A 144,179-nucleotide genomic window follows, 5' to 3' on the forward strand; every position below is an offset into this window, starting at 1 on the left:
CCACTGAACCACGGATCTGACAGTCAGATTTTCAGTGTGCCGTGAGGCGGGCTTTTAGGCGTGCGGGGGGCTAAAATCCTGAATTCGGGGGTCCCGACACCATCCCACCCAAAACCCGCCTCCGCGTAAGTTTAAAGGGAGGCGGGTACCCGCCCCGCACTGGGACCCGCCGACCCAAGGCGGGAAGCGATTAGTGCCAATTAACTGCCTGTTAACAGGTTGTTAACAGACAGTTGTTAGCCTAATCTCTATTTTGAGGGATGTCGTATGGGATTGCCGAAGGCTCCAAACCACGGCATGTTAAAGCAGGCGGGCCGTCGGGTTGAAGGACTTGGAGGGGTCGCGATGTCGGTGTTCAGGTGAGTGATGGGTGCATGAGTGCAAAGGTAAGTGTGTTTGGTGTGTCTAAAGTTTGTAAAGAAGTTTTACTTACCTGTACTTACCTTAACAGTCTTTCTTCCTCTAGGCGTCGGGAGTCCATCACTCAGCCGGAACTGAAAGCTGAACGGCTGCGATCTGTCAAAAGTGACAGCCTTCAGCTTTCAGTGCTGGTGACAGTTCTAACTGAGTCTGCGTAGAAGGACTCAGGTTAGAAGTCAGACTGTCAGTGTTTGACAGCTTCAAACAGCTGTGAAACACTGATATTTCATCTGTCAAGAACTCTTGACAGATGATATTTCAGTCTGTGACGTCACCTGTTGCCGGGTGGCCCATAATTGGCCTGCTGAGCCCGCTGGGTGGGCTCAACAAAGTCAATCAAGGGAAAATCGCGTCGATTGGCCGGACGTTGATGGAGGTGGGACTAAAACCTGAAAGCTGTAGTCCTGCCTCCTTCCCGACAGCTTAATGAAAATCCAGCCCGGTCAGTGTTCTGAATAGAATGACATCTCTGGAGGAGCAATGGTCATCTATTGCACAGAGAAACCAAACCTTCATGGAAGTCCTTCTGAGTAGGACTGCCAGTGCAGAGACGGGTCCCCATGACCCCCCTGATGTGCAGCAAGGTGCTCTCAAGCCACTTGCAAGCGCTGAGGGGGACCTGACCCATGAGAGGGAAGTTGGTGGCAGACATCAAGGAAGTGGGGGCTCCTCTCCAAGCGCTCACACTTCCATGCCACTGCATAGCCCTCGGTCAGAGCCCCACCAGAGTCCACACCCAACTGAGATCGGCGTCTCAACCCCTGCACAGCAGCAGGAGCAGCAGATTGTTGGCAAGCCCTCACAGGTACGCAACCCTAGAGGACACCCGCCAAAGGTGTCGAGACAGGAGCAGCAAGAAAGTGAGCAAGGGGCTTCCACATCTGCTGAATCCACAGAGGAAGCACCACGTAGGAGCACGCGTAAGAGAAAGATACTGCACAAATAGTCACAAGTGTAGTCACTTGGGTGAAATTTGATGTTTAATGTTAAAAAACCATCAGATGGTTACTGTAAATAAAAAATCTGATGGCTACTGCTGCAGTTGTGGCGTGTGTCATTTCGCTAATGGGACTTCCACCTTGAGGGCTTAGGATTACTTGCAATTGTCAGTATGGTGGTCAAATTGTTAGGAATCCGCTGGTTCTTGGCCATTGTCGAAGCTCTGGTAAGAAGCTGCGAGGCAAAAGTGCTTGACTGGCTAGGCTAAGCAAATCTGGCCAAGATGAGTGCGTTCCTTGCATCCCGGGCAGCAATGTTCTCGCGTACTGCTGCTGCTGGTTCATGGGCCTCTGCAAGATGTTCATTTTTGCTCTCCTCCTCCACCTCCTCCTCCATTTCCTCCTCCTCCTCTTCCTCATCTGAGGAGGATATGTGAGGAGCAACTTGGTCCTCAGGAATTTGCAAGCCACGACGCTGTGCCATGTTGCGAAGTGCACAGCAAACCATGACAATTCTGGAGACCCTGGCTGCTGAGTACTGCAGGGCTCCACCTGATCGATCCAGGCATCTGAAGCTCATCTTCAGCAAACTGATGGTTTGCTCGATTACGGATCTGGTGGACATGTGGCTGGAGTTGTAGCGCTCCTCAGCTTCGTTGGATGTGCTCCTTGTGGTGATTATTCTTGTTTTATAAGAAGCATTGTAATTGGTTGCCTGTTTTCCTGCCTTGAGATATATGCTGTAAACTTATTGGTTAGTTGATTCCATGTGACCTGTGGTGGCCATCTTAAATTCAGTTCTCTACAGTTTGGTTGAGACTGGGTGCTTAACATGTACTGCTGGTTTTTTAAGGTTAATAAAGCCTAGCTTTTGAAAGGCAAGCTACTCTTTATTTCAATTTATTAACCTTTTGCTATAATGGAATGATATCTTTGACCGGAACGATTTAATGCTGACCCTAATTCTGCAGGAGTGGATGATCAATGGAAACATTGGTATCGTACATTTAAAAACTTTTTGGGCGTGTTGGATCAGCAATCTCTGAATAAGTTGGATATACTAATCAACTACATTGCTCCGGATGTGTATAAGTATATTTTGGACTGTGAAACTTATGAATTGGCTATTGCTACGTTGGAAAACATTTTTGTTAAACCCAAAAATGAGGTATTTGCACGTCACCTTTTATCTGCCCGTAGGCAGCAGGCGGGAGAATCCTTGGATGCTTATTTACAAGCACTCCGGCGCCTTGGTGCTAACTGTAATTATAAGGCCGTGTCTGCAGAAGAACATAAGGAAGAGTCGGTACGGGATGCATTTATTAATGGATTACTGTCTAGATCAATTCGTCAGCGGATATTAGAAAATAAGACCTTGGATCTTAAGAGTGCTTTTGAGCAAGCCTCCACATTGGATTTGGCTCAGAGAAGTTTGGATTCTTATGCTCTTTTTGATCGGCCTGCGACCGTGGTTTCGGCAGTTCCGGATGAAAGGGAGTCACGTGGATTTAATAGGAGTGGTTTACCAGATTCCGAAACAGTTTCTACTTCGGCAGCTGTTGCCTCTAGGATTTAGAAGTGTTATTTTTGCGGGAACGCCCGGCACCCCCGTTTGAAGTGCCCTGCCCGGGAGGCTGTGTGTAGTAAATGCGGCAAGGGAGGCAATTATGCACGTGTTTGCAAATCGGTTGCCTCCTCTGCGACCATTCAGCCTTTAGATAGGGCGTTTATTGCATCAGTTTCTGCCGCCTTTTCCCATGGCCTAAACAAAGCTATAGTTATGGCCCAAGTTAATGGGTTAGAAGTGAAGGCCCTTATAGATACGGGCAGTACTGAGAGCTTTATAAGTCTTCAGTTTGTGAGGGAGAAGCGTTTGAAAATTTCGCCTGCTTCCTATCAGGTGTGTATGGCTCAGACGACTCTCACCTCACAAGTAGCTGGTTGTTGCCTTGTAAAATTAATTCTCCTAGGTAATACCTATACTGATATATGCCTATCCGTTCTGCCTAATCTCTGTGTGGACATTTTGATTGGTCATGATGTGCTTCAATTACATGAGTCCCTCAGTCTTTCTTTCGGAGGAACTAAGCCACCTTTGTCTATTTGTGGATTAACTTCTTTATTCATTTCTTCATTATCACTTTTTTCCAATTTGATGCCGGACTGTAAGCCAATTGCTACCAAGTCAAGAAGGTATAGCAGTCAGGATAAAGAATTTATTAATTCTGAAGTTCAACGTCTTTTATTGGAAGGAATCATTGAACCTAGTTTTTCGCCCTGGCGGGCACAGGTAGTTGTCACCACTAATGAGAGACATAAGAAGCGAATGGTGATAGACTACTCTCAAACTATTAACAGGTATACTCAATTAGATGCATACCCCCTGCCTAAGATTGATGAGCTTATCAATAAAGTATCTCAATATAAGGTTTTTAGCACTATTGACCTAAAGAGTGCTTATCATCAGATTCCTATCGCTAAGAGGGACAAACCATATACGGCCTTTGAAGCTGGCGGAAAGCTGTACCAGTTTTGCCGAGTACCATTCGGTGTTACTAACGGTGTCGCCTGTTTTCAACGGGCAATGGATGCTTTTATAAGTGATAACTCTCTCTCTGACACCTTCTCATATTTAGATGACATCACGGTGTGTGGCAAATCAAGGGTGGAGCACAATTTTAATCTAGAAAGATTCCTTCAAGTTGTGGAAAAAGTTGGCTTAACTTTCAATAAAGAGAAGTGTATCTTTTCGACCACCGAGGTAAATTTACTGGGGTATATTATCTCGGGAAACAAAATTAAACCAGATCCAGAACGGCTGCGACCACTGATTGAGTTACCTTGCCCTACTAATTCTAAGGCCTTGCAACGAGTTGTTGGACTGTTTTCTTATTATTCTAATTGGATTGCAAACTTCTCACAGAAGATCTGGCCCCTTATTCGGGTTACGACATAGCCTCTATCATGGGAGGCCAGGATGTGTTTTGATAATCTTAAAAAGGATATCCTTGGAGCAGTTGTGCATTCTATTGATGAGCAGGTTCCCTTTGTGATTGAGACGGACGCTTCCAATTTTGCAATTGGGGCTACCCTGAACCAAAATGGAAGACCTGTGGCCTTTTTCTCACGTACTCTGAGCAATAGTGAGCAGAGACATTCATCAATAGAGAAAGAGGCGTACGCAATAGTAGAAGCACTGTGTAAATGGAGACATTATTTATCTGGGCGACATTTTATGTTAGTGGCTGACCAAAAATCTGTGTCCTTCATGTTTGATGTCAAACATTTCGGAAAGATTAAGAATGATAAAATAATGAGGTGGAGGATCGAGTTGGCATGCTATCATTTCGATATAGTCTATCGTCCGGGGAAGGATAATGTTGCCGCTGATGCGCTGTCGAGGGCTTATTGTTCTGTGCTTCACGGAGATATGCTTATTAATCTTCATAATGCTTTGTGCCATCCTGGTGTTACGAGGATGATACACTTCGTACGCAGCAAGAATTTGCCCTTTTCAGTTGAAGACGTCAAGTGGATGACTTCGTCATGCTCTGTCTGCGCCCGGTGTAAACCGAATTTCTTTAAGCCTCAATGAACTCATCTTATAAAGGCTACTTCTCCCTTTGAATGCCTGAGCGTTGATTTTAAGGGGCCTCTTCCTTCAATGACTCAGAATCGATATATATTTACTGTTGTGGATGAGTTTTCAAGGTTCCCTTTTGCTTTTCCTTGTGCAGATGTATCAGCTGCTACAGTTATTAAATGTCTGACTCAACTTTTTGTCATCTTTGGGATGCCTGCGTATATCCATTCGGATCAGGGAAGTTCTTTTCTGTCTTCCCAGTTGAAGGAATACCTCCAGAGTCGGGGAATTTCTACTAGCAGAACTACCCCGTATAATCCCCAGGGTAATGGACAGTGCGAACGATACAATGGGGTGATCTGGAAGGCAGTTATGTTGGCTTTGACATCCCGGAACCTTAAGAATACACAGTGGGAAATGGTACTGCCTGATGCCCTGCATTCCATTAGATCATTGCTTTCAACGGCTACTAATGTGACCCCCATGAAAGGCTCTTCAACTATCTGCGGAGATCCTCTACGGGATATTCGGTACCTTCATGGCTTACTATGCAGGGACCTGTGCTGCTCCGACGCCATGTTAGACTGTCAAAGTATGATCCTTTAGTGGAGGAGGTGGAGCTATTGGAGGCAAATTCCAAGATGGGAAAGAAAGTACGGTTTCAGTTAAAGACTTAGCTCCTTGTGGTGGCCAGCCCTCTCCTGAGGACATTAACAATAGCCATAATTCAGATAATGTTGATGTCATCACAGATACTACAAACATTTCCAATCCTATTGCAGACACTTACAATTCTCTCAGTCTGCCCCCGATGGATGTTCATGACCCTCCCAGTTTACCTTCTAATGGGACTTCCAATCTGGAAACCGTTGATAATCGGGATATTGATAGCCTCCCTGCAGAAGATATTTCTGTGTCTCCTGGTGTGGGAGGGCAAGGAACTCCACCAAGGCTAAGAAGGTCGACACGAACAAGATATCTGGTCGACCGATTAAAAATGGACTTTTAAAATAATTAATAATTTAAAAGTAAAATTTTAAAATTGTTGAAGGCATTATACATGTATTGCTCTAGTCATAAATAACTAATTGTAAACTGTAAAGGCTACCTAGGTTGAAGTATATTTTAAAAGGAGGGGTGAATGTGGTGATTATTCTTGTTTTATAAGAAGCATTGTAATTGGTTGCCTGTTTTCCTGCCTTGAGATATATGCTGTAAACTTATTGGTTAGTTGATTCCATGTGACGTGTGGTGGCCATCTTAAATTCAGTTCTCTACAGTTTGGTTGAGACTGGGTGCTTAACATGCACTGCTGGTTTTTTAAGGTTAATAAAGCCTAGCTTTTGAAAGGCAAGCTACTCTTTATTTCACTCCTCAATGGCATCATTAGAACATAAGAACATAAGAAATAGGAGCAGGAGTAGGCCAATCGGCCCCTCGAGCCTGCTCCGCCATTCAATAAGATCATGGATGATCTGATCCTAACCGCCAATCCACTATCACAGAACCATCTCCTGAATCTAACAGAATTAGACACACGAAATAGGAGCAGGATCAGGCTACACGGCCCCTGGGCCCGCTCCGCTACCCACAGGGCCATGACCGATCCGAACCTAGACTCATGTCCAAATTCCTGCCCGCTCCCCATAACCACGTCTTCAGGGGATAGCCCTTGTCTCCAAGTAGCCATCCGTTAAGTTGGTCTGTCGGACTGAATAGCGGAGGCACACTAGACTGACGCAATATGAAGGAGTCATGGCAACTGCCAGGTAACTTGGCACAAACATGCAAAATTTCTTTCTTGTGGTCACACACCTGCTGAACATTAAGGGAGTGGAAGCCCTTGCGGTTGACAAAAATACTTGGATTGTGATGGGGTGCCTTAAGGGCCACATGTGTGCAGCCAACGACGCCCTGCACCATTAGAAAGCCTGCCAGATTAGCTAATCCAACCGCACGCGTCGTGACACTTGCTTGATCCTTGGTGAAATGAATGTGATTGTGCGTGATGGCAAAGAGGGCATCGGTTACCCGCGTGATGCAGGTGTGTGCCGCCGCCTGGGAGATGCCGCTGATGTCTGCTGCTGATCCCTGGAATGAGCCGGAGGCAAAAAAGTTAAGTGCGGTGGTGACTTTGACGGCCACTGGTAAGGGGTGTCCACCTGGTCATCTGGGCTCCAGGTCTTGTTGCAGCATTGTGCAGATGTCACCCACTACCGCTCGCGAAAGTCGGAGCTGCCTTTGGCACTGCTGCTCAGACATGTTGAGGTACCTGACCCTGTGTCTGTAGACCCTGTTTGGGGAGTATCTCCTGCGCTGACGGGCTTCCAGGCGCTGGCCCCTTCTGGCCTGTGCAGCTTCAGGTGGGTGAGCAGCAGCTTGGCACTCCTGTTGTTGCTGCTCCTGTTGGTGCTGCTGCTGTTGGTGCTGCTGTTGTTCCTGGTTCTGCTGGTGCTGCGGCTGGTCTTCATCCTCATCTGATGTCCAGAAGGGAAGGAAATAAATGCCTCCCATGCTTCTGGTATATGCCTCAGTTGAGGAAGTGCTCAGTCAAGGTGGCGAGAGGGGTTTCCCAGGAGGTCACACTGGAGATGGGTGTCAGGCTCCAAACTTCCACAGCTGTGGTTATGCCTTCTAAAAGCTCCCCCAGACCTGAGAAAACAAAGTCCTGCCACCTGCAAATGATGGCTGATCAAATCTCCTCTTTAATGGTGGAGCTGCAGCTAATAGTCAGCAATCCAATTGTGCTTCCGCCAGGTTTCACCGTCGTGTTTCAGAGCAGGCGTGCTTCATGTGGGAAAAGGGTTAAAATCACAAAGGCCTTTCAAAATGGGATAATAGACACAATGTTGTGCTTGTTAATGGCCTTAAGGGCCTATCCCGCCTCTTGGAAGCGGGACGGAGACGGCAGCACGAAACACGATTTCTTGAAAATTGCTTGGAGACGGGATGGAGGCGGGGTTGGGCCCACCCGCCACTTTTTGCAATTTTAACACCCCACAAAGCCTCCAAGGCCCTGGGAAATTCGAGCCCATAGAGTGCAAAAGCAAGGCAGTTTTGCTAAACTTTTATAAATCACTGGTTAGGCCTCAGCTGGAGTATTGAATCCAATTCTGGGCACCACACTTTAGGAAGGATGTCAAGAAGAGGGTGCAAACGAGATTCCTTATAATGTTACCAGGGATGAGGGACTTCAGTTATTTGGGGAGACTAGAGAAGCTGGGATTGTTCTCCTTAGAGAAGAGAACCTTGGGGAGGTTTAATAGAAGTGTTAAAAATTTTGAGGGGTTTTGATAGAGTACATAGGGAAAAACTGATCCAGTGGCAGGAGGGTCGGTAACCAGAGGACACAGATTTAAGGTAATTGAATAAAGAACCAGAGGGAAGGTCTATATGTTTTTATGCAGTGTGTTGTTCTGATCTGGAATGCACTGTCTGAAAGGGAAGTGGAAACAGATTCAATAGTAACTTTCAAAAGGGAATTGGATAAATACTTGAAAAGGAAAACATTGAAGGGCTACGGGGAAAGAGCAGGGGAGTGGGACTAATTGGATAGCTCTACCAAAGATCCAGCACAGACACAATGGGGGCAATTTTGCCAGCCTTGGGGAGGCGGATATGGAGACTGCTGGGAAAATGGCAGAATTTGGGGGCCATCTTCCTAGGTAACAGGAAGAAAATAGGATTATTCCCTTTTTTGCCCTCACAAGTGCGGGCTTCCCGAAGGCTCCAAAACACGCCAGCGAGGCGAGGTGAGTACTGGGTCTGTGGGGTCGGGGCGCTGCAAAAGTGTGGTGTGAAGGTAAGTGATGGGTGCAAGAGTGGAGAGGTGAGTATCTGAGGTAAGTGCAAAGTGTTTTTAAAAGTGTACTTACCTTTGCTTCTTCCTGCAGGCTTCAGTCGGTTTGTATGCGGAGAGTCTCAGACCTCCTTGTTGCAGATGAGAGATGGCCGTTACATTCTCAAATACAACAACCGTCTCATTTCTGTAAAAGAAAGAAGGTTGATGAGGTTTTGTATACGAGACCTCATCAAACTGCAGAGAATGTCACTGTTTGACAGCTTCACAGAGCTGTCAAACGATGATAATTCATCTGTAAAAAATATTTGACAGATGAAACATTATATGTTGACGTGCTCTGCAAATGGCTTTCCCTTAATTGGCCTGCTGAGCCCGCTGAGGGAAAATAGTGTTGGTTGGCCACAAGTCGATGGAGGCGGGACTAAAACCCGACAAGCAGCAGTCCCGCCTCCAACACGCCCCCATTCACAAAATTGCCCTCAATGGGTTGAATGGCCTCCTTCTGAGTTGTTAGACCCTATAGCCTGAATTTTAATAATTTGGCGGTTTGGGAGTGGGGGGCTCGGAAGTGGTCGGGAAACCCGGGAGAACGGGTTTCCTGCAGGCCCTGCGAATTTAACGGCAGGGCCTGATTTGCGTTTGAAACCTGTTTTCCACCCACAGCCAGCCAGTTTGAGAGGCTGACTGGCTGCAGGTAGGTTGGCCTGTGGCACTAGGCCACAGAAAGTAGGGAGGGAGGGATCACGTGTGGGCTGGGGGGTGGTCGGGGGCGGGGGACGGAGGGGCACGGGGAGGGCCAGAGGAGTGGGGGGGAGGAGCGGGGTGGGGGGAGGCAGATGACATCGGAGGGCTGGAGGAGGTAGGGGGATGGTGGAGTGGCCTCGTGGGGTGATCCTAGATCTGGGGGGATTCGGAGGGCTGGGATCGGAGGCCTGGGCGGGGTATCACAAGCCTCATGGGAGTGTCTCTGATCACGGTGGGGGGTGGGTTAGGCAGGGACGCTGGATCCAGGAGGAAAGTGGAGAGGCAATAACCTCCAGGATCCAGCAGTCCTCGCCTTACTTTAGCTGGCGGGTTTCACAAGGCCTGCAAAGCCCGACCAGCGACAGTTAAATTTAAAATGGATGTTAAATCTGAGGCACAGCAGCCTCATTATAATATTCAGTACAGGAAACACAGAAATTTAGCATGCAGGTACAGCAAGCAATTAGGAAGACAAATAGCACGTTGGCCTTTATTGCAAGGGGTTTGGAGTACAAGAGTAAGGAAGTCTTACTTCAATTGTACAGGGCTTTGGTGAGACCACACCTGGAGTACTGTGCACAGTTCTGGTCTCCTTATCTGAGAAAGGACATACATGTCTTGGAGGCAGTGCAATGAAGGTTCACTACATTGATTCCTGGGATGAGAGGTTTATCCTATGACGAGAGTGTGAATAGAATGGGCCTATACTCTCTGGAGTTTAGAAGAATGAGAGGTGATCTCATTGAAACATAGAAGATTCTGAGGGGGATTGACAGGGTAGATGCTGAGAGGTTGTTTCCCCTGGCTGGAGTGTCTAGAACTAGGGGGCATAGTCTCAGGATAAGGGTAGGCCATTTAAGACTGTGATGAGGAGGAATTTCTTCACTCAGAGGTTTGTGAATCTTTGGAATTCTCTACCCTGAAGGGCTGTGGATGCTGAGCCATTGAGTATATTCAAGGCTGAGATAGATAGCAAAGAATAACTAAAAGATTAATTAAGAAAGGGAAGATAGATTATGAAAGTAAACTAGCAAAAAATATAAAAACAGATAGCAAGAGTTTCTACAGTCATATAAAAAGAAAAAGGGTGGCTAAAGTGAATGTTGGTCCCTTAGAGGACAAGACTGGAAATTAATGGTGGGGAACATGGAGATGGCAAAAACGCTGAACAAATATTTTGTATCAGTCTTTACAGTGGAGGATACTAAAAATATCCCAACACTGGACAAACAGGGGGCTATAGCGGGGGAGGAGTTAAACATGATTAAAATCACTAAGGAGGTGGTACTCAGTAAGATAATAGGACTAAAGGTGGATAAATCCCCTGGACCTGATGGCCGACATCCTAGGGTCTTGAGAGAAGTAGCAGTAGGGATTGTGGATGCATTAGTGGTAATTTTCCAAAACTCCCTGGATTCAGGAAAGGTCCCAGCAGATTGGAAAACTGCTAATGTAACGCTGTTATTTAAAAAGGGAAGTAGACAAAAGGCTGGGAACTATATACCAGTTAGCCTAACATCTGTGGTTGGTAAAATGTTGGAGTCCATTATTAAGGAAGTAGTAACAGGACATTTGAATAAGCATAATTTAATCGGACAGAGTCAGCATGGTTTTATGAAGGGGAAGTCATGTTTGACAAATTTGCTTGAATTCTTTGAGGACGTAACAAACAGGGTGGATAAACGGGAACCAGTGGATGTGGTGTATTTGGACTTGCAAAAGGCATTTGACAAGGTGCCACACAAAAGATTACTACACAAGATAAAAAATCACGGGATTGGGGGTAATATACTGGCATGGGTGGAGGATTGGCTATCTAACAGAAAACAGAGAGTTGGGATAAATGGTTCATTCTCGGGTTGGCAATCAGTGACTAGTGGTGTTCCGCAGGGGTCAGTGCTGGGACCCCAACTCTTTACAATCTATATTAACGATTTGGAGGAAGGGACCGAGTGCAACGTATCCAAGCTTGCCGATGATACAAGGATGGGAGGGAAAGCAGTGAGTGAGGAGGACATAAAAAACCTGCAAAAGGACATAGACAGGCTAAGTGAGTGGGCAGAAATTTGGCAGATGGAATATAATGTTGGAAAGTGTGAGGTTATGCACTTTGGCAGAAAAAATCAAAGAGCAAGTTATTATCTAAATGGAAAGAAACTGCAAAGTGCTACAGTGCAAAGGGATCTGGGGGTCCTGGTGCATGAAACACAGAAGGTTAGTATGCAGGTACAGCAGGTGATCAGGAAGGCCAATGGAATCCTGGCTTTTATTGCAAGGGGGTTGGAGTATAAAAGCAGGGAAGTCTTGCTGCAGTTATACAGGGTACTGGTTAGGTCACACCTGGAATACTGCATACAGTTTTGGTTTCCATATTTAAGAAAGGATATACTTGCTCTTGAGGCAGTTCAGAGGAGGTTCACTCAGTTGATTCCGGAGATGAGGGGGTTGACTTATGAGGAAAGGTTGAGTAGGTTGGGCCTCTACTCATTGGAATTCAGAAGAATGAGAGGCGATCTTATCGAAACATATAAGATTGTGAGGGGGCTTGATCGGGTGGATGCGGTGAGGATGTTTCCACTGATGGGTGAGACTAGAACTAGGGGGCATAATCTTAGAATAAGGGGCTGCCCTTTCAAAACTGAGATGAGGAGAAACTTCTTCACTCAGAGGGTAGTAAATCTATGGAATTTGCTACCTCAGAGAGCTGTGGAAGCTGCGACATTAAATAAATTTAAAACAGAGATAGACAGTTTCCTAGCTGATAAGGGAATTAGGGGTTACGGGGAGCAGGCAGGGAAGTGGGCGTGAGTCTAGGTTCCGATCAGCCATGATCCTATTGAATGGCGGAGCAGGCCTGAGCGGCCGTATGGCCCACTCCTGCTCCTACTTCTTATGTTCTTATGTTCTTATGATTTTTGGACTCTCGGGGAATCAAGGGATATGGGGATTGGGTGGGAAAGTGGAGTTGAGTTCGAAGTTCAGCTATGATCTTATTGAATGGCGGAGCAGTCTCGAAGGGCCATATGGCCTACACCTGCTCCTAATTCTTAAGTTCTTATGTAATTGGGTGACCCGCTTTCTGGGAGCGGGTTGGCTGCCCGCCCCCGTCCCGCCTCCATTAAAACCAGAAGTGGGCGGGTTGGAGGTTGGTTCTGGTCGGGATTCAGATTTTTAACACTTCAATTTCCCACATGACACCAACCCACCTGTTTTTTGGGTTAAAATTCCCCCTATGATTCTATGAATTGCCAGATTAAGAAACATACAACCATCCAAAATTATATTACAAGCTTTTTCTGACACATTCAGTACATCACCCTCTTCCTGAGACTTGTCTAAGCATGAAAACAGGACTTGAACACCCCAAATGTCCACTCTTGGTACTCAAATGAACCTTGTTGAAGGTGGGATTACACAGCAGTGTATGAAGCCCAGGTTAAACCAAGTTTACCAGGAGCCCAGGTGTGACAATATGAGATATATTTTTCCAAGATTTAACATGATATTGGCTTCTTCAATTCGATAAAGGTACATAAGGGATTAAAACCAGATTCACACACAAAAATAATACTGTATCTCAGTTTAACTTGATTCATTTAATTGTTACAGATGTTAGCTAGTTTGTCTGTGCCTGATATCCAAGAGAGATGCCAAGCCATTCAATTCAAATATAAAGATCTTGTGGGATTTCTTGAAATGTATGTTTCATTGAGAACTTTTTTCAATCAACAAACTGTTATTTGAATCATCTTGGTCCCAGTCACTTTTTGAAGATGTTTATTAACCTGACTTGTTCAAAATAGGGAGTCTGTCTGTAGCCTTTGAAGAGAGGTAGTCAGGGACGATAGCATCCAGGGATGGTAACCAAAAGAAAAGGACCATTACATAATAATATTATTTAAATCATAATTTAACATAGCAGAGATTAACTTTATTCTCTGCTACACCAGGAGTTAGGCAAGTTTACCAACAGTAACATTATATGTTGTATTGCTACTACTAGTTATAGCCTGTGTTAAAAGTCTTGTATAGTGTTAGTCATCAAAAGTAAAGGAGGATCACATGAAAGCAGAGAATAAAACTAACAACTGAAATAAATAGAGGAGGGTTCTCTGTTCGTTCTCTGGATACACTATATATTTACTTAGATATCTAGGCCAGTAAAAATACTTTTTCTGGGACATTGAGAGCAATGGCTCATCTATGAGTGCAGACTGAAACATGGAGGCCAAAAATATCTAGAATTTAAAAAAAGTCAAGAATTCCAAAAACATAAAACCACCCATCTAAACTTAATTCTCCCTTGAAAAGTTTTGGCACACATGACTGTCTGAGAATGTAGAAGCAGTGTGAACTCCTGGATACCGAGCGTTGACATGCATGATTCTCAACCATCTGAACAGTCATGAAATAATACCTTCCTGCTCAAGTGTGCCATTGATGGTTTGAAGATGTGGAGTGTTTCATGGGTAAAATCAATGACACTTTAGGGTAGAAATTACAGTTAATGTTAATAGCAGATTAATGTTTAACACATTCTTATGGCATATATATGTTTGTAAACAAGTAGATAGAGGAACATCAAACCAACATGTTAAGCATTTATGGCCAGCAGTGATTGCTAGCCTGTTGTACTTTAGGAAGACTGCCATTAATGAGAACATGTTGTTGCCTTTCTTGGGCTGTTGCTGCTGTACAGGGAATTATATTTGGGTAGCTGCATGTTTAAACAAGATATTTATTGCATCCCTAGTGCCATGGTCGACTGCAAATTGGCTGAGACTAGAAATAACTCCAAATGTTATGTAAAAGTTCAAGGCTTTAGTATCTTTAACTGTCAGTGGACAGCAGTTCTAACTGCTGGCAGTGTTTACAGGTCCTGTTGTAATAGTTCAGTGACAGCCTCTTCTTGGCCTGAGGCTTCTTATGTGCTGGTCCATGGGCAGTTGCAGATAGCTAAACTTTGGGCAGTACATCCTGTGCCTGGGCTAGACTTGTGCTTTGCATGCTCTCTAGTGATGGTCTCTACACTCCTGGGCTGTCAACTTCTCTTTATCCTTTAGCATTTCATAGAGGTTGGTGCTGCCTGCTCCGCCTATGCTGATGCTCTCAAGAGAAACAAACTATGACTGAAAATGCAAAGCTGCTGAGCTCTTATTAGCTGTAGCAGCATCCTGCACAGATCTAGTTATTTAGCTAGTTAGTTAGTTAGAGTCTTTTGTGTCTAGTTGCATATGAGGTAACCCACTTCTTGTACTACTATCTGTCCAGAGCAAGATATTTGAATATGATCAGAGTATCATCTTGCCTTAAATCCAGCAGATTATGGTTTTTAAACAGTTGATGTTTATATTTGTAAGTTTGTAACAGCCTAGATCCTACCTTTTGACCTATCTGGCTTGAGTGACCCTACCAAGAGGTATACTCCCACCAGCATAGCTCTCTGGGTCATAGGAGCATGTAAGCCTTCTCACTACATAATGGTGCAGTCCCTAAGGAAGGCATAGATCCAGCCCTATCTCTTATTCGGAAAGAACCATTAAATAAAAGTGAATTTAGCTAAATTGCCTTATTTGCCATTTCATATGCAATTACGAAGCAGAAGAGAAAAAACAATCTACTCTCCAGAACTAGGAGACAAGAAATTTAGTGATTTCAAGTTAGGTGCTAAGAATGAACCAACATTGCCATCAACTCCAGACATTATGGGGATAATTTTAATCTAACTTGCTGGGGGGCGGTGGGGAACCATGGGATCGAGTGGAACGCTTATTTTACATTCCTCCCAATATTACTCTCCATTGACTTTAATGGAGAGTAAAATCGGAGGGTGGCGGGCTGGGGGTTGTAAAACCAGCATTGCACCCGGTCCTGTCAGTTTAGTGTTAATGAATTTATGGGCCAATGCTCAATGGCAGGCCAGTGACATCATCAGTATTTCATGGGTTGACTCTCCAACCTTAAGTGCAAGCTACACCTTTTAGATTTCTTCAATGATTCCCCTGATGAAGATTCAACTGTTACAGCAGGAACTTCCATTTGGGAAGGACAAAGTATTGCTTTATGCAAACATTGAGGAATAGTTTGGCTGCTTTTCTGAACATTTCATTTCTTGTTACTAACAGTTTTTCAGTGGTAATTAATAATCAAACACAAAATAAAATCATATGAGATAATACCAGATAAACAAATCTAAATGATTAAACATTTGTATAACTTAGAACAACCTGATAACACTGAAACATTTGTTCTTCTGTAATCCTTAAAATAAAACATTCTGAATGAAAACAAGAATGATTCCATTTCTGATGAAGGGTTTCTAACTGACATTTTACCTTGTGTTTTCTCTTTCTAGATGCTGATTAATCTAATGTGTATTTCTAGCTCTTTCTGGCCCCGAAAATCCATGGAATGCAATCGAGGCAGTCACCTTGGGATCAAGTTCACCAGTTCCCTCCATCATTGGCCCAGCTGGAGTTTGTGGTGTCAGTGAGAGGGCATCTCATTTACATGAGAACGATGGGTGCACACGCTACTAAAGGCACATCTCCAGCTGCCCCATCCAGCTGGAACAACTGGCACCTGGCTGCCTTTGGTTGTAGTGTAGTGTTGCCAGACATCTTGGATTCTTTCATCAGATCCCTGTATAAGGGAGCCAATCCTGATTTTTTTTTTAACATTTACGGGAGTCCCGAGCGCCTTCCTGACCTAGACCTCTTCCCCTGGTGGGGCTCTTTCAGCCCATTTGGAGGTCAATGCCTCATCTCACTTGGTGTACTAGCCTCCAGTCCTACACTGGATCCTGGAAGTGCAAACACACAACATAGGCATTCCCTACCCATTATCCCACCCCCATCCCCTCACTTAAGGCTGCAGCATGATGTTATTTGCCTTGTAAGGGGCAGGTGGATGTTCCAACCCATACAAAGCCACCCAGTAAATAATGAAAGAGCACTTTTTTCTAGTGGGTTCTGCTGGAGTTATGGTGGGAATCCAATGGAACTCTGAGGAATTTCAGGACCTGTGTTTTCATTTCACATTTCCAACATTTTTCCTTTCATCTCTGAGGATGATTTGGATTTAAATTTGTGTGTTTGCAAAGCCTGTATTGTTCATCCAGATCAGGAAATGACTACCTGCAAAGTGAGTTCTTACTCTGGCTGTGCATAATTATGACTACAATAACATATAGGGGCCAATTTTCCTGTCACTAGTGCCCGTTAGAAGACAAGGAGTAGGGTAGAGACCTGCGATGTGGGTCTCTGTCCCATTTACATAGGCTCTAGACTTCCACAGCTTCTCTGGATAGGGGCGGAGTGCTCATGTGCTCTGGAAATCCCTCTCTAAACCTCTCCATCTCTCCAACATTCCTCCTTTAAAGACGATCCTTAAAACCTACCTCTTTGACTGGGGGGGGGGGGGGCACCCTGGTTATCAGGAAATGTTAATGTTTATTGCTTAACCTGTAAATGTATAACATGCAGATACTAAGTAATGTAATCTATATTAAGCCGTAAATCAAGAAAAAAGAATGCATTAAAAACATTTTTTTTTAAAAAGACATTCCAAAAGTTGTTATTGACAAAGCAAATCGCTTATCATCAAATGACAGAAATCTGGGACCTGACTTCACAAAAATTCAACATCAGTCTCTAGAAAGCATGTACACAAAAGGTATGCATTTGCTATAAAACATGCATCCCTGCACCCTTTGTTGAGTCAGGCCACAAGAATGTCTGCCCAGTTAGAATGAAACAAATGTCATACACAGCAGCACAAATGAGGACCCGCTCCTTTGTATCCAGACAGCATTTCCCAACAGCTGTGTAAAAATGTACTCTACTCCCCACCTAAAACAGAAGCCAGGCTTCAAAAATGGCATATTTCAGTGATTAGTGGCCTGCTACCCACCAAATATTCATGATAAACATTTCTGTGTCTGCAAAATGTTATGGTTTCTACGCAGAATATCCCATGGGTGCTGACAGAATAATTTTCTTTCAACGGCACTGTTGATGTTGGATCCATTATGCAGTTATGTAGAAATCTGGTGAAGAAACCATGTTAATTTGCCAACTCCTACATCTTAAATAGTCTAATCCATTTGAAAACATTATCAATGAAGAACGAAACTCAAGCAAGTAATTCTGTTTAAAACTCAGTTACTCCTGTTTCCTTCTAATTTTTTTTCTGTTGTTGAGGCTTCTTTCCTCGTTAATGCATTGTGCAGCATTTTCAAACGGAATACCTCCTTGCCCCTGCAATATTGTTACTAACTTCAAAAATACATGTTCAGGAAAAGCAAGGAGTTACATCATTGGGCAGGCTTGTGGGGGCGAAAAGCTTTTTCCTGCGCCTACGGATTCCTACGTTCTTATGAAGCTGGATTTCTGCAAGGTTGAGCAGCAAACTGGGATAATCTGTGTTGAAACTATAACATTTTTCAGACATGGAAATGTTTATCATGAATATTTGGAAACTAAAATGAATCCAAAGTCAACCATATCGAATTTATCTGAGAAAATCTTAATTTTTTCCCAGTTTGATCACGTTGAGTTCAGATACAGCTCTCCCTTTGTCCAATGGGGGCATATAAGTGCAAAGGACGTAGTGTATATTTGTGTAACAACTTTTTTTTTAAAGAGCTAAGTTTGGCTGTACTTATACTAAATAGATGCAGGGTGGCAATTTGGGCAGAACAAGAATATTTCTTTGTGGCGTGGCAAAGAATTTTATATGAAAACAAACAGACTTTTGCTGCAACACAGAGGATAGAATTTACCCCACCCTCAGTAATTAAAACAATTATTATTCCCCGAGAAAGAGCTTCCCTGATGGCACACTGTGTAAAGGCAACATCTGGTGCAGTACTGAGGCATACAGACTGAAAGGTCACATGTTTGATTCTCTGTCTGTACTGAGACACCTGATCTCAACCAGGGCAGTAGGTTGGGCACTGCAATTGGTTTCAGCAATCCCTGGTTAGGCAAAAAAAAATCAGCTAGGGTTTCCACTTTAAATTACTTTGTAATGGGCCCTACTGGATAACAAATGTATGTTGATGTTGGGTTGAGAACAAGATTGGTCTGAGCTACAATGCCTTGAATGAAAAGAAGGAAAGAAAGAACTTGCATTTATATAGCACCTTTCATGACCTCAGAACGTCCTTAAGTGTTTTTCAGCCAATGAAGTACTTTTGAAGTAGAGTCACAGTTGTAATGTAGGAAACATGGCAGCCAATTTGCACACTGCAAGGTCCCACAAACAGCAATGAGATAATAAGCAGATAATCTGTTTTAGTGATGTTGGTTGAGGGATAAATATTGGCCAGGACACCAGGGATAACTCCCCTGCTCTTCTTCAAAATAGAGCCATGGGATCTTTTACGTCCACCTGAGAGGGCAGACAAGGCCTCGGTTTAACGTCTCATCCCAAAGACGACACCTCCGACAGTGCAGCGCTCTCTCAGTTCTGCACTGGAGTGTCAGACTAGATTTTGTGCTCAAATCTCTGGAGTGGGGCTTGAACCCACAACCTTCCGACTCCGATGCCAACTGAGCCAAGGCTGACACAAATAACCAAATAATGGTCAACTAACCTATCAATGCTCATTTTTTGCACCCACATATATAAAATGGCCACTTAGCTGAGGCATTGGAGGGCTACTGCCATGCATCAAACCAGATCCCAGCAACAGTTGGCACCTTCAGAAAGAGGGGGAAAAAATAAACTTGACAAAATTTCCAATAAGGTGGTCCAATGAAATCCACATTGCTCTGCATGATTTTCCACTATTTTAGGAGAGATCTGTACCATCAGAGATCCAATGCTGATGTTGAAATCTCCTTTTTGAGATGACACTTTACATTACACCATTTATATTCCTCCCTTATTATATCAACCAGTCACAGTGCTGACCTTCCTTATCACAGCAAACATCGGTAAAAACAGATTTCCCATTATTTTTTCATCTTTTCATCCCCCGGACAGCAGAAACAGAAAAGAGGTATCAGTGTATTGATGAATCCCTTGTTACAGCGTCACCATCAAAAATAATGATCACATTCATTATAACTGACTTTCTAAAATTATATTATAATGTTTGCATTTGGACCAGTGTATGGGGAAAGGGGGAAGGACAGTGAATTTAGCAGATAGTCTTTTCAACTCTGGGACCTGGGTTCAAAATCCAGCCAAGAACATTGATCCTCCCTATCTACTGGATGGAAAAGCCCCAACTGAAATAACACTGGCTAGTCTCAATCTGTTTCCTAATGCACTCAGTCCCATTACAGAGCCTACCCCTAATTTAGGAACAATGGTTACTAAATTGGCAAACTCACTCAAAGAGGCATTATAGAGTTAGTTGGTGTGGTAAATTGAAATATTCACACTGCAGCAATGTAGTGTGCCCTTCTGAGATTGAGAGTAAGGCGATGATTTTCCATGGGGTTTTCTCTTTCTTCCAATGTTGTAACCATCATTTTTCCAGGGTTTCCATGGCTCTTCCATCGGGGTTACGGAAGATGAGTAGGAGAATCCGTGTGAAAATCCACTCTCCAAGTCACATTATTGGAGTAGAGTGGTCTCTACTTTGCTCCTGCCTGTGTTATATCCAGAATGGGAACTTATCCAATTTTCCAGCTAAAATTGCTAGAAAATTAAAAACCTGTGTGCGTGACTCAGGCTCCTTTCCAGCTTCAGTAGAACTGTTTTATATGTGACTTTGTGACTCTTGATACATGACTAAAATGTGATGGACCTGTCCCTGACAGCACAACATGGGAAAACTGTAGGTGAATTTTAACTGCATGGTACATTTGGATTCATATTTCTACTGAAGGATTACAACACAGTCTGATTTGGTTCTTTGGTCTGATTGGGGCAAAATTTTCTGTCAAAATAACAGTGAGGCTAATGCCGATCAACATTATTTATGCTACAGGAACCTCAAGCGAGTGGTAGATGCATGATTAAACACAAATATTCAAAGTTGCTGTCCAAGTTGCACTGCTCCATCACTAACTTCACGAAAAACAGCATCTCGTTGTCTGTCTCACCATTGAAATACATTGAATGGCGTGAAGCTGCTGTATTTGCACGGTAGATGTGAATTAAACTCGCCACAGAAAGTTAAGTCTTGTCATTTCAAGTACAAGTTCCCTTTTAACGACCCTTCAGGTATTAATTGTTGTTGGAGGTTTTAAAGATGTAAAATTTTAAATTAACAACTTTTTTTTAACTTTTCCATTCTGTCTCTTTTCTTTCTCGCTCAAAATCCATTCTTTCTTTCCCTTTCTTTATTTCTCTTTCTGTACCTGATTTGACATTGAATTCATTCACTCTAATTTACACTTCCTTCTCAGTCCTTGCGCTGTTAATTTCGCAATCCTTCAATCTGATTGGTTAAAGAGATACACAGTTGGTTGCCCTGTTCACTCAGGTCCCAGATGCCCGGTTTCCCTCACTGCGATGTTATCAGCTCACACATTCAGCAACTTCCAATGCAAAAATTGTAGGGGGTAGCGTGTGCCCAGTTGGTTATGCCTCTGACTGCCTGTGAGCGGTTCGAATCACTCCCACACCCCTGGGTTCTCGACAGCGGACTTAGGTACAGGCGACGATACAGAAAACGAGTAGACAATTGGTTTGGTGCAAGAAAACCGTGAACTTTATTAAAACAGGAATAAAATTACAAATACTGAAAAATCACTATGTAGTTACAGGTTTATCAGAAGAATATACTCAAATGGGAATTGGGAACACACGGCACATCGAGGGAACAACACACATTAATAAAATCCCTTAACCCTTATCCCACCTATAATACCTAACTAGATTAAGCTAAGAGGGGCCAGGAATTCATGCTCACCAATGGGGTTCCTTCGACAGCTTGAAAACCTGTCGATTAAGCCGGTTGCGGTTTTTTGGGGGTTCGCTCTTTGTGCTCTCTGGGGCCTGCCATCGCCACGTGGTCTCAGGGTGCTGCAAGGGCGTCGTCCCGGTAAAGTACCCGAGATTAAAGTCTTTGCTTAGGTACTTTACCTCGCAGGGATGATGGTTCTTCTTCTTCGGGTGGCAGTTGAATTTTGCATGAAGATCATTGCAGGTACGCTGGATTGAAGGTTTGATTATTTGAAGCGTTCTTCAATCTTCTTCCAAGTCATCTTGTCTCATTTATCTCATCTCTTCTCGTCTCATCTCGTCTCGTCTGGCCTGGTCTGCCCATGTTCGCCTGGTGCTGTACCGGGCATCCCTGATGGATTTGGGGAAGACACGGGCAGTGGCCAGGTAGCACGCGCAGGAGGAAGAGCAATGTGGCTACCAATGGACCTATAATTATACACCCGTTTAAAGCCCTTATCTGCGCACCAAATCAGGTCAGTCCATTGTCCAATTTAGGTGGGCTCGTTTAATATAATTATACCAATCTAAGTTAACTGGCTTTAGATGACCGTTTATCGCACCTGATGGCCCCGGTGTCCGGGTTGTACTGTCATTAATGCATTTTAATTGGCCTGTCCAGCCTTGGTGGCTCCCTTGAGCTGTTTCCGATGATTTATGCGGACAAACTAATGGCCTTATGCTTAGGCCTAACTGGGCTTGATCTGTTTCGATCTGATGCAATGCATATTCAATGTTTGCCTAGCTGTCTGGCTTTTCAAACACAAAGTCCTTATCACAGAAATGCATTTTAAGTTTTGATTTCCCAAAGCCGCCTGCTTGTGCTGCAGAGTCCATGCTTTTAAAATCTTACAGGCTTTTGGTCACGAGGTGCAGATGCCATCTTTTTGGGTACCCCTTTTAAATTGTCCATAATAATCTTGGGGGAAGGTGGGAATTTTGAGAACCTTACACTCCCCCCTGTGATACTAAAACTTGCTTGAAGTATCATCCTTACAAGGTGAGCAAAATTTCTGACCCTCCATAGTGAGGAAATCTACATATTATAAGGGGTTAATTTCAAGTGTTTGCTTGGTAAAAGTTTTCAGACTTGACACAGGTAAAGAGTCGATGTGTAACTAGAGCTATTGCACGTACCTGGATTACAGCCAAGAACAGATGTCTGCCCACCTAATGAGAATGTAGAAGTGAAACAATGGGTTTCATTTGAAGTACCCAGTGACCCAATAACTTGTTAGACCTAGTCTCCAGATACATGATTAAGATTAAGGAGGACCTTCGGTTACACGATTCATATCCTGTTATATCTTAACCGTTGACTTATGTGTCCAGGATCCTTCTGTCAATATGTCATAAGACCTAATGATTAATCTAAAATGTATCCTGATTGAGGAACAAAGGAATGTCAATTAAACTTGTTTGTTACACTGTATAAATATGGAACGCTTACGCTGTATCATTGGAATAGTAGCCTCACCCCTTGAGTAGAGGTGCTGATTCCCCTTGCAAGAAGTGAAATAAAAGGCCTGTCTGTCTGACGAATCCAAGTGTGTATTGAGTCATTACCCAGAGCTAAGAAGTAAGGCACTTCTACAATTTGGAGGTTCCACCGAGATGGCTTGCTGTACCAATTGGTGAGTTAACAGACGCCGAGTACGTTGCTCGGTTGGGAAAATCCCATCGGCCGAAGGTGGTGTTTTGCCACATTTTTGGGACTTTCCCTGCCAGAAGCATAGCTGCGCATAGTCTGTTTATTCCATTGGACAGTACTGCCATCAGGTAATTGACTCACAAGGTTCGGAGGTTAAACTGCCGTTGTGACTGCTTCCCTTTCAGAAACGGAACAGAGGACCAGCCATGAGGCGCTGACGCCCCGCGAACAGGATGGTGCAGAAAAGGACTGTATAAAGGTACCAGAGAGAGAAGGTTAAGTCAGGAATTTGATTAACTAAGGAGCTAGCGATTTATTGGAAATTGAACTAGCAAGGTTCCAGCTTGCTGAGAGAGAAGGTTAAGTCAGGAATTTGATTAACTGAGGAGCTAGCGATTTACTGGAAATTGAACTAGCAAGTTTCCAGCTTGAAGTTAGTTGGGACAAATTGAAGGCCCTTTTTGCCAACGATTTGGCTAAAGGGAGTAGGGTAGAGGGAGAGCGAGTGGGTGAAGTTAGCTGGGACAAACTGAAGGCCCTTTTTGCTAAAGATTTGGCTAAAGGGAATAGGGTAAAAGGAGAGAAGAGTGGGCGATTGTCTGAAACACAGTGTCAATGTTTAATGTTTATGAGAGTGAGTATTTAACTACTTGTTATTATCAATCAACTTTGCAACTTTGTCCAGTAAGGCTGCATAGGTTGGGGATTTAGTAACACTTTGGTTGTTGTTTAACAAGTGTATTGTTTATTGTTTATTGTCATATGTATTAATGTTTAGTCATGTCTGATCTGTAGAGGCGTCCCACGCAGATCATAGAGTGTTACGGAATTGTTGTATGTTTTAACTAAAATATTTAAGCTGAAAAAAAAACTGCAGAAGGGGTTGGAAAAGACCCAAGCCGGGGAAGTGAGTCCCGCGGCGGAATGTATGGTTGACAAAATAGTGATGTCTTTTACATGATCCACTAAGCTATTGTGGATTCAGTATTTTCCCCAGTTAGAAATACCTTCCACGAGGGTTGAGAACCCTCGAGTTTTAAAGCATAAGGATATGTCTTAATGTGTTGTAAATATTTTTAAAAAAACCTTGTTGCAGTCAGTTGACTAAATTCAGTCGGGAAGTGCTGAGTTTCAGTCGCCTAGCCTCAGGCCGGTTATTAAGAGGGCAAATGCCCCACGTGAAGGCCGGGACCATAAAGTAGGCGCCGAAACTCTAAAGGCACTCGAAGTGACAAATGGTCAAAGACTTTGTGACACTGATTTGAAGTAAAGACCAAGAAGATTGGATGTGACTGTAATTTTGATACGTATGAATAGTTTATTAATCTGATCTGTAGGGGCGTACAACGCAGATCACGGATTGTCACAGGAGTTTAGATTGTTTTAAGTGAACCATTTAAGCTGCTAAAATGGGTGCTAGCACCAGTAAGCCACCCGAGAAAGGCACACCAGCAGCCTTTATGTTAAAGAACTGTGGTCAATCATCCATTGATCACCTACCAAATTGGTCCAAATGGACTGTAAATAAGACTAGACCCTTTCCCTCAGATGGTTCATTTAACATAGAAAGAATTATTGCCTCGAGGAATGTTTAACGGACAAGAGAGAAATAGAGAACAGCCAGATAAAAAGACTGCCTCTATGTTTGTTGAGTCAGAAGAAAAAAATTAATTACCCCGAAGAACACCTTTCTCCTCTATTATGGTAGGATAACAAGGTAACTATAGAAGGATGAATAGAGGGGAATATAGAGGAAGACGTGGTAGAGTAAGAGGGTATGGACGATCTGGTAATTGTTACAATTGCGGACAACCCGGACATTGGGCAAACCAATGCCCTGCGAAAAATCGTCAGAACAAAACCTCCAATAATGGACCTCCGTTAGAGAATAAAGGTCCTAATTTCACTGTCCATAACCCTTTTTCGGACCAGTCAGGAGGTTACCCTACAAATGGACAGGAATTTAGGAGAAATAGAGATCAGAATTACTGACTGACACCAGCAGCCCCAAGCGCCACAGACCACCAAATGCCCGTTGTTTCTTTAAATTCACGCAGCGAACCTGAAATTAAAATGCAAATAGCTGGGAGACCTATGTCATTTTAGTAGATACAGGAGCAACCTTTTCGGTGTTAGGGAAAGGATATTCTGAAGGAATGCCTATTAATGGGAAAAAGACCCCGATAGCTGGATTGGCTGGAATACTACAACGCTTGAATCAATCGACTCCCCTCACAGTAAAAGTAGAAGAATGTGAGGAAGAACACTCCTTTCTGTTAACAGGAGATGTCTCTATGAATTTATGTGGAAGAGACTTGCTGTGCAAAATGAATGCTACAATCATTTGCTAAATGGCATTCAAAATTGCACTGCACGGCCTGCTATGACAAAACAGGACAAGATTATCAGCCGTTTTTAAATTTAAAATACCTCCTAACTATTAGACTGCACAGCCCTATAAAGTTACAATTAATCCAGCTGCACAGTATCCATTGTCAGAGAAAGCAGAAAAAGGAATTGAGCCAGTGATGGAATCATTGTTAAAACAGGGAGTTAACGCCGGATAGAATAAAGGTCGTTTGCAACACATCGTTGCCAAAAACTAAAAGAGAAATGAAGCATTTTCTAGGAATGACTGGCTATTGAACTATTCAGAAATAACCAGGCCACTATTGGACATGAGCATGACAAATTTGGAAAATTCGCGGTTACCTGACTTCCTCGGGAACCCAGATTAAAAATGCACAAGAAGTGCAAAATCTTTTACTAGCTATTCAGAGACGTAAGCAGATTGCAATTATTAAGTGCCAAGCGCACACGGGGCATTTGGACGAGGTTGCGCTTGGAAACGCTGCTGCAGATAGCGCTGCTAAGTCAGTAGCTATATCAAGTACTGAACGACAAGTTTCAGCCTTCCCTGTTAGGGAAAAGCCAGAGATACTGCAGCCCCCATCCTTAGATGATGTGCTGACCCATCAAGATAGGGCCAGTTCTGATGAAGTAAAGGAATGGGTTGTTAATCATTGTTTTAAAAACACTGGCGGCTTATGGGTTCATCATGACAGCCGCATGGTGGCACCCAAATCATTACTATCACCAATTGCCCGATGTGTTCATAAATTCACCCATGCAGGCAAAGGGGGGATGGCGGACTATATCCTTAAGACCTGGTATGCACCAGGAATCTCAAAATTGGCAAAACAAATTTGTGAAAATTGTATTGGCCCAGAAATTCCAGAACGGGGCTTGCAGCGCGTGCAAGCCCCGTATTTACACTTACCCCGCGCTACTGACGATCAGCTCCAGGGACGCCTGGACTTGGTGAATGAAAAAGAAGAATCCCGGGCAGCGTATGACGTCACGCCGCCCAAGAGTGCAGCCAGCGCGAAGCCAGGAGCGTGCAGTGTAAGTGAGACACGCCCCTTGAGGTCTCAGTTTCACTGGACACGCCCCCAATGTTTCTGTCAAGCTGCTAAGGATTTTTACATGCAAAGCAGCAGTTTAAATAGGTTTTTGGAAGTTTTTTGAAGATTTTGGTAACTTTTATAAACTTTTTTAAATGTTTACATTATTTTGAGTAATCTGAAGTAGTTTTAAAGAGAATTAAAGCAATTTAAAGACTTTTAAAAGCCCTAAAAGAATTTTTTTAATTCCATTTATTTATTTAGCAATGTCGTCGTCATAGGTGTCTTCACACTGTTCCCTTTGGGGAACTGTATGAAGTGGTGGAAGGATTTATGGCCGTGATTAACGCTCATTCCATGACCGTAACCATCTTTGAACCAGCCATTAGGGCGGTTAGTCCTATGGCGGGAGGGTTTTACGGGCTCCCACAAGCTATACAAGGAGGGGGGGCCACCCACACCCACGGACGCAAATATCCCACTGGATGTCAACCCAGAATTTAGAGCCGGAGCTCCGACTCCACTTGCCGGGACTGTCTGGAGCGGGGTTCGAAACCCTACCCTGATCTGGCCCAGCGGCGGGGATCCTACCGCTATGACAAAGGCCCAATCCAATTAGCAACGTGAAATGGCAGCATAGGGCTCCAGTCACGGGGAGGGAAAAGGCGCAGGAAACGTATGGGTGTCACCTTTTGTGCGGAGTGGGCCTTTTGCGTAGCAGTAAGCATCCCCGCCGCTGGGCCAGAAGGAGTAGGGTTTTGAACCCCACTCCAGACAATCCCGGCAAGTGGAGTCGGAGTTCCAACTTTAAATTCTGGGTGGACATCCAGCGGGATACTTGCGTCCGTGGGTGTTGGTGGCCCCCCCCCCTCAGATGGGTTGTGGGAGCCCGTAAAACCCTCCCGCCATAGGACTAACCACCCTAATGGCTGGTTCAAAGATGGTTACGGTCACGGAATGAGCGTTAATCACGGCCATAAATCCTTCCACCACTTCATACAGTTCCCCAAAGGGAACAGTGTGAGGATACGTACGATGATGACCTCTTGCGCAATGCACCTCCTTGGACCCTCAGTCGCAGATGCGAGGGGGCAAGTCGTGCAATTGTTAAATTTTTCATTTTATTGACATGTAAAATGTTGGCCCAGTAATTCCCTTCCAACTGCGCGAGTACGGTCGGGGTACTTACGCATCTGGCCGGATGAAATGCCGGTTTTCAGCATGCACAGTGCTTTTGGGGAAAACCGGCATTTCCTGTCCTCTGAACGAAGGGGTTCAGAGGCAGAACGCGTGCGACTGCACAGGCAGCTTGTGCGCAGTATAATTCGCCGCTTTCATTACTGCTTTCAGTGAGGTCAAGTCCTTACAACTTACACATGAAAAAAGCATGGGTACAGTTGCTCCAGAGGCTGCGGAGGAAGATATTTCTTATCGTGGAGCTTCTGAAAGTATGTATGTCTGTATATATTCCTTTGCGTGTTATGTATATATTCCTTTACTTATGTGTATGAATGTATTATTTAGTTATGACTTTCAGAGAAAGTAACTTATTTGAAAATCATAATTAAAAACATACATTCATACACATTAGTAAAGGAATATAAAACATACATACATATACGTAAAGGAATATATGTGGACATACATACATAACTCATTCTCACATTCCATTCACACAGCCACAATTGCTCCTTCTACCTACCGTTCTGAAAACCCTTTAAAAAAAAAAAATTTTAACTTTAAAACTTACTTAAAATTTCTTAAAATAACTTCCCTCCCTTTCCCAAACAAAAATATTGCATTTCAGAAGCTCCACGATAAAATGTTTCTTCCTCCGCAGCCAATGAACCACTTTACACTTGCTTTTTTCAAGTGTAACTTCTGAGGACTTACCCTCACGGATTTCATGAATGAAATCTACGAAGTTCACTGCGCAAGCGCTGCCTGTGCAGTCGCACGCGCTCGAGGTCTGGAAATGCCGGCATTCCCCGCATGCGCTGTTCATGCTGAACGCCGGCATTTCCAACGGCCAGATGCGTGAGTACCCCGAGCGCACTCACGCCTTTGGCCGCGAATTTCTGGCCCATAATCTGCCAGACCATGAATGCAGAAAAAAAAATAAAGAAGGTACAGCCCGCATCCCATCCAAACCCCATGGGTCCTTTTGTACACTTGCAAATGGATTTTATTGAACTACCTGTGTGCATGAGCTTTAAATATGTATTAGTTATTGTTGATATGTTTTCAAGATGGATTGAAGCGTTTCCTTGTAGAAAGAGTGACGCCACCACTGTTGCTAAATGTTTATTGAAGGACATTGTGCCTCGCTTTGGGATACCAGCAAAACTGTCAAGTGACAATGGGTCCCATTTTACGGGAACAGTGATTAAGGAACTATGCAAAGCTTTACAGATTAACCAGCACCTCCATTGCAGTTATCATCCACAGTCAGCTGGACCAGTGGAAAGATATAACGGGATGCTGAAAAACAAGCTTGCAAAACTGTGTAAAGAAACTGGACTTAAATGGGTTGATCTGTTACCCATAGCTTTAATGACAATGCGGTCTGCTACCAGCAGAACTACAGGATTGTCGCCTCACGAGATCGTCATGGGAAGACCACAAAGATTGCCCTTTTTGGCGCCTTTAACAGCTAAACAAATGGACATTCATAAAATGGAGGAAGATATGTTGAGTTATTGCATTGCACTAACCAAATGCATTTCTAGTTTCCATCAACAGGTGAAGGAAGCCCAGGTCGATCCCGCTGAAGGAAAGTGCCATACTTTCGAGCCAGGAGATAACGTCTATATAAAAATCTTCAAGCGAAAGAATAGCCTTCAACTCAGATTTGAGGGACCCTTCCAAGTACTCCTGACCACAAACACCGCTGTGAAAGTAAAGGAGCGACCAACATGGATACATGCGTCCCATTGTAAGAAGGCATCAGTTGAAGACAATACACTGCCAAGATGAACTGGATTTGGACTTTAACAAGACTGTTCTCTTTGTCAACGATAATTGAAACTGCCATATTGATTTACCCAGATCCCCTGAAGGGCAAACCATGCATAGAAGAATGTGTACATTTAAACAGTGATTTCTTTTATATTATATGCTATAACGAGACTATGAAGGTTCAGCTTCAGGATCACACTATGCAGGTACCCCCGTATCAACCCCTGAGTCTTAGGATTAGGCAGAATAAGATAGTAGAAGAAGATAGTGGACAGAAGCTTGATAAGCTATGGGTTACATGCCCCGATACTGTGTCACCAAGTGAAAGAATTGCGAATGAAGGAGTTATCTGTAGTGGTAATCCAAAGGGAGGACTGGCCCTGATGGCCAGGCCAATGTTTTGTAACAATCCAGTTACACAGCCCTTTATTTCAACATTAGCCACTCAGAAAAGAAAACTTAATAGGACAGATAAGAAACAGGGAAGAAGAGGAAGAAGGCTGTTAAACAAGCATGGCTATACATGAGTTATTTGTATGCCAAAAGACAGAACCTTACTAAATGCTGGATATGCAGTCACACCCCTATACATGCAGAGGGTGGAATACCCCTACGGCCCATTCCCTTTGGAATGGAGGAGATGGTAGGGTGGTTATTACAATCTAATACTACCTGGAACAATGAGGATGCCCCTGGTACAGTGTCCCAAAATGGTTTAAACCCAGATCAATTGGAAAATGAATGGAAAGATGCAGGATACAACCTTATAAAATTTGAAGGGTGGTTTCATCCCCAATATAATAATCAAAGGAATCCAAAGAGTCTATTAGTGACGTCAATGGGAACCGTAAATAAAACAAAAGGAGAAGTCTGTCTGGTAAACGACAATGGAGAAGGATTGATGGTTGGATGGAGTGAGTGCAAATGTAACTACACTTTGACTAAAACTACTACTAAACCACCGGGTGCAGTCGAATGGCCCTATTGGGGATGGTGGAACCTGTCCACAGTACAAAATTTGACTAGTATAAAAAAAACCTGGGAAGGAGAACAAGGAATAGGAATGATGCACCAGATATGGAACAAATTTGAAGCCTATAATAACACCTATTTCATCTGTGGGCATAGAGCATACCCTTGGTTACCACAAAATTGGACTGGGTCATGTTATTTGGGATATGTAGTGCCCTATATACATCATATTTCATCTTTGGATAGCCACCCTGGGACACGAGTAAAACGAGCCATTACAGAAACTGAAAGGTTCTTTGCTATAGCATTTCCCTGGTATGGAACAGGGAAGTTAGCAAGAGAATCTATAAACATGGCAGCAGTGTTGGAACAAATAGCCAATGATACTGCTGATGCTCTTAGTGATGTAAACGCAGAAATGGTGGCTTTGCGCACTGTTGCCTTACAAAACCGCATGGCTCTGGACTATTTGTTGGCAAAAGGGGGCACATGTGCAATCATAAAAACCGAATGTTGCACCTATATCCCAGATAGCTCAGAAAATATCACCAACCTGGTAAACCACATAAAGGAGGCCATAAAGAAACTACGTCAACCTGAACAGTGGTCCATGTGGGATTGGATTTCAGGGTGGGGAGGAGCACTAGGAAAGCAAATTTTGGAAGCCTTAATCGCAATTGTGATGATAATAATTTTAATTCGTTTATTGATTGGTTGTTTAAAATTATTGTGTATAAAAGTCCTTTCCTTATTAACGTCAACTCCTCCAGTACCAATGATGTCTGAATATGAGGATATTAAGGATGAGACCTTAGATGTAGAATTTCTTAAACTTAGCGAAATAGATTGTCCTTAGAAAGGACAAAAGGGGGGAATGAGGAAATCTACATATTATAAGGGGTTAATTTCAAGTGTTTGCTTGGTAAAAGTTTTCAGACTTGACACAGGTAAAGAGTCGATGTGTAACTAGAGCTATTGCACGTACCTGGATTACAGCCAAGAACAGATGTCTGCCCACCTAATGAGAATGTAGAAGTGAAACAATGGGTTTCATTTGAAGTACCCAGTGACCCAATAACTTGTTAGACCTAGTCTCCAGATACATGATTAAGATTAAGGAGGACCTTCGGTTACACGATTCATATCCTGTTATATCTTAACCATTGACTTATGTGTCCAGGATCCTTCTGTCAATATGTCATAAGACCTAATGATTAATCTAAAATGTATCCTGATTGAGGAACAAAGGAATGTCAATTAAACTTGTTTGTTACACTGTATAAATATGGAACGCTTACGCTGTATCATTGGAATAGTAGCCTCACCCCTTGAGTAGAGGTGCTGATTCCCCTTGCAAGAAGTGAAATAAAAGGCCTGTCTGTCTGATGAATCCAAGTGTGTATTGAGTCATTACCCAGAGCTAAGAAGTAAGGCACTTCTACAATAGTCAATCTTCCCCTGTAATTACCTATCCATGATCCCACGACACATGCACTTCCCATTCCGCGAAAATGTAGTGTACATAAGCATACATAGAATAATTACAGTCTTTTACACACATCCAAGCACGGAGGGGGTCCAACACCCCTGCACCACTTGGTACACATACATCTTTATTAACAACGCATTGCAAAATCTTTATTAAAAACAACAAACAAAAAAACAACAATCTTGAATCAAAAATACAAAAAAACTCAAACAGGCGTATCTCCCTCCAACTTCACATAATGTTCCTTCCAGATCCTCTGGTTTTGGAATTCTAGCATCTGACCTTTTCCCTTTTCACTGAGTGCAGACTAGATACAATAATATCCCTAACTGGCAAACCATGAGAATGTGGGAAGCCAGCCTGATCCACGAAGGGACCTCTATGTTATTGAAAATGTCCCACCAGGGTGGAATCACAATATCCAATATCTTAGCCCTTATCTCTACTGTTTTCTGCTCTAGAGTGTAAAAATGTTTCTGTGAAACTATAACGGCCTTGAGTATCTTGGTAAGGTGTTCAGGGAGAGGGGGAATTTCATAGCCAAAGTGTGCTACATACTTCTGCAGGTTGGTAAAATTCTCCTTTCCAGTGATGTGAACAGTGGAGGGTTCAGGAATGGGGACAATTCGCTCCTGGGCCACTTGAATTTCTGCCTCGGGTTTAAAACAGAAACTGCTGTCACTAACCGGACACCAGTTATGCTGTCCATGCTGGTAGTGGGGCGCTCCTGTGGTGACGCAATGTGTCCCACCTCCTATATATGCTACCTGTGGGGGAACATGGCCTTGTGCCATTGCCTCCATGGTACAATTTATAGGTTTCACGCCAGCAGCTCTGAACCCACACTGTGGTTTTGAATAGGCATTCAAGTGCTGGGGACACAGGATTCTGTGTGCTCCCTGGCTCTGGCACCCTGAGAGGTCAGTACCTGTCATAGCGTGCTCCAACTTTATGACATAAGGTGGGACCACTGTGAAACGAATGTGTGCACCCCCTTGAATGACTCCAATGTTCTCTACCTTGTATACTGGTGTGGGTCGGGCTGTCCTACCCATGACTGGCATCCTAACTACTACTCCCATGATCGTGTGGTTGGACCGTCCACAATCCACTGGGACTGGGTAGGCTTCGGAAGCTAGCCGGAGTTGACACGGGCTTAATGCATTCTCAAACGGATGGAGGGCTGCGAGGTGCATGTGGCTGATCCAGGAGGGGACTAAACCCTGTTTTAAATCCTCCAGATTACTGCGGCCCTCACCCAGCAACCATGCCCCATAGAGCACGCACACCTCGTTCTGCGCAGCCTGGTCGGAAGCATTTCTGTCCTCCCTTATGAGGGCATTTACGGTCTTTGCGTGCTTCTCCAACTCTGCTATAATCTCCTTTAAATGGACCGTCATGGCCTGGTCCTCATGCAACTCCGAGCCCACTATTTTGTTCTCATCCATTAATATCTTCCTTAACTGTGTTTTTAAAACGTTTACCTGGGTCTGCAGCTCTATGTCATCCAAACTGTTGATGACAGAGGACCCAGTGTTAAACGCAGTAAAAACATCATTCCATACTCCCCTTCTTTTTCTCCCTGCATTACCCAAAAACTCGCGGTGTGTGGTGTACAGTTTGGTCTTGTCGACATTGGCGAAATCGAACTCATAAAACTTCCTGAACATGTCCTTTAATAGGGCCTGGTATAGCTGCTCTGTTTCTTTGGGGCACCACTCCGGTAAATATCTCATATCTTTGCTCAGCTTCCTGAGCCACCATCAGCTATCCCGAGGAATGTGTCCCTTGCACGTTAACCATACACGTTTCCCTATGGTGACGCTGACCCTTGTGGTAACGACCCATACCCTGGGGCACAGGAGGGAGGCCTCCCCGTACGTGAACCCGGTCTGGCTGGAGTACTGAGACGAATTGGACCCCAGCCACCCTGGACACTTTCCCTCGTGGACATAGACAACGGTCTCCTCCACATCCCGTTCGCCGCTTCCGTCGGTTGCTATAGGTGCCCTGTCTCCTGAGCACCCATAGATGTAAGAGTCCTCCACCTCGCCCCTCCTTCCAAGGCTCAGTCCTATCAGGGTGAGTAGGATTACGTTCCCCTTCATCCGAAAAGTCTTTCTGCAACAGATACAAAAACATACAGCCAGGTCCCCAAGAGATTCTCTGGCTTGGGTGAAGCATAGTCGGGTCTCGCGACCTCAACTCAAATATACACACACTTAGCAGATTACTACTTAATTAAAACTACCCATCACCTTACTTAACTTAAGCTAAAACACCCAAACTTAAGCTAAATACCTAAACTTAACAATAACCAAAACTTAAATTTACCTAAACTATGTACATCCGCCGCCCGTCTCCAGGCGGCCAGGCTAATTCCTGGTTGGGCTGCGGCACACCGATCCCTCCGGCGTGGCCGCACTGTCCTGTACTGTTGGTCCCTCGCCACCCGTGGCTGCCGGCTGGGGACCTCTGTCCTTTGACTTCCCCCTGACTCAGGAGGCTGTCCCTTTAAACTGGTTTGCTGGTGACCAGGGTTTCCTGGGTTGGGGCGTCCGTGGGGACGTTCTAGGGACTTTGGCGGGTGGGGTTTTCTTGGCCGGTGGGCCTTTAACCCGAACCGCTGTCCCCCCCCGGTGCGGCCTGTGGGCTTACCACTGCCGCTGGCCGGGGACCTCTGCTCTCAGTCTTCACCTCTCCCGAACCTGGGCTAGGGGCAGATAACTCTTCGCAGCCTATTGCTGCAGGCTGAGAGTCTCCGCCCCCAGGTCCCAAACCTGGGTCCGGGGGCGGGTCTTCGACCTCAGGTCCCTCCTCCTCTACACCTGGGTTAGGGGCGGGGTCTTCGCCCTCGGGTCCCTCCTCCTCTAGATCCCAGAAGAGGGGGGGGTGTCCCAAACGGTGGGCGGGATGGCCCCTCCCCTTAAACAAGCCACAGCGCCTGCCTGTGCAGTCTGTGAACTCGCTCCTGCTGCAGGCTGAGGATCTCTATCCTCAGGCCTTACCCCAACTGGCTGTTTTCTCCTTTCGGGTTTAAACAGTTTGCACTGATTAATATAACCAGCAGCCTGTTTTAAAACCTCGTCCGCTGCCCCGAACGGGCCTTCTAGGGACTCCCCGTTCTCTTTCCCTACCGGGACGGCCTTACAGACGGGATCTTGGGCTTGGACCTGCTTTAGGTTCGGGGCCAAAGCTACCCCCGTGTGCCGCCCTTGTCCTGGACTGTGGCTACCGGGCCTGCTCTACCGGGATCCCAAGACACTCCTTCCCTAGCCCTCTGCTCGGCCACCTCGTTGGTCCTTTTTTTATCCTCCCACGTGGTAGGGAGGGATCCTAAAACTATGGCCAAAAGTTTGTCCATTTCTCCAGCCTGCTCGTTCCCTGTGACTCCCATTGGGCTAAATGGGACCTCGTTAGACCCGGGTGGATTGGTCGGGTCTTCCGGATGGACCACCGTGCTGGAAGCTCCAGTGTCCACCGAATATCTCCCAGGCACTGTCTCCACCCGTATCTTAACACAGGGCCTGCTCCCCTCATTGTTTTCAAAGGGACACAGGTTGACAGGCTGCGCTGGTTCTAGCCAGGGCCATGGGTTGGATGGGGCGGATGGGGTCAGCGCACCTGTAGTGGCTGCTACCCTCCCTTGGCCAGTCAATATGGACCTCATGACGTCCAACACTGACTCGACCACGGCGGGAGGGATTCCCGCCTCCACCTTTTGGGCTGGGGCTGCGGAGTTCTTTCCCTTGTTGTCTCTCCAAGGGTTTTTGCACTGCTTCCTCCAATGACCATCCTTCCCATACCCATAACAATTTGTCTTTGTGTTGGGGGTGTTATTCCCTTCCTGGTGCCACTCTTTCCTACCCGGTCCGGGTTTTACCTCATGCACCTTCCCCTTGGGTGGGTGTGCATCGGTTCCCCTACCGTTCTTATAGGCTAGAGTCAACTGTCTGATCACCGTAAGTTTGGTGGTCTGGGGGTTCTTGGGGTCGAACCAGACTTCTGCCTTGGCCTGGACCTGTGGCAAGCTGTTCGCCACCAGGCAACAGAGCCAATGGGCCAGGGGATCCCCGTTCAGGAACACCCGGTTCGGCGTCCCCGGACAGGCCCTCTGGTACACCGGCCATAACCGGTCCGCAAAAGCCTGCGGGGTTTCCCCTGCAAGCTGGACCGTCTTCTCCACACGGGAGAAAGGACTTCCCTCATTCATCCCCATGGCCTCTAGAACTTCATCCCTGAGCGCCTCATACCCGCTCTGCCCCTTCTTACACTCGTCAGAGAGGGACTGGAGGAGCCTACTCTCCAGGCAGAATAGCAGCATTTTGGCCTGCTCAGTGCCATCGCAGTCGTTGACGCTGGCTGCCTGCTCTACTTCCCTGAAGTGGATCGAGGGGTCCCCTTTTTTGGATAGTTTCGGGATATGGCTCACCATAGCCCTAAGCTGTTGGGTGCTATAGGGTAATACGAACTGGTTTTGGAGGGGTCCCTCATCGTCGCCATTGACGGGTGGGCCGAACCTCCGATGCCGGGCTGGGCACATCGGTCCCGGCTCCGACCTCTCTGGCGGGGGTTGCTCCACCTCCGCTTCCACCTCTGGCTCCACCCCTCCTTGCTGCCAGGCCTCGCTAAAACCTGGCGGTTGTGAGACCTCCTGTTCCTCAACCGGGTCGTCCCTGGGCACTACCAGTGATATTTGAACTGTCCTCCCCTCGTTCCCCATAAAATCTGCCTGACCTGCCTTTGGGCTTATGAGGCACACCATGCCTTTTGCCTTCCTCAGGGCCAGGTTCAGACTTTCTATCCATTCCTTGCAGGGGCCATGATCTGCATCTTCAAACCCCTATTCGCTCACTAACTTGTAAGCTGCCTTTACCTCCTGTACTTTCTCCTCCTGCTCCCTAACTTGCCTTGCCAAGCGGGCGTTCTTTTCCCGCAACCTTAACTCATTTCCCTTGGCTTCGGTGACTTGGCACTGTAGGTATTCCAATTGGGCCTGTGTTCTCCCATTAAATACAATCGCTCCTGATTCAGGGCCTGCAATGCTACCATTAACTTCTCCCCTGCTAGAGCCTTATCCTGGATCTCCAGGGCTGACTCCTTTAACTCGGCTGCCTGTGCTGCAATGAGCCTGTCCAAAAGCTGGACCTGCTTTTTGAAACACATCAGCCAGACTGCCTTCTCTAAAGACTTCTTGTGTTCCTTCCCCTCTGTCCACTTAGCTGCTGCATCTACCGGACGCCCAGCCCTTAACAGAGTGGTGACCACTTCTTAGTGATATTCACCTTGCTAAACACATAATCAGAAATCCTTTCCTCCATCATGGTTGCTCATCCGAACCATTGTCTACTGTATCGCAACCCTGTTGCTGGTGTCCTGCTGCGGTCGCCATTTTCTGTAGGGGGTAGCGTGTGCCCAGTCGGTTATGCCCCTGACTGCCTGTGAGCGGTTTGAATCGCTCCCACACCCCTGGGTTCTCGACACTGGACTTAGGTACAGGTGGCGATACAGAAAACGAGTAGACAATTGGTTTGGTGCAAGAAAACTGTGAACTTTATTAAAACAGGAATAAAATTACAAATACTGAAATATCACTATGTAGTTACAGGCTTATCAGAAGAATGTACTCAAATGGGAATGGGGAACACATGGCACATCAAGGGAACAACACACATTAATAAAATCCCTTAACCCTTATCCCACCTATAATACCTTACTAGATTAAGCTAAGAGGGGCTAGGAATTCATGCTCACTAATGGGGTCCCTTCGACAGTTCGAAAACCTGTCGATTAAGCCGGTTGCATTTTTTTTGGGGGTTCGCTCTTTTTGCTCTCTGGGGCCTGCCGTCACCACGTGGTCTTAGGGTGCTGCAAGGGTGTCGTCCCGGTAAAGTACCCCGAGATTAAAGTCTTTGCTTGGGTACTTTACCTCGCAGGGATGATGGTTCTTCTTCTTCGGGTGGCAGTTGCATTTTGCATGAAGATCGTCGCAGGTACGCTGGATTGAAGGCCCGATTATTCAAAGCATTCTTCAATCTTCTTCCAGGTCATCTCGTCTCATTTCATCTCATCTCGTCTTGTCTCGTCTGGCCTGGTCTGCCCGTGTTCGCCTGGTGCTGTACCGGGCGTCCCTGATGGATTTGGGGAAGACATGGGCAGTGGCCAGGTAGCAAGCGCAGGAGGAAGAGCAACGTGGCTACCAATGGGTCTATAATTATACTCCTGTTGAAAGCCCTTATCTGCGCGCCAAATCAGGTCAGTCCATTGTCCAATTTAGGTGGGCTCGTTTAATATAATTATACCAATCTAAGTTAACTGGCTTTAGATGACCATTTATCACAACTGATGGCCCCGGTGGCTGGGTTGTATTGTCATTAATGCATTTTAATCGGCCTGTCCCGCCTTGGTGGCTCCCTTGAGCTGTTTCCAATTATTTATGCGGACAAACTAATGGCCTTATGGTTAGGCCTAACTGGGCTTGATCTGTTTTGATCTGACGCAATGCATATTCAATGTTTGCCTAGCTGTCTGGCTTTTCAAACACAAAGTCCTTTTCACAGAAATGCATTTTAAGTTTCGATTTCCCAAAGCTGCCTGCTTGTGCTGCAGAGTCCATGCTTTTAAAATCTTACAGGCTTTGGTCACGAGGTGCGGACGCCATCTTTTTGGGTACCCTTTTTAAATTGTCCATAGAGGGTCCCTTTTATTAATAACCTTGGGGGAAGGTGGGAATTTTGAGAACCTTACAAAATTTAAAAACCTAAACATGCAAGGGTAAGTCTAACTAATAGCAAACATTAGATTTACTCCTACAGCAAATGTTTGGGGCCCAGTACAAGTAGATTTTCTGTTCATAGAGGAGATATATTCTTTAGAAAGAACAATTGAGATCCTTAAACTAGTACATTTGCCAAAGCCTTTTTTAAAAATGAAACCCATGTCCCATAAAAATGTATTAATATTTTAACATTAAATAAGCAGAAGGTGTGTGGCCACATAGTTACTATATGGCTAATCCTTAGTAGTCCAGTGATGTATAAATGTTGTGGTCTCATGATGATACCTGGCAGTCAGTTGGTATATATCTATGAGAGCACTGGTTGTTTTAAAGGGAGGAGCTAGTATCTGTATATCTTATCCTTGGTAATCTAGTGCTGAAAGCACTATGTGATCTTGTAGTATGTATCTATCCAATCCCTGGTAGTCTAGTAGTGAGAGGTGGGCTGTGTGTCTGTATGATCACTACCATAACATTGGTTCAACCATTCTATTTGAATTATATTACCTACACTAAGGTGCATTAGCAGTCATCCTAACCCGTGCTCTTCATGTAACCATTGTATAATGGAGAATAGATAAGAACCACTGTCATTTGATCTTGTGTACCATCTATATTTGTCCAAGTGCCTCATGGATGATAGCCTCATGGATGCCTCTGTATTGCTCAGAAATGTGGCCTTAAAATACAAACTTCCGTTCTGCAAGAACAGCTACTCAAGACAAAGCAAAATCTGAGTTTGCCCAAATGCTCAACCCTTGTAGGTAATTCAGTCTGTTGTTCCCCTTTGATTTCAACACTCCAGCATTTAGCTACTGTGTAAATCCTTCACAGTTATCATATTAGAAATCAGTAATAGAATCCAGAATCTGGCTAGGAAAAGCCTGACATTACACTTTTTTGATACACTCAATTTAATAAAACCCTAAAAATAACTTAGACAGCAAAAAAAAATCCAGATCTGAATTTCCTGCCAAAGCTCTGTGTTCAAGGCAATATTCAACAGTATTTAGAGGACTATAAAACATGTATTAAATTACATGGTTTCTGGGAAGCATTCAAAACTTCTATCTTACAGAAAATGGAAGATGGCTTTCCTGTATTTTTTAAATGTGCTTTTTTAGTTCAGTGAGGTGACATTTCCACTTTTGGCACCCAGACATTATTAAGCACTCCCAGGGTAGATACAGAACAGTGAAAAACAGACTAAATTTCCTGCTACTCTGCTCCAAATACGTGCCATAATTTCAGCCTTAGAACAGCATCCTCAATTTTGTTTCCATTTCCATGGCCAATTCAGCGCTAAATTGTATTGTGCTGTTGATCTGCACCCAGTAGGAACTGTGCTGAATCTGCCCAGACACATTTCACATACAGTACTTTCGTCGAGCAGATTCCAACCCGAGTCCCGAGCTGAAAGAACAGTAAGAGTAATTTTCTGAGTACACGCAGGCTGCAGGGATCCTTTCTGAACATTTCCGGTGTGCTGCATACGATTTTCTGATATATATGCTGACATCAGGCAAAGTTCCCTACTGCCAGTTGTGTACTTGAAAAATTACTCCCGCCCCCGCCACCACCACGCCAAGCATTAACTCATTACCCACCAACCAGTCTCTTTTTTCTGGTTATCCTTTAATACATCCACCCTTGTTTTAAAACTCACAGTTATAACACAGTTTTGTTACACTAAACCATGGTGCCTGCTTTTGCAGGATAAATATGTTCTGGGAGGCTGGCAATAGTGCACAGTAAGAATTTTATTATAAGCTCATGTTACAATGAGTTTTACGAGTTGTCTTTTTTCAATGTTACAAGTAAGATTTTCCAGGTTGCTCACTCAGGGTGGACCCTAGGCTAGACTTCCTACCTCACATCTGCTCCATTGCCAAGATCACTTCCGCCCAACTAAGGAACATTGCCCACTTATGCTCCTACCTCAACTTCTCTGCTGCTGAAGCTCTCATACCATCAATCATTTCCTCAAAGATGTTCTCTTCACTGGCCTTCACCCTTCATAAATCCCTGCTAATCCAGAATTCTGCAACCTGAGCCTTTTCCTGTTGAAAGCACATACCCAATGCCAATTTCCCAGCTCTACCAGGCAGTCGTAAAGATCACAAAGATAAGTATTGTGTGTGGGAGACCATTCAGCCCATCTGACTCCTCCTTCCATAAAATCCTACAATTTCTCTCATTATCACAGCATCTAACTTTCCCTTGACTGGCTCCAGAGTTTTGACCCCCATTTACCTACCCAGAAAACTATTCCAGGCATTCATCACTGTTTCTGTGAAGTACTTTGTGACATCAGTCCTGAATTTTCCTTTTTACCAGTTTGTATCTATAATTTCCTTTTCCTGCAGCTATTGTTTAATTATGAATAGTACTTAGGATCAACCTTTTCGATTCCATTTATTATCTTATATATTTCAACTTCAAGATCGTCAAACTCATTTTTAAATCCCTCATGTCTCACCTCAGCTTATTTAGATAATCTTCTCCAATTAAACATGACACCCCACATCCCCCGACCCTCTGAATCTGGATCAGAGACCCAATCTTTCAGCATCAGAATCCTCTCTGGAACTCTTCCAAAACTCTTCCACCTTGCTACTTCTCTCCCTACCTCCAAAAGCCTCAAATTCTGATACTTCATATTGAATGTCTCTCTCTCTCTGTCCCTTTGTAAACTGCACCGAGATGTTCTTTTGCATGTTGACTGTTACATGAATCAAATTTATTGCTGTATAACTGTATAACTGACCTGGGAGACCCTGATGATGAAACTGGCTGGCTGAAATGGAAAGTGCTATATTTCCAAAAATAACATCCCTCACCTTGATGTACTCAAAATTCACAAAAAATAAACAACAGATAAACTTGAAATGACATGTGCCTGCCAGACAGACCCACAACAGCACCTGCAGCCAACAGCCTTTATGTGTAATGGCTGCTGGCTGCACATTTATATTGACTCCTGCTGTTTCCAGGGGAAAGTTGATAAATTCCACAGCAGTGTTTTTTTCTGTCAGGTAATGTCTGGCAAATGAGAAATATTTCTAATTTACTCAAAGTCAAAGGGCTGGTGCAATTTGAAACCTGAAGATTAGTGCCTTATTCCTCAAATAATAGTTCACTTGGGAAATGTCCTTTCTGTTACACTGTTTGTTAATTATCTAACTGTTTACGTTTGTTAGAAATACATTAAACTGTAATTAATTACTTACACACCAAATTACTTATTTCAGGATGGAGTTAAACTACAGCCTGTGTGAACTCAAACTGGTGTCAGGTGAGAGTTTCCACCGCTTTGCTTTAGTCCACAATCTGATGCCATTTTTGCATTGATGAGCGCCTTGCATCAACACGAAAGCAGCAGTATAACTGCAGTCTTAATTGTGCCACGAGGGGTAGGCGATGGGTAGAGGCTAATCATCTCTGTACGCGGTGACAGGGAATATTGGGGGGCAAGGATTACACTCATTCACTTCTGAATAACCAGCTTCAGATCAACACTGGCAAAGGCCTGGGTGCAAGTTGTCTATCCACTCAGCTGAAGAATGGTGCATTGTATGGCATCAAGAGAGAGAGAAAACCTACAACTGAGTAAAGGTCAAGTACTTCCACAACAAGGAGCAAGGAAAAACCAGGGGTTTTTCTCATACACCTCATAGCAACCAGCTCGAGAGCAGGATGAAGAGGCCTTTGAGTAGGTTGCCTCAGGCTGCTCCCAGGGGATAGTGTTTGGTGCAGAAGGGTGAGAAAAGAAAAAGTATTCTTCATAATAGTGTTTACCTCAGAATAAAATAGCTCCTATCAACAATGCATTGATACACCACAACCTCTGATATTAGATGGATCGTATTTTAGGGTGACCCTATGTCCCTGTTTTACGAGGACAGTCCCTGGAGGAGGTATTGTGTCCTCGGGCAAACAATGTTCCTGGAAGAGTCCCCGGTTCAAGAAACCCGTCCCCGAAGTAAACCCCTGGGCAGTGAGTGTACCCCACCCCCCACCCAAACTGTCAGTTTGCGGCTCTAAGGCTAAATTAAACAACAACTTGTACAATGGCCAGAGTGACTCACTGCACATGTGCAACGGGGTGGTCTTTCTGTGCATGTGCCGGTCGTTGTTTCTGGTTGATCACATGCTGCTGGATTGACGGTGCTGGAAGTGCCTGGGAGCACGGCAATGGGAGTGGGTGAGAGAGAGAGACCCCGGGGGAGAGGGTTTGCTAATCATAAAAAATGGGGGGGGGTGAGGTGTGACATCAGTCATGGGGTGGGGGGAAGTCAGAGTCAGGTGTGACTTCAATAACTGGGGGGGGGGGGTGATGGTCAGTGTAATATTTGCATATTGATTTATCATTGGCCCGCAGGCATCTGTAAGGAATACCTATTATATTCACATGTGATCACATGCTGAGTTGTCATTGGCCTGCAGGGATCTGTAAGGACTGCTATTGTTTGGAAGACCCAGGGGGTCCTGACTCCATCTTAGCCACACGGTGCTGGATGTATGTTTGAGATCACAGACCTGATGTTTCATTAAAAGAGTTTAAACTGTAATATTCCATTGTCCTGCAATTTATTATTTTTGTACAAAGTGTGCAAAACAAGACATGGTGTCAGAACAGGGATTTGAAATGGACATTGTTGAAGCTCCCTTACCTCAAATGAATTGGGAATCTTTGAACTTACATAGAGAATGGTGCAAGTTCAAGCAACACGTGGAATTAATGTTCTCGGGTCCGTTGAAAAGAAAAGGGGAGGAAGAAAAATGCAGCTACCTACTCCTATGGATCGGAGAAAAAGGGAGAGACATTTTTAACACACGGTCTCTCACCACGGATGAAGCAAAGGTACTGAAAAGTTATTTTGACCGTTTTGAAGCATATGTGATGCCCAAGACAAATACGATATTCGCTAGGTACAAGTTTCAGGAGAAAGTACAAGGAGCTAGTGAGTCGTTTGAACAGTTCGTGAATGAGTTAAAACTGCTGGTAAAAGACTGTGCATATGCAGATAAAGATGAGATGGTCAGAGACTGCATCGTGTTTGGAATACATTCAGCTAAAGTGAGAGAGAAACTTTTGAATGTTGGGTCCGGGCTAACGCTGGACAAAGCTATGGACATAGCTAGATCACACGAGATAGCCCAAGCACAGTTGAAAACCATAACCGGTGCCACGAACAGCTCGAGTGAACAGACAGTGCACGCAGTTAATAGACACACACCAAAGAACACTGCCCAGAGAGCATGTTTCAGAACAGAAAGAACAGCGAGAGTTCTAAAAATGGGCGACACAGACATAAAATGCTTCAAAAACTGTGGATATTGTGGAAACAACTGGCAGGGAGAAAAGGAGTACTGCCCTGCCAAAGGAAGGCAATGTATTAAATGTGGTAAACGGAACCACTTTGCTAAAGTCTGCAGGACTGTTTTCGGAAAGCAGTACACACAGTGAGTGACAGCCAAATGCCAGATAGAGAGCCAAATGCAGAGGAATTGTTTATTGATTCTGTGTCACAGAAAAAACAGATTTCAGGGACTGAGCAAGTCTATGCCGATATTGAGATAGGAAAACAGGGCAAAGAGCTTAAGTTTAAACTAGACACTGGATCTCAGGTTAATGTAATTCCTCTGAGTGAGTATCACAGCTTGAAGGATGAGTGTGAGCTACAGCCCACCTCACGCAGACTGACCGGCTATGGGGGTGAGCAGCTCATTGTAAAAGGCACATGCGTGATGAAATGCAAGTACAAAGAAAGCGACATGATGCTAGACTTTTACATTATTGACACTCGAGCACCGCCAGTGCGAGGTCTAAAGGCATGTTTAGACATGGACCTCGTCAAGCTAGTGCTATCATTGACAGCACCAGTTGATAAGCAGACAGTTATAGAGGAGTTTGCTGACGTCTTCAAAGGAATCGGACTATTCCCAGGTGAATGCACTATTCACCTTAACCCAGCAACAACCCCTGTGGTTTGCCCACCGAGAAGGCTACACCTTGCTCTGCGTAGTCGCCTGAAGGAGGAGCTGCAGAGCATGGAGAATACAAAAATCATCGTCCAGGAAACAGAAACGACAGAGTGGGTCAACGCGTTAGTAGTGGTTGAGAAACCACGTACAGGCAAGCTCAGAGTCTGTCTCGACTCCAGAGGTTTGAACAAGGCTATCAAGCGCCCTCACTACCCTCTACCAATGCTAGATGACATCACACCCAAGCTAGTGGGAGCACGTTACTTCAGTGTAATGGATGCATGATCAGGATACTGGAATATCAAGTTCACGGAAGAGTCATCTAAGCTAACAATGTTCAACACACCATTTGGACGCGACCGATTTCTACGTTTACCATTTGGTCTTATCTCAGCTCAGGATGAATTCCAGCGGAAGATCGACGAAACCTATGAAGGCCTCGACGGAGTAGTCGCAATTGTAGATGACATCCTCATCGATGGCAGGAATAGAGATGAACATGACAGGAACCTCCGTGTGATGCTACAAAGATCACGGGAGAAAGGTATCCAGCTCAACCCCGAGAAAAGCATAATCGGATCCACCGAGATCAGTTATTTCGGGCATTGCCTCTAAACTGATGGCATTAAGCCGGATCCAGAGAAAATCTCCGCCATCAAGATGGAGCCGCTGAAGAACCGCGCAGAGCTAGAGACAGTACTAGGCATGGTTAACTACTTAGCCAAGTTTGCCCCGAGCCTCTCCGAAATCAACGCACCCATATGTCAGTTGCTCAAACAATCCAATGAGTTCTTGTGGGACAAACAACATGACACAGCATTTCAGAAAATGAAAGACCTAATCACCAGAGAACCAGGATCAGTTCTTGCCTACTTCGACCCCAACAAAGAGCTCAGGCTACAAGTGGATGCGTCAAAGTACGGACTAGGTGCAGTATTACTGCAAGAAGGAAAGCCCATCGGCTACGCTTCCAGATCTCTCACAGACAGTGAAATCAACTATGCTCAAATTGAGAAAGAGCTATATGCAATCCTGTTTGGATGTAAGCGTTTCCACCAGTACGTCTATGGCCGACAAGTCATTGTGGAATCCGACCACAAGCCCCTTGAGTCAATCATGAGGAAACCACTAGCTGCAGCCCCACCAAGGCTACAGAGAATGATCCTTCAGCTACAGAAGTATGACTTCACAATCATTCACTGTCCAGGCAAAGACATTCCTGTCACAGACACGCTCTCCAGAAAGTCTCTTAGCTACCAGGACAGCAGCCTCAGTGAAGGCATGGATGTGCAGGTGCACATGGTGTACAACAGCTTACCTGTGAGTGACTCAAAACTGAAGGAGATCCGAGCAGGAACAGAGAAAGATGCACAACTCACACTGCAGAGCAAAGTCATACATGAAGGATGGCCTGAGGAAAGGAGGAAATGCCCTCAGAGCATATCTGAATTCTGTAGCCACAGAGACGAACTGTCACAAGTCAACGGAATCATCTTCAAAGGGGAGAAAATCATCATTCCTACCAGTCTCAGAGAAGAGATGTTGACAAAAATTCATGCTGGACATATGGGCATGGAAAAAAGCAAACAAAGAGCACGTGACATTATGTTTTGGCCCGGAATGTGCAAACACATTGAGGACATTGTCGGAAAATGTTCCATTTGTCTAGAACGCCGCCCATCAAATGTCAAAGAGCCCATGATACCTCATCGTATCCCAGACAGGCCCTGGCAGGTCGTCAGCTGCAAGCAAGTGCATGCAAAAGTGTACAGAGACAGCAACACCAAAAGAGATACTATGGCAGGTCAGCTAGACTACTGCCGCCGCTGCACAATGGAGAATCCATCAGAATCCAGGAGCATGGCTACTGGAAGCCTGCAATCGTCATCCAGCCAGCTGACACTGAGCGATCGTATCACATCCGCACCCCAGGAGGGCAGGTGTACCGCCGCAATCGCAGGCACCTCCTGAACACCAAGGAACAACACCGTCATTCCGACGAGAGGTCAAGCCTAGAGTTATTCTTGACTTGTGAACTACCAAAGGGTGTAGGCGGATCGCTACCCTAAAAAAAACTGTACATCGTTATTGAAACGTTGAGATGTTTTCAGTGCTAGTTAAATGTTGAGTTTACTTATATGTTGATGCTACTGAGAACATTATGTAGAAGAAAGGTTCAAAAGTAATGCATAACATTTTTCTTTTAAAAGAAAGGGGATGTAACATTTGCATATTGATTTATCATTGGCCCGCAGGCAGCTGTAAGGAATACCTATTATACTCACATGTGATCACATGCTGAGTTGTCATTGGCCTGCAGGCATCTGTAAGGACTGCTATTGTTGGGAAGACCCATGGGGTCCTGACTCCATCTTAGCCACACTGTGCTGGATGTATGTTTGAGATCACAGACCTGATGCTTCATTAAAAGAGTTTAAACTGTAATACTCCGTTGTCCTGCAATTTATTATTTTTGTACAAAGTGTGTAAAACAAGACAGGTGTCTGAATGTGTTTCAACAGTGTGATGTCACATCCGCAGTAATATGCACATTTGTATAAATTAGTTAATATATGCACCTGTTAAGATATAGGCCGCTAAAAGATTTTGGCTCGCTACGCTGTGCAACCTACATTTTCCTTCCTGACTACTTTGCTGTGCTCCCACCCTGTCTGTCCCCGGGTTCAGTTTAGAAAATATGGTCACCCTATCGTATTTCCATCAATAACTGAAAAGTGGGGGAGGAACACTTTACAACTTTTCCTTTGCTGTGATGAACTTTATACGAATTCCAAACAGCTTTCTAGAAACAGTCCCCTCAACTTGTAAAGCGGAATATTGGCTCCTTGTAATGTGAACAGCTTCATTTTTGTAACGTGTGCTGTAACTTTAAGGAGTTGGGCTGCACTTCAGCCGCCATGGAAAAGTGGTTTTGAGAGCCACAGCAGTGAGTTGCAGCTTCTCCGTCACGAGCCCTCTCACGCTGGATTCCGAGATCATATATCAAACAAGGGGAAAGCCTGCACTGAATTAGTACCGAGAAGGCTGCCAAGTAATTACTACAAAACAGAAATTGACAGCAGCGGATTTCTTCACTGAGTGAAATAACAATTAGAATTCACCTTCAGCAGCGCCGGGGCCAGACTGGGCGGGTGATACTTGGCCACACGTGGAAAAACCAGGGACATGAACATAAAGCAGCAAGCCCCGTTCTGTAAACCGCAAAAAGATGAATGTATCCCGTTCTATACAGTAATTCTTTTCAACAGCAGCCCTTTGTATATGTTTTAGGTTACACTTTCGATTGCTCTGCTGGGACTATTGTGGTTTAATTATTTGTGAGACATGATATACTTTTAGTACACGATTAATTAAATGCTAAAGAGTCCCTTGTTACTGATACTCAGCAGCCCCAGCCACTTGTGAGAGAGCTCATCTGGAAACTCTGTTTGTGTGTGCTCGCCCTCTTCCCATAAATCTTGTTGCTTAGTTTGGAGATACTGCAGGGAGCTTTAAGTACGGGCTGTTGACCTTGGTCATAGGACTTGACTCCATCTCTTTGACTCTTGTGATATTTGAACCGTGTTGAAGTGCAGGAGCAAGCAGTCCACGCTTAGCAGGAGGAAAGACTAAACATTCCCAGTTCTCAATAGTCACCATGCCACGCTGTAATTTGACGGGATACTGTTGAGAAAGATTACCAGTATAGGTCTGGGATGATCGCGGGTGTGTCCTCCGCTCAGTTATTTTACTCTATTGGTCATTATCGCGGTAATTGATTATTCAGTCGGCTAACTGCGTTGCTTGTTTGATTTGCAAAGCTCCCCGTCGTTGTGTCGGTAGTGTGCTGTCAATGTTCCAGCTGAACCACAAAGTATTCCGTCAGATTACAGCGTGGCACAGTGACTGTTGAGAACTGGGAATGTTTAATTATCAGTACTGCGGCCTTCATTAAGATCTCCAAATTATACTTTCCGGGGTGCCTCACTATGGGTTGCAGTGAGATCAATGAGCAACGAGTACTGCTCATGTGCACAGAGCTTCACTCCTGAGGCAGCTAATTTTTAATGTTGTAGCATTCAGAGCATCTACTTTCTCCTAGCATTTATGTGGCTTCGGCCTGGCCTGAAGTTATACCGCACCAGTATGAAAACTAAGCAGCATGATACTATCTACTAGAAGTGGTCTCCCACCTCTTAATTTCAGGACACTGGGGCGTCAGATTACTGATCTAGTTTCCAGGTTATACCGCTACTTGTGCCTTGAGGCACGTCTGCATTTGCTTTGCATCATTTTAAAAGTAGCCGAATTGTATCTTAACGTTCCCCAGTGACTGGAGTAAGTAAGATTTTGGTGTTTATATTTTTATGTACCAATGGGCTGGTATAAACATTTATGGGAGAGCAGCCATCTACTGAGCTGCGGTATGGAGGATAACTTTCCACGGTCGCACTGCCGGTGGGGAATCTGCTGGCAGGCAGATCAGAAAATCATGGGTGGACTGATTGTATAGAAAATGGTGGGCATCATGCCTGCGATTCTCAGGTACGTGGTGCTAGTGTATGCGGTTCCCCCACTGATAGCAAACTCAGACAATTTCCCCCATAATCTCTCAATGTTACAAAGAGAGATCGATATCTGTACACTTATTTGTGCCTCAACCACCGTTGCTATCACACTTTTGGAGAGATTTTGTTGGGATTGCATGCAGACCACTGGATTAGCTAGATACATCAAATATTGGAAAAGTGGGTTGGTTCCTTTACAGGTGCACAGACCCAGGGAAATCTCCCCTTTTAAGTTGTAGAATTGTTGGTTATAAACAGCTTCTGGGAAAAAGATTTGCAGACTCCCCTTCAACTAGCATCAAGAACATGAATATACTTGTCCTTTAACATTTTTTTGCAGATTCAGCTCCAAGTGGTAGCAGTAGTAGGGAATGAGGAGTCCCGACATATTGAGAGAGGGGGCAGTGTATCTACATGCTGAGGATACACTGCCTTTATCATTGTATCTGTGTTGATGAGTTAAAATACTACAGACTTGAAATTGTTGTTGGTGATGATGAAAATTGCATTGGTATAGCAGTCTTCTTTCTGCTATTTTACCAGAGGTGGTAACTGATTTATTTTACCAACAGTAATTTCTCGTTATATTAAAGGTATAAGTGCACACAAAGGTGAGTGGACACATAGAATATACATCTTTAGCAAGTCAAAATGCAGGATAGATGCTTCTGTATCTTTGCCTCTGTGTGCACTCTGCAGAGTAATAGACAACATCCAAGGACTGAATTCCACTCATATAGTCCAAACTTACCTGAAGTGCTTGCACTGCATTCAAAAAAGGCCAATTCCAACAATTTGGTCAAGTTTAGTCTTTACAAATTGAAAACTAAAACAAAATTGTAATTGAGTATATACAACAACAACAACAACTTGTATTTATATAATGCCTTTAACATAGTAAAACATCTCGAGGTGCTTCACAGGAGTATTATAAAACGAAAAAATTTGATACTGAGCCACATAAGGAGAAATTAGGGCAGGTGACTAAATGCTTGGTCAAAGAGGTAGATTTTAAGGAGCGTCCTAAAGGAGGAAAGCGAGGCGGAGAGGTTTAGGTAGGGAATTCCAGAGCTTAGGGCCTAGGCAACAGAAGACATAACCACCAATGGTTGAGTGATTATAATCAGGGATGCTCAAGAGGGCAGAATTAGAGGAGCACAGATATCTCTTGCGGGGGGGGGGGCGGCGTTGTGGGGCTGAAGGAGATTACAGAGCTAGGAAGGGACGAGGCCATGGAGGGATTTGAAAACAAGGATGAGAATTTTGAAATCAAGGTGTTGCTTAACTGGGAGCCAATGTAGGTCAGTGAGCACAGGGGTGATGGGTGAACAGGGCTTGGTGCGAGTTAGAGCATGGGCAGCAGGGTTTTGGATCACAAGTTTTCATAGGGTAGAATGTGGGAGGTCAGCCAGGAGTGCGTTGGAATAGTCAAGTCTAGAGGTAACAAAGGCATGGATGAGGGTTTCAGCAGCGGATGAGCTGAGGCAGGGGTGGAGACGGGCGATGTTACGGAGGTGGAAATAGGTGGTCTTAGTTATGCTGCGGATATGTGGTTGGAAGCTCATTTCAGGGTCAAATATGACACCAAGGTTGCGAACAGTGTGGTTCAGCCTCAGACAGATGTTGCGGAGAGGGATGGAGTCAGTGGCAAGGGAACAGAGTTTGTGGCGGGACCGAAAACAATGGCTTCGGTCTTCCCAATATTTAATTGGAGAAAATTTCTGCTCATCCAGAACTGGATGTCAGACAAGCAGTCTGACAATTTGGAGACCATGGAGGGATAGAGAGAAGTGGTGGTGAGGTAGAGCTGGGTGTTGTCAGCGTATATGTGGAAACTGATGCTGTGTTTTCGGAGATGTCACCAAGCGGCAACCTATAGTTGAGAAATAGGAGGCGGCCACGGATAGATCCTTGTGGGACACCAGAGGTAAAGATGCGGGAGCAGGAAGAGAAGCCATTGCAGGTGATTCTCTGGCTATGATTAGACAGATAAGAATGGAACCAGGCGAGTGCAGTCCCATCCAGCTGGATGAAAGTGGAGAGGCATTGGAGAAGGATGGAGTGGTCAACTGTGTCAAAGGCTGCAGACAAGTCAAGAAGGATGAGGAGGGATAGTTTACCTTTGTCACCGTCACAAAGGATATCATTTGTGACTTTGATGAGAGCCGTTCTGGTACTGTGGCAAGGGCGGAAACCCGATTGGAGGGATTCAAACATGGAATTGCGGGAAAGGTGGGCACGGATTTGGGAGGTGACAACATGTTCAAGGACTTTGGCGAGGAAAGGGAGGTTGAAGATGGGGCGGTAGTTTGCAAGGACGGAGGGGGTCAAGGGTTGGTTTTTTGAGAGGGGTGATGACGGCATATTTGAGGGAGAGAGGGACAGTACCTGAAGATGCAAATTTACTAAATCTACATAGCTGTGATCCTAAAAAAAGTTATTTTAAATGCAAATGAAACTGTCATCGCATGCATATTTGCTTGGGCATTTGTGATCTTTCGGGGAGGGGTGCAAGTGATTTATATTGTATGTGGGACACTTTCATGGATGGTTTACGCTCAGTAGTTTATGGATCTGGGCACTTCTGGAATTACTTCCAAACATTTCTGCATGTCTCCTCCTTCCTAACAGTAGTCTATAGCTCAGAACATGCTTGCCAGCTACCTCTGTCTCCTGTCTGTCTCGCATATTTGCCTAATCTGTTTTCTTTTAATCTGCTTGACTTTTTTCTCCCACTCTTCTGAGTCTGTTTGCCTTCTTGTCATTGACTACCACCTCCCTCGCAGCTTGTTTCTTCAGGTTTATTTCTCTTTGTTGCTCATCCTTCCTCTTCCAGCTTTTTCACTAGCAGGGTCTGTACCTGCTCACTCTCTTCTATGCAGTTTCAATGTGAAGAGTGAATTGCGCATACTCAAAAACACACAGCTTCTTCCCCAGAGTTTTGGTGCCTTACATATTGTACTATGCATCATCCCCACTTTGCTTAAAAAAATATTAAAAATGTAACTTTCAATTGTGAAAGACCCAAGATATTCGGCCCTAATGGCCTATGGATAGAAAATTGGTGGCCTTTATTATGGGAGTCTGGGGATAGAAATTTTTGAGTGCACTACTGAGAACGGATAGCATAAGCCTCTCTCATGGAACCAAAGTCATTGTTTTGAAGGCGGCATCTCTACACCCTCTGCTCTGTGTAAGAACAGAGTGAAGGAGTGTATTGATGCTCCAGAAGCCCCTATCCATGCCCTCCACACTCCTATGCGTGCTTGCCTTCATGGATTGAAAGACTGAGGAGATGCTAGACTCCAGAACTACAATGACAGAGGTCTGAGCTTCTACTGAGGCAGTCACCAGGGGTTCCATCATTGCAGGTCCCACTGCTGTGTTCATAGAGCTGACCACTTGCTTCATGATTGACTGCATGGTCTGAATGCCTTGCAGGATGACTCCACATAAGCTAGAGCGAGACTCCTCCATGCTCTGTGCCATTATGTACAAGCTCTTTGGCAGGTTGCCCATTGCACTTAAAAGGTCCTGGTTTATAGGGATCAGTCTTTGATTGTAGCTGTGCCCTTGAGATCTTCATCTGTTCTGCCTGCAGCAGGGCCAAGATGCGAGCTGTCCCTCTGGATAGTTGCTTCCTGGGCCATCCCATCTCACTGCCTATGCTCCTGTGCACTAGTGCTCGCTGAGTCTCTTAGTGCAGACCCATCTAACCTATCCTCGAATATACACATTTGACAGTCTCTGTGCAGATATTTTTTACTATTCATTTGGCATTTAATGCCCGTCCCTAGTTGCCCTGAGAAGGTGGTGGTGGGCCGCCGCTTTGAACCACTGCAGACCATGTGGTGAAGGTTATCCTGCAATGCTATTAGGTAAGGAGTTCCAGGATTTTGATCTAATGCTGATGAAGGAATGATGATATTTGTCCAAGTCAAAATGATATGTGAGGGGAACTTGAAGCTGATGGTTCCATACACCCGCTGCTTTTGTCTTTCTAGGTGGAGGAGGTCATGACGAGGGAAGTGTTGATGAAGTAAGTTTAGTGATTTGCTGCAGTGCATCCTGTAGATGATACATACTGCACAATGCACCAGTGATGAATGGGTGAATACTAAACTCAATGGCAGGAGTGGACTGCTTTGTCCTGGATTTTCTTGATTGTTGTTGCTGCTGGACCCATCCACATGAATGGTGAGCATTCCATCAAACTCCTGATTTGAGCCTTGTAGATGGTGGAGAGGCATTGAGGGGTCAGGAGGTGAATCAATTTTTGAAGTATAGTTGCTGTTGCCATGAAGGCCAATGCAACAGCCAATTATGCTCACAGCAAGGTCCCACGAACAGCAATGAGATTCATGACCAGCTAATTTGTTTTAATGGCATTGTTTGAAGGATAAATGTTGGCCAGGACACCAAGAGAAATCCCCTGCTCGTCTTTGAATAATGCCATGGGATCTTTTAAGTCCACCTGAACAGGACTCGGTTTAAAATCTTATCTGAAAGATGACACTTCCAACAACACAGTACTCACTCTGTATCACATTGAAGTTTCAGCCTAGATTATGTGCTCAAATCCTTCAACGAGGCTTGAACCTATGACATTTTAACTCTGATGCAAGAGTGCTGCCACTGAGCTAAGCTGGTTATTCCCTGACACTTATGTAGCATAACTGCCTGTTACTTGTCAGCCCAATCTGGATGTTTTCCAGGTCCTCCTGTAGGCTGGCGTAGGCTGATCCATTATTAGAGGCTATGAATGGAAATGAATACTGAAAAGTTATCAGTGAGTAACCCCACTCCTGACCTTATGATCAAAGGGAAGGCCATTGATGAAGCAGCTGAACATGGTTGGGCTAAGAATGCTGCCCTGAGGAACGCCAGCAGCAATGTCTTGGGTCTACGACGGTTATCTACCGACATCTACTACTATCATCCTGTATGTCAGGTATCACTCTGGCCACTGGAGGGTTTTCCCATTGACCTCGGTTGTTCAAGGGCTCCTTGTCGCATACTTGGTCGAAAGTTGCCTTGATCATAAGTGCAACTACTCTCATTTCTCCTTTGGCATTCATCTCTTGTATCCATGTCTGGATCAAGGCCATGTTGAAATTTGAAGCTATATGGTTCTGGTGGAACTTGAACTATGGTCAGAATTTTTACATTGAGGAGAGTGCGGGTTAGTGAGCGGGTCAGCAGCTAAAAGCACTGAAATTGACCGCGTTGGGAACTCATCTTCAACCTGCCGACTTCTGCCTTTAACTTGGGCGCATTTCTGAGCATGCCACGGACCCGCTCAGCAGAGGCGGGTGACCCCATTGAAGTATTTAACAGCTCTGAAATGCGCCCAGCTTTTACTGCTTGTGCACAGGATTCATGAACTTCCTGAACCTCGCCTGTGAAGGCGAGAACTCAACAGCCATTATGCGAGTTCATCAATTGACAGCTTGAAAAAGCACATAAATACTCACACATTACACCAGCTTCCTTGTCTAAGGGAAAGGCTCTTGCTGACACCATATAGTGCAGAGAATTTGCTTTCAGGAGTTTGCAGGTGATGTCTGCAACCTCGGAAGCCACTCTCACTACTGGAGGATTGTGCCTCTAATCTCCACGTTACCTGGCATCTATCAGATCAGCTTCGGGCCCACTTGTGCTCTCTCACCTTAGACCTCAGATTTGGACCAAGATGAGCCCCAGCCCCAACAACACCAGCAGCAGCAACGGCAGCAGCAGCAGCCTTCTCCTCACTAACCTGATGCTCCACAGGAGAGAGATGATCAGCACTGGGGTGCACCTTGCTGGAGGCGATACCCCCAGCATGAAGCATACAGGCAGAGGATGAGCTTCCTGGACATGACTGAACAGCAGTTCTTCAGGAGGCTCAGGCTATCACGCCAGGTCATGGCAGACTTTTGTAGCTTGCTGGAAGAAGACCTGCTGCCCAGAGGACCTGATGGACATGCCTTAACAGTAGCTGTCAAAGTCACCACCGCCCTCAACTTCTTCACTTCAGGCTCCTTCCAGAGATCTGCAGGAGACATTTGCCCACAAATGCAGCACCCAGATGACTGATGCCATGTTTCACAAGTCAGCCACTGAAGAAGCCAGTCAGACTGAGCGAGTGCTCGGTTTTGCTGCTCTGGCTGGCTTCTCACAGGAGGGCGTCATCGACTGCACTCGTGGCCATCAAGGCACCCCCATGTCACCCAGAAGTGTTTGAGGGAGTGGAAGCCTTTCCAGTTCACAATGTGCAGCTCATCTGCAACCACAAAAAGATCATCATGTATGTATGTGCCAGATTCCCAGGGAGCTGACATGACTCTTTCAAGCTGCACCATTCCACCCTCCCTCAGCTCTTTGCACCTCCGAACAGACCTACTGGCTGGCTGCTTGAAGACAACACTATCCACTGAAGACATAGCTGATGACACCCTTGAGGAGGCCAAGAAATGAGGCTCAGGAGCGCTATAATGAAAGCCACATGATGACCAGATGTGTCATAGAGCAAGCAATCAGCATGCTGAAGATGCGCTTCAGATGCCTTGACAGATCTGGAGGAGCCCTTGAGTACGCACCAGCCAGGGTCTCCAGAATGATCATCGTATGCTGTGCGCTGCACAACATAGTGCAGCAACGAGGATTGGAGCTGCAGGAGGAGCGAGCGCAGAGCCTCTTCGGAGGAGGAGGAGCAAGTGGAACATGAGGAGGAGGTGGAACCTAAGGTGGACATGGCACCAGCAACGGCACACATTGCTGCACAGGAGGCCCGGGATGGCCTCATAATGGCACAGTTTGGTTAAGTTGCACCAGTGCACCCATCTGGCACCCAGATACTGTAACAACCTCTTCCCCCCGCCCCGGCACCGCCCCGCCCCCCACCACAACCAACACCACAAAGCTGTCCTGTCAACCAAACACCCATTGCTCGAGGTTAAATAATGTCTCACCATTCACTCCACGTGACAAGGCCACTTCCCAGGTAGCAGCCAAAAATGGACAAGATGGGAAAGTGGTGCAAATAAATACATTTATATGGATCATAAATAGAACTGCAACTTAACACTAACATTTTTGCAAACGCCCATGTGCATCTAGGATTGTGTTGTTCCCCCCCACCCCCGAATGCTTCTATGAGGTGCTACCCCTGTGGCTTCAGCAGATGTAGAGGCAGGCTGCTCACTTCCCTGCTCTGACTGCTTAGACACTTTTGGTGGATATCCTCTGGGTTTTGAAGCCTGTGAGGGCCCCGCCAAAGACTGCTCCTCCTGCAACTGTGCAGGGCAGACTTGGCCATGAGGATCCGAGGTAGCATGTGGTGCCCTGACTCTGGGGGAGGGAATGGGGGAGAAGTTAGAGTGCTTTGAACAGAGCCCCCACTTCCATGTGCCCGCTCACCATTATCCCTCTCATGGGCCACCCACACGTCTCTGCTAGCAAGGAGCTGGAGAACACCTTGCTGCACATCAGTGGGGCGATGAAAACCCAAGTCTAATTTCTAATCCTCCTAGAGATGAGTTCAGTCAGAATCTGCAAGCTGTTGTTCACAGTAAGCATGTTCTCATTTGACCGGTGCATTAGCTGCAGGTGGCCATCCTTTCCATGGAAGAGCACATCATCGCCATTGACTGCACTATGGTGCTGCTCATGTTGGAGATGGACTCCTCCATTCACCCTGCAATTGTGCACATCGCAGCTGGAAAAGCTGACAGAGTTTCGTGCATTTGGTGCTGCTCCTCCAAGATCAACCTCTTTGTTGATGGTCCCTGAGGTTCCGTGACGTCATCAGACACGCTCCAGTTAATTGGTTGGGAAACCCGCTTGAATCAGTCAATTGATCTAGTTAAGTTAAATACACAATGGAGAGCGCGCTGATTGGAAGTTCGTGATGGCGACCCGCTACGCGGCCCCCGCACCTGAACCCACTCACAGGTAAAAATTCAGCCCCTTGTATCGGTGAATTATTGTGTCAGGTTATTAATGAGTAGGTGTCACTTGATGCACTTCCAACAATTTACTGATGACTTGGAGATGGTAGATAGAATGATAATTGACTGGGTTAGGTCTGTCCTGCTTTTTGTGGAAAGGGTATACTTGGGCAATTTTCCATATTTTTGGATAGAAGCATGTGCCATTGTTGCACTGGAGTAGTCTGGCTGGGGGTTAGTTAGTTCTGCTGAGCAGGCCTTCAGCACCATAGATGAAATGTTATCAGGGGTCGTTTTCTTTGCTGTGTCCGGCCTTAACTAGATTATTACCTCATTGCTGTTCATGAGACCTTGCTTTGCACATATTAGCTTCTATTCTTGCTAATACATATTACAACAGTGGCTACACTTCAAAGTACTTCATTGAGAGCAGAAAATCACTACATAAATGCAAGTTTCTTTCGTTGCTCAGCTGCTTTTTAATGTCACGTAAAATGAAGCAAAGAGGCTGGATATTGGCATCTATGATGGTGGGGCCCTCAGGAGGAGGCCAAATAGGACCATCCACTTGGTATTTTTGACTGAATATGATTGCAAACACTTCAGTCAAACTGGGCTGTTAAGAAGCAAATGTGATCCTAGGTTTTATAAATAGGAGTGACGCATACAAAAGATAATGCTAAATCTGTACAAATGATTGCTTAAGCTGTAGGTACAATATTACGTTTAGTTCTGGGTGCTTTACTCTAGAAAGGATGTCAAGGTAATGGAGAGGGTGCAGAAGAAATTCACTGAGATGTGTTTGTGTTCTAATTCTATAGAGAATATCTGATATTTTTAATTCAAATATCAGTTATCTTTATATTTCTATATTTTAAATTTTCTTTTGCTTTGCAGGCCTTAGGGATATGGTAGCATTCTGGATATGTTACTGGACTAGTAATTCTAGAGGCCTGGACTAATGGTCCAGAGACATGAGTCCAAATCCTATGGCCGCTGGGGAATTTAAATTCAGTTAATTAAATAAATCTGGAATAAAAAACTAGTATTAATAATGGTGACCATGAAACTATCGGATTATCATAAAAACCAAGCTGGTTCACTAATGTCCTTTAGGGAAGGAAATCTGCTGTCCTTACCCAGTCTGGCCTACATGTGACTCCAGACCCACAGCAATGTGGTTGACTCTTAACTGCTATCTGAAATGGCCTAGCAAGTCACGAATAAGGCTCACCGTCACCTTCTCAAGGGATGGGCAATAAATGCCAGCGACACCCACATCCCGTGAATGAATAAAAAAAATGTCCCATATTGAAGGTGCAGTGCAGCTGTTCATAACAGTTACAATGCTCCTGCCCCACTGACTTCACTGGTTTCAACTTGTCATGGATGCTCAGAACTATGGGTCTAGTGAGTTGGACTCTTACCATGTAGGTCATGCTCCAGCAACTGAGTATTACATCCCCAACTTTAACACTGTTTCAGAATGAGAGGGGTGAGAGGAGACGTGAGAGAAATTGCTGGATGATTTGCGCCTCTCTGCCATTAGCCTTGCAGAAACAGGATCTTGCCATCAACCTCCCCATGTGTGTCAAGAAATTGCTGAATTTGTGCCGTAAATATGAATTAAACCTGCTGCAGCAAGTTAGGGCTGCTATTTCATGACTTAAGGATGCTGTTAATGGAGTGATTTATGCTCATGGCATGTTACTCAACCTTTGAGAAAGGAAACAATTGAAACTATGGCGTCTGACTCCTGCAAGTAATAAATTGTTCCTAGAGTTTTTTTAAATTTAAAATTAAAAAGAATTTTTACTTTTCCTTAATTGGAGCTGAAGGGTGAAGAAAAAGATACAAATCATGGCGCATGCCACAAGATGCCCCACTCCAACAATTTCTGGGCCAATATTCTCTAAGATTCCTTGGGTCTTAAAAGAAGTGACGAGTGAGATAGTTGATGCGTTGGTTTTAATTTTCCAAAATTCCCTAGATTCGGGGAAGGTTCCATTAGATTGGAAAATAGCGAATGTAACTCCTTTATTCAAAAAGGGAGGGAGATAGGAAGTAGGAAACTACAGGCCAGTTAGCTTAACATCTGTCATAGGGAAGATGTTAGAAGCTATTATTAAAGACGTTATAGCAGGGCACTTAGAAAAGTTCAAGGTAATCAGGCAGAGTCAACATGGTTTTGTGAAAGGGAAATCATGTTTAACTAATTTATTGGAGTTCTTTGAGGAAGTAACATGTGCTGTGGATAAAGGGGAACCCGGTGGATGTACTGTACTTAGATTTCCAGAAGACATTTGATAAGGTGCCACATCAAAGGGCATTGTGGAAAATAAAAGCTCATGGTGTAGGGGGTAACATATTGGCATGGATAGAAGATTAGATAGCTAACAGGAAACAGAGAGTAGGCATAAATGGGGTTTTTTCTGGTTGGCAAGATGTAACGAGTGGTGTGCCACAGGGATCAGTGCTGGGGCCTCAACTTTTTACAATTTATATAAATGACTCCGATGAAGGGACTGAAGATATGATTGCTAAATTTGCTGATGACACAAAGATAGGTAGGAAAGTAAATTGTGAAGAGGATGTAAGGAGGCTACAAAGGGATATAGATAGGTTAAGTGATTGGGCAAAGATTTGGCAAATGGAGTATAATGTGGGAAAATGTGAAATTGTCCATTTTGGCAGGAAGAATAAAAAATAAGCATATTATCTAAATGGTGAGAGATTACAGAGCTCTGAGATGCAGAGGGATGTGGGTGTCCTAGTGCATAAATCGCAAAAGGGTAGTATGCAGGTACAGCAAGTAATTAAGAAAGCTAATAGAATTGTTATTGTTTATTGCGAGGGGAATTGAATACAAAAGTAGGGAGGTTATGCTTCAGTTATACAGGGCATTGGTGAGACCACATCTGGAGTACTGTGTACAGTATTGGTCTCCTTATTTAAAGAAGGATGTAAATGCGTTGGAAGCAGTTCAGAGAAGGTTTACTAGACTAATACCTGGAATGGGCGGGTTGTCTTCTGAGGAAAGTTTGGACAGGCTAGGCTTGTATCTGCTAGAATTTAGAAGAGTAATAGGTGACTTGATTGAAACATATAAGATCCTGAGGGGTCTGGACAAGGTGGATGTGGAGAGGATGTTTCCTCTTGTGGGAGAATCTAGAACTAGGGCTCACTGTTTAAAAATAAGGGGTCGCCCATTTAAGACAGAGATGAGGAGAAATTTTTTCTCATAGAGGGTCGTGAGTCTTTGGAACTCTCTTCCTCAGGGGGCGGTAGAAGCAGAGTCTTTGAATATTTTTAAGGCAGAGGTAGATAGATTCTTGGTAAGCAAGGGGGTGAAAGGTTATGGGGGGTAGGCGGGAATGTGGAGTAATCAGATCAGCCATGATCTTATTGAATGGCGGAGCAGGCTCGAGGGGCCGAGTGGCCTACTCCTGCTCCTAATTCGTATGTTCGTATATATGTTCATATAATATAATAACAAAAGACAAGCAGAACATAGTCATGGATCAGACTTAAAATATATATATTGTGAATAGACTTAAATGTGAATGGCAAATTAAAGGCTTCAAAAAGGCCAAAACTACAAGCTTTGCTCAAAGACCTCTATGATTTTGGCCATCACACCGTGAGCAATGATTTTCGGGGATCAGCGATCAAGTTTGTGCTCCATTATATTTGTACAAAGCTTCTCCCCTCCCATCGCACACTATTATTAAGCATTTTAAGCTAGATGTAGCGAGTGAATATGGTGAACAGAATGCTGTTTTCTGATACATGTACATCAAAGACCAACATCTCTTAGTAAGTTGGGGGAAAGGTAGCCAGAAAGAGTTTCAGAAAGAAAGGAGGAGAACATGTTTTCAGATTGAGCACTATATCACTGGTTACTAGTCCATTGCCATTTGCTCAGGGCACCCATTGAGTTACTTTTTATCAACATGCACAGTGAGCAGCCTAGAGCAGGTAGTTAACTAGTGAAGGGCCAATATCCATCCAGGATGAGAAGGAAATCAGTAATTCAAGCAGTTCCTTTCACAACCATTTTCCAAAAGTAGTTGACCTTTGCCACAGCAAATGGAAATGGGCCTCCCTGATCTTGTATCCTGTCCAATGAGAAAGAAGAATGCCAGTAAGGACGTGATTCAGCAACACTAGCGTTTTTTACACCTGATACCAATTTTAAACTGAATTTTCTTATGCCTATTAAAGACGGTTGTGAATTGGCTAGAGACCAGCTCTGTTCTCATTCCTTGACACCTGCCAGAACCCCATGTCAGGTTCCCAGGATCACATTATGACTTCGATATTTTCCTTCTTCTTGGACATGTTAATAAGGCAATTATATAAATTAGAGAAAAGCCATTTTGATTGCCTGTGGCAATTAGTACTTTGCTCTAGCTGGGTCAGGGGTCATGTGGCCAGCCTTCCAGTGCCAGGAGAGTTGTAATCATGTATTTTTTTGCAATTACCAATAACAATTGGTTCAGAGAAACCCACAAGACCACTAAAACTTTTCAAATGATTAAGCCAGTTGTGAGTTAGATGTCTGCCAATCTTATATCTATTTAATTGCAAGAATTTTTGCATTTAGATGGGAAAGAAAGCTGACAAATGAGTGTAGATTTTCTGAGTCCTCACATGTGGCGAGGTAGCTTGCATGTCTTAAACTGTGGGCCCACTACCCGTGGTTTTCAGTCCATGGAAATCAATGGTTGGAAAATCGCAGGCATTCGGCCCCTGATTTTCCGATGAATGCTTGTAGCATGCGGGGTACTTCACTGTGCGCAGGGACCTGGATAATCTACCCTCTGATACATTGTTGATCATTTTGGTTTATTTAAAAATGTTTAGTATATTTCTCAAAGGGGTAAATTATAACTCCAACATCTTGAAGAGACACAAAGAAAACCAGCTATAGAATTATTGGGGGTAATTTTGACTCATAGGCCGCGATTTTACTTACTTCGGCGGGTCCGTGGCGGGCAATGTTGGTGGCGGGTCCCGACCCTGCTGCTGGCTACATCCCAGTCTGTGAATCGATTTTCTGTTAATGGGGTTTGTTAAGCCCACCCAGCACGTTCCCAGGCCAATTAGAGGAAGCGGGTCTGGTGACATCATTTCATAATGCGTCATCAGCTGGCTTCCTTAAAGGGACCATGTTCAAATTTATTTTGACATTTGTGCTTTCGGTGTTCTACAGCATTGAAGTACTGCAGAAATGCACGGGGCTGCACCCAGGCTCTCCCATGACTCCCTCTATATGCTTATGGAGGAAGTCGGAGCATACAGGGAGGTCCTCTTCCCTTCCGATGAGCGGAAGATACCTCCCCAGGAGACCAACACAGCCTGGTTGCACATTGCACAGGAGGGCACAAGCAGGGATGTGGTCAGGAGGACCTGGGTGCAGTGGTGCAAACTTTTCAATGATCTCATTAGGTCAGGAAATGTTAGTACAAAGCCACACTCACCTTCATCTTGCTGTGCCTCTCATCACATCCCCATCATCCTGCCTTCCCTACCCTACCCCTGCACATTCTTACTCACACGAACTTACCTTGCATGTCCACCCATCCCTCTCTCTCTCTAGCTACATTATCACATCCCCATCTCACTAGCCACCCTCACACTCACCCTCATCCTAGTGCAATCATACCAACTAACAACACACAAGGGTAGCCATTTGGGTGTTTTATCCAATGTTCATTTAATGTTTCTGTTAATGTACTGTCAAACATTGAAACTTTTATTTTTAACATTTTGCGTTCTTGGTCAGATTTGTGTGCACCTTTGGAAGTGGCTTAGTGAGTTGCAGTGAATGATGAGACATAACAGTACCTCCTGCAATGGTAGTGAGTGTGAAAGGAATGACTTGGACATTGTAGGGATGCTTTATGTTGTTGGTATGGGGTGGTGCCAACCTGGTGCATCACGTGGCAACCAGAGTGTACAGCATCAAGTGAAGTAAATCTGGCCATGGTGAGGTCATCCTTGGCCTCCCATGCAGCATGTGCTCGGGTGCTGATGCCCTCTGTCCTGTGCAGCATCAGGTGATTGCGGAGTAGGTTGGTGTTGTTGGTGCTGCTGGTGTTGGGGCTGATCGTGGTCAGATTCTGAGGACCAAGGTGAGACAGTATAAAGGGCACTCATGTTGATGGAACAGATGGCAGATGAAGTACAGATGACACAAGCATTCTGTCAATGGTGAGAAAGTTCTTCCAAAGAGGTGATACTTGCTGGAGAGTGAAAAGTGGAAAGCCTGCAGAATCTGTGCTGGAAATGGACTGAGAAACAGCTTGTGGCTGAGAAAAGTGAAGATCTGTCAAGTGGGAGTTTTTATAGCACATTTCAAGCTGTCAAGTAATCAGCTGATTCAATGGCCATTCAACTCCCACCTCAGCTTAACAGACATGTTCCCCGAGCAGCATGTACCCCGTGGATGAGCAGTTAAAGTGAAAAGGTAAGGTAAAATGTATTCTTAATGATCTCTCAACAAGGCTATAATCAGCTTAATTGGGTCCCCCGCCACTGCCTTCAGGTCTGCTCAGCGCCGACAGACCCAACATTGGGAAAGGCGCATGGGTTGACAGTGGGATCCCGACCCACTGTCAAAACAACCCACTTTCCCACCCGACCAGTCATCGATCCTGCCTGCTGAACCCCTGGAAAATTCCGGCCATAGTGTAAAATGAGTGATAGGGTATTGACAGCCCATTACATCTTTCCAGATTTTTACGTCCATTGAAGTCAATAGAAATAAAAATTGTGAGAGATGTAAAATGTGCTGCTAACTCGCTATCACTGGTTTGGCATTATCGAACAAAGTCAAAATTACCCCCATTAAGTCGGACGCCTGTGATTGTCCCTTGGGTAAATGCATCACTTGGAGTATCCTGAGCCATACATTCCTAGAAGGATCCATGTTGGAATATTGGGTGCAAAGGACAGTGTGCCTGTTAGGCAGCCCAGCTGATTTTCTGCCAATTAATTTAAGCAGAAAGAAAATCTGACAGGCTGCATAACATGCACACTATACTTTGTGACTAATATTCTAATATACGCTCCCAGCATGTGATGCTCTGCACCAAGAATGGGAAATTGACCCTTATATTTCAGAAACAGTCAATGGCTTCAGCAGAGGATGAAAGAAACTCATGAGAAACTATTGGGAAAAAAACATATGGGGAAGACTGGACACAGCTATCCGCATGAGTTGCTACCGTCAAAATATGCATTGAAAGTCACATCACTGCCTAACTTTGATATTAACGTTGACAAATAGAACAGTAAAGCATTGATTGTGAGCTATTGGAAAAAACATTTAAAATCCTATCTTGCGAAGTATTGTTAGCATAGCATTACGTCTTTACCGAACATGAAATTTAGCAAGGGGCAACATTGCCTGCAAATCATGCTCCAACTGCTACATTATACCGTTCTAACAGCCAAACTTTCCAGCCCTCTTGTTGAGCTTAAATTTCTATTTCACATTCCTTTCAAAGCCAAAACACTTGTTGCCAATCTTCTAAAATAGCAGTACATAAATTCATTTTCCTAGCAGCAGCCATTTCGGAGAGTCTTCTATCTACCCCCTGGTGGTAGATGCTTCTTCTGCTTTCCTTGTTTTCTTTACTAACGGGAAACATGATGCTCACATTCCAGTGATTGCTATGACAACGTTGAGAAACTACAGCTGCACTAGGGTAGCTGCAAGACTATGAAGTAATCTCAGGCACTGGAGGCTAGGTAAACACTGGTTCAGAAAAGCAACTATAAAACTGTAAGCAACACAAGCATTGTGAGGGAAACTTGGTTACTACCCCTACCCTTCCCCAAACAGTTTTTGTTGTAGACCTTGGTAGAATTAAGTTTTCAAATTCTCTTCATAGTTTAATGCTGAAGGTTTGTTTCATGCATGTCAAGGTATACACAAGTGCAAACTTAACAGCGAGTTAAATGTAAGTTGTATTTAAGGGTTTGCTTCACATATCGGTTTATTTTCCTGTGACAATTTATTTCAATGGTGCTTTGCCCCGATAAGAGAAAACTTTTCCTCTCATTCCTAATTATTTTTTAGTATTATTGCAGTCACCTTGATGACCAGGAGGGTTGTCTCAATGAACAGACTAATTCTTCCCTATTATGTTTTGCTATAGCTTTTAAAGTTACTGTGCTCCTCTTTACAGATTCTTTCGCGTTTTCATGAAAACATGTTAGGAAGATCTTTTTTCATTAAGGAAGGAGAAAATTCAGAAGAATTTTGCACCATATTTGTTACAATGTCACATGTGGCCTACTTGTTTTGATGCAATTTTCCTCACTGTATGTGAACAAATTTAAAGAAAAGGTTTGCCTTGCACTTTTTTCATGAAGATTGTTGGCCTTTTTAAAGAATGGTCATATAGAGGTAAAGTAAACAAAAATAGCAGGAGAAATTTAACTCACACCCACTTTCTGCCTGAAAAATGGGTAGCGGGCAGGGAGGGGGCACCTCGGATGCCCCATTGATTCCCAAGGCCCGCCTTATGCAATATTCAGATGGGCTTGTTAATGGACGAGCAGCATGCCCACCTGAAGCAGGCGTAAGGCCACTTAAATCTGAAAATAGTGGTCCTACGATGATTGTAGGATCCCAATTACAAAATTCAGGTACAACTGGGCAGAACATGCACCATGAATGCTCCACCAAGTTGGGGAAGAGAGGTCCCACAAAGGTAAGTGAAAAATTATTACATTGCAAGGAGCCAGTAAGCTGCAGTGGGACACCCATTTGCTGCCCGCAGTTCACCCATGGCATAGTAATGAGGCCTGAACCTGAATTTGATTCGGGCCTCACGCTGGCACAAATGGGTGTTCTGAGCAGCCATGCTACTGACTTCATGGCTGTTTCAGATGAAAGTCGAATTTATCCCCCATTATGTTAGTGAATATTGATGTGACATTAATATACCTTTGTGCAAGTTCAAGCACCATTGTTCAGTAAAATTCTGTTATATTATCTATGATGTGCGCACACACATGGGTAAAATTTCATTAGTACAAAAGGAAAATACTGCAGATGGGTCAGGCAGCATCTGTGGAGAGAGATACAGAGGGGGTGACTTTATCAATGGGGACATGATGGAGGCGGGACTGCTGCTTGTCGGGTTTTAGTCCTGCCTCCATCGACGTCCGGCCAACCCACGCTATTTTCCCTTGATTGACATTGTTAAGCCCGCCCAGCGGGCTTAGCAGGCCAATTAAGGAAAAGCCAGTGACAGATGATGTCAGCGTATGACGTTTCAAGATTCTTTGACAGATGAATTGTCTGTGAAGCTGTCAAACACTGACAAAATCTGTCTTCTAAGTTGAGTCCTTATACTGAAGATTCAGAAAGCTTTCCTGAGCAGAAAGCAGAAGGCTGTTCCATTTAAGAATGCAGCAGCCATTCTGCTTTCTCTGCCGGTGAGATGAGGCAGCTCTGCAGCTTAAAGGGATGAAGCCTGGAGGAAGAAGCAAAGGTAAGTAATCTTATTAAAACACTTTAGACTCACCTCACACACTTACCTCTCTACACTTGCACTCATCACTCACCTGCACACCGGACATTTCGGCCCCTCTGACCCCCGCAGACCCACGACTCGCCTCGCTGACCCTGGCGAGGTTCGGAGCCATCGGGAAGCCCACACTTTAGGTCTCAAAATAGGGATTAGCCAAAAAACTGTTAAGAGGCAATTAATTGGCACTAATCCCTTTCCTGCCTCGAGGAGACGGGACCCAGCACGGGTCGGGTACCTGTTTCCTGGGAAGGTGGCACGGAGGTGGGTTGGGGGCGGGATGGGTACCCGCTCCCAGATTCTGCCATTTTTCTGGCAGTCCCGCCTCCATACCCGCCTCCCCAGGGCTGGCAAGATTGCCCCCAGAGTTAACGTTTCAGGTTGATGGCCTTTCGTCAGACGTTCACCTGTTTTGGAGGACAACTTAAAAATGGCCTGACTCAATTTTGGGTGGGACATTTTTCAGGCGTTCTTGGGCGCAGGATGTTAGTCCCCAAATTTGAAAGAAAGAAAGAAATTGCATTTATATAGCGTCTTTCATGACATCAGGATGTCCCAAAGGGCTTTACAGTCAATGAAGTACTTTTGAAGTGTAGTCACTGTTGTAATGTAGGGAAAAGCCAATTTGCGCACAGCCAGGTCCCACAGAAAATGATGTGATTATGACCAGATAATCTGTTTTTAATGAAGCTTATTGAGGTCTAAATGTTGCTTAGAACACCGGGAAAAATGCTCCTGCTCTTCTTCAAATAATTTCATAGATCTTTTATGTCCATCTGAGAGGGCAGGTGGGGCTTTGGCTTAACATCTTATTCGAAAGATGGTAACTCTTCCTAGAAGGATCCATGTTAGAATATTGGGCACAAAGGATAGTGTGCCTGTTATGCAGCCCAGCTGATTGTGCAGTACTGCACTGAAGTGTCAGCCTAGCTTTTGTGCTCAAGTCTCTGCAGTGGGGCTTGAACCTTCAACCTTCTGACTCAGAGGCAAGAGTGCTACCAACTGAGCCAAGGCTGACAAATTGTTTAGGCCTTGTTGTGTCTGTTTTATGCCTGTAGATCAGACACAAGGAGGCCAATTTCTACCCCATTAAATACAGACTTCTCAATTTAACGCTGCACAAGAGATAAATCCGTCTATTTCTAATGTCATTTTTTAAGCTCCTCCTTGTAGAAACTTGCCATCTTCCCACTCGAAATGGGAGCAATCCCTCCCCTCAGGATCAACCACATGGCACATACCATCTCTTGTAATTCCAAGGGCTCTTGATTACCTTTGATATTTACTATGTGATTTATATTTTCTGAATTTGAATCACTTGGGTATCCACATTTGAATCCCCTCTCAGATTGACTTGGCCCATTCTCGCCATATGACTTCAGCTAATCAGTCCTGGTAATGTTAGCAGATTTTCAGTGCACTCATTCGATAGGAAACTTGGGAATGGCGTAAAACGGGCACCAATGCACCTAATATGGCAGATGGCGAGCAACCACACAATCCGCGCTGGATGTGTGCCGCTGCACCACTCCATCCCCCCCCTTCCCCATTCATATTGGACAAGCGGAAAAAGTGGCATCTAGAGCTCATGTCTGAAATAGACATAGTCCCTTTTGTAAAATGTGTCTGCTCCGAACGCAGCTGGTGGCAGGCTGTCTTCATGCAGGAAAACATGGCCTACATGAGGCCGAATGAGCTACCCTTAAAGGGACTGCTGGAAGCCACCATCAAAAAGGTAAGTTTGTTAAAAATACTTAACTGAACTTGAAGCCAGTGATCCGACACTGTTGCCGGCTCCTGTTCTGTCCCCTCATAGCCCACCCTTCCCAATCGTCCCCACTCTCTGAATAGATTCCCCCTTCCAATCACCCCCACCCTCTCGATGTCCTTCCCATTCCCAGGACCTACCTGAAAGCTGATGCGGTGGCCCAAAATTCAATACTAATTCACCGGCGAGCTGCCTAGGGAAATACAGCATACAACCACAGCTCATTTTAATGAGGCCCAAGGCCCACTATAGAATGAGCCTCGCACCTACTCGAAAATGCCAACGCGAACCAATTTCTAGGCCTGTATTTCAGTTCATCTTGGAAAAATCCTGTTTCAGTATTAAGCAGGCAATTTTTCAATGTCTCCCCCACTCCCCCACCTATTATAGCTATTACATCATACCTTTCTGGACGTTTGATTTGCCACATGGGTGTACTGAATTTTTCATTGAGGGATACTCCAAGGAAATTGCAGAAATGCAGCAGGAGCAGGAATGGCCAATACAGAATGATATATGTGAAGTGGTATGTTCATTAATGGTGCCAGTAATTCTAGTGTTAGGTTTTTATTTCTCTAAACTTTTTTTTTAAGTTGTGGGAGGAATTGGTAAAGCTACAATTTTACACTGCTGCCTCTGACCCTACTGGGGCCCAATGTTAAATGAAACATCTTTTTGATGACATATTTATTCTTTTAGTTAAGTATAATCAGTGCAGTAATGTGTTTGTGCAGTGGACTGTATACAAAGGATAACTGTATGATTGACAGACTCAGCCTGCAGTCATGTCACAAACTACTGCACTCTCCCACCACATCCATTACTGCTTGGTTACTGTAGAAAACATTCTGTGATAACATCACAGAGATACTATCAGTACCTACTTAAGACGACTTTTGGTAACAAAAGACAATCCCAAACTCATTTGCTATGTCATATCAAGGACTCACAACTTAGTTCCTTCATTGCTGCTACATTACCCACCTTCACCCACCGTGCCCCCGACCACCCACATATATTCACACACTCACTCTTTGATCGAGCATACTCACATATTCTGCACTTACTTGTCAAAGAAAAATTTATACTTTTTCAAGCACACTCTCACCTTCATTTTAAATTCAGAGTAGCAGATGTCCGACTGTTGAAAAGAAAATGCGATATCAGTTATATTGCTTGTTCTTCTTCTGAATGCTTATTAGTTTAAATACTTTGTAATTCTGTCGGCCCTCTGGCTCACTTGCATGCAGCTTAAAGATCTGTTAGTTTCCTGTAGAGGACCGTTTTTCAATCCTGTTGCAGGATTGCTATTCTAGCTAAAAATTTAAAAATGGACGGTGTAGTAGATTAGAAGATTGGCTTCAGAATTCTGGGTCCTGAGTTGAGTTTTATTCCAGATCGTAGGAATGAAAGCCCTTGTCTCTACTGCATCCAAAAAGTTGCATTTAAGATAAAGTTAGACCGTTTCAAGCCAGTTGCTCACAGACAAAGGCTGACACAATAAAATTGCTTGCAATTTGGCACTAAATTGGCATCTGACTCATCAGAACAGCTGGTGTGGAAAATGGAAATATTCACACTGGTACAGTCCAGGGTTGGGTGAAGTTGACTACTGCCCTCCCTGCCACAAGACACTTTGGCCCCGGTAATAATGGGGAGGCGGGGAGGGAGCAGGGGAATAGGTTTAGTGGCCACGAAACCTGGAAGTATGAGTTTCCCGGAGGTCCTACCGAATTCAACGGCAGGACATCTTTAAAAATGTTTAAATCCGTTTCCTGACCACAACCAGCGAGATTAAAAGGCTGTCTGGCTGTCGGGTGGGTAGGCCTGCAGCACCAGGCTGCAGCTGGGGAGTCAGACATTGGGGGGTGGGGGTGGGGGCCGGGTGTATATGAGATTGGGGGTTCTTATCGCAGGGGTGGGGTAGGTCCGATTGTGGGGAGGGGGCGGAGGGGTAAGCTTGGTGGGCCTTGCTCCTCTTGGTCCACAAGCAGTGCTGGAAAGGCACTTACCTGTTCTATCAAGCCGTTCTCACCTCCCTTCAGCTGCTGGGTTTCCCAAGGCTCAAGAAACCTGGTCAGCAAGCATTAAATCTGGAACAGGGATAAAGGGCTCAATTTTGCCATTGGGGGCGGGCTGGGGGTGTGTCAGTTGGTTTTCATGTCAGGACCCTGACTCCGATGTGAAGTGAGGAAAAAGTGCGATTTTGCCCTAATTGTGCACTTGATTTCCAGTGTGTGGGAACCCCTGGCCCAATGAGGCTTTACATACAGAAAGTTGCCTCCGATGGATTTAAGGCCCGCAAGCAGCCTTGCTTCTTCTGGAGACTTTAAACTTTATGCCCATTGCTGTGATTGCTTCATTCAGCAACGGTGTCCACCAGTAGGCCAAAGTATGCTCTAAGGTTCGATGAGGCCTCCCTCCAAGCTCTGGTGGAGGGAGCAAGATCAAATAAGGAGGTGCTCTTCCCTTCCTCGGAGGAAAAAGCCTCCCCAGCAGACTAAAGCTGTGTGGCTGCAAATGGCCCAGGAAGTCAATTCAATCTCTATGTGCCACAGAACCTGGCTGCAGTGCAGGAAGAAGCTTCATGACCTCCTCCTCACAGAAAAAGTGAGTATGACTTTCCCATCACCCTCAATCTGATCCCCATCGCCTCTCCTCACCAGCACTCTGCTTTGACAACCTCTTCCTCCACAACCCACTTGACACTTACATCCCTGCACCCTTACCCATTCCCTCTCTCTCTATGGTCACATTCACTTAACTATTTGACCATGCAGCCCTCACACTCCCTATCACTGTGACGCAATGACAACAACTTACAACACACAGGGAGGGCCCTTTGTCTCCTTCTAAGCATCTATGCTATGGATTCTCTACACTCACTCCTTCATTCTCACTCAAACTCCACTTGTGTCCCTCATTGCAGGAAAAGAGAGCCCACAATAAGAGGGAAAGAGCGAGGACAGGAGGAGGGCCACCCTCAGTAGCCCAGCTCAGTACCTCGGAGGAGGCGGCACTGGAAATCGCCGGAGTCGAGGAAGATTCACAAGTGGGGGACGGACAGATGGGCGCATCACTGCAAGCTGGTGACAGAATAGTTTGGCATCTCTCTCACTGACATTGCATGAGTGACTGATAATGATTCTGATGCTCAAACAGATTGACTTATGATCATCTGCACAATTCAATGTGCATGCAATCTTTACCTTGCATCTCTAACTCTTTCCTTTACTCCCCCACGGGATCATCGACAGCCCCCTTCCCCATTGTCCAGGAGGAACAGCCTGAGCCTCATTGACTTCTCAGAGGAAGCTGCAACCTCTGAGGGCGCAGCGTCAGCAGAATTCAGCGCACCCAGCACCAGCGCAGGCACTCACACCTCAGTGGGACCTTCGTGAGATACAGTAGTGTCGTCACCTGGTGTATCACAGCTCACAAGTGAGCATCAGCAGATGGTGGAGACAGGGACAGCAGTGGAGAGTCCTCATCGGAGGGCGCAGGACTCTCCCAGCTCGGCTCAGCTGCATGTTGACCCTGTGCCTCCGGGTCCATCCAGAAGGAGAGCGGTGCTGGAACTCCAGGAACAGGTGCAGGAGTCTCTGGCAGCTTTTGTTTCCAGGGTCGCTGCGAGTGTGGAGCGAATGGAGGAGTCCATCGTGAACATGAGCAGAGCCTTTGTGGAGGTATTGGCGCATGAAAGCATCACCACGAAAAGGATGGCAACCTCCATGGAAAGGATGGCTACGGTAGAGGAGAGGATGGCTACAGCCATGGAGGAGCTAAGTCACCAGAGTGTTGAAAACATGGTCATTGTTCAGAATAGACTGACATCTCTGGAGGAGCGATGGTCAGCTATTGAGCATAGAAACCAGACCTTCATGGAAATCCTCTGGAGTAGGACTTCCAGTGCAGAAGCGGGTCCTCATGTCCCCCCTGAAGTGCAGCAAGGTGCTGTCAAGCCACTTTCTAGCTCTGAAGTGGGGCTGACCCATGAGAGGGATGTTGGTGGCAGAGAACAAGGAAGTAGGGGCTCCTCTCCAAGTGCTCACACGACCATGCCACTGCAAAACCCTCGGTCAGAGCACCACCAGTGTCCTCACCCAACTGAGATGGCGTCTCAGCTCCTGCACAGCCGCAGGAGCAGCAGAATGTTGCCGAGCCCTCACAGGCTCGCAACCCCAGAGGATGCCCACCAAAGGTGTCGAGACAGGAGCAGTAAGAAAGTGAGCAAGGGGCCTCCACATCTGCTGAAACCACAGGGGAAGCACCACGTAGAAGCACGTGTAAGAGGAAGATAAAGCACAAGTAGTCACAAAGGTAGTCACTTGGGTGTTCTGTTGTATTGTTTTATGACAAGCCATCCTTGTAATATTATGATAAAGAGATTTGATGGCAAACTGTTGAAGTTGTGGCCTGTGTCATCTCGCAAATGGGACTTCCACATTGAGGGCGTCGAGTGACTTGCAATTCTCAGTATGGTGGTCAGAGTGATAGGAATCTGCAGGTTTTTGTCCATTGTCGATGCTCTGGTAAGAAGATGCGAGGCAAAAGTGTTTGATTGTGCAGGCTAAGCAAATTTGGCCAAGATGAGTGCATCCCCAGGCAACAATGTGGTTGCACGCTGGCACCTTCTGGCCTGTGCAGCTTCAGGTGGGTGAGCAGCAGCTTGGCACTCCTGTTGTTGCTGCTGCTGCTGTTCATGGCTCTGCTGCTGGCGCGGCTGGTCTTCATCCGAATCTGAAGTCCAGGAGGAAAGGAAATAAATGGTTCCCATGCTTCTGCTATATACCTCAGTTGAGGAAGCGCTCAGTCAAGGTGGAGAGAGGGGTTTCCCAGGAGCTCACACTGGAGATGGGTATCAGGCTCCAAACTTCCACAACAATGAGTATGCCTGCTAAAAGTTCCCCCAGACCTGAGACAACAAAGTTCTGCCACCTGCAAATGATCATTGGTGAAAACCCCTATTTAATGGTGGAGCTGCAGCTGTTAGTAAGCAATCCGCTTGTGAGGCCACCAGGATTCACTGCCGTATTCCAGAGGAGATGTGCAGCACGTGGGAAATGTGTTAAAATCAGAAAGGTCTCTCCAAATGGGATTATAGAGGCAATTAACTGGTTGTTAAGGGCCGTAAGGGCCTATCCCGCCTCTTGGAGGCAGGATGGAAATGGGGTCTGAAACCCCGATTCTGGGAAAATTGCTCAGAGGCGGGATCGGAGCCACCTGCCTTTTTTTATGATTTTAACACCTCACACGCCTCCAATCCCACCTCCTCGGGCCTGGCAAAATCGATCCCAAAATCTTAGGCATGCAGCCTCATTAAAATATTTTATTGACTGGCCTGCGGAGAACAGGTTGGTCGTCTTCCCCCTCAATCTGCCTCTGTTAGAACTGGAGTAAGGTGTGTTGGAGGCCGGTTTTATTTTTAAATTTTTTTTTAACCCGCACCCGCCCATCCTTGGGGATTAAAATTCTGCCCTTTTTCTCTGCAGTGCAGGGATGTGATGTTATTACCCTCTACTTGTGCTATTTTTTTCTGTAGCGATGCTACCTTCCCATGTACTTTCTGTTGCTAAATGGCAGCTGAGCTGTTGCCTGCTTCTTATTTTGGTTCAGCAGGTGGTACTGCTTTGGAGGTCTGCCTGATGGTAGCGTTGCCTCTGGCTTCCACTACACTGCTTGTTTTAAGCAACCTATCTGCTGTTGACTTCAATAGTGCCAATGGGAACAAATCTACTGTACAAATGAGGTAGCAATCACACTCTTGGGGCAAAAAGAAAGCTTTACTCGGGAACTAATCATTGTTATACCTTGTCCGAGAACCTTCAATACTGTCACTGGGTGGCAAAAATGGACAAGTTTTAATTTGATCTCAATAACTCTCCACTATCAGGTTTGTGTTCATTGGAAGTTTACTAACATTCTTTGCTGGGGTTTGAATGCTTGGCCTTGAGTGTACTAGAGTCTGAATCATTGCTCTCTTTCACTGTCTGATCAGAAATATACTCAACAAAACATCATCCCTGTGAGATTCAGGAAAGTACCACTAATACCATTCAACAGAGCCTTTATGATCATTTACAACTAAGTTGAAATACACTTTTCTCATTCGTATCCTACATTACAACAGTGACTACACTTGAAAAGTACTTCTTTGACTGTAAAGTGCTTTGGGGCATTCTGAGGCCATGAAAGGTGCTATATAAATAAGTCTTTCTTTTTGTAATAACCATTGGAATCTAAGCATTTTTCATAGTGTGTTGTATGGGTGCTGCAGAAAATAGACATAATATTGCATAAGTTAGAATGTGAAGAGGGAGCCAAGGTTTAGTAACTTTATAACTGAGATAGTTTTTATCACTGCCAAGCTTCGAATAACGATGAGATATAGTTACTGTGCACGTGTGTGTAAGTGTGTAATGGGTAGAAAGAGAGAGATAGTCAAGTTTCCATTCAACATCAACTTAAATTTAAAGCATTTGAAACAAAAATCCCTTGTTTGGATTTGATCTATTCAATAAATGTATTTAAGTGGGATGCCTTTAAATGGATTTCAGACAATTCTGCTCACTCTGACAAAATCAAATCTATTCTATGTTACGGCTCCACCATGCGGTTCAAATTTGAATTACAGCCTGGATGACTGTAATCTTGCACTTACTGAAGTTCCAGGGATGTTTGGGTGTTTGCATATCATTTCTTTTTTCTTATAGATCAACCACGAGTTCAACAGTTACGCAGTACAGATATAATCCTTGAAAATGTTTACAAAATGTAACCACACATTGGCCTGGGTTTTGCGGTCAGCAATGAAGGAACGGTGCTCGCCGTTCATTACATTTACAGCTGCCCACAGACTTTTCGTGGGCTTTTGAGCGGCAACTTACGGTATTTAGAGATCATTTTCAGTGTGGTGCCCTCTACAGGGGACCTATGGCAAGCATGACAGAGCAAGCAACAGCGTGTCTATTCAACCAAGCAGATTGAAGAACCCTCACTCACTGAGACACACACGGGTGGATTTTAATCCCCAAAAATGGGTGGGTTGGGGTGGAATGAGTTGTTAATTTTTAAAAACTCAAACCCGACCTCAACCCACCTCCAACCTGCCCACTTCCCGGTTTAATGGAGGCGGGACAAGGGGTGGGCGGCGGGCTGGGAATTTAAATATTTTAATGAGGCTGGCAGTTTCAGATTTAACCTGCTTTGCAGATTTAATGATAGCCGGCTGGGTTTCCCAGGCCTCAGGAAACCTGGCAGCTCAAGGGAGGTGAGGACAGCTTCAGAGAGAAGGTAAGTGCCTCTACAGCACTGCTTGTTGTCCAGGAGGAGCAGAAGTGCTACCCACCCCCCCCAGCCCTGCACCTGACCCCAAAGCTACTTTCTTCCCATGGATTGAACCCCTCCCCCATCAGATCCCCCCCTCTACAGAAACACCCTGGGGTCGGATCCCCTTTAGGGTCACCCCCCACCGGATTGGAGATCGGATTCCCCATGCTCCCAATAACAGCTGTAGGCTCTCTACCTGCGGCTGTGGCCTTTTTAAAAATTCATTTATGGGATGTGGGCGTCGCTGGTAAGGCCAGCATTTATGCCCATCCCTAGTTGCCCTTGAGAAGGTGGTGGTGAGCCGCCTTCTTGAACCACTGCAGTCCATTTGGTGAAGGTACTCCCACAGTGCTGTTAGGGAGAGATTTCCAGGATTTTGACCCAGCGACAATGAAGGATCGGCAATGTACTTCCAAGTTAGGATGGTGTGTGACTTGGAGGGGAACTTGGAGGTGGTGGTGTTCCCATGCGCCTGCTGCCCTTGTCCTTCTAGATGGTAGCGGTTGTGGGTTTGGGAAGTGCTGCCGAAGAAGCCTTGGCAAGTTACTGCAGTGCATCTTGTAGATGGTACACACTGCAGCCACGGTATGTCAGTAGTGGAGGGAGTGAATGTTTAAGGTAGTGGATGGTGTGCCAATCAAGCAGGCTGCTTTGCCCTGGATGATGTCGAGCTTCTTGAGTGTTGTTGGCGCTGCACTCATCCAGGCAAGTGGAGAGTATTCCATCACACTCCTTACTTGTGCCTTGTAGATGGTGGAAAGGCTTTGAGGAGTCAGGAGGTGAGACACTCGCCACAGAATACCTAGCCTCTGACCTGCTCTTGTTGCCACAGTATTTGTGTGGCTGGTCCAGTTAAGTTTCTGCTCAATGATGACCTCCAAGATGTTGATGGTGGGGCATTCGGCGATGGTAATGCCATTGAATGTCAAGGGGTGATCGTTAGACTCTCGCTTGTTGGAGATGGTCATTGCCTGGCACTTGTGTGGCGCAAATGTTACCTGCCACTTATCAGCCCAAGCCTGAATGTCGTTCAGGTCATGTTACATGCGGGCATGGATTGCTTCATTATCTGATGAGTTGTGAATGGCACTGAACTCTGTGCAGTCATCAGCGAATATCCCCATTTCTGACCTTATGTTAGAGGGAAGGTCATTGATGAAGCAGCTGAAGATGGTTGGGCAGAGGACACTGCCCTGAGGAACTCCTGCAGCGATGTCCTGGGGCTTTGAAGATTGACCTCCAACCACCACAACCATCATCCTTTGTGCTAGGTATGACTCCAGCCAGTGGAGCATTTTCCCTGCGATTCCCATTGACTTCAGTTTTACTAGTGCTCCTTGATGCCACACTCGGTCAAATGCTGCCTTGATGTCAAAGGCAGTCACTCTCACCTCACCTCTAGAATTCAGCTCCTTTGTCCATGTTTGGACCAAGGCTGTAATAAGGCCCGGAGCGGAACCCAAACTGGGCATCTGTGAGCAGGTTATTGGTGCTTAAATGCCGCTTGATAGCACTGTCGACGACACCTTCCATCACTTTGCTGATGATTGAGAGTAGACTGATGGGGTGGTAATTGGCCAGATTAGATTTGTCTTGATATCACGTGGAGTGAATCGAATTGGCTGAAGACTGGCTTCTGTGAAGGTGGGGACCTCAGGAGGAGGCCGGTATGGATCATCCACTCGGCACTTCTGGCTGAAGATGGTTACAAATGCTTCAGCCTTGTATTTTGCACTTACGTGCTGGGCTCCACCATCATTAAGAATGTTAGTTGCTGTGGATGTGGCAGGACTGCAGAGCTTTGATCTGATCCATGGGATTGCTTAGCCCTGTCTATAGCATGCTACTTCCACTTTTTAGCATGCATGTAGTCCTGTGTTACAGCTTCCCCAGGATGGCACCTCATTTTTAGGGACGCCTGGTGCTGCTCCTGGCATGCTCTTTGTAGTGTCTGTGTGTTGATAAAGACACTGAAGACAGGATTTGGTTCACAGGTATTTACTAAGCAAAGTCGGGGGGGGTTTCTAACGGATATACACAATACACAGGCTTATATAGCCCAAGTGGCAATTACCGGCATTACGCACACCTGGGGCTCTTAAAGGCACATACACCACAATTCCTCCCCTTTTAGCTAACCAGTACATCATATTTTAAGTAATTATTAATTACATGTTATATGCAAAATAATATACATTGCTGTAATTAATTAATTATAAGTTAGTCTCTCAGGAGGCTTCCTGACTCGGTCCGGATAATGCCTCGGGGGTGTAGTAGTTTCTGGTGGTGTAGTAGGTTCTTCTGGCAAGGCTGATTCGGCTTGAATGCCAGTGTCGGGTTCATCGGGTTCCAGTATCACCGGATCGGAGGTAGATATGGGTATCTCTACTTCATCATTAGATGTATAGAGTTGTGGTGTAGGTTGTCCCTTTTCGGATGACTTTATGATTTGGTCAGCATGGTGCCTTATTATGCTTTCTCCGAAGTCCACGGTATACATCAGTGGTCCTAGTCCTGTGCAGATACTTCCAGGCTGCCATTTCTCGGTACAGTAGTCCCAGGCCAAAACCTGTTGGCCTATCTGGAAGGCCCTAGTTGGCCTTTCATTCATGCCTTGAAACTGCCGGTTCTCCACGTCCCTTCGGATGTTGGGCTTGACCAAATCCAGCCGGCATCTTAGGTTTCTATTGAAGAACATCATGGCGGGAGTTTGGTTGGTAACCATATGTGTTGCATTCCTGTATGCGAATAAGAAGTTGTCCACCTTGTGCTGAAGTTTTATGTCTTCATTACCCATGGCCTTTATGGCCTTCTTGAAGGTCTGGACAAACCTTTCAGCCATTCCATTGGTGGCGGGATGGTATGGGGTGGACGTGTAGTGCTTTACCCCATTGTTTTTTAAGAACTTTCTGAATTCTTCGGACACAAATTGCGGTCCATTATCAGAACATATCTGTTCCGGCAGCCCATTCCTGGCAAATATGGTCCTTAGTACTGTGATGGTTTTTTCCGTGGTGGTGGAGGACATCTTTATTACCTCCGGCCACTTGGAGTGTGCATCAACCGCGATTAAGAACATTGAGTCCATAAATGGACCAGCAAAGTCGATGTGCACCCTTTGCCAGGGAGATGAGGGCCACTCCCATGGGTGTAGAGGGGCTTGTGGTGGAGCGTTTTGGACCTTCTGGCATCCTAGGCAGCTCTTGGTCATTTCTTCGATGTCTCCATCGATACCTGGCCACCATACAAACGCCCTGGTTAGGTTCTTCATTTTCACTCCACCCAGATGCCCCTCGTGAAGCTCCTTTAGCACTTTATCCTGGAGTTTGAGTGGAATCACCACTCTGGATCCACACATCAAGGTTCCTCGGCACACTGACAGCTGTTCTCTTCTTTGCGAGAATGCTGGCAACAATGGTTCGCCATGTGCTGGCCATCCCTTCACTGTTAAATCGTAGACCCGTGAGAGAGTCGGGTCATTTCTTGTCTCCCTTTCAATGGCAGAATTTGTCACTGGTAGACATTCCACTATGGTAGAGTGGACTATCTCTACTGGGTCTACTGTAGGTGCCTCTTCTATCGTTGGCAACGGTAGGCGCGATAAACCGTCAGCATTCCCATGCTGTTTTGACCCTTTGTATTCTATGTTGTATTGGTGTACCCCTAGAAAAAGGGACCACCACTGTAGCCTTTGTGCTGTCATAATGGGAACACCCTTTTTAGGGTTGAATATGGAGATGAGGGGTTGATGGTCAGTCAACAAGGTAAAATTTTGTCCGTGTAGGTAATGGTTGAATTTCTTTACTCCCCATACCAGGCTGAGTGCTTCCCTGTCGATTTGGGCATAGTTACGCTCAGCTGAGTTCAATGAGCGTGACGCAAAAGCTATCGGCCGTTCCGAGCCATCAGGGAATTTATGAGATAATACTGCTCCTATGCCGTAAGGAGATGCATCGCACGCCAGTCTGATTGGCAGTGATGGGTTGTAATGAGCCAAAACTTCTTTGGATGTGATTAAGTCTTTGCATTTACGGAAGGCATTTTTGCAGTCTTCGTTCCATTTCCAAATTACTCCTGTTTGTAGCAGTTCATTAAGAGGGTGTAGAAGAGTTGATAAGTTCGGTAAAAATTTATGATAGTAATTTATTAATCCCAGGAACGACCTTAATTGTGAAACATTTTCAGGTGCTGGGGCTTTTATGACCGCCTCAATTTTTTCAGGTGACTTATGCAACCCTTCCTTATTTATTATGTGGCCACAATATGATATTTGATTTCGGAAAAATTCGCACTTGGGGTGATTTGCTCGTAGGCCCCGTTCTCTCAGCCTAGTGAGCACCTGCTCTAAATTGGCAAGGTGCTCGTTGTCGTTTTCTCCTCTTACAAGGATGTCGTCTAGGTAGCATTGAGTCCCCGGAATCCCTTGGAGGACATGCTCCATAGCTCTTTGCCAGATAGCTGGAGCGGATGCTACTCTGAAAACCAGTCGATTGTACTGGTACAGACCTTTGTGTGTATTTATCGTGAGATTTTTTTAGAGGCCTCTTCAACCTCCATCTGTAGATATGCCTGTGCCAAGTCAATTTTGGTGAAACGTTTCCCTCCGGATAGTGAGGCGAAAATATCTTCTATCCTCGGAAGAGGATACTGTACCATGTGAAGGACCGGGTTTACAGTCACCTTGAAGTCTCCACAGATGCGAATTTTTCTCTGTTCTTCAGATCCATCACCCTTCAATGCTTTCTTCATGACTGGGACGATGGGTGTTGCCCACTCGCTCCAATCTATTTTAGATAATACGCCTGCCTTTTCCAAATTCTCCAGCTCTGCCTCGACTGCTGGACGAATTGCGTATGGCACCGGTCTTGCCTTAAAAAACTTGGGAATTGCTGCATCTTCTACTTTTATTGAGGCGGTGATGCCTTTCAAGGTTCCTAGTTTCTCTTGAAATACTTCCTTGGCGTTGGCCAAGATGTCTTTCAATCGTTCAGGTATGACGTCATCATCATTTTTTTCCTTACTGGTCACCGTCAGTGCCTGAATGGAGTGCCAGTCTAAACGTATTTTTCTGATCCATTCACGTCCCAACAGCGGTGGACCACCATCTTGTAGAATGTATAAATACAACTTCTGTATTTCCTTGCTGTTGTATACAACAGGCACCCTTATTTTTCCTTTGGGGTATACTTTCTGCCCCGTATATGTTTTCAAGATAATGGATGTATCTTTTAAAGGTATATGCGGAAATAGCCGCTCGTAATCCCGTCGATTTATGACGGTCAGAGCTGATCCTGTATCTAGCTCCATTTTAACTGGGGACCCTGCTATTGTGAGGGTAACCCAAATGGTCTGGTAATCTTCTTTGGCAATTACATTATGTAATTTGAGAGAGCTTAGTCTCTTGTTCCCGGAGTCGCTATCGCTCTGCTGGTCTTCGGAGCTACTGTCCGTCATCATTTGTACCTTTCTGTGCTTTTCCTTATTGATTCTTTTCCCGTTAGTGGATTTTTTATTTTCAGATCGGCACACATGTGGAATGTGTCCCATCTTTCCGCATCGCCTGCATGCTTTTTCCTTGAACCAGCAGTCCCTCTGGTCATGGGTGGATCTGCTGCAGCGATAACATCTCTCGAAACCCCGTGTCATTTCATGGGTGCCAAAGTCCTGTGGCCTTTGCTGTATCTTTGCAGCTCCTATTGCACTGAAAGCCTTGTCCAGTGTTAAATCTTTTTCAGAAGATACCTTTTTTTGTGTTTCTACACTTAGGGGATTGCAGATGAATTTGTCTCGCAGAGAATCTGCCAGTCCTGCCTCGAATTGGCAGTGTAGGGTATCAACAATCTCCTCAAAATTCTTGTCCATCGGTTCGGCTGGAGTGATTAAGTTTCGTAACAGCTTGTATGTCTTTGCGCCCATTAGATCCAGAAGCACTGAAGCTTTTTTTTCATCTTCTATTCCATTTGCGGTGCAATATACCTCCACTCTTTCCACATATGTGGTCCAATCCTCTATCTTGTTATCAAAAACATCAATATTGCCAAAATTAGGCTCTGTTTCGCTATCAAAAGCATCAATATTGCCAGACTTAGGCATTTCAGAAAAGATATGGCGCTTCCCGCCCTTTTTTTTTTCTCTTTTCTGTAGCAAGATATGGCGCTTTCCCACCGCTGCTGCCGATAACAACGCTGTTTACTGCGGTTCCCGTTCTCTTTATGTTTTTTTTAAATTTACTGTTGGAGACTCGTTCCCGCCGGAGGTCTGAACGCTGATCTGTTTGCCGCGCCGGCCGTCTCCCGAGTGCTCCCTCCCAGTCCGTTATTGCTTGTCTCCGATTTCGCTGCCTGTCTCAGCTGTAGAGCACGCCGCTGGAGCCCCAGCCTGATGCCCAGGAAGGATTAGCGCAGTACCTGCCACCAGCTTGGCCAGCTGGTGAAACCACAGCTTCTCTCACTTCCTTGAGTCTTCTGGACGCCGGAGGAATCGATGTCCTTGAGGTGCTGCCGAATTGCCGGTAAGTCCGTTTCCACGTCGTCGCCACTGTAGTGTCCGTGTGTTGATAAAGACACTGAAGACAGGAGTTGGTTCATAGGTATTTACTAAGCAAAGTCTGGGGGGGGGGGGGGTGGGGGGGTTTCTAAAGGATATACACAATACACAGGCTTATATAGCCCAAGTGGCAATTACCGGCATTACGCACACCTGGGGCTCTTAAAGGCACATACACCACACTCTTCTACATTCCTTATTGAACCAGTGTTGGTCACCTGGCTTGATGGTAATGGTAGAGTCAGGGATATGCCGGGCCATGAGTTTACAGATTGTGGTGGAATACAATTCTGCTGCTGCTTATGGCCCACAGTGCCTCATGGATGCCCAGTTTGGAGCTGTTAGATCTGTTCTGAATCTATCCCATTTAGCACAGTGGTAGTGCCACACAACACGATGAAGGGTGTCCTCAGTGTGAAGACGGGACTTCATCTCCACAATGACTGTGCGGTGGTCACTGCTACCAATGTTGTCATGGACAGATGAACCTGCGACAGGTCGATTGGTGAGGATGAGGTCAAGTAGGTTTTTCCCTCGTGTTCCGGAGTGCACCCCATCCGACTGGAATACAAGGCTGTCAATCAGGCTCACTTCTGGGTGAGGATCCTGTCAAAGAAGAAAGTTGCACGTGGAGCTAAAACTCCACAACATGTGAGGAAACCCAGACTTCTGGGATTCCTGTCCGAAGCGCCGCCTGTCCCCCCACACACCTACGCAACCCACCCCTGTCAATATCGGGGCCGCAGAGTCTAAACCAGGAAGTATAAATTAGAATATTTAATTCATTGTAAAATCAGGTACAGAAAGTTAAATAAAGAGAGGAAAAGAAAGATGGGATTAAGAGCGAGAGATAAAAGAGACAGAATGAAAAAGTAAAAAAAAGTTTATTTAAATTAAAAAAAAATCTCTAACAATAATTTAATTCTGAAGGAATGCAACTCCACACTTGCAAAATCAAATTTTCAGTGCCAGAGAGGTTGTTTGGCAGTAATTAAGATTTATCACGCTGTTAAAAATTCACACACCTGAATGCACCAGCTTTAACATTTTCTGGTATGTTTAGTGGGTAACTCATGAGTAAGTACCTGAACTTCACGCTGTTACATGGATTTCAATGCCGAGTCTATTGGCAAGGTACCAGAGTAGCGCAGCTTGTGGAGGAGCAGGGCAAATTGGACAGCAACTTCCGGATTTCCACGTTTAACTGCTCATGTGCGGATTCTGGAAGTTGCTGTCCAATTATTTTTAACGCGAAATCCAGGCCATTAAATGCTTAGGGGGATTCATTACGCATGCTTTTTAATATCAATATTGGCAACTAAAAACTTTAGTCAGACTCTCCAGGGCATCTACCAGCTGCCAAGTGAGATTTGACAATAGCCTGCTTGGAAGGGAAGTGGTCAGAATAAAGTCTACCTGAAATGTCTGCCGCAGAAATAGGCTTTATCATGTCATGGCATCATGAAATAGATCAGATTGTTTGTGAAGGCAATTTACCTCAGCCAGATCAGTAGGGATTCCCTGTTTCCATTTTGTCAGGGATATAGCTAATGTGGTCATTATATTATTTGCCAGACACCACAAAATAATAATTAACAATAACAATAATAAAAATGTTGTTGAAAAATTACCTTCTGGTATGGAGAAGGCTGTAAATGTTTCTGGCTTTTTCCTGTCTTCAGTGTTGTGTGGAAGCTTTTCCATGTCTGAAGTATCTAATACACAAAGACATTTTGAGAATATTACAGGTAACTTTATTTACACTTAACTGCTGTCCTCTTCATCCATGAGTGATGATTGCACAAGTGGGCCTGCGGGGGTAGTGGGGGCGTGGGTGGGGGGAGCAGATGGGGGAAGGGGGGTTGAGAAAGCAGAATATTTGCACAGATCTCGAGATAAATGAGGTAGGAAAATTCTTGATCCTTAAAGAAGTTTCCTCTTTTATCGTGCATTTACGCGCACGAACACAGACACCACAAGCACATATACAGATGTATGTATACAGTTTGGATACTAGGGGACTCGAGGGATATGGGGATAGTAGGGGAAGGTGGAGGTGAGGTCAAAGATCAGCCATGATCTTATTGAATGGTGGAGCAGGCTTGAAGGGCCGAATGGCCTACTCCTGCTCCTATTTCTTATGTTCAGACACGCGTGCACCTAGCCATTCATACACATGCACACAAACACACATGGACATACACGACACACAGACACATGCAGCCATACACAGAAAGAGATAGACATGCACACAGGAACAAAGCATTGAAAATTTGTTGCCCTTCTAGCATACTCCTGCTGTAACTTCAGCAGGACTCTGCTAGAAGGACTGCAAATTGGGGCAGGTCCTGGCCTAACGTTGAAGATCCTGATTGGTCATGTGGAGATCGAGCCTCAGTCTGCCCCAAACATGCCCATTAAAGTAAGGGGAGACCGTGGCCTGGGCATAGGCTGTCTATGGCGGTCGTTTCTCCTTTCCCAATCATCAGATAGACCAAGCGTAGGGCTGGTTGTTGTACAGTTGGCAAGACTAGTATACCTACCCGCTAAATGGCAGAGGTGAGGCCAACTTGGTTGTCTATTTCTAAGCAGCCATCCCCTGTAAAGGGAGCTACCAGGGGCTCCTAAAAATTGTTTCTAAGGGGTAAACCCAGCTTTCCACTCCCCGCTGCCTCTCAGCCAGTCACTCTTCTTCCAGACTCTCCGATTTTTTCGACAGGTGGGTGCCTCAGACATGCCCTGCGTGGGCACCCACCATTGCTATTTAAATGGAGGCATTCCCCCCGACGCTGTGAAGTTCAGCAGGGTCATTAACGCAGATCTTAGGTGGGCATGCATTCCTCCCGTGGATTTTCAGCACCAAACACATAAAGGCAAATGCACGTGGAGACATGCCTACAGAAGCACTCACACGTAGACACACACAGACAGACATATACACACACAAACCTATATTTTCCTCTTCTGTTATTCTACCAGACTGATTATTGATGGGTCTTAGACAGACTCACATGAACTGGGTTGTTTACAATGAATTTTTCATCTCATTAGCATATTTTAAGAAACCTGGCAGGATAAGACTACTCAATGATATCATGTAGGTGGTTAAAGGAGCAAGATTAAATGCCATAAAATGTGCCCTTTCAGCTGGGCCCATGGGTACTGCTCACCCATTCCAAGTTCTCAAACAACCAATTGCATCTCATTATACTTAAGGCTAAAGGGATCAAGGGATATGGGGAGAAAGCAGGGACAGGGTACTGAATTTGGATGATCAGCCATGATCTCATTAAATGGCGGAACAGGCTCGAGGGGCTGAATGGCCTACTCCTGCTCCTATCTTCTGTTTTTCTATACCCATACTTCAGCAAGGCACACATTCAAATCCGCATTCACATCTTCCAAGAGCTTCACACATCAAACCACTGTAACACACTTACTAATATCCAGCATGGGCTTCAGGTTAGGCATATGGCAGCCATGAATGACTCCTTGTACTTTAAGAATTGCAGCCTCATAGTGATGTTGGGCAGTTGGGTCATGTTGTTCAGTTGAAAAGGGGAAGAAAGTGCAGGCCTTGCTGATACATCAGGTATCTGTTCCATCTGCGAGTCGTACATTAACTGACAATTGCAATGAGCCTAAAGCATAAGGCCCCGATTTTAACTTTGGAAAACAGGCGCACAGTATTTTAAATCCTGGGCTTCATTAGAATCTCACAAGCGAGTTTCCCACCTGAATGGTTTCAATGTTCTTCAATACCGAATCAGGGGAGTGATGAAGGCGGGTCAAGGACTGTTTATGCTGAGGGGCTTTTTCAGGTTGGGGATTGAGGATGTCACAGAAAGCGCTACTCTATCAACTGCTCCCTGGCCTGTCTAGCTGCCATGCATTCTGCTGTCCCTTCGTCTTGTGTTTGTCCCTCACTTTCATCCAATTCTTCCTCATCTGATGAGGCCTCTTCTTGTTGCTGTGCCTCCTCCAACTCCAGTCCTCCTTACGCTGCCAGGTTTTGCAGAATGCAGCAAATTACAATGATGCAGCCCACTTTGTCTGGGCCATATTGTAGGGAGCCTCCAGAGTGATCCAGGCACCTGAATCTTTGCTTCAAGATGCCAGTAGTATGCTCGATGATGTTCCTGGTGGTTCCATGGCTCTCATTGTGTTGTTCAGGTGTGGTGGGGTTGTGGAGGGGTTTCATCAGCCATGCGTGGAGGAATATCCCTTGTGCCCTAGCAGCTATCCTCTGATGTTCCTGGAGGGGTGGAAAAGTAGAGGGATGGATGAGCGTCACAAAATGAAGGCATTTTGTGGCAGGAAGAATAAAAGGACGAATATGGAATGCTTTGCTCAGCCCTTTTATCCTCCCTTAAAGTATTCATTTTGTCTTACATTTATAATATTTTTGCCAATCATTGAACTCCATTTTGACCTCTGAGGTGGTTGGGGATCTAGGCCTAGAAATTAGGTATAGCCCCGCCAGCTCGCTTGCGCCCAGAATTTACCGCTGGGCGCGGAGCCAGTTGCGCCCGTCAGATATTCAGTTTTTGCGTCCCAAGTTGGAACCGGGCACTATTCCAGGGTGTGCCTGCCCCCGCTTGGGGCGCTGAAACTGAATTTCAGCGCTCTAGGCGCCGCTGCGCCACCTGCTGCGGAGTGGCAGGCTGCGGTACTGCAGGCCTCCTCCTTCTCTTAAGGGGGACGTGCCTGCAACGGGTAGATCGCCGCTGGATAGAGCCGGCAAATGAGCCCGGCACCACGGTGAAGTGCTGGGTTCGCGGAAAGCAGCCAGCAATGCCGCGGGGGGGGGTGGAGGAGGCCGGGGAAGGAGGTGCGGCCAGGCGGCCGCCGAAAAAGCGGCCGGCCGCACCTCCACTTTAAAGTGCCCCACTAAGGCTGCAGTACCGACCCGGTCTCCGAATGTTATTAGCGACCGCCACGGAAGAGGCGGCCGCCACTGAAGATGGGGGTCGGGGCGGTAGCGGGGCGGAACCGGGGCACTGCGCACACCAATGACATCATCGGTGCCGGCGCAGCGCTACCGGCTACCGCCGCCATTACCGCGGCGCTCAATATCAGCGCTACCACCCCTACTGGCGCAAAAGCCCTCTTTGGGCGAAAACTGGGCGCAAAGCCAACTGAATTTCCAGCCCATAGTCTTCACCTGTTAGCTTTGATGGCATTGACTCCCATTAGCCCAAAAAGTGCTTCTCTCTGTTCAAGCCTTAGATCCACAAGTTCATTCTTGTCTGTAAAATAAGTTGTCTGAGTTTCAGCTAAGACATAGTAGCCCCAGAATTGTGCTGTGTGCAACTGGGTTAATGCTAGTTGGTGTTGCATATATTATTTAAGTAGCTGTTAAGGCACTTGAGAAATGTGAAATAAGTTGGAATTAGTCAGTATTTTGGCATTAATATTAATGTCAAACTGATGAAAGATCACTCTGTAGAACTCAAGGAGAAGAATGTTAGCATTATTAAGCCTGAAAAATAGGACTACAATATTGTTTTGGTGATTGGCTGTGTTGGCGTGTGGAAGTATATCCATAGAATACAAGGCCAAGGAAGTTAAGTCGGCATTTTTGAATATATTACTGGACCTAAGAAAGAGAAAACTTAGAAAAATTAAGATGTGGGATGCACAATCTAAGTTTTTGAAATAAGATCATACCATTGAAGTGGGGAGGTATCTGTACAAACCCAAGATGGAAGAATCAGAGAATATGATGATAAAGAGAAGAAACCACAAACTAAATTCAGCATGAGGAATAACCTCTTCATTCTCAGAGTCACTGAATAATGGACTAGACTGTCACCCAGTGCAGTAAATAGTGATTCCATTAATAATATTCATGAGGGAATTGGATCCGTTCAGCTGGGGTTAATAAAATCACAGTTTATAGTCAGAAAAAGATGAAAACTGATCAGATTGGGTCCTGAAACAGGATCTGGATGGTTGGGTTGACTGTCCCTACATTTCCTTATCGTAGTTCCTCAAAGAGCTCAGAACCCCAGCCTAGAAATATTGGGTCCATGGGGATAGCAAGTCAGGTAGAGTTGTGATGGAGAGGCTCAGAATTTGGTGCAGGATCTGAATCTGCTGGGATTCTGCCATATGTGATGTACCCTCCAAATTCCAATCAAGGGAAGGGTGGTTGCATTTTCTTCCTGCCTCACGTACATCCCAGCAACATTTTGTGAACGTTCTCTGAGTCCGCATTGCACCCCTTGATTACCTTCAAAGTTCCCTGTGGGGAGAAAAAGAATTTCCTTCCTCAATCTACAACTTGTTAATGCCCTCGAGGTTCCCCCTTCGAACGGCTGGGAGCCATTTTGCGATTGCAGCAGCACAGTGGAGTGAGTGTCTCTGTTGAACTCTGCAGACGCGGGTCTCCTTTCCCAATTATTATAATGACCCTGTTGTTGTGTATGTACCTTTAAGAGAAGAACTGATTCTATACTGCAGTACCGGCAGTGACCACCCCTGTATATAAAGCCATAGCAGGCTTCTGTATGTCAGTCTTAAGTTACCCTCTGTTCAGTAAATACCTGTTATTATTGTTCTCCTACAGTCCGTGTATTATTTATACTCGGACACTACATTGGCGACGAACAGGTTCGAACTCACCTGCAGTACTGCATCACCTCACAGGGATCTTTCCCTGAGAAGAAGCTTCTTGGAGGTCAAAGTCAGAACTACAGGCGTCGACCGCGGGCAACCGCCCAAGGATCCATCGGAGTTCGGAGAGTTGCAGGAGAGGCTGTGGAGAGCTGGGCTTGGCTCCCCAGTCAAGGTGTTCCAGCAAATCGTGCTGGTAGCAGGTAGTGTGCTGACCCTTCCGGACTGCGGCGGGCTCGAGCTCGATCGAGCGGCTCTGCAAAGGGGCCGTGCAGCGTCGTCGGGAGGAAAAGAGAGAGAGAGAGGGTGGAGCGCACAGGGCACGGTCGGTGCTCAAGAACCGGGCAGCGTAGCAAAAATAAAACAAGGGGAAGGAAAAGTGAGACGCGCCGAAGCCACGGGTCACCACCACTACCCTGCAGAATGCTAGGAGCAGCGTGGCAGCAAGGGGAAGAAGGAAAAGCGCGGGAGGCACCATTTTATTCCATTGGGGAAGAAGGAAAAGCACGGGAGGCGCCATTTTCATCCATTGGTGAAGAAGAAAAAGCGCGGGAGGCGCCATTTAAAATCACCCAAGATGCCAAAAAGTGGCAGTATCACTGCATTCGACAACGAGGTAGAAGACTGGACCACGTATGTGGAAAGAATTGAAGTGTACTGCGAGGCAAATGAGGTGGCCGATGGAAAGAAGGCGTCGGTATTATTAAATTTGATGGGCGCGAGAACGTACGGCCTATTGCGGAATTTAATTACCCCAGCTAAACCAATGGAGAAAAGTTTTGAAGAGATTGTTAATATCTTACAGGAACACCTAAACCCTACACCGCTGCTGATAGCAGAAAGATTCAAGTTCCATAAAAGAAACCAGCACAAAGATGAGAGCAATGCTGACTATCTTACGGAACTACGCAAGTTATCGAAGCACTGCCAGTTCGGAGCAGGACTGGCAGACACCTTATGGGATAAGTTTGTCTGCGGGCTCCAGAGTGAAGGAACCCAGAAATGACTACTTTCGGAAAAGGACCTGACGCTAGAACAGGCTTTCAGCGTGGCAGTATCCTACGAAGCAGCAGCACGGGGAGCTGCGGAAATACAACAGAAACGACAAGAATACAGCACTAACGAAATGGCGTATGGAGCAGAAAAGTGCTATCGCTGCGGCAGAACAACCCATGATCAGAAGAACTGCTGGTTTAAGGACAAAGTATGCAGGCAATGCGGGAAAATGGGACACATAGCAAGAGTTTGCAGGTCGGGAAAGAAAACCAACACTACAAGAACTACTAAGGAAAAGTACAAGAAAGTAAAGAAATTGACGGACAGTAGGTCGGAAGACCAGGAGAGTGATAAGGACTCCGGGAGCAGGAGACTAAGTTGTCTAAAGTTACACAATGTGATCGCAAAGGAGGATCACTGAACCATTTGGGTCACCCTCATGATAGCAGGGTCCCCAGTAAAGATGGAATTGGACACAGGATCAGCCCTAACTGTCATGAATCAACGAGACTATGAGTGGCTATTCTCACACATACCCTTGAAGGACACGTCCATTGTATTGAAGACATACATGGGGCAAAAAGTCTACCCCAGTGGAAAAATAAGGGTGCATGTTGAATACAACTGCAAGGAAACACAGAAACTGTACCTATATATACTACCAGATGGAGGACCACCATTATTGGGACGTGAATGGATCCGAAAAATACAATTGGATTGGCATTCCATTCAGGCGCTGTGACTGATAAAAAGGATGATGACGTCACACCTGGACGACTGTCAAAAATTCTAACTGACGCGAAAGAGGTATTCCAACAAGGACTTGGGACTCTAAAAGGAGTAACGGCAACGATAAAAATCGAAGATAACGCAAACCCAAAATTTTTTAAGGCCAGACCGGTACCTTACACGATCTGCCCAGCCGTTGAAGCAGAGGTGGAGAGTCTGGAACGTTCGGGTGTGCTGTCCAAGGTGGACTGGAGCGAGTGGGCCACACCCATCGTTCCTGTAATGAAGAAATCATTGAGCAGCACACCTGGGGAACCGAAGAAGGTTCGCATCCGTGGGGGCTTCAAGGTAACTGTGAACCCAGTCCTGCACACAGTACAATATCCACTTCCATGGATAGAAGATATTTTCGCCTCACTATCTGGAGGGAAACGCTTTACAAAGATTGATCTGGCCCCAGCGTATCTACAAATGGAGGTGGAAGAAGCATCTCGGAAATACCTCACGATAAACACTCACAAAGGCCTTTACCAGTACAATCGACTGGTATTCGGGGTAGCATCAGCCCCGGCTATTTGGCAGAGGGCGATGGAACAAGTCCTGCAAGGGATCCCGGGGACCCAGTGTTATTTGGACGACATCCTGGTTACGGGCGAAAATGACAGTGAACACCTTGCCAACCTGGAGCAGGTGCTCACGAGATTACAGGAATATGGGCTACGAGCCAACCGCCCCAATGCGAGTTCTTCAGGAGACAAATCTCGTATTGTGGCCACATGATTGATGAGGAAGGGTTGCATAAGTCGCGGGACAAGATTGAGGCTGTAGTCAAGGCTCCAGCACCGGAAAATGTGTCGCAACTGAGGTCGTTCCTCGGGTTGGTGAACTACTACCATAAGTTCTTGCCGAATTTATCTACAATTCTGCACCCACTGAACGCCCTACTGCAAACTGGAGTAACATGGAAATGGAGTGATGAATGTAAGCGTGCCTTTCAGAAATGTAAATGCCTAATCACTTCAAAAGAAGTATTGGCCCACTACAATCCAACACTACCGATTCGGTTAGCATGTGATGTGTCTCCCTACGGCATCGGAGCGGTGCTGTCACACAAATTCCTTGATGGTTCAGAGAGGCCAATAGCCTTTGCGTCACGCTCGTTAACCTCAGCCGAGCGTAACTACGCCCAGATTGACAGGGAGGCCCTCAGCCTGGTGTGGGGGGTGAAGAAGTTCAATCACTATCTGCACGGGCAGAAATTCACCCTACTGACTGATCATCAGCCCCTGGTCTCCATTTTTAACCCAAAGAAGGGCGTTCCGGTGATGACGGCACAACAGCTGCAAAGATGGTCACTTTTTCTAGGGGCACATCAGTACGACATAGAGTACAAGGGTACGAAACAGCATGGAAACACTGATGGGCTGTCGTGCCTACCGTTGCCTACGGTAGAGGAAGCACCTGCAGTGGACCCTGTTGAGATATTCCATGCGACTATAGTCAAATGTCTACTTGTTACAAACTCAAGTATGGAGAAGGAAACCCGAAATTACCCAACACTCTCTCGGGTCTATGATTTGATGGTGAAGGGATGGCCAGCACATGGCGACTCACTGTTGCTAGCATTCTCGCCAAGGAGAGAACAGTGTGCTGGGGGACCTTGTTGTGTGGATCCCGAGTGGTAATTCCACCCAAGTTGAGAGATAGAGTGCTCAATGAGCTTCATGAGGGTCATCTGGGAGGGGTAAAAATGAAGAGCCTAGCCAGGGCGTTTGTGTGGTGGCCGGGAATCGATAAAGAAATCGAGGATATGACCAAGAGATGCACAGGATGCCAGAAGGTCCAAAACGCTCCACCACAGGCCCCGCTACATCCATGGGAGTGGCCCTCATCTCCATGGCAACGGGTACACATTGATTTTGCTGGTCCATTTATGGACTCAATGTTCCTAATCGCTGTGGACGCCCATTCGAAATGGCCAGAGGTCATCCAAATGTCCTCCACCACCACGGAGAAAACTATTGCAGTCCTACGGACCATCTTCGCCAGGAATGGCTTGCCAGAACAGATTTGCTCCGACAATGGGCCACAGTTTGTGTCCGAGGATTTCCAGAGGTTTCTGAGGAATAATGGGGTGAAACATTACACATCTGCCCCATATCATCCAGCCACAAATGGATTGGCTGAGAGGTTTGTTCAGACCTTTAAAAAGGCCATAAAGGCAATGTATAATGACGACATACCACTACAACACAAGGTGGATAATTTCTTGTTTGCTTACCGGAATGCGACACATGCAGTCACCAACCAAGCTCCAGCCGTAATGTTCTTCAACCGAAGGCTAAGATGTTGCCTGGATTTGCTCAAATCAAACATAAGACGAGATGTTGAGGATAAGCAATTCCAGCATATAAATGAGAAGCCAACCAGAAGCTTCAAGATAGGGCAACCGGTCTTGGCCCGCGACTGCCGAACAGAAAAATGGCAGCCAGGAACAATATGCACACAGCAGGGACCACTAATGTACACAGTGGACGTTGGAGAGAGCATCGTGAGACGCCATGCTGACCAGATTCTAGAGTCACAGGAACAAGCCAAACCCATACCATGAGCAGGTGCACCTGGTAATCAACCCGAAGTACAGATTGCGTCTACCTCAGAAGCAGTGGTATTGGAAGCTGATGAACCAACCAATGACAATGAGCCAGAATCAACTCCGCAGCAAAACAGGATACTCGAGAAAGGCGCTATCAAGTCAGGATCAGGAAGCCTCCTCAAAGACTGAACTTATAAATGATTATTTCAGTTGATGTATATAGTACAGAGAAAATTGTAATTGTAATTAGTTATTATTTAGTTGTTAAATGAATGTTATGTACTGTTTATCTAAAAGGGGAGGAATTGTTGTGTATGTACCTTTAAGGGAAGAACTGATTCTATACTGCAGTACCGGCAGTGACCACCCCTGTATATAAAGCCATAGCAGGCTTCTGTACGTCAGTCTTAAGTTCCCCTCTGTTCAGTACCTCATTCACAGCATTGCTGGCTGTGCAGCAGCAAGCAGAAGGAGAAGGAGCAGCCAGACTAGGAGAGTGGAGAGTGGACTAAAGTGGTGGTCCCCTGACCAGGAAGAGGAGGAGAACGCTGGACCACCACCACCACCAACTCCACCATCATCAGAACATCAACTGAGGTGCCTGGAGAGAGAGGACAGAGGAGGAGAAGGAGAAAGGAGGCCAGCAACAACACCAACCAGGGGAGAGACCTTTCCCATTACTGCCTCCCCAAATTGGCCTCCATTCCAGGAGAGAGGGGAGAGAAACAACCAACAACCACCAACTGTTTGGAAGGAGGGAAGAACAACATTATCTTTCAGGTGGGTGTTATTTGGTGCACTCTCCCAAAGACTTTGTATTTTAGGTGGGGGGAGAAAAGAAGAAAAAAGGGCCGGATCATCAAGGGGAGTGTGTGTGTGTGTGTGTGTGGCTCTTGTAAAACACTAGGCCACACACATCACTAATTAAGCACCCCTTCCGATTGCCTGACCTGGGATAGCTGGAGCTGCCGAGGTGAACAGCCCAATTAATACATCGTTAAGACCTGGTGTGGGACTGAGCCTGGGGCATCTCCAGCTTTCCCAGGTGAAGGCATCTTCTCCCCCTGCTAGAAGACCACCTTCAAAGACTTTAATTTTTCATCGGAGAGTACACCCCTGCCGACACCCACCCACCCACCATCCTGAGTGGCGACCCTGCCTTTGTGGCCTCCCTCCTTCCCACCCCCCCCTCTCTCTCTCTCTCTTTGTCTTTCTCTGCCTCTCTCTCTGAGGCACCCCATTTCATCTTTATTTATTAATTGCCTGTTGAGCAGAGGGGAGAAGGCCCCTCTCCCAATTTCAATCAATAAGGGGAGAGGTGTGCCTTCAATTTAAACAGCTCCCTCTGCTCAATTGAGGACCAAAAAATACCTGAGGCCACAATTAACACCTTCAGGCCTGTGACTTAGGGTGAGTGTAGCCCTTTTTAGATAACACCCCAGAATGGCGACTGCATCTTCGCCGGCGGTGGGGCCAGCTAGGACTTATGTGGGAGTGGCAGCCACAGCCACAGCTGCTCCCGCTGCTTCTGCTGCCTCGTCGGCTTTTAAACTCATGACAAAAAGCTTGGGGTGAAGAGCTACACTCACTCCACTATGACCATTGAGGCCTGCGTTAAAGCCATGGCTGGGGTTGTCAGCCCCTCAGCCATTGTCGCGGCCTCAAAAATGTATGGGAAGGCTGTGTTCTTCCTGGGGTCGGAGCGGGCGGTGTCCCTGGCCATCGCCAAGGGGCTCACCGTGGGCGGGACCTTCCTGCCGGTGGATCCTCTCAAGGCCACCGCGCAGAGAATTGTCATCTCTAACGTCCCGCCCTATGTTCTTGGTGAGCTCCTCCTCCCACATTTGCGCCAACTTGGGGAGGTGAGGTCGGGGATCACGCCCATCCCATTCGGCTTCCGGGAGGCCAGCCTTCGCCACGTCTTCTCCTTCGGAGGAGGACACCGACGGGGCGTTCGTCGTCCTCCACGAGGGGACCGCTTATCGCGTCTTTTGGACGTCGGACGGTGTGCGGTGCCACGCCTGCAAGGAGGTGGGGCACATCAGGAAAAACTGCCCCGCCTCCAAGGCCGCCGGATCATCTCGTGCGGCCGAGGCTGGTGCCGCCGCCGCTCCTCCCCCCGGACTGCCCGCGCGTCGGGAACATCTGATGCGTGGTTGACGTCGGGGGCCGATGCCACCAAGGCCTCCGGCGGGGGAGAGGGAGCGCGTCCGGCTGGAAAGAAGGCGCGGAAAAAATCAAAGCACCTTAGGGCGGGTCCCCCCGTGGAGGGCCAGCCCTTGCCCTTTGAGCCCCTTACACCCACGCTCCTCGCGGAGTTAATCGGGGCAGACGTGAGTGGGAGGGGCCTCGTGCCCGAGCCTGTGGTCGCAACCGCCGTTGCGGAAACGCCAATAGCTGCGGCCGGTCTCGGGCCCGATGAACCCGACAAACCTGCTCCGCCGAAGGGAGCTGAGGAGGAGGCCTCTGCAGACATGGAGGTCTCCCTCGCTCCCTCCGTGCTAAAAAGAAGGCGCGACCCCCTGGAAGAGGAGGACCGGGAGGAGGAAGGTCCCACCGAGCAGGGAGAGCCGTCGCCCGCCGCGGGTACTGCACCCCCCCCCTCTGTCGTCATCACCAGCGATCGGCAGGGGTCGCCTGTCTCTCGGGAGGCTGAGGCAGATGTGTCTGTCCGGCGCGTGCCTCCCGGGGATGGGGACGAGACCCTGCCCGTGGGGGGGGGTCGCGGAACAACCCGCGGCAGAAATTGACATTTTATCAGTGCCGTTACCCCTCGCTGGGTCGGGCGGCCTGGTGTCTGGGTCAGGCAAGCTCGAGGAAAATGAGCTCGCCCAATGCGACCCGGACATCTCCCAGGGGCTGCTCGACCTGGTAGAGGTTTTAATTCAAAACACCCCATCCGCTGGGTCGGAGGTTGGTGGCGGGGAGGAGGATGGCCCCCTGGCTGCGTCTCTGGTGCCGGACGTACTGGAGGAGCTGGGAATTGTTCTCTCCCCGGTTTCACCGGTTGTTCCGGCGTCTGGGGCGGAGGGGAGCTCTGAACCGCCGCCGTCTTCTGGCCCAGTGCCCCTAGAGGAGCCCAGGGAGGAATCCTCTGCCGCCGATCCTGGGGGTGGGACCTGGGCGGAGGCGGGGCTGGCTGGTGCGGCCGAGCTGTTCACTGCGCGACGGATGGGTCGGCCACTGGTGGCGACCCCCCAGAGGAGGACGGGGACTCGGTGATGGGCGCAGAGGACGAGTTGGACTCCATCACCGACAAGGCGATGGATGACCTTGTGCCCTTCGCCGAGTCTCCCCTCATTCCCGTAACGGAACTCCGGGACTTTATGGCCACGTGCCTGGGTCGGCACAATAAGGTCCGGCTGGCCCTCGACGGGTGGTCCAAGCTGGCGCTGCTCATCGTGTCCGTCCGCGCCGCCGTTAAAATCATGAGCGCGGACGAGGGCGTGGACCCGCTCGAGCTGCGTCGGCTCAGAACGTTCCTCACTGGGCTGCTGAGGAAGCGGCGGCTGACCAGCGGCTGCGCTCCCTCCCCCCATTAGGTGTAGGTAGAGGTTGCACTATGCTTCTGACATGAAGATAACCATAGCCAGCTTCAACATCAACGGCAGCAGGGAGGCGCGCCGCAGATTCAACAACTTCTCGGTCCTTCGGGACGGGAAGTATGCGATGTGCTTCCTGCAAGGAACCCACACCGTTCCGAGAGATGAAGCCACGTGGCTCCTGGAGTGGCAAGGAGGGGTCAGCATGAGTCACCTCTCCAACAATTCCAGCGGGGTGGCTATCTTGCTGGCCCCGCATTTTCAGCCGGAGATCTTGGTGGTCAAGGAGCACGTGCCGGGCCGCTTGCTGCAGGTCACTGTTCGCCTGGGGGGCGTGCTGCTCCATCTAGTGAACATGTACGCCCCTCAGACCGGTGCGCAGCAGGTGCGCTTCTTCGAAGAAGTGTCCACTCTTTTGGGCTCCATCGACGTGGGTGAGTGCGTCATCCTCGAGGGGGATTTTAACTGCACCCTTGAGGCAAGGGACCGTTCGGGTCCCCTGCGAGGCCCGGCGGCGATGGAGAAGTTGAGGGACCTGGTCCTCTCCTTCGACTTGGTGGATGTCTGGCGAAATCTCCACCCCGACTCCAGCGCCTTCACTAGCGTAAGGTCTGCGGGAGGAAGGTCCAGAATCGACCGCCTTTACATTTCCTGGGCGTACATCTCCTGCGTTCCGGCGGCTTCCATGCGGCCGGTGCCGTGCACGGACCACCACCTGGTGTGGGCGGAGCTCACTCCGCTGCGCGCGCGGTGGGGGGGACGCGGTCCGCATACTGGCATTTTAACAACCTACTGCTGGAGGACGCGCGGTTCTGGGATTCGTTTCGTCAGTTCTGGGCCGACTGGAAAAGGAAGTGGGGGGGGCTTCCCCTCCTTGAGGCTATGGTGGGACGTGGGCAAGGCTCACGTCTGTCTCTTCTGTCAGGAGTACGCGAAGGGGTCGACCAAGAGGCGGGAGGCCCGGGTCGGGCGGTTGGAGAAGGAGGTGCTCGACCTGGAGTCCCGTCTCGGTCAGGTCGTCGAGGACCCAGCCCTGCGGAAGGTGTACGAAGTGAAGAAGGGCGCGCTGAAGGACCTGCAGCTCATCGGGTCCCGAGGCGCGTACGTGAGGTCGCGGATCCAGCTCCTGCAGGACCTGAACATCGGCTCCCCCTTCTCGTTGGAAAAAAGACGGGGGGGCTGCTGGCCGACGACGGATCTCTGGTCTCGGATCCGGAGGGAATCAGCGCGGAGACCCGTGCCTATTACGGGGCTCTGTTCTCTCCAGATCCGTCCAGCGAGGATGCGTGCAGAGTTTTGTGGGAGGACCTGCCAAAGGTCAGCCCGGAGGGCGCCGAAAAATTAGACGCTCCGCTAAGCCTGGCGGAGCTGACCGGCGCCCTCCGCCAGCTCTCCAGGGGAAAGTCCCCGGGGCTGGACGGGCTGACCGTGGAGTTCCACAGGGCGTTCTGGGATGTCTTGGGGGGCGACTATGCGCGGGTCCTGGGGGAAAGTTTGGTGACTGGGGCGATGCCCCTCTCTTGGCGCAGGGCGGTCATTGTCCTGCTGCCTAAGAAGGGCGATCTCTGCCTCCTTAAGAACTGGCGCCCGGCCTCCCTCCTCAGCACGGACTATAAAATCTTTGCCAGGGCCATATCTGCTCGCCTTGGCACCGTGCTGGCCCACATGATCCACCCTGACCAGTCCTACACGGTCCCGGGCTGGACCATCCACGATAACATCCATCTGGTCCGGGACCTGGTCCACCACTCCCAGAGGGTTGGTCTGTCGGTCGCCTTCCTTTCCCTGGATCAGAAGAAGGCATTCGACAGGGTGGATCACGAGTATCTCTTCGGGACTCTGCGCGCATTCGGGTTCGGGACGCATTTCGTCGCCCGGATCCGACTTCTGTACACCGCCGCGGAGTGTCTGATTAAAGTTAACGGGTCCTTGACGGCGCCCCTTCGCTTCGGGAGGGGGGTGCGTCAGGGATGCCCCATGTCCGGTTAGTTATACGCCGTTTGCGGGGAGCCATTCCTGCGCCTCTTGCGGAAGAGGTTGACGGGACTGGCTCTGCAAGGGCCGGGCGTGGAGGTGGTCCTCTCGGCTTATGCCGATGATGTGCTCCTCACGGTCACGGATCCCGCTGACTTGTGGAGGATGCAGGAATGCCAGCAGATTTACTCGGACGCATCCTCCGCCAAGATCAACTGGGAGAAATGTTCTGGACTCCTGGTGGGTCAGTGGCGGGTGGACTCCCTGCCGGAGGAGTTCAGGCCTTTCACCTGGAGCACCACGCACCTCCTCTATTTGGGAGTCTACCTTAGCCCTGCCGAGGACGCCTGGCCGGCGAACTGGCAAGAGCTGGAGGCCAAAGTCACCGCTCGCCTAGGACGCTGGACAGGACTGCTCCGAGTGTTGTCCTACAGGGGTCGAGCGCTGGTCATAAACCAGCTGGTGGCCGCCACGTTGTGGTACCGGTTGGTCACTTTGATCCCTCCCCCTGCGTTTGTCGCCAAGATGCAGAAGAAGCTCATCGACTTCTTCTGGGAGAAAAGGAAGCACTGGGTCTCTGCCGCGGTTCTGTGTCTCCCGCTTAGGGAGGGCGGTCAGGCGCTGGTGTGCCTTCGCACCCAGGCTGCGACTTTCCGTCTTCAGACGCTGCAGAGATACCTGTACGTCGAGAATCCTCCGAGATGGTGTGCGCTAGCGACGTTTTTCTTCCGCCAGCTGCACGGCCTCAATTACGACACGCAGCTCCTGTTTGCGAAAGTGGGCGGCAGGCGTGCCGGTCTACAGGAGCTGCCTGTCTTCTACCAGGAACTACTATGGGTTTGGAACTACGTCGCTTCCAGGCGGAGCTTTCCCCCGTCAGGAGCGGCGGCTCTCCTTCGGGAGCCGCTGCTCAGGAATCCGCACCTCCATGACCGCGGGTTCGGGTGGCTGGCGGAGGGCAGGGCTGTGCCTGGCAAGGTGACCAGAGTTGGGGACCTGCTCGATGGTGGAGGAGCGGGCTGGATGGCGCCGGAGGAGCTGGCGCGGCGCCTGTCCTGGGCCAACGTCCGGCTCGCGGTCGAAGCCATCGAATCGGTGAAAGTGGCACTGGGCCCCAACTCCACTAGGTGTATCGAGGTGGCTCAAGCACGTGGGGCGATCCTGTCCGAGCTTACCCCCATTCGGACGGAATTCCTCATCGGCGCCCGGCCCCGAAACTCCCCTCGGGAACCGGCGCCTCACAACTTGAGCCATCTCGAGGAAATACCCTCCGTGCCTTTTCATTCCGCGCGGAGGGGTTTCCTGTACGGGCTGCTCCTGCACACTCTCCACTTTGCCATCTTCGTCTACCGTCCAGACACGCCTTGGTGTGGCGTCTTGCTGACTGGCGGTGGCAGAGGTCCCCAATGGAGGGCTCTCTACGCGGGAGTCCTCCCTTGTTCCATCGGGGACTTGGCCTGGAGGGTGTTGCACGGAGCGGTCCCGTGCAATAAGGTTTTAAGTAGGTTCACGGACTCCCAGGCCGCCTGCATTTTTTGCGGCCTGGAGGAGTCTGTGTTTCATGTTTATATGGAGTGTGAGAGGTTGCAGCCCCTCTTTCACTACTTGAAGGGGCTGCTCCTCGATTTTTGGTTGCACTTCAGTCCCACGCTCTTGATCTACGGTCACCCGGTGCGGAGGGGAGCGGACAGGTTGGATGACCTCCTTGTGGGCCTGCTCCTGGGCCTGGCTAAAAGAGCCATCAATTGGTCTAGGCAGCGGGCGGTCAAGGGGGTCGTCCAGCCGGATTGCCTGCCTCTCTTCCGCGGCCATGTTCGCGCCCGGGTGGCCCTGGAGATGGAGCACACTGTGTCCGCCAGCGCGCTTGAGTATTTCCACGACCGGTGGGCGCCGCGGGGACTGGAGTGCATTATCAACCCGGAAAAACAAATTTTAATTTGATTTGTTAAGTTTTAGTTGAACTTTTGTTTATTTACAGTCCAATTGTTTTTTTTTGGGTCCAAACAAAAAGAGTACCCTTTGTTCAGTAAATACCTGTTATTATTGTTCTCCAGCAGTCCGTGTATTATTTATACTCGGACACTACACCTGTCCCTGTGATTTGGCTAAGGATCTTACTGAAGCCTAAGAGGTGGACAGAAATCTCAGAATAACGTGGTTCCTCCACCTTGAACAAGTTCATGGAAGTTACAGGCTCCCAATTCATTCATCATATATACACAAGTATATAGTGAACATTGTCTTAAAGACCACTTGGATAGAGAGCCTACAGGTTACAATGGTGAACTAGCACTGGACCCAATGGTAACTAAATTATTAAGACAAAACCCTGCAGCTTCCTCAATGGCTTAATGGGTGTAGGCACCACCAAGGTAGCACAAAGCCTACAGACCAGAACATATCAGACTTGATCCACATCTCGAACAAAGGCAGTTGTTGGGTAGCCTTGTTTATATTTATATATTTATATATGTGCAGTCATTCTAGTAGTTAGTGTTTGATCCCGCCAGTCCCTGCTGCAGTGGGAGCTACTCCTTCATTGTGGTTTTCATATTCCTCTTTCCTGTCATACCTGAAGGAATGCTCAGACAGCCGTGTGGGACAGCTTAGTTCAAGTGTATTATGTTGTCTGAAATATATACTTCCCACTTACAGTCAATGCCCATGAATCATTTTGCCACAGGCTAAAGGGTGCATAAACTGAAACAAGTAAAAGTATAAGAGTGTACCATCTGTGAAATACAAATATTTTAAGTAAAAGCAAAAATAGGATGTACTCTACACATTGCGTCAAGTAAAAACTGAGGAATCATTGACGTGCAGAACATAATTTTCACATCCACAATTTCTCCATGGTGAGTTCCCAATCTTCATGGTGGTATGGGTGGGGTGGGGGGCAGTGGAATTATCATGTTTACCTAATCTAGTGCTTTTTCACAGTACACTCCCCTTGAATGGAACCTGTGAGAAGAATAACAGCTGAGTATCTCTGAGAAGCTTCTTGGATTGAGGTGGCTCTGGACCTCTGTCTACATTGCTTTCAGATGGGCCTGCTTCTGGCTGCTGCACTTCCACTGCTATGGGACAGTCTTATCTGCATTCTGGATCCCAGTGTTATTGGAGGGAGGCTGGTGGGGAGAGATTAGATTGGTATGATTATGTTGCCACTGGGAGAGACAATAACATCAATTGCTAGCTTTAGCCTGCTACTGATGCTGGCCTCAATGTCACTGTGCTCAATGAGCTTTGGGTGAGCAGACTTTGCTGAAGTCTCCATTTGACCAAGATGACTGGCTATCCTGTCCAAGAAGAAGGTGACATTGCAGCTGCGGGTCTGTATGTTAGCAGTCTGAGCATTCAGGAAAGATCTAAAATTAGCATAATAACCTTTGCCATGAGGGGCTGAACTACAGATGGCCTTGGAACTGCTATTCATTCCAAGGCTGATTGCATATTTTCCATGCTGTATATGAGCATCCCATACTTGCAGCTTGTGAAGAAATCCTCCATTTTTCCCACCCTGTGGTGAAATATCATAGGCAAGTCCCCGAACAATTCCAAAATTTTTTAATTCTTGGAAAGAATCCCTGTCCTCCTCACCCTGTGGCCAGGTGCTTCCATCACCTCCTTGTCCACCTCCACCTGATACTGCTCGCTCGAGCGCTGTGGATTACCCAGTGTTCTGTTCTCAAATTGAGTGCCTAAATCCCCCAGTCAATGGACCTAGCTGGTGTTTGCCTGAGTGAGATTGAATGATGAGATACCTGGAGAGGTGCTGGATAAGTCCATTTCTGAGGCTCCTATGCCAACTACTTCTGCCATATTTGCAGGCACAGAAAAGGCAGAAGTGCCCTCAGAAGTTATTGGACTGTTGCCTTTGGCAAACAGCTGGCATGGAGCTGCTGATGTATGCAAGCTTTTCTGCCAATGATTATATGAGTAAATAGGCTGGAGTGCAAAGGAAGATTTAATGTGAGACAAGCTCTGAGATAGTATCCTGCTCCCGCTTTCCAATCTCCTGCCTTCCCCTCCAAGTCCTAGCCCTGAATTTGATGGGACCACTCCTTGAATGAGAAAGCATGCAGGTTTACGTTTCTTCTCCAATTGTGGACACCTACATCATATTATGTGCTGTCTTCTGCTATTAAAGTAGAAGCACGCATTGATTATCTAACAATAGCTGCGTGAAATCTCTTGATCTCCATGCACCCTTTAGGGATTGTGAATACAAAAATGTACAGCATATAGGTGCTGGCCATGGAAGGTGTCAGCGGATTGTCCTGGCAATTCTTGCATTGAAGGAGATGATACAGGTGTGGGAGATGGTGGAAAGTGCACTTATGGTAAGGGGGAGAGAAAATGAAGAAATACATGGGTAGGACTAGTTGATCCAGAGCATAAATATAGGGCATTGTAGCCACCTATCTTGGCACTCCTGGTGAGGTTGCTGAATTTTTTTTCTGGCACTGCAGTCACATTTCTGGACAGTGCATATGGCATTTATCCTATCCATCACCTCCTGCCATGTTCTTTTCTTTACAGTCACTCTATGGCTATGTCAGGGAAATAGAAGCTTCTTCCTCTGCTCCACTTCCTACAGTAATATTTCAGTATTGTTGTCATCAAAGCAGGGCAGCCTTGCTTCTTCCAACACTGCTGCTGGACATGAGAGGCAACTTCCACAGGAAAACTCCATCTTCAAATACAGGCACCAAAACTGCATCTTTAAGCTGTTGCAGGCCTCAAAAGCCTGCAGCATCACATGAAGTTCATCCCCCTAATGTGTGTGCACCCAACTGCAGGTGAAAGGATTGCCCAGTTCATGCCCACATTATTTAAACTACCTAAACTTGAAAATATGGGCAGGTTCAGATGCGTTTGGTTGAGGCGCACCGCCGATCACTTTGCTTGACTTGTGATTGGGTGGAGGGGAGAGTGCAAAAATCGGCCCCAACACTCCAATAGAAGAAGAGGAGAGAAAACGGGGGGAGGGGGGAAATACATGGTGGTTGCAGTAACTCCATTATTTTAAAAAGGGACATGTTATCTGCTTTCTGATCCTTAGGAACCTTTACAAATTTGATGAACTTATTGAAAAAGTCAGTTCACAGAATCACAGAAACCCCACAGTGCAGATAGAGGCCATTTCAGCCCATCGAGCCTGCACCGACACATATCCCACCCGATCCCCGTAACCCCTACACCAACACATATCCCACCCTATCCCTGTAACCCCATGTATTTAATCCCCCTAACACTAAGGGTCAATTTTTAATTTTTTTTTTTATCATAGCCAATCAACCTAACCCGCACATCTTTGGACTGTGGGAGGAAACCGGAGCACCCGGAGGAAACCCACGCAAACACGGGGAGAATGTGCAAACTCCACACAGACAGTCACCCGAGGCCGGATTCGAACCCGGGTCCCTGGCGCTGTGAGGCAACAGTGCTAACCACTATGCCACCATTTTTATAATTTGAGTACATTTTTAGAAGCAAAAGGTTTACAACCTGACAACATGGCTCCTTTAACATTTGTCAGCAATTAGAACAAATTCCAAATGCAAATTGGCACTGCCCATGTGCAAAGCAAATAAGATCGAATTTATAGGTTCAAGGGTGCCATAAACTTTTTGAAGCTTAAATTTTGCTACTGTGGAATTTTTAATAGAAAATTCCACATAAGGAAGCACATCTAGTTTAGACATAATAAGAAACATGTTTGGAACTAAAATTTGAAGATCTTTGATTTTTTTATCTTCTATGGGTTGGCCTCAACTCCACTCCACTGATTAAAACAAAACAAACAAAAATGTCCCCTCTCCCAGCAGGAGTCACAGGAGGAGTCTTATTCTTAGTGAGACGGGACCCCGAACAAGACTCGTGTTCAGATGCCATTCATGCGGTGGATAGGCAAGAGGGAGAGACCACAATAAAGCCCTTTTGCATAGCCCTCACTTTCCATTTCAGGTAGACTTTCCACCCTCTTCTTACTGTCGCCAGTGGTGGCTTTCTGGTCTAAATACAGTTGGACACTGCATTTCGCTATACCGTAGTATTCCAGTTATTGCCTTATTAACTAAATGGATTTACTGTGGGCCAAATGTGTTCTCATTGTCTAAGCTTCAGGCCTTTTTGTATCCAGAATATCATCTTTTTCTGTTATAGTTTAGTAATGTGTTAATATTTCATGAATTGCTTAATAACTCACTAAATTTGCTTACAAAGTACGTTGGTTAGAGATTCTACATACTGTGGGCAGCCCTTGTAACACATTCACAACATCTATCAATGTAAGTAACATAATATAACACAACATGCAGCTCTTAATGTCAACTTCAGTTTTACATCCAAACGGTTGATGATAATCAAATGTTGACATTACCAGGAAATACAACTTTGCTAATTGTTGGACTATGCATCTGACATTTGACAGACAACAGCTGCATGGTCCAGTCCTATGCATATGCTCTGTGGTCCAACTTATCTGAGACATGAAACAAAAAGCAATTATCAGACGAATCAATTCCTTATTGAAAGTAAGGCACTGAGCAGACAACAAAAATAATAGACAATTCTTTTAGCTTCAAGACTAACTGCTTTCTTAAAGAAGCTGCATGCCTTAAAGGGCTTCATAAAAACTGATCTTGTTTGACAAGTGACGCTTGTCAAAATATCACTTGTTTGTTATACAATGAAAATGGCATATTGCTCTTCTTCCTTTGCAAACGTTAAAAAATTAAGAGGGATTTTATCATGAAGATAGCGCTCCTTTAATTTGTCATGGTTGTTGGTGAAATTGCTAATATTACAATTCTACCACCATAGAAACATAGAAGATAGGAGCAGGAGTAGGCCATTCGGCCCCTCGAGCCTGCTCCGCCATTCAATGCGATCATGGCTAATCATCCAAATTCAGTACCCGGTCCCTGCTTTCTCCCCATACCCCTTGATCCCTTTAGCCTTAAGAAATATATCCAACTCCTTCTTCAATATATTTAATGTATTGGCCTCTACTGCCTTCTGTGGTAGAGAATTCCACAGGTTCACCACTCCTGGGTGAAGAAATTTCACCTCATTTCTGTCCTAAATGGCCTACCCCTTATCCTTAGACTGTGACCCCTAGTTCTGGACTCCCCAAACATCGGGAACACCCTTCCTGCATCTAGTATGTCCAATCCTGTCAGAATTTTATAAGTTTCAATGAGATCCCCTCTCATTCTTCTAAACTCCAGCGAGTACAAGCCCAATCGATCCAATCTCTCCTCATACATCATTCCTGCCATCCCAGGTATCAGCCTGGTGAATCTTCGCTGAACTCCTTCCATGGCAAGAACATCCTTCCTCAGATAAGGCGACCAAAACTGCACACAATACTCAAGATGTGGTCTCACCAAGGCCCTGTATAACTGCAGCAAGACATCCTTGTTCCTGTACTCAAACCCTCTCACTACGAAGGCCAACATGCCATTTGCCTTCTTAACCGCCTGCTGCACCTGCATGCTTACCTTCAGTGACTGGTGCACAAGGACACCCAGGTCTCATTGCACTTCCCCTTCTCCCAATCTATTGCCATTCAGAAAATAATCTGCCTTCCTGTTTTTGCCACCAAAGTGGATAACCTCACATTTATCCACGTTATATTGCATCTGCCATGCTTTTGCCCAATCATGCAACATGTCCAAATCATCCTGTAGTTTCTCAGCATCCTCCTCACAGCACACACACCCACCCAGCTTTGTATCGTCTGCAAAATGGAGATATTACATCTAGTTCCCTTGTCCAGATCATTAATATATATTTTGAATAGCTGGGGTCCAAGGACCGATCCCTGCGGTACCCCACTCGTCACTACCTGACACTCAGAAAAAGACCCGTTTATTCCAACTATTACCAACCAGTTCTCTATCCAAGTCAATACCTTGCCCCCAATCCCATGTGCCGTAACTTTACATGCTAATCTCTTATGCAGGACCTTATCGAAAGCCTTCTGAAAGTCCAAATACACCACATCCACTGGTTCTCCCTTATCTATTTTACCAGTTACATCCTCAAAAAAATTCCAGTAGATTAGTCAAGCACGATTTACCTTTTGTAAATCCATGTTGACTTTTTCCGATCCTGTCACTGTTTTCCAAGTGCTCTGCTATTACATCTTTTATAATGGGCTCTAGCATTTTCCCCACTACCGATGTCAGGCTTACCGGTCTGTAATTCTGTTTTCTCTCTACCACCTTTTTTGAATAGTGGGGGAAGAGTGGGGTAACATTAGCTACCCTCCAATCCATGGGTACTGTTCCGGATTCCATCGAATGTTGGAAGATGATCAGCAAAGCATCAACTATTTCTAGGGCCACTTCCTTAAGTACCCTAGGATGTAGATTATCAGGCCCTGGGGATTTATCAGCCTTCAATCCCATCAATTTCCCTAACACCATTTTCCTACAAATACTGATTTCTTTCAGTTCCTCCCTTTCATCAGACCCTATGTTCCCCGACATCTCTGGGAGGTTATTTGTGTCCTCCTTTGTGAAGACAGAACCAAAATATGTATTTAATTGGTCTGCCATTTCTTTGTTCCCCATTATAAATTCCCCTGATTCTGACTGCAAGGGACCTACGCTTGACTTCACCAATCTTTTTCTCTTCACATATCTGTAAAAGCTTTTACATTCAGTTTTTATGTTCCCTGCAAGCTTAATCTCATATTCTATTTTCCCTTTCTTAATTAATTCCTTTGTCCTCCTTTGTTGAATCCCAAACTGCTCCCAATCCTCAGGTTTACTGCTTTTTCTGGCCAATTTATATGTCCTCTCCTTGGATCTTATACTATCCCTAATTTCCCTTGTTAGACACGGTTGAGTCACCTTTTTTGTTTTATTTTTATGCCAAACTGGGATGAACAAATTCTGTAGTTCATCCATGTGGTCTTTGAATGTTTGGCATTGCCTGTCCACCATCAACCCTTTGAGTGACATTCCCCAATCAATCCTACCCAACTCGCGCCTCATACCATCGTAGTCTCCTTTATTTAAATTAATGACCCTAGTCTCTGAGTCGACTACTTCATTCTCCATCTTAATGAAGAATTCGATCATATTATGATCTCTCCGACCCAAGGGGCCTCGTACAACAAGATTGCTAATTAATCCTTTCTCGTTACATAATACCCAGTCTAAGATGGCCTGATCTCTGGTTGGTTAAACACTCCAGGAATTCCTCCTCCACAGTATTGTTACTAATTTGGTTAGCCCAATCTATATGTAGTTTAAACTCACCCATGATAACTGCTGTGCCCTTATTGCACGCTTCTCTAATTTCCCGTTTAATGCCATCCCCGACCTCCGCATTACTGTTTGGCGGTCTATATACCACTCCCACTAACGTTTTCTGCCCCTTGGTATTTCTCAGTTCTACCCATACAGATTCCACATCATCAGAGCTAATATCCTTCCTTACAATTGTGTTAATCCCTTCGTTAACCAGCAATGCTACCCCATCTCCCTTTCCTTTTTGCCTATCTTTCCTAAATATTGAATACCCCTGGATGTTGAGTTCCCAGCCTTGGCCACCCTGGAGCCATGTTTCCGTAATCCCAATCAAATCATATTTGTTTAGCTCTATTTGCGCAGCTAATTCATCCACCTTATTACGAGTGCTCCTCGCATTAAGACACAAAGCATTCAGGCTTGCTTTTTTAACGCTCTTAGACCTATTAGAATTATTATTTACTGTGACCATGTTTGATTTAAACCGTTGATTTCTCTGACTGCCACTTTTGTTTTTCTCCTTCCTATCTTTTGCTTTTATCCTTGTTTCCCTTTCCTCTGTCCCCCTGCTCAGGTTCCCAACCCCCTGCCATTTTAGTTTAAACCCTCTGCCAGAGCACTAGCAAACACTCCCCCTAGGACATCGGTCCCGGCCCTGCCCAGGTGCAAACCGTCCGGTTTGAACTGGTCCCACCTCCCCCAGAACCGGTTCCAATGTCCCAGGAATTTGAATCCCTCCCCCTTGCACCATTCCTCTAGCCACGTATTCATCTGAAATATCCTTCTATTTCTACTCTGACTAGCACGTGGCACTGGTAGCAATCCTGTGATTACTACCTTTTGAGGTCCTATTTTTTAATTTACCTCCTAACTCCCTATATTCTGCTTTTAGGACCTCATCCCGCTTTTTACCTATATTGTTGGTACCTATATGCACCGCGACAACTGGCTGTTCATCCTCCCCTTCCAAGATGTTCTGCAGCTGCTCTGAGACATCCTTGACCCTTGCACCAGGGAGGCAACACACCATCCTGGAGTCTCGTTTGCGGCCGCAGAAACGCCTATCTATTCCCCTTACAATAGATCCCATCAATATGCCAAATCAAAAGAATAAATTAAACATTATAAAATTGCTTACTAGAGGAGAGGCGCTCCTGCGGCCCTCCAGTGCCACTATTTTAATGTGTCTGCGCTGAGCAGCCTATAGTTCATGGTTCTGCCTACTTATAACCTGGTTTCATTTCCTAGCTATTGCATAGGACAGTGACAGAAGTGATAGTCTCACTCTCGCATGTCCCTGATTCCAACTCACCCAGGGACCATCCAGGGGTAGGATGGATAAGCTGGATCAATCCAGCAGAGGAATCATTGTCTAATTTGTTAATGTCAAATGTAAGAAAAATACAGTGGAGCCAAGGGAGTGTCGCAGAAGGGCTGGAACGTAACCGGGACCCCGATATGCCAGGTTCCGGCCGAACACTGTGTTGTATCCGTGTGTTAACGGAGACACGGAATGCAGGAGTTGGTTTAACAGGTGTTTACTGAACAAAGTCTGGAGGTGAACTAAAAGATACAAGACGCTATACAGGCTTATATACCCGAGTGGTCACTACCGGTATTACAGTACACAGGGGCTCTTAAATGTACATACACTACAATTCCTCCCCTTTTAGATAATTAGTACATAACATTTTAAGTAATCATTAATTAACATGTTTACAAGAACAATAATCTACACATTTGCTGCAGTTAATCAATTATAAGTCAGTCTCTCTGGAGGCTTCCTGACTCGGTCCGGATAACGCCTCGGTGGTGTAGTAGTTTTCGGTGGTGTAGTAGGTTCTTTTGGCAAGGTCGATTCGGCTTGAATGCCAGTGTTGGGTTCATCTGGTTCCAGTATCACCGGATCGGAGGTAGATACTATGGGTATCTCTGCTTCATCATTAGGCATATAGAGTTGTGGTGTAGGTTGTCCCTTTTTGGATGACTCTATGATCTGGTCAGCATGGCGCCTTATTATGCTTTCTCCAATGTCCACGGTATACATCAGCGGTCCTAATTGTGTGCAAATAGTTCCAGGCTGCCATTTCTCGGTACGGTAGTCCCGGGCCAAAATTTGTTGACCTATCTGGAAGGTTCTAGTTGGCCTTTCATTCATGCCTTGAAATTGCCGGTTCTCTACGTCCCTTCTGATGTTTGGCTTGATCAAATCCAGCCGGCATCTTAGTCTTCTATTGAAAAACATCATGGCGGGAGTTTGGTTTGTAACCACATGTGTTGCATTCCTGTACGCAAACAAGAAGTTATCTACCTTATGTTGTAGATTTATGTCTTCATTACCCATGGCCTTTATGGCCTTCTTGAAGGTCTGGACAACCCTTTCAGCTAATCCATTGGTGGCGGGATGGTATGGGGCGGACGTGCAGTTCTTAACCCCATTGTTTTTTAAGAACTTCCTGAATTCTTCGGACACAAATTGCGGTCCATTATCAGAACAGATCTGTTCAGGCAGCCCATTCCTGGCAATATGGTCCTTAATACTGTGATGGTTTTTTCCGTGGTGGTGGAGGACATCTTTATTACCTCCGGCCACTTGGAGTGTGCATCAACCGCGATTAAGAACATTGAGTCCATAAATGGACCAGCAAAGTCGATATGTACCCTTTGCCATGGAGATGAGGGCCACTCCCATGGATGTAGAGGGGCTTGTGGTGGAGCGTTTTGGACCTTCTGGCATCCTAGACAGCTCTTGGTCATTTCTTCGATGTCTCCATCGATACCTGGCCACCACACAAACGCTCTGGCTAGCTTCTTCATTTTCACTCCACCCAGATGCCCCTCATGAAGCTCCTTTAGCACTTTATCCTGGAGTTTGGGTGGAATCACCACTCTGGATCCACACATCAAGGTTCCTCGGCACACTGACAGCTGTTCTCTTCTTTGCGAGAATGCTGGCAACAGTGGTTCGCCATGTGCTGGCCATCCCTTCACCGTTAAATCGTAGACTCGTGAGAGAGTCGGGTCATTTCTCGTTTCCTTTTCAATGGCAGAATTTGTTACTGGTAGACATTCCACTATGGTTGAGTGGAACATCTCCACTGGGTCCACTGTAGGTGCCTCTTCTACCGTTGGCAACGGTAGGCGCGATAAACCATCAGCATTCCCATGCTGTTTTGATCCTTTGTATTCTATGTCATATTGGTGTGCCCCTAGGAAAAGGGACCACCTCTGTAGCCTTTGCGCTGTAATAATGGGAACGCCCTTTTTAGTGTTGAATATGGAGACGAGGGGTTGATGGTCAGTCAACAAGGTAAATTTTTGTCCGTGTAGGTAATGGTTGAATTTCTTCACTCCCCACACCAGGCTGAGTGCTTCCCTGTCAATCTGGGCATAGTTACGCTCAGCTGAGTTCAATGAGCGTGACGCAAAAGCTATCAGCCGCTCCGAGCCATCAGGGAATCTATGCAATAATACCGCTCCTACGCCGTAAGGGGATGCATCGCATGCCAGTCTGATTGGCAGTGATGGGTTGTAATGAGCCAACACTTCCTTGGACGTGATCAAGCCTTTGCATTTATGGAAGGCACGTTTACATTCTTTGCTCCATTTCCAAATTACTCCCGTTTGTAGCAGTGCATTAAGAGGGTGCAGAACAGTTGACAAGTTCTGTAAAAATTTATGATAGTAATTTATCAATCCCAGGAACGACCTTAATTGTGAGACATTTTCAGGTGCTGGGGCTTTTATGACCGCTTCAATTTTTTCAGGTGACTTATGCAACCCTTCTTCATTAATTATATGGCCACAATATGATATTTGTTTCTGGAAAAATTCGCACTTGGGGCGATTTGCTCGTAGGCCCTGTTCTCTCAGCCTAGTGAGCACCTGCTCCAAATTGGCAAGGTGCTCGTTGTCGTTTTCTCCTGTTACAAGGATGTCGTCTCGGTAGCATTGAGTCCCCGGAATCCCTTGCAGGACTTGCTCCATAGCTCTTTTCCAGATAGCTGGAGCTGAAGCTACTCCGAAAACCAGTCGATTGTACTGGTACAGGCCTTTGTGTGTGTTTATCGTGAGATACTTTTTAGAGGCTTCCTCAACCTCCATCTGTAGATATGCCTGTGCCAAGTCAATTTTGGTGAAACGTTTCCCTCCGGATAGTGAGGCGAAAATATCTTCTATCCTCGGAAGAGGATACTGTACCGTGTGAAGGACCGGGTTTACAGTCACCTTGAAGTCCCCACAGATGCAAATTTTTCTCTGTTCTTCAGATTTATCATTATTCAACATTTTCTTCATGACCGGGACAATGGGTGTTGCCCACTCGCTCCAATCTACCTTGGATAACACGCCTGCCTTTTCCAAATTCTCCAGCTCTGCCTCGACCGCTGGACGAATTGCGTATGGCACCGGCCTTGCCTTAAAAATCTTTGGAATTGCCACATCTTCCACTTTTATTGAGGTGGTGACGCCTTTCAAGGTTCCTAGTTCCTGTTGAAACACTTCTTTGGCGTTGGCCAAGATGTCTTTTAATCGTTCAGGTATGACGTCATCATCATTTTTTTTCTTACTGGTCACTGTCAGTGCCTGAATGGAGTGCCAGTCTAAACGTATCTTCCTGATCCATTCACGTCCCAACAGCGGTGGACCACCATTTTGCAGAACGTATAAGTACAACTTCTGTATTTCCTTGCCGTTGTGTACACAACAGGCACCCTTATTTTCCCTCTGGGGTATACTTTCTGCCCCGTATATGTCTTCAAGATAATGGATGTGTCTTTCAAAGGTATATGCGGAAATAGCCGCTCGTAGTCCCGTCGACTTATGACGGTCAGAGCTGATCCTGTATCTAGCTCCATTTTAACTGGGGACCCCGCTATCATGAGGGTAACCCAAATGGTCTGGTAATCTTTTTTGGCAATTACATTATGTAATTTGAGACAGCTTAGTCTCTTGTTTCCAGAGTTGCTATCGCTCTTCTGGTCTTCGGAGCTACTGTCCGTCATCATTTGTACCTTTCTGTACTTTTCCTTATTGATTTTTTTTCTGTCAGTGGATTTTTTTTTCTAGATTGGCATACATGTGCAATGTGTCCCACCTTTCCGCATTGCCTGCATGCTTTGTCCTTGAACCAGCAGTCCCTCTGGTCATGGGTGGATCTGCCACAGCGATAACATCTCTCGAAACCCCATGTCATTTCATGGGTGCTGAAGTCCTGTGGCTTTTGCTGTATCTCTGCAGCTCCTCTTGCTGCTGCTTCGTATGATACAGCCACACTGAAAGCCTTGTCCAGTGTCAAATCTTTCTCAGAAAGTAGCCTTTTCTGTGTTCCTTCACTTAGGAGACCGCAGACGAATTTGTCTCGTAGAGAATCTGCCAGTCCTGCCCCGAATTGGCAGTGCTTTGACAGCTTTCTTAATTCGGTGAGGTAATCAGCGTTACTTTCATTCTTGTGCTGATTTCTCCTGAAGAATTTGAATCGTTCCGCTATCAGCAGCGGTGTTGGGTTTAAGTGCTCCTGTAGGGTATCAACAATCTCCTTAAAATTCTTGTCCGTCGGTTTGGCTGGAGTGATTAAGTTTTGTAACAGCCCGTATGTCCTTGCGCCCATCAGATTTAGAAGTACCGATGCCTTTTTATCATCCTCTACTTCATTCACTGTGCAATATACCTCCACTCTTTCCACATATGTGGTCAAATGCTCTATATTACTATCGAAAGCAGGAGTATTGCCAGTCTTAGGCATCCTGAAAATCAAAAATGGCGCCTCCCCCGCTTTCCTTTCTTCCCTGCCGAGAAAAAATGGCGTCTCCCGCGCTTTCCCGCCGCTGCCGCTGCTGACAACGCTGTTCTCCGCGGTTTTTATTTATACAGATATTTTTAATCGTTGGAGACTCAATCCCGCCGGACTCTCTGGGACTTTTCCCTCCCTCTGCTTGGTCCGAACGTCGACCTGCTTTGCAGCGCCGGCCGTCTCCCGAGTGCTCCACCCTCCGTCTCTGTTTGCCTCCGCCTTCCGACTCTCTGCTCAGCCCCGCTGCAGAGCCACCCGATTGAGCCCCAGCCCGCCGCCCAGGAAGGATTAGTGCAGTGCCTGCCACCAGCCCGGCTAGCTGGTGAAACCACAGTTTTTTTTTTTTTTGACCTTCGTCTGAGGAATCGATCTCCTTGAGGTGCTGCCGAATTGCAGGTAAGTCCGTTTCGAATTCGTCGCCACTGTTGTATCCGTGTGTTAATGGAGACACGGAATGCAGGAGTTGGTTTAACAGGTGTTTACTGAACAAAGTCTGGAGGTGAACTAAATGATACAAGACGCTATACAGGCTTACATACCCGAGTGGTCACTACCGGTATTACAGTACACAGGGGTTCTTAAAGGTACATACACTACACACTGAGATTTCCGTGGGGCCTTGCAAAGCCATGAATGCAAGAAGGGGTAGAACCGGTAGCAAGGACTCCCCAGTCCCCAGCCAACAGAACCTTCACTTTACAATGGAAGTTTTACGCCGTGCCACCAATGAGTGAATGTGGCCCCCATCTGGAGCTCAAGGGCAGGAATATGGCCTGAACCCCTGGGGATAAAGGCATAAATATTTTCTGATTGAAAAATGCAGCTCCCTTTCAAAGAGGGCTGCTGATGGCAGTTAAGAGCTCTTTTTCTATCTGTTTGTGGCCCCTTGGAGCCAGCAGATGCCCCTTGGAGCCAGCAGATGCCCAAGATGTAACCCATAATAGTCTGGGAGCCCATCCAAGTTATTTGTATCAAGTGAGTACATCTTGACCCTGCCTCCCAATGTTTTCCTCCCCAATGTCTCTATGAGGCTTGATCATCCATTACATTTATATTAAAAAAACTATAGTTCCTTTAATTTTATAATAGATTGGTCAATGTTTCCCACATTTAACCTTTTGGGTTAAATTCATAAAACAACTGATGAATGGGCCACAAAATGTAAAGTATTGCCATAGCCACCTGGAGAATGGACGATCATAACAAGCTGCTATTAGCGATGTATGAATAGTCAGTGTATTCTATATGAAGTTAAAAAGGAAAATGTTTTGTGTTTTAGTTGGTAACTGTAGTCATGGCAACACACATCCTGTTTTTATTATTGTTAATAAACAACTTTACCATAATTATGATGGTGTACAAGTTTAAAAATCGTTTAATGTAATATTGCATCTTTTGTCTATTTTTTGAATGTACAACAATAGCCATAGCATAAAGAAAAATCCCAAAGGGGCTTCATGTAAAGGCATAAGGAAATCTGGTGTCAAGCTTGGAAGGGTGAGATTAGGAAAAGTAATTGAAAGCTTGTTCAAAGAAATAGGTCTTGGGGATGTTTTTGAAGCTGAATATGCAGATAGGTTTAGAAGGGAATTCCAAAGAGTAGGACTGAGGTCGAATAAAGCTCGGCCACCAATCCTGGGTTTGGGGGAGGATATTGGGCAGGGTGTAAAATCTGTGTGTTATATTGCAAATTATTACACAGACTACAAGAGTAAACTTTAACAGGACTTTACTATTCGAAGGTCAGGGCGAATCTGCCCAATCACTCATTACACAGCACTTATATACCGGTGTGGTCACCACCGGTATTACAGTATACCGCAGCCAAGATAAAGTAGTGCAACACCTAAAATAGTTCTCTTAAAGGTGGACGGTTACATACAATAGTTCTCTTAAAGGTAGAACGGTTACATACACTACACAGGGGATGGGGGGAAAAGGGGCAGAAGGTAGGAGTCAAAGGAAAGGAGCAATCAGTGGAGGATATTGAACAGATAGGATGGGGCAAGGCCATGGAGGGATTTATAGAGAAGAATAAAGATTTTGAATTACATGTATCTCTCCAGAGTTTTCCAACTGCACCATGCCACCTTATCTTTCATCTACTTATTCTGAAAAAGAACGAGAGATTCCTATTTTGGTGGCATTTCACGAATGGTAACATTTTAGTTAACATGCTGTTTCTTTTGTGGTAATGTGCTAAGGCATAAAAAAGTTATTAAAAGCAAGACTAGAAGAATTTATTCGAGTTGTACCTCACATTGGTGAGAACAATGCTAATTTGAAGGTAAGTCATCTATACTTCTAAGAACAAAGGCTACATAAGTGATGGATATTTTCTCAGGTTAAATGGAGTATCCCAAAAATAACTAAAGGTGATCTTGGAAAACTTTCAGACTCCACCCCTGCCTCAGCTCATCTGCTGCTGAAACTCTCATCCATGCCTTATTAAACGCTCTCCTGGCCAGCCTCCCATCTTCCATCCTACATAAACGTAAGCCCATCCAAAGCTCTGCACCAAGTCCCGTTCACCCATAGCCCCTGTGCTCACTGATCTACATTGGGTCCCAGTCCAGCAACGCCTCAATTTTAAAATACTCGTCCTTGTTTTCAAATCCCTCCATGGCCTCACTGCTCCCTATTTCATTAACCACCTCTACCCCTACAACCCTCTGAATCTCTGTGCTCCTTCAATTCTGGCCTCTTACGCACCCCGGGTTTAATTTCTTCACCATTGGCAGCCGTGCCTTCAGCTGCCTAGGCCCTAAGCTATGGAATTCCCTCCCTATTACCACTTTGCCTCTCTACCTCTTTTTAAGATGCTCCTTAAAACCTACCTCTTTGATCAAGCTCTTGGTTATCTATCCTAATATCTCCTTATGTGGCTCAGTGTCAAATTTTGTTTGATAACACTCTTGTGAAGCACCTTGGAACATTTTACTATGTTAAAGTTGCTATATAAATGCAAGTTGTTGTTGTTTGTTTATGCAATGTTAGCAAAGCAAAATCACACATTGGTGCCCCAAAGTGGTGGGATGTGGGTTTGTGTCTACAATTCCCTAGTGAGTTAATGAAGATAATGGACTATGGGCAGACAGCTAATTGGATTTTTTTTGGATTGCTCCAGCAAAGAACCGATACAGACATAATGGACCAAATTGGCCTCTTTGGGTGTTGCAAACATTTGTAGTTCTGTAATTCCCAATTTTAGCCAGGAATGTGAGAGAAAGATGGGCGGGGGGGAAATTGGGTTGCTTTGTGCCTCCCGTTAGTGACCCCAGGGGAAACTAACAGGGCACAAAGCCCCTAGGGCGTGGTGCCGCTAACACCTCCCGCAAAATTCAGCATGAAGTTAGCGACGGTGGTAGCCGGTAGCGCCCTGCGGCACTGCACCACCGGTGATTACATCATCGCCTTACGATATGTCCGACCAGTTCAGGGGGCGTTTTGGCAGCAGCGGTGGCGCAAATGAATGGGCAGGTGCCAGATGGCCATTTTTCTTTGGGCCGACTGCCAGCACTTGCTCCTTCTTACCTCTGTATGTGGGGTGCCGGCCACGACCGCTCAGCCTGGCACTCCTCTTGAGTGCCATGTTGTTTTCCCGGCACCCCGCTCCCCGGTGGTCCAGCAGGGCCCTGGTGTGCGCAGTGCTAGGCCCCTCCCCTTTAATTGGGCGAAGAGGCCTGCAATGCCACGGCATTATGTGCTGCCATGCGTGGCGCTGTTGCACGTAGCACCGCAAAATTAATTGGTAGCACCCCAAGAAGGAAGGGGAGCGCTTTCCATTAGGGGCGCAACTACTAAATTTACAGTGCAGGGGCGCTAACTTTGTCGGGGCACCACCAAATTTTTTTCCCCTGGATTTTCTGATCAGTATTATTTTAATGGAGGAATTAACCAGTTTAAAATAAATGTGTTAACACAGATGTTAAAATAATGCAGATTGAAAAATGTAAGTTCAAGTGTTTTCCCACACAGAGAAGGAAAGTCAGAAATAAAATTTACCCACACTTATTTTATGTGCTACTTAGTGGTTCAGTAAAGAGTGAAGCAGGGATAGGCAGCCTAATGACATAGAGTAGAAAGCCGGTGTGATTCTGCACGTGTTCCATTCCTATTCTCAGCGATATCTTCATGAGATGTTGAATGCTCGGCAAGAGCAAGCAAAACTGTGATAGCAGCAATGGCATTTGCACTTCAAGACAAAAAATGTACCATACAAACATACAAATTAGGAGCAGGAGTAGGAGTCGGCCCCTCGAGCCTGCTCCGCCATTCAGTAAGATCATGGCTGATCTGATTACTCCACATTCCCGCCTACCCCCCATAACCTTTCACCCCCTTGCTTATCAAGAATCTATCTACCTCTGCCTTAAAAATATTCAAAGACTCTGCTTCCACCGCCCTCTGAGGAAGAGAGTTCCAAAGACTCTCGACCCTCTGTGAGAAAAAAAATCTCCACACCTCTGTCTTAAATGGGCAACCCCTTATTTTTAAACAGTGACTGCTAGTTCTAGATTCTCCCACAAGAGGAAACATCCTCTCCACATCCACCCTGTCCAGACCCCTCAGGATCTTATATGTTTCAATCAAGTCCCCTCTTACTCTTCTAAACTCCAGCGGATACAAGCCTAGCCTGTCCAACCTTTCCTCATAAGACAACCCGCCCATTCCAGGTATTAGTCTAGTAAACCTTCTCTGAACTGCTTCCAACACCTTTACATCCTTCCTTAAATAAGGAGACCAATACTGTACACAGTACTCCAGATGTGGTCCCACCAATGCCCTGTATAACAGAAGCATAACCTCCCTACTTATGTATTCAATTCCCCTCGCATTAAACAATAACAATTCTATTAGCTTTCTTAATTACTTGCTGTACCTCCATACTACCCTTTTGCGATTTATGCACTAGGACACCCACATCCCTCTGCATCTCAGAGCTCTGTAATCTCTCACCATTTAGCTAATATGCTTTTTTATTCTTCCTGCCAAAATGGACAATTTCACATTTTCCCACATTATACTCCATTTGCCAGATCTTTGCCCACTCACTTAACCTATCTATATCCCTTTGTAATATCCTTATGTCCTCTTCACAATTTACTTTCCTACCTATCTTTGTGTCATCAGCAAATTTAGCAACCATACCTTCAGCCCCTTCATCCGAGTCATTTATATAAATTGTAAAAAGTTGAGGCCCCAGCACTGATCCCTGTAGCAAACCACTCGTTACATCTTGCCAACCAGAAAATGACCCATTTATGCCTACTTGCTGTTTCCTGGTAGCTAGCCAATCTTCTATCCATGCCAATATGTTACCCCCTACACCAAGAGCTTTTATTTTTCACAATAACCTTTGATGTGGCACCTTATCAAATGCCTTTTGGATAGGCGGGTATGGAGGCAGGACTGCCGGGAAAATGGCAGAATCTGGGGGCGGGTGCCCATCCCGCCCCCAACCCGCCTCCGATCCATTTTCCCAGGAGGCGGGTACCCGACTGTATGTTTCAATAAGATCACCTCTCATTCTTCTAAACTCCAGTGAGTATAGGCCCAACCTACTCAACCTTTCGTCATACGTCAACCCCTTCATTCCAGGAATCAACCTAGTGAACATTCTCTGCACTGCCTCCAATGCAAGTATATCCTTCCTTAAATATGGAGACCAAAACACTACACAGTATTCCAGGTGCGGTCTCACCAGCGCCCTGTAAAGTTGCATCAAAACTTCCCTACTTTTATACTCCATACCCCTTGCAATAAAGGCCAACATTCCATTAGCCTTCCTAATTACTTGCTGTACCTGCTTGCTAACTTTTTGTGTTTCATGTACTAGGACCCTCAGATTTCTTTGTACAGCAGCATTTTGTAGTCTCACTTCATTTAAATAATAATTTACTTTTTCATTCTTCCTTCCAAAGTGGATAACCTCACATTTTCCCACATTATACTCCATCTGCCAAGTTATTGCCCACTCAACCTATCTATATCCCTTTGCAGACTCTTTGGGCTCGATTTTGCTATTGGTGCGGGCTGGGGGCGTGTCAGCCGCTTTTCGTGATAGCCACCTGACTCCAATTTGATGTGGGAAAAATATGCGATTTTCACCTAATTGGGCAATTGATTTCCAGCGTGTGGGAATTCCTGGCCCACTTAGTCTTTCCATCCTGAAAGTTGCCTCCGATGACGTCATCAGTGCTGGTGGATTTAAGGCCTGCAAGCAGCCTTGCTTCTTCTGCAGACTGCAAACTTTATGCGCTTTGCTGTAATAGATTTCTCCAGCCAATATGTCCAGCAGTAGGCCAAAGTCTGCACCAAGGTTCGATGATGTCACTCTGCAAGCTCTGGTGGAGGGAGCAAGAGGAAATAAGGAGGTGCTCTTCCCTTCGTCAGGGAGGAAGAAACCTCCCCAGCAGATGAAAGCTATGTGGATGCAAGTGGCCCAGGAGGTCAACTCTTTGTCTATGTGCTGCAGAACCTGGCTGCAGTGCAGGAAGAGGTTCCATGACCACCTACGCACTGGAAAAGTGAGTATGACTTTCCCATCACCCTCAATCTGATCCCCATTGCCTCTCCTCACCAGCACTCAGCTTTGATAACCTCTTCCTCCACATCCCATTTGACACTGACATCCCTGCACCCTTACCCATTCCCTTTCTCTCTATGGTCACATTCACCTAACTATTCGACTATGCAGCCCTCACACTCCCTATCACTGTGATGCTATGAAAACAACTTACAACACACAGGGAAGGCCCTTGGTCTTGCCACCTCACTCCATCTTTGTCTCCTTCTTACCATCAATGATATGGATTCTCTACACTCACTCCTTCATTCTCAGTCAAACTCCACTTGTCTCCCTCATTGCAGGAAAAGAGAGCTCACACTAAGAGGGAAAGAGCGAGGACAGGAGGAGGGCTACCCTCAGTAGCCCTGGGAGGAGGCAGCCCTGGCAATCATGGGAGTGGAGGAGGATGCGCAAGTCGGGAACAGACAGACAGGTGCATCAGAGCAAGCTGGTGACAGAATAGTTTATCACCTCTCTCAATGACATTGCATGAGTCACTGATAATGATTCTGATGCTCTAACAGATTGACTTTTGATCATCTGCAATATTCAATGTGCATGTAACCTTGGCCTCACATCTCTGACTCTTTCCTTTACTCCCCCACATGACCATCAAGAGCCCCCGTCCCCACTGTCCAGGAGGAAGAGCTTCAAGAATCCTCAGAGGAAGCTGTAACCTCTGAGGGCGCTCCGTCAGCAGAATTAAGCGCACCCTGCACCAGCGCAGACACTCACACCTCGGTGGGACCTTTGGGACATACAGTAGAGTTGTCACCTGGTGTATCACAGCTCACAAGTGAGCATCAGCAGATGGTGGAGACAGGGACAGCAGTGCAGAGTCCTCGTCGGAGGGCGCAGGACGATTCCAGCTCGGCTCCGCTGCATGTCGACCCTGTGCATCCGGGTCCATCCAGAAGGACAGCGGTGCTGGAACTCCAGGAACAGGTGCAGGAGTCTCTGGCAGGTTTTGTCTCCAGGGTCGCTGCAAGTGTAAAGCGAATGGAGGAGTCCATCGCTAATATGAGCAGAGCCTTTGTGGAGGCATTGGCGCATGAACGCATCACCACGGAAAGGATGGCAACCTCCGTGGAAAGGGTGGCTACCGTAGAGGAGAGGATGGCTACGGCCATGGAGGAGCTTAGTCGCCAGGGTCTTGAAAACATGGTCATTGTGCATAATAGACTGACATCTCTTGAGGAGCGATGGTCAGCAATTGTGCACACAAAACAGACATTCATGCAAGTCCTCGTGAGTAGGACTTCCAGTACAGAAATGGGTCCTCATGGCCCCCCTGAAGTGCAGCACAGTGCTGTCAAGCCACTTGCTAGCTCTGAAGTGGGGCTGACCCATGAGAGGGATGTTGGTGGCATACAACAAGGAAGTGGGGGCTCCCCTCCCAGCACTCACATGACCATGCCACTGCAAAGCCCTCGGTCAGAGCCCCACCAGAGTCCCCACCAAACTGAGATCGGCATCTCAGCCCCTGCACAGCCACAGGAGCAGCAGACTGTTGCCGAGCCCTCACAGGTTAACAACCCCAGAGGACGCCCGCCAAAGGTGTTGCGATAGGAGCAGCAAGAAAGTGAGCAAGGGGCCTCCACATCTGCTGAAGCCACAGGGGAAGCACCACGTAGGAGCACATGTAAGAGGACAATAATGCACAAGTAGTCACAAGGGTAGTCACTTGGGTGTAATGTTGTGTTTATTTTTTTAAATGCCATCACTTGTTTTTTGTCATAAAAATTTTTGATGGCAAACTGTTGCAGTTGTGGCGTGTGTCATTTCGCAAATGGGACTTCCACATTGAGGGCTTAGGGCAACTTGTAATTGTCAGTATGGTGGTCAGAGTGATAGGAATCCACAGGTTCTTGGCCATTGTCGATGGTCTGATAAGAATGTGCGAGACAAAAGTGTTTGATTGTGCAGGCTAAGCAAATCTGGCCAAGATGAGTGTGTCCCTTGCATCCCAGGCAGCAATGTGGTCGTGCGCTGGCACCTTCTGGACTGTGCAGCTTCAGGTGGGTGAACAGCAGCTTGGAGCTCCTGCTGCTGATCCTGCAGTTGGTGCTGCTGTTGTTCAGGGATCTGTTACTGCCGCGGCTGGTCTTCGTCTGAATCTGATGACCAGGAGGAAAGGAAATAAATGGTTCCCATGCTTCTGCTATATACCTCAGTTGAGGAAGCGCTCATTCAAGGTGGGAAGAGGGGTTTACCTGGAGGTCACACTGGAGATGGCTGTCAGGCTCCAAACTTCCACAACAATGAGTAGGCCTGTTAAAAGCTCCCCCAGACCTGAGACAACAAAGTTCTGCCACGTGCAAATGAAGATTGCTGAAAATTCCTTTTTAATGGTGGAGCTGCAGCTGTTAGTAAGCAATCCACTTGTGCTGCCGTCAGGTTTCACTGGCTTTTTTCAGAGGAGGCGTGCAGCACGTGGGAAAACTGTTAAAATCAGAAAGGCCTCTCAAAATGGGATTATAGAGGCACTTAACTGGTTGTTAAGGGCCTTAAGGGCCTATCCCGCCTCTTGGAGGCAGGATAGAGATGGGGTCAGAAAACACACGTGGGAAAATTGCTCGGAGGCGGGATCGGGCCCACCCGCCAGTTTTTGCGATTTAAAAAATTCACACGCCTCCAAGCCCGCCTCCTCGGGCCTGGCAAAGTTGAGCCTTTTGTGTCCTCCACACAACTTGCTAACCTACCTATCTTTGTATCATCAGCAAATTTGGCTACAGTACACTCGGTCCCTTCATCCAAGTCATTAATATAGTTGAGGCCCCAGCACTGATCCCTGTTACTAGTTACTGATTGCCAACCAGAAAATGACCCATTTATTCCAACTCTCTGTTTTCTGTTAGTTAGCCAATCCCCTATCCATGCCAATATATTACCCCCCAACCCCGTGCGCTCTTATCTTGTGCAGTAACCTGTTATGTGGCACCGTATCGAATACCTTCTGGAAATCTAAATACACTACATCTACTGGTTCCCCTTTATCCACCCTGTTTGTTACATCCTCAAAGAACTCCAATAAATTGGTTAAACATTATTTCCCTTTCACAAAACCATGTTGACTCTGCCTGATTACCTTGAACTTTTCTAAGTGCCCTGCTATAATGTCATTAATAGCTTCTAACATCTTCCCTATGACAGATGTTAAGCTAACTGGCCTGTAGTTTCCTGCTTTCTGTCTCCCTCCCTTTTTGAATAAAGGAGTTACATTCACTATTTTCCAATCTAATGGAACCTTCCCCGAATCTAGGGAATTTTGGAAAATTAAAACCAACGCATCAACTATCTTACTAGCCATTTCTTTTAAGACCCTAGGATGACGTCCATCAGGACTCGGGGATTTGTCAGCCTGCAGCTCCAACAATTTGCTCAGTACCACTTCCCTGGTGATTGTAATTTTCTTGAGTTCCTCCCTCCTTTCCATTTCCTGATTTACAGCTATTTCTGGGATATTACTTGTATCCTCTATAGTGAAGACCAATGCAAAATTCCTGTTCAATTCAAATGCCATCTCCTTATTTTCCATTATGAATTCCCCAGACTCACTTTTTATAGGACCAACGCTCACTTTGTTAACTCTTTTCTTTTTAAAATATCTATAGAAACTCTTACCATCTGTTTTTATATTTCTAGCTAGCTTTCTCTCGTACTCTAATTTTTCTCTCCTTATTAATCTTTTAGTAATTCTTTGCTGTTTTTTATATTCTGTCCAACCTTCTGACCTGCCATCCATCTTTGCGCAATGATATGCTTTTTATTTATGTTTGATACAGTCTTTAACTTTTTTAGTTAACCACGGATGGTGGGTCTTCCCTTGGAATTTTTCTTTCTCGTTGGAATGTAAATATTCTGTGTATTCTGAAATATCCCTTTAAATGTCTGCCACTGCAATTCTGTTGACCTATCCCTTAACCTAATTTGCCAGTTCACTTTAGCTAGCTCTGCTTTCATGCCCTCATATTTGCCCTTATTTAATTTTAAAATACTAGTCTTGGACACACTCTTCTCTCCCTCAAACTAAATGTAAAATTCAATCATATGATTGCTGCTACATAGGGGCGCCTTTACTATGAGGTCATTAATTAATCTTATCTCATTGCACAATACCAGGTCTAGTATAGCATGCTCTCTGGTTGGCTCGAGAATGTGCTGTTCTAAGAAACTATCCTGAAAACTCCTCATCTAGGCTACTTTTGCCCATCTGATTTTTCTAGTCTATATGTAGATTAAAATCCTCCATGATTATTGCCATACCTTTCTGACAAGCTCCCATTATTTCTTCCTTTATACTCCATCCATGTGGTTACTGTTAGGGGCCTGTACACCACTCCCACAAGTGACTTCTTGCCTTTATCATTTCTCATCTCTACCCAAACAGCTTCTACATCCTGGTTTCCTGAACTTGGGTCATCCCTCCCTATTGTGCTCATTAATTAACAGAGCCACCCCTCCACCTTTTCCTAGCTTCCTGTCCTTCCTAAATGTCATGTACCATTCAATATTCAGTTCCCAATCCATGTCATCCTGAAGCTATGTTTCTGTAATGGCTATCAGATCGTACTTATTTATTTCTATTTGCGTTATCCGTTCATCTGTTTTGTTTTGAATGCTATGTGCATTCAGATGCAGAGCCTTTAGTTTTCTCCTTTTATTATTTTTGTAACCTCTAGCCTTAACTGTTGATTTACTCTTAGATTTGTACTCTCTATCCCTTCCTGTCATGGTCTGTTTATCATTTCCCATATTAATACCTTTCTCTCTTGCCTTGTCTCTACTCTTTGATTTACCACACCTTCCCAAATTTGATCCCTTGCCCCCACTATTTATTTTAAAGCCCTCTCCACTGCCCAAGTTATACGACTCGCCAGTACACTGGTCCCAGCACAATTCAGGTGAAGACCGTCCCAACTATACGGATCCCACTTTTCCCAGTACTGGTGCCAGTCCCTCAGGAATTGAAACTCATTTCTCCAGCACCAGTCTTTGAGCCACGCATTCATCTCTTTAATTTTATTTACCCTATGCCAATTTATTCGTGGCTCAGGTAAATAGGGGAAAAAACAGGCAGATGGAGAGAGAAAGGAAGGAGAAAGAGAGAAGTAGTACAAAGAAATAAAAATGAAACCAAAGAGAGAAAAAGAATGCTATGGGAGGGAAGTGCTACATTCACAAAACTACTCTGAGAATTTTTGTTTGCAGTTTGCAGCAGAGTTCTGTCCGCATAGTAAAGAAAGAAAGACTTACATTTATATAGCACCTTTCACAACCTCAGAACGTCCCAAAGGGCTTTACAGCCAATGAAGTACTTTTGAAGTTTAGTCACTGTTGCAATGTATGAAACGTGGCAGCCAATTTGTGCACAGCAAAGTCCTACAGACAGCAATGTGATGATGACTAGATAATCTGTTTTAGTGATGTTAGTTGAGGGAAAAATATTGGCCAGGACGTTGTAATGATATCAGCAAATAGAGATGGTATTTGCCTGTTTGATTATGATGCCTTAATAGCATGATTGCATGTATTGATTGCTTGTGCCTGACCAGCAGAGGGCATGTGACTGAGAGAAGCAAGGCAGTTAGTTTAGTTTCAGTTTTGTTCTAGATGCATCACAGCATAATGGTGTCTCCTGAATGCTGTATAAAAGAGTTGAACAGACTTTAGATTAAAACTCATTCTCTTTCATAAATGTCTCATCATTGAACCCACAAAGAAATCAATACATGGTGTCAGAAGTGATTGAAAGAGATGAAGAGAAAACATCTGAAGTTAAATCAGCTCTCCACAAATTAGCAAGCCAAAAGAGAACATCATTGCTTACCAGTAGAGAATAGCTAACAAAATGAAAAATGGAAGGTTTACTCCCACCGGCGACGCTTCAATTGACAGGTAATGTGGCTGAAAATTGGAGGAGATTCAAACAACGTGTGGGGTTGTATTTATCAGCAATCGGAGCTGACGAGAAAAGTAATAAACAGAAATCGTCACTGTTCTTACATGTCGTGGGTGATGAAGCGCTGGAGGTGTATAATAACTTCACATTCGCTGTTGATGGAGACAAAATGAAGCTAGATAAAATAATGGAACAGTTTGAGGCCTACTGCATACCTAAACGTAACGTGACGTTTGAGAGGCACAGATTTTTCACATGCGTACAGAAAACGGGTGAGACTATTGATCAGAATGTGACTGAACTGAGAAACAGAAGCAAATCATGTGAATTTGGGGGACTGACAGACTCGCTGATAAAACACAGACTGGTGTGTGGTATTCCAGATAATGGTCTAAGGGAAAGGCTGCTAAGAGAGCAAGATCTAGACCTGGGAAAAGCCATAGCACTGTGTAAGGCTACAGAGACTGTGAAGTCACAAGCAAAAGAGCTGTTCAGTGACAGTAGCTGCAACGTGGATGCAGTGAGTAAGAACGGACACAAACCGTTTAACAAAAAGAGCGCCAATGTGAATAAAGAGGTGTGGCCAGCGAACGAAAATGAAAGGGACAATCGAAAGACATGTAGTCGATGCGGTACACAGCATCCACCAAAAAAGTGTCCAGCATATGGTAAAAAATGCAATAGTTGCAACAAAAACAACCATTATGCCCGTTGCTGCAAGAACCAAGTGCAACAAAGCAAGGTCCATGCAGTAGATGAAAGCGACATAGAGGAGTTCAATGTAGATGTTGTGTCTGAAAACAAAGAAGAAGAAAGAGACTGGATGTTGACACTAAAAGTGAATGACATACACATTCCATTTAAATTGGATACTGGAGCACAAGTTAATGTGATATCAGAGACTGATTTTAAGAAAATTAGACCCAGACCAAAGATACATGGAATAAAAGTGAAAGTGACAGGATACACAGGTACTGATGTACCAGTGAAAGGAAGATGCATTGTCAAAGTAACACACAAGGACAGAGAGCACACGCTAGCATTAATCGTGGTGCCAAAGGATGTGCAAGCCATACTAGGTTTAAAAGTCTGTGAGAGACTGAACCTGGTAAAGAGAGTCCTCGTTGTGGAAAGCGAAAGAGAGACAGTCTATGATGAACTGAATGTTGCGTACACACCGGGTAAGCTGATGGATACAGCAGACACGTTGTCCAGAGCTGTTGACCCAGGAGAGCCCGCAAACACAGTGAAAAGACTGATGTACAAGGCAAAAGACAGTGGAACTGACTTCTACCAAAGCATGCTTGTATACCGCACAACGCCGCTCGAGTGTGGTAAGTCACCAGCCCAACTCCTGATGGGACGTCGGCTAAGGTCAAACCTACCCATCCCGGAGAACCTCCTGAAAACAAAAGAGGGGGAGAAAGTGAGGAAGTTCAAAGAACAACAGAAAGAAAAGCAAAAGTACTACTATGACAGAGGAACACAAAACCTACCTGAACTCCACACTGGTGACCAAGTAAGGTTCAAAGACAAAACAAACACATGGACTCAGAAGGGAACTGTCCTGAGTGAAGTTCAACCAAGATCATACACCATTCAGACAGATGAGGGTGCTGTTCTGAGAAGAAATCGTCAAGATCTTCTCATGGGACCAGCCACAGCAGGTCAAGAGACTGATACTATTGAACAACCTGATCACACAGCTGAGAACACATCATCTGAGGCAACAACTCAGATTCAAGGACAATCAATCAGAAAATCCTCAAGACACGTGAAGCCTCCTGAGAGACTCATTGAGCAAATTTAAGGACTATTGTTATAGAAGGAAGTAATGTTATCTTATTCTTTCTTCAAGTTCTAGTGTATTGACATATTTCATGTGAACACACAAAGCAAGGTTAAAAAACCTTGATCATGATAATGATAATGCAAATTCATTAAGTGTTACAGTTAAAATGCAGATTAATACAAAGAAAACATGTTGTTAGTTAAAAGTAAAATACTTTTGTTTTAAGAAAAGGAGATGTAATGATATCAGCAAATAGAGATGGTATTTGTCTGTTCGATTATGATGCCTTAATAGCATGATTGCATGTATTGATTGCTTGTGCCTGACCAGCAGAGGGCATGTGACCGAGAGAAGCAAGGCAGTTAGTTTAGTTTCAGTTTTGTCCTAGATGCATCACAGCATAATGGTGTCTCCTGAATGCTGTATAAAAGAGTTGAACAGACTTTAGATTAAAACTCATTCTCTTTCATAAATGTCTCATCATTGAACCCACAAAGAAATCAATACAGACGTCAGGGAGAACGCCACAGCTCTCATAAGAACATAAGAATTAGGAGCAGGAGTAGGCCATATGGCCCCTCAAGTCTGTTCTGCCATTCAATAAGAGCTTGGCTGATCTTCGACCTCAACTTCATTTTCCTGCCCTATTCCCATATCCCTTAATTCCTCTGGAGTCCAAAAATCTACCTATCTCAGCCTTAAATATACTCAATGACTGAGCATCCATGGCACTTAGAGGGTTGTTAATCTTTGGAATGCTCTACCCCAGAGTGAAGAAATCCCTCCTCAACTCAGTCTTAAAAGGCCGGCCCCTTATCCTGAAACTATGCCCCCTAGTTCCAGACTCTCCAGCCAGGGGAAACAATCTCTCAGCATCAATCCCCCTCAGAATCTTATATGTTTCAATGAGATCACACATCATTCTTCTAAACAACACAGAGTATAGGCCCAATCTACTCAATCTCTCCTCATAGGACAACCCTCTCATCCCAGGGATCAATCTAGTGAACCTACGTTGCACTGCCTCGAAGACAAGTATATCCTTCCTTAAATAAGGAGATCAAAACTGTGCACAGTATTCCAGGTGTTGTCTCACCAAGTGCCATGTAAAATTGTAGCAAGACTTCCTTACTTTTGTTCTCCAACCCTCTAGCAATAAAGGCCAAAATGCCATTTGCCTTCCTAATTGCTGACTGTACCTGCATGCTAACTCATTGTGTTTCTTGTATGAGGACATCCAAATCTCTCTGAACACCAACATTTAATAGTTTCTTACCATTTAAAAAATAATGGGCTAGAAATACTGTAGCACCCCGTTTGGGGCGATAACTTTTGAAATCTCGGAAAAGTATCACCAGGCAATAATCATTTTCTGGTCCCGGGAAATTGAGCTTCAGCGCTCCAAGAGGGAAGTGGCTCTTAAAGTGCAAGAGCAGGGCAGTAGTGGCAGAGCGCTGAACAATGTGGATGCAAAGATACTGGCATCAGATGCTGCTTCCCTCGCTTAAAGGGAAGGGCCCATGATGGTGCACAACATACTTCTGCTCAGTTCTCTGTTGTCAGGCGACCTGCGCGACTGCCATTACAGCCCCAAACACTCTCAGAGAGTAGAGGGCTTGGACATCTCGCAGCAATAAAGCAGCAAGACCTGGACAACATTCAGACTTGGGCTGACAAGTGGCAAGTAACATTCGCACCACACAAGTGCCAGGCAATGACCATCTCCAACAAGCGAGACTCTAACCATCTACCCTTGACATTCAATGGCATTACCATCGCTGAATCCCCCACTATCAACATCCTGGGGGTTACCATTGATCAGAAACTGAACTGGACCGGCCATATAAATACTGTGGCTACAAGAGCAGGCCAGAGGCTGGGAATTCTGTGGCGAGTGTCTCACCTCCTGACTCCCCAAAGCCTTTCCACCATCTACAAGGCACAAGTCAGGAGTGTGATGGAATACTCTCCACTTGCCTGGATGAGTGCAGCTCCAACAACACTCAAGAAGCTCAACACCATTCAGGATAAAACAGCCCGCTTGATTGGCACTACATCCACCACCTTCAACATTCACTCCCTCCACCACCGGCGCACTGTGGCTGCAGTGTGTACCATCTACAAGATGCACTGCAGCAACTCGCCAAAGCTCCTTCAACAGCACCTTCCAAACCCGCGACCTCTACCACTTAGAAGGACAAGGGCAGCAGACGCATGGGAACATCACCACCTACAAGTTCCCCTCCAAGCCACACACCATCCTGACTTGGACCTGTATCGCCGTTCCTTCTCTGTCGCTGGGCCAAAATCCTGGAACTCCCTTCCTAACAGCATTGTGGGTGTACCTACACCATATGGACTGCAGCGGTTCAAGAAAGCGGCTCACCACCATCTTCTCAAGGGCAATTAGGGATGGGCACTAAATGCAGGCCTAGCCAGTGACGCCCACATCCCATCAATGAATTAAAAAAAAAAACTTTCAGCAGGCACCAGACTGGTGCAAAGAATAAAGTTTAGCCTACCTGAAAACCACTGCCTTTAATTAGCGATCTCCAAGCAGCCAATTGAGGTGACAACGCCTCCTCTTCCGGCTGTTGCTGACGCCCGGTGATACAGCAGGGGGCGGGAGGCAATTTCACATCCCGGGCGGTAATGGGGTGCTGCGAGGTGCTAGAGGGCGAGGCGGTAACCGGCAGGCAAGTTTGTGGGCTTCGCTGAATTTGCCGCGCCCGGTTGCTAACTCCTTAGCACCCCGTTACCCCCTGAGTCGCTAACGGGATGTGCAAAGCAGCCAAATTTCTCCCCATTCTGTTTTTCTATTCTTCCTACCAAAGTGATTAATCTCACATTTCCCTACATTATACTCCATCTGCCACCTCATTGCCCATTCACTTAATCTGTCTGTATCCCTTTGCAGGCTCTTTGCATCCTCGTCACATCTTACTTTTCCACCTAGCTTTATATCGTCGGCAAACTTGGATACATTGCACTAAGTCATTAATATAGATTGTAAATAGTTGAGGCCCAAGCACTGGCCCTTGCGGCAGCCCACTAGTTACAGCCTGCCAATCTGAAAATGACCTGTTTATCCCTACTCTCTGTTTTCTGTCTGTTAACCAATCCTTTATCCATGCCTTACCCCCCCAACCCCATGTGCCCTTATCTTGCTTAACAACATTTCATGTGGCACCTTATCGAATGCCTTTTGGAAATCCAAAAATACTACATCCACTGGGTCCCCTTTATCTACCCTGCTAGTTACATCCTCAAAAAACTTTAAGAAATTTGTCAAACACGACTTCCTTTTCATAAAACCATGTTGACTCTGCCTGATCATATTATGATTTTCTAAGTAACCTGTTACCCGTTCCTTAATAATGGATTCAATTGATTAGTGCCATGGGATCCTTTATGTCCCTCACAGAGGGCAAAGCCTTGGTTTAATGCCTGATCCACCAACAGTGGAGCACTCACTCAGTACTGCATTGGAGTGTCAGCCTAGATTTTGTGCTCAAGTCCCTGGTGTAGCTGCATTAGATAGGAGCCAGGGTAGTGGTGATGGGTGTGCGAAGAAGGGTGCCAGTGTAAACTGAGGACAGTAAAGAATGCCAGCATGAACTGAGGGTGAGAGGGAGAATAATGCTGTGATGAATGAGGGCTAGGACATGTAGAAAGCCAGCATGAACTGGGTAAGGGGAGATGAGTGCCACTGTGATCGGTGCAAAGAATGGGAGAAGAGATCCAGTTTGAATTGAGGGTGGTGAAGAGCACTAGCGTGAACTGAAAAGGAAGAGGGGAAATTAACCCAATATGAACTGGGGAGGGGGAGAAGAGTGTATTTCACATTTGTGTATTAAAGTGAAAATAGATATATTTGCCATTTTTGTGGCACCAGTCGGTTTAGGCATTAATCCAAATTCCATGTCAATTGAAGTTGATGGTTTTACTTCTTGAATCACATCATTTTGGTTGAATTCAGTTATGCTGGATGGAGAGACCTTTCACTTTAAGCAATGCATGTGCTGAGGAGAAAAGTGATACTACAATAGCCTATCTTGTGCCACTGTCGTGCGCACAGCTAGAAAGGTATTTTGTCTATGTCTTTGACTGGAGCCTTGTTTAATCTGATAATTTTTTTCATTTCTGATGCATTAAAGGGTGCTATTTAATGCTTGGCATCATGGTGAAGAGTTGTGAGTGTTCTGGCCATGCAGTGGCAGAATGTATGGCTGTTTTCATGGTGATCTGAGTCTACTTTCACTGCATCAGGAGGCAACAGTAGCAATGCCACTATTAAGTATTTAAATTAGCAGTGGGAGCGGAATCCCACTCCTGACTTCTATTTTACAATCATGTAACTCCCTGTGCCACTCATGTTAGAAGTACAAAAAAAACATTGAGAAAGAAGGCTGTTGTGCATTATTAAGTTCCATTGCAGTCCTCATACTTGGATTTAAAGTAGCTATGACTATTAAAAGAGTTGTGGGAAGCAGAGACTGCAGAGTTAGCAGCATTGCAAGCAAATCTCTGCGAAGAAAAGCCCACTTCAGCGAGAGTGCTACACAAGTGCTTGTGGATGCAGTGCTTGCCAGCAGTTTGTCTTTGGGTTGGCGGTTTACCCGTTACTCACTGACTGAGAGTGTGGGAGGAGGTTACATACTGGATAAATGCTGTGTCACAAACCAGAAGGTCAGTTAAGGTAGTCCAGTGGAAATTTGCTGCCTTCAAGAAAGACACTAAAATAAGTAAGCGGGAAACTTCAGTCGAGCTGTTGCACCATTTACATATTGGGGTGGGCAGCTGCACCAGTAGTGACACTACAGAGGTAGTAGCCACCCTGTGGACTGACTGGCATTTAGCAGCAGTAACTTGCCTCCGGGATTGATAGCCATTTGAATTCTGCTTAGTGGCCTCCACATGCGGCCTGGCATGGCATGTGCACCCCTTTCTTGCTGGCGTAAATATCGCTGTCTGTATTGATCGTGTATGTGGCAGGATTTCTGGGGGAGCGAAGATACCCTCCGAGACACGTTCCCAAAAGTGTTGTTGCTCCTCCCCCCCACATTTCCATATCCCCCCTGTTAGATCCATGGTTCAGTGGATAAATAATTACACGGATGCTGTACATAAACAAATAACAGGTCTTTACTGGAGGAGGGTAATCTCTAGACTGGGGTACAGAGGCATGCGCACAGCTTATATACCGGTGTGGTCACTGCCGGTACTACAGTATACAGGAGCTGTAAAAAGTAGTTCTGACTTAAAGCACATACACTACAATTCCTCCCTTTTTAGATTAATAATACCCCCTTAATATTCAAATAACAATTACATTTTTACATGTACATTCAATAACAAAAGTACATTTATAGATTCAGCCTTTGGGGCGGCTTCCTGACCCTTTCGGGATAGCGCCTTTCCGGAGGTTCTTGTCCTTGGTGCAGAGGCGATTCTGACCCCCTTTCATCGGGTAATTCATCGGGTTCCACTGCTACTGGGTCTGAAGTAGATGCTACCGGTATGTCGGGTTCATCCCCAGGTACTCGAGACATGGGGTTGACGCATTCCTGTGATGCTAAGATCTGATCGACGTGGCGTCTCACAATGTTCTCCCCGACATCCACTGTGTACATTAATGGCCCCTGCCTTGTACATATCGTTCCGGGTTGCCACTTCTCTGTTCGATAGTCCCGGGTCAAGATTGGTTGCCCTGCATTGAAGCTCCTTGTCGGCTTCTCATTGATGTGCTGGAATTGTTTGCCCTCAACATTTCTTCGCACATTTGGCCTGAGCAAGTCCAGACGAGATCTCAACATTCAGTTAAAGAACATCATGGCCGGGGTCTGGTTGGTAACTGCACGTGTCGCGTTTTGGTAGGCTAATAAGAAATTGTCCATCTTATGCTGTAGTGGAATTTCCTCGTCGCACATGGCCTTTATCGCCTTCTTAAAGGTTTGTACGAACCTCTCAGCCAATCCATTGGTGGCTGGATGATACGGGGCGGATGTGTAATGCCTTACCCCATTCCTTTTCATGAATTTTTGGAACTCGTCGGACACAAACTGTGGTCCATTATCAGAGCAGATCTGCTCTGGCAACCCGTTTCTGGCAAATATGGTCCGTAGGACTGCAATCGTTTTCTCTGTAGTGGTTGAAGACATCTTTATCACCTCAGGCCACTTTGAATGAGCATCCACTGCTATTAAGAACATTGAGTCCATGAATGGACCAGCGAAATCAATGTGCACCCGTTGCCATGGAGAGGAGGGCCACTCCCATGGGTGTAGAGGGGCATGTGGTGGTGCATTTTGGACCTTCTGGCATCCTAAGCAGCTCTTAGTTAAGTCTTCGATTTGTTGATCGATTCCCGGCCACCACACATAAGCCCTAGCAAGGCTTTTCATTTTCCCTCCCCCCAGATGACCTTCATGTAGCTCATTTAGCACTCTCTCCCTTAACTTGGGTGGAATCACCACTCTGGATCCACACATCACTGTCCCCTGGCATACTGACAGCTGTTCTCTTCTGGATGAGAATGCTGGCAACAGTGAGTCGCCATGTGTTGGCAATCCCCTCACCGTCAATTCATATACCCGTGACAGCGTCGGATCATTGCGGGTCTCCTTCTCTATATCCGCGTTTGTTACTGGCAATCGTTCAATTATCGACGAATAAAATATCCCGATAGGGTCCACTGCTGGTGCTTCCTCCACAGTAGGCAGTGGCAGGCGCGATTGCCTATCAGCGTTCCCATGCTGTCTCGTGCCTTTATATTCTATTTCATATTGATTCGCCCCTAGAAACAGGGACCATCTTTGTAACCGCTGTGCCGTCATCACTGGAACGCCCTTCTTAGGATTAAAGATGGAGACAAGTGGTTGGTGGTCAGTCAGCAAGGTGAACTTCTGTCCATGCAGATAGTGGTTGAATTTTTTTACTCCCCATACTAGGCTGAGGGCCTCCCTGTCAATCTGGGCGTAGTTGCACTCGGCTGAGGTTAGTGACCGAGACGCAAAGGCTACTGGCTTCTCCAACCCATCTGGGAATTTGTGCGACAGTACCGCTCCAATGCCATAGGGTGATGCATCACATGCCAAACAAATTGGTAGTGCTGGGTTGAAATGGGCCAACACCTCTTTTGATGTGATCAATTCTTTACACTTCTGGAAAGCTCGTCTACGTTCGTCATCCCACTTCCATGGTACCCCTGTTTGCAGTAGGGTGTTCAGCGGGTGTAATACCGTAGACAAATTTGGTAAGAACTTGTGGTAATAGTTTACCAGCCCGAGGAACGACCTCAGTTGTGACACATTTTCCGGTGCTGGAGCCTTGACTACTGCCTCAATCTTGTCAGGGGACTTATGTAACCCCTCTTCATCGATGACGTGGCCGCAATACGAGATCTGTTTCTGGAAAAACTCGCACTTGTGGCGATTAGCTCGTAGCCCATATTCCTTTAATCTGGCGAGCACCTTCTCCAAGTTAGCGAGGTGATCACCGTCATTTTCGCCCGTGACCAAGATGTCGTCCAAATAACACTGGGTCCCTGGAATCCCTTGCAGGACCTGATCCATCGCCCTTTGCCAGATAGCCGGAGCCGAGGCTACTCCAAACACCAGCCGGTTGTATTGATAGAGACCTTTATGGGTGTTGATCGTAAGGTAATGTTTCGAAGCTTCTTCTACCTCCATTTGCAAGTACGCCTGGGCTAGATCAATTTTGGTGAAGCGTTTACCACCAGATAGCGAGGTGAAAATATCCTGAATTCGTGGAAGCGGATATTGCACCGTGTGAAGGACTGGGTTCACTGTCACCTTAAAATCCCCACAGATGCGGACCTTCTTTGGTTCCCCAGGCGTATTACTCAATGACCTCTTCATTACAGGAACGATGGGTGTAGCCCACTCGCTCCAGTCCACTTTGGACCTTACTCCTGAATGTTCCAACCCTTCCAGCTCTGCTTCAACTGCTGGTCTGATCGCATAAGGCACTGGTCTGGCCTTCAGAAACTTTGGGCTTGCATTATCCTCTATTTTAATTGTTGCTGTTATTCCTTTTAGTGTTCCTAGTCCCTCCTGGAACACTTCTTTTGCGTCAGTTAGCCTTTTTGACAGTCGTCCAGGTGTGACGTCGTCATCCTTTTTGGCCTCCACCTTCAGTGCCTGTATGGAATGCCAATCTAAATGTAACTTCCGGATCCATTCACGTCCTAGCAGTGGTGGTCCTCCATTTGGCAATACATATATATCCATTTTAGGTATTTCCTGACCTTTATATCTCACTTTCACCCTTATTTTTCCTTTGGGCTAGACTTTTTGCCCCGTATACGTCTTCAAGACAATCTCTGTAGCTTTCAAGGGTATGTGTGAAAATAGCCGCTTGTAGTCTCTTTGATTTATGACTGTTAGAGCTGACCCTGTGTCCAATTCCATTTCCACTTGGACTCCGTCTATCTTGAGTGTAACCCAGATAGTCTGGTGATCCTCCATTTCGGTTACATTATGTAGTTTCAGACAACCCAGCTCCTTGCTTCCGGAGTCTGTGTCACTTTTCTGTTCGTCTGAACCACTGTCCATCACCTGGTGTACCTTTTTGTACTTCTCCTGTGGAGATTTCTTACTGTTGGTTTTCTTCCCAGACCTGCAGACTCTTGCTATGTGTCCTGCTTTCCCACACTGTCTGCACACTTGGTCCTTGAACCAACAATCTTTCTGGTCATGTGTTGTTCTGCCGCAGCGATAGCACTTCCCTGTTCCATAGGTCATTTCGTTGGTGCCATATTCTTGCGGTCTCCGTTGTATCTCTGCAGCGCCCCTTGTGGCCGTTTCATGTGATACTGCCATACTGAAAGCTTTGTCCAGCGTAAGGTCCTTTTCTGATAGAAGCCGTTTCTGGGTTCCTTCACTTTGTAGCCCACACACAAACTTGTCCCTTAACATGTCTGCTAGTCCCGCTCCAAACTGGCAGTATTTCGATAGCTTGCGCAGTTCCGTTAGGTACTCAGCATTGCTTTCGTCTTTGTGTTGGTTCCTTTTATGGAACTTAAATTGTTCTGCTATCAGCAGCGGTGTGGGGTTTAAGTGGTCCTGTAGGATTTCTACTATGCTTTCAAAATTCTTGTTTACCGGCTTCTCTGGGGTTATTAGATTTTGCAGTAACCCATAAGTTTTTGCATCCATGGAATTTAACAGAACCAGCACTTTATTAGCATCTGGCACTTCATTTGCCCTGCAGTACACCTCAATACGTTCCAGATATGTCGCCCAATCTTTGACTTCATTGTCGAACGTAGAGATACTGCCACTCTTCGGCATCCTTGGTTGTGCGTTAGCTATCACCACTTGCGCCTCCCGCGCTTCCCCTTCTTCTCCGCTGGCACAAAGTGGCATCTCCCGCGCTTTCCTTCCTTCCCGCGCTCACCCGTCTTCTCCGCTGCGGCTTCGCAAAATGGCATCTCCAGCGCTCTTCCTTCTTATCCGTGGCTCAATGGCGCCTCCCGCGCTCTCCCTGCTTCTCCGCGGCTCAATGGCGTCTCCCGCGCTCTCCCTGCTTCTCCGCGGCTCAATGGCGTCTCCCCTTGCTTCGCCCCGTGGACCCTGATCAGCCCGTGATCCCTGGCTGTGCTCTGCGCATTCTTCTCTTGATATTTGTCGACGCTTCTCAGTCTGGAACCCGGCTGTTCTTACCCTCTCTCTCTCCGGTTTGCAGTATTTTTCCTCGACGCCGCTCGGTGATCAACCCCTGGCTGCGCCCTGCTCTCTTCACCCTCTTTCTTACCCCGTCGACGCTGCCCGGCTCTCTCTCTCTGCCGTCGGTCGGCTCTAGCCGCTGCTGCTCGGGAAGGGTCTGCTCTGGACCTGTCGTCGGTCTCTTACTGCTCGTTGTGGCTGGGGAACCAAGCCCGGCTCTCCACAGCCTCCCCAGCAAAGTTGGATCTCTGCCTGACTGCTGGGCGGTTGCTCGCGGTCGACGCCCATGTTCCTGGACTCGACTATTTTTTTTTATGTTGCAGGTCGATTCACATCAACACTCGTCGCCACTGTTTGATCCATGGTTCAGTGGATAAATAATTACACGGATGCTGTACATAAACAAATAACAGGTCTTTACTGGAGGAGGGTAATCTCTAGACTGGGGTACAGAAGCATGCGCACAGCTTATATACCGGTGTGGTCACTGCCGGTACTACAGTATACAGGGCTGTAAAAAGTAGTTCTGACTTAAAGCACATACACTACACCCCCCACCATCAGAAGTTAGCGTGGCACTAAAGAAGGGACAGATACTGGGAGAAAAAGGATTCCTCCCCAATTTTCAATCCCTCCAGTCCTAGGATGTCTGACTTCCATCCCAAGAAGGAATGGAAATTCAGGACTAGTGTATTTAGGGACCAAACTTTCCAAATGGGGGAACCTGCCCACTGGTGTCAATGGACAGAAAATAGAGAACAGGAAATAGAGGACAGCACACGCGCTACTTCACAAGGCTGCTGACACATCCTCTAAATATCAGGACCCTGAAATTCTACTGGGTTTTTACTGGTCTCCCACCATAACTTCAGATGGAGACTGATGGAACCCCAAAGAAACAGGTGAGACTTGATTACCAGTTTTCGTATTCCCCTGTCCATTCCTCACAAGGCAAATGATGGGCCAGTGGCAGGGCCAGGGGTGGAGACTTCTTATGCAGGGAGATGCCCCTCTGGAGATTCAGTCAGGATCCGAGAGAAATGAGGCATAATGGTCTTCACAAGATTGCATGTGGGTCCCATCAGTGGGATCTCAGACTGAAAACGGATGTGGACCTCCAAAGCGAACATTTTGTTTTACTTCCTGGATTAGCCCCCTTGCTCGGGTGTTGATTGGAGCTGTAACAAGGGTCGGGGGAAGCCTGGACAACCCTCTCCCCATGGTTGGCTGGCCACCTCCATTTCCTGGTGCATGGGACAGATGGGCAACATAGAAGTGCCCCTAATGGTACTTTCGCCCATTAGGCCCATGCAAATTACGTGCCATCCCACTGACCCCGTGTTGGAGAGCAGCAGTGGGCATGGAAACTTGGGGCCCAGATCTTTCATTTAAACTTGTGGGCCAAGGTTTTCCACTTCTGCGTTTGCCAGCCCAGAATTTTCCGCCCAATCAAAGTTATTACTGACAAATATGATTCCGCCTTTAAAGAGAAAAAAAATGATTTCTTGATAATATTGGACAAGAACAGCTAAACTGTAAATGCTAAATTATAAGTTGGAAAATGTCACCACTGGCAGGAGCAGATTCTTGAAATCAATGAGCCAACAATGCTTCCTGGAGTTGGTCCTCACTCATCAGAAAGAAGGATCTGTTTATGTAGCAATGGTATATGATACAAGGGTGTTAGGTATACATAACCTTCAAATCCATGCTGCACCCCCTTCTACATCAACAGTATCATCAGTTCAATGTCGAATGTATGCCAAGGTTAATTTTTCTGCTTGTGCTCTCTCTACAGATAAGGACAGTATATCAATGCCACAAGGGGGCTGGGATTGGAGAACCTTCCACATGCACTGAACTACAGCCACCCCACAGTCCCTGAACTTAATCCCAGCAGCACCAGCACCTATTTTCCAAACAGCAGCACTCTTCGCCCAGTGCTGGTGCCACAGCCCAAATACATCCAGGGTAGGGCAGCAGGCTTACTGTGTAGCTCCAGATCACCTGCTGCCATTCTAGTATTGCTAAGGGAGGGAGACCTGAGTGGAGGATGTTAGAACATGTTGTGGATACAGGTGCATGAAGCATAGTTTGAGTGCAAATCTAGGTGCTTTGCAAGAGTGCAGAACCCAGATGTCTACAAATATAGGCTAACTGGCCTCCTACCCCTATTGTTTGTTAAGCACCTTGTTGTCACCCCTGAGCTCACACTAGCATTTTCACTTCCTATACAGTTACATTATATGATATGCTGCATGCTGATTTTGTGGGGAAAAAGATCCTGACACACAGTAAGATGGTTGGGATTTTATAAGCAAGCAAGAATCAATGAGATCAATGCCATCAAAGTTGCCTTTGGATGTTTTCAAACACTCAGCAGCCATCAGTTGCAGTGAAGGACAATGCCTTTGGTATAAGTGACAGTACAGCATCAGCATTCTGCAGGACAAGAGAATGGACACTCATCATTGTCCCTGGATAAGTTAGCAACGCCAGTGTTAAGACTATGTTAAAGAATATGGTAATTATCTGCTGACAATGCTACGTGCCTAGCACTAAAGCCTCATCCACAGTAACTAGATCCCAGGTCCGTCCTTGTCTTGTTCATCCCCTGGAGGCTGCAGCTGATTGGTGTCATGCAGGCTGATGTCTGTCTCAATTTCTGTATTATGCAGTGTACAGCAAACCATCATCATCTTGCACATCTCCTCAGTAAGGAGCCCCCCTCCCACTCCAGCTAAAGAATCAAGATTTTAAAACACTCTTCAGAGAGCACCCTGGCTTTGGAATGTATCTCATTGTGGCATGGCTCAGCCCTGCTGGATATCACAGACTCTGGTGTGATCATCCAAAGTCAAAGAGGATAGCTGGAGTCATCCAGTACACATCCATCAAGCTTGTCAAAACTATGGAATAAATCATAGAATCATAGAAATTTATGGCACAGAAAGAGGCCATTCGACCCATCGTGTCTGTGCTAGTAGAAAAAAGAGCTATCCAGCCTAATCCCACTTTCCAACTCTTGGTCTGTAGTCTTGTAGGTTACAGCACTTTAAGTGCATATCCAAGTACTATTTAAATGTGATGAGGGTTTCTGCCTCTACCACCCTTTCAGGCAGTGAGTTCCAGATCCCCAACACCCTCTGGGTGAAAAAAGTTCTCCTCAACTCCCCTCTAATCCTTCTACCAATTACTTTAAATCTATGTCCCCTGTTTATTGACCACTCTGCTAGGGGGAATAGGTCCTTCCTATCCACTTTAGGCCCCTCATAATTTTATACATCTCAATCAAGTCTCCCCTCAGCTTCCTCTGTTCCAAAGAAAACGAACCCAGCCTATTCAATCTTTCCTCATATCTAAAATTCTCCAGCCTGGCAACATCCTCATAAATCTCCTCTGTACCCTCTCTAGTGCAATCATATCTTTCCTGTAATGTGGTGACTAGAACTGCACGCAGTACTCTAGCTGAGGCCTAACTAGTATTTTATACAGTTCTAGCATAACCTCCTCGCTCTTGTATTCTATTCCTCGGCTAATAAAGGAAAGTATCCCGTATGCCTTCTTAACCACCTTATCTACCTGTCCTGCTACCTTCAGGGATCTGTGGACATGCACTCCAAGGTCCCTCTGTTCCTCTACACTTCTCAGTGTCCTACCATTTATTGTGTATTCCCTTGCCTTGTTAGTCCTCCCCAAATGCATTACCTCACACTTCTCTGGATTGAATTCCATTTGCCACTTTTCTGCCCACCTGACCGGTCCATTGATAGCTTCCTGTAGTCTGCAACATTCTTCCTCACTATCAACCACACGGTCAATTTTTGTATCATCTGCAAACTTCTTAATCATTCCCCCTACATTGAAGTCTAAATCATTGATGTATACCACAAAAAGCAAGGGACCTAGTACTGAGCCCTGTGGAACCCCACTGGAAACAGCCTTCCAGTCACATACACTATGCAACATATCAGTCATGGATGTTTATGAGTCACGGCAGCTCCCCAGATCTCTGATAATAAAGTGGAAGACATCAAGGTTGATGCCACAAACTGTCTGCACTTTGACAGCAATATCCTTTTCTATTTTTGTAGGGCACTGCTTGGCCTGATGGATTGTGAATAGACAAGCGCTTGCAATCAGGGATGCTCTGCACCCTTGGGTAACTTTAAATCAAAATCACCATGCAGCTTTTATCCCTACTACAGCGATGGGTGCCAAAGCAGACATACTTTGTGTGCTGCTGCATAGACTCAGTGATATTTTGGATTAATTGCTGCACCAGGGAATGGTTCACTCTGAAGAATTCCCCCATGTAACTTGGAAGGAGCCAGCAGCGTAAAAATTGAGAACACTGGTCACATAAAAGCCACAGGCAGAGCTTACTTCCTGTGCTTACTATGACCTTGTAGGTCAGATGCCAAGAAGTGTAATAACTCAGTGACCTGCCCACATTGCACATAGTGTTGTGCAGTCATATCCAGGTAGTTGGTCCTGAGGTGGTGGGTGTCTAATACCAGGGTAGTGATGGATCTTTTAGCCCTCTGCTTTCTTTACCTATGCACTAAACGCAAACAGTCACAATGCTGCTCAACTGCGATCATTTGCGGCATTGCTGTTAATTTAACTACTGTTCAAAACAGGAGCAGACAATAAGTGGAGTATTACGTAACAACTGGCAGATGACAGTGCCAGTAGAGCAAACAATGTTGCATGAGGGCTTTAATCGCTTTAACAAGCTTACTACTGCACGAAAAATACAAAATTAGTACCAAAGATTTTGGTTGCACCATAGTGACAAAAAATACCTGCAATTTCTGTTGGCACAGCACATTTGCCGCTGCTTTTACTGTGTTAAAAGCACTATATAAATGCAAGTTGTTGTTGCTTACTTATTTTCCCTGTTTGCTGAACTTAGTACCTACGGCAGTGAATGCACGCAAGAAATCCAGGAAAGATCTTAGCCCCAGTGCTCTCTGGCAGTGGTGGAAGGAGTGGTTGGTGGCTCTGAAAATACTCATGGGACAGCTAAATTACGAGATGTGCGCATTGGGAACCTCCACCACTGATCCTGGTGGACTTTCTTGGTTTAGAGGAGGTTCCCTAATTTACCCCGTAATGCTGTGCACCATCACTTCTAGGGGTGTAACTAGAGCGCTGCGCACCAGTGGCCAAGACATCTGGCCTGCTGGATGGGGCGGGATCTCCCCAAGATCTGTGAAAGGGAAAGGGCTTCTTTAAAAATATATATTTTTTAAATTCTTGCTTTAAATCTTTGGCAGTACAAACCATGACCCTTGACCTAGACTGCAAGAGGAGCCTCACTTTACCCCTGGTCTCTTCAGGTTTACCTCCAGCCATCCCTTGAGGACTGGCAAAGCTCCAACACTTGACATGAGGAATCCCCACTCTAGCCCTGTCTCATGGTGATGACCATGTTTGGGGCAGAAGTAGGCCATAATTGAATTCCCAACCTAGTATCCAGTTTTTAGGCTCATCTCTGGATCTTCTGGCACGTTCCCATCAAAATTATAGTGAGAATTCACCAGAAAAGCTGTAGATTTATTGAGGGCAGTATATCTGGAGGGGGAGGAGAATTGTCTAGTTAGGTTTTTGTCCAATCCTTACTGATGTCTGTGCAGGGGTGGAGTTTAGGAAAATACATGCACATTCCCTGAGATTATAGGGAGGTTCTCGCACCAGGCATGGGATTTGCCTTTATGAATACATGAATTTTATGGGACAAAGCCAAAATTGAATAAAAAGTCCACGCCAGTAGCCCTGCAAAGTGGGACATGATCATTAACAGCTGGTGACTAGAATAAGAAGTCATGATCTTTCACCTTATCCAGACTGCAGTCAGGCCCCAGTGGGGTTAAAAGGTATAAAAGTATGTTCTAGGCAGTCAGTCATATTTCTTTTTTTCTTTTAGTAAAGTTGCTGATCATATTAGTAGTCTGATCTTTATTTTGTTGCTAAAATTACAGGAGACCGTTCTTCCAAACCATTGCTTGCGACACGAAAATCCTTCAGCCTTCTCATGCATTCTTGACAAGGTCTCATTCGATGAAGACTTTCATGTTTAATGTCATATATATGATATAAAAATAAGACAAGTCTTTTCTTGGCATGAGTTGCATGCTGCAGACCACTTCCCTTGTAAATCCCCTTTGTTGGCTTTCCCATGCGTTGTTATTTGCATTCTTCGCAACCACATCCTTTGCTGATTTTCCGAGGGGCATGCTATATAATGTTCCCCAAACTCCTATAAAAAGGACATTCTATCCCTCTCCTTACATCTGGTTTGTGTAGATAGCTGCTAATTTTAGTTCCAGCATGCTGGAACTTACTGTATTAAATGTGCCCCATGCATAGTTTTCCCTATTCAT

The sequence above is a fragment of the Somniosus microcephalus genome, chromosome 5 (genome assembly GCF_052327205.1).
Source record: "Somniosus microcephalus isolate GS21.2 chromosome 5, FLI_Smic_1.0, whole genome shotgun sequence".
In the NCBI taxonomy this organism is placed as follows: Eukaryota; Metazoa; Chordata; class Chondrichthyes; order Squaliformes; family Somniosidae; genus Somniosus; species Somniosus microcephalus.